The 144,179-nt window shown below is 47.1% G+C and overlaps 1 protein-coding gene across 1 annotated transcript in view; it reads right to left on the reverse strand.

Moving 5' to 3' along the window:
* Nucleotides 1-135,482: 135,482 nt before the first annotated feature.
* The window catches only part of LOC119307055 (bromodomain and WD repeat-containing protein 1-like), a 15,584-nt gene continuing 6,887 nt past the window's right edge, over nucleotides 135,483-144,179 (reverse strand). Inside the window, exons 13-24 of the mRNA XM_037583140.1 lie at nucleotides 143,945-144,113; nucleotides 143,675-143,745; nucleotides 142,642-142,722; nucleotides 142,498-142,568; nucleotides 142,079-142,175; nucleotides 141,678-141,737; nucleotides 140,717-140,771; nucleotides 140,227-140,627; nucleotides 138,464-140,137; nucleotides 137,651-138,223; nucleotides 137,506-137,564; nucleotides 135,483-135,978 (exon numbers count right to left, since the gene is read on the reverse strand). Coding sequence (XP_037439037.1) covers nucleotides 135,783-135,978; nucleotides 137,506-137,564; nucleotides 137,651-138,223; nucleotides 138,464-140,137; nucleotides 140,227-140,627; nucleotides 140,717-140,771; nucleotides 141,678-141,737; nucleotides 142,079-142,175; nucleotides 142,498-142,568; nucleotides 142,642-142,722; nucleotides 143,675-143,745; nucleotides 143,945-144,113 — 3,507 coding nt within the window. The 3' untranslated portion in view covers nucleotides 135,483-135,782. The remainder of the gene's footprint in view (nucleotides 135,979-137,505; nucleotides 137,565-137,650; nucleotides 138,224-138,463; nucleotides 140,138-140,226; nucleotides 140,628-140,716; nucleotides 140,772-141,677; nucleotides 141,738-142,078; nucleotides 142,176-142,497; nucleotides 142,569-142,641; nucleotides 142,723-143,674; nucleotides 143,746-143,944; nucleotides 144,114-144,179) is intronic.

The raw sequence follows: 144,179 nt of genomic DNA on the forward strand, positions 1-144,179 counted from the left end.
CTTAGCCTCCTCTCTAGAAGCAGCTCTCTCAGTACTCGTCTCCTTGCGAAGCAATGCTTGAACATGAGGGTCCCGCACGATTGAACTTAGTACCGACGAACTCTGCTGAGTGGAGTCCATGTTGTTCTCTCCGCCGCCATGTCCGGCCCCTTCTCCTCCGCCATGTCCGACCCCTTCTCCGCCGCCATGTCCGGCCTCTTCCCCGCCGCCATTATCGATCATCTCTTTGTCTTGCCCCGTGTCATCATTGCCTGCCCCGTCGGCATCCTCAACATCAACATCCTCATCTTCAATTATCCACCGCGTATAGCCATCCATGAAACCAGTCATGAGCAGGTGCGCTTCGACACGACCATCGTCATGGGGGTCGAGCGAAACTATTCCTTTGCATTTTCAACACGGACATAAAACCTCTGTCCGGTTATTTTCTTTCATGTCCTGCACCGCCGACAGCAACCACCTGACCACCATCGTTCCACTAACCATTGTCAACTCTGCATGGTAATAATAAACAAATTGATTATAAAAATGCATGCATGCATCAAAGTCATACAAAAATTTGGCATGACCTTCCCTAAAAATAGGACATATATGGATCTAGAGTTTTCCCGGAATTCGCCGAAACGGAAATAAATCAACATTTCGGCAAAACATAGGCAACTCAAAAGCACAATTTGGCGTGCCACACACACAATTTCCACAAACATATCACACACACATAAACATATTTTCATTTTGCAAAAGCATGAAATTTTCATCACCTCTATCTCGATCGAGATCGAGCACACGATGGAGATGATGTTGTAGGGAGATCAAAAGTGCACAAAGCTCTTCTTGACAAAGATATATCTAGTTAGGGGGCAAATAGGTCACTTAACTAAATGCTACATCTACCTAGCTAGCTAATTTGGGAGGAGACAACTTCAACTATGGAAGGGAAAGGAAAAAGAGAAAGGAGATGCATTAATGGAGTTGGTGTAGTTAGGTAGGAGTAATGAAGAGAGAGAAAGGTGGATAGAAGAGAAAGAGTAATGGGGGAGAAGTATTGAGGAAGAAGAAGAGTGAGAGTGGGAGCATGTGGGGGAGGTAGGGGGAAGGGAAGAGAGGAGGGGGAGGGGAGGCACGGGTGAGGAAAGGTGGTGGGTTGGTGCGGGTTAGCAGTAGCGCCGGAGAAGAAACGCGCTGCTGCTAAAGAATTAGCAGCAACGCGCTTTGGGCAACGGCGCTACTGCTAACAGTGACAAATTTTTTTGCCAATTTGAAATGTAGCAGCAGTGATCCCAGTAAAAGCGCGCTACTCCTACATCCATAGCAGTAGCGCGGTTCAGGCCACGGCGCTACTGCTAAATGGAGCTCGGTGAACACCGCCGGTGGATATTTGTAGCAGCGCGGTTTACACAAAGCGCGCTACTGCTAAAAACTTATCAGCAGCGAGTTTCCCGCACACTCGCTACTAGTAATTAGCAGCAGCGCTCCTTTTTGAGCCGCGCTGCTGCTAAGATTCTATGTATAGGCTTTTCCCTAGTAGTGAGTAATAGCCCGTGAGACGGGCCGAATCAGCCAAAACGGCGAGTGTTGATGACCTGCACGTAATAGCACCTTTGAGTTCAACAACCATGGAAATCGCACAGGGACCCCTAAAACGGTGAGTAATAGCCCATGAAACGGGCTAGAATCGGCCAAAACGACGAGTGTTGATGAACAATGTGTAAGCACACCTTGGAGTTTAGCAATCGTAAAAATCGCTCCGGGACCCCAAAATGGTCCATGAAACAGGCCAGTATCATACAAAATGGCGAGCGTTGATTACCTGCACCTAATCGCACCTTTGAGTTCAAAAACCACGGAAATCGCACCGGGACCCCAAAACGATGAGTAAGAGCCCATGAAACGGGCCAGAATCCGCCAAAATGGCGAGTGTTGATGAACGACACGTAAGCGCATATTGGGGTTTAGCAACCATTAAAATCACGTTGGGACCCCAAAGCGGTGAGTAATAGTCCACGAAACGGGCCAGAATGGGCCAAAACTGTGAGTGTTAATGACCTGCACGTAAGCGCACCTCGGGGTTCAGTAACCATGGAAATTGCTCCTTACCCCAAAACGGTGAGTAATAGTCCATGAAACGGGTCCGAATCGGCCAAAACAGTGAGTTTTGATGAACGATACGTAAGCACACCTTGGGGTTCAGCAACCATAAAAATCGCTCTGGGGCCCCAAAACGATGAGTAGTAGTCCACGAAACGGGCCCGAATCGGCCAAAACGGCGAGTGTTAATGTCATGCACGTAGGCGCACCTTGGGGGTCATCAACCAAGAAAATCCCTTTGGGACCCCAAAATGGTGAGTAATAGTCCATGAAACAGGCCAGAATCGGCCAAAATGGCGAGTGTTGATGAACGACACGTAAGCGCACCTTGGGTTTCAGCAACCATAAAAATCACTCCGAGACCCCAAAATAGTGAGTAATAGTCCACGAAATGGGCAGAATCGGCCAAAATAGCGAGTGTTAATGACCTGCACGTAAGCGCATCTCGGGATTCAGTAACCATGGAAATTGCTAGTTACCACAAAATGGTGAGTAATAGTCCATGACACGGGACAGAATCGGCCAAAAAGGTGAGTGTTGATGAACGATACGTAAGCGCACCTTGGGGTTCAACAACCATAAAAATCGCTAGGGGACCCCAAAACAGTGAGTGTTAATGTTATGCACGTAAGCGCACCTTGGGGTTCATAAACCAAGAAAATCGCTTCGGGACCCCAAAACGGTGAGTAATAGTCCACGAAACGGGCCTGAATCGGCCAAACTAATGAGTGTTGATGACTGACAGGGAAATGCACCCCCGAGGTTCACCTATCAAAAAAATTGCTCCAAGACCCCAATATGGTGAGTAATAGTCCACGAAACGTGCCAAAATTGGCCAAAACTACTAGTGTTGATGACTTACACGTAAACGCACCTCGGGGATCAACAGTCGTGGAAATCGCTCCAGGACCTCAAAAGGTGAGCAATAGCCCATGAGACGGGCCGAATCAACCAAAATGGCGAGTGTTGATGACCTGTACGTACCTGCACGTAATAGCACCTTGGAGTCCTACAACCATGGAAATCGCACAGGGACCCCAAAACGGTGAGTAATAGCCCATGGAACAGGCTAGAATCAGCCGAAACAGCGGGTGTTGATGAACGATACGTAAGCACTCCTTAGGGTTTCGCAATCATAAAAATCGCTCCGGGACCCCAAAATGGTCCACGAAATAGGCCAGAATCAGTCAAAACGGCGAGTGTTGATGACCTGTACGTAATCGCATCTTGGAGTTCAAAAACAATGGAAATCGCACCGGGACCCCAAAACGGTGAGTAATAGCCCATGAAACGGGCCAAAATCGGGCAAAACGGCAAGTGTTGATGAAATGACACGTAAGCGCATCTTGGGGGTCAGCAACCATTAAAATCGCTTTGGGACCCCAAAACGGTGAGTAATAGTCCACGATACGGGCCAGAATTGGCCAAAATGGCGAGTGTTGATGAACGACACGTAAGCGCACCTTGAGCTTCAGCAACCATAAAAATCGCTCCGGGACCCCAAAATGGTGAGTAATAGCCCACGAATCAGGCCAAAATCGGCCAAAATAGAGAGTGTTAATGACCTGCACATAAGCGCACCTCGGGGTTCAGTAACCATGGAAATTGCTCCTTACCCCAAAATAGTGAGTAATAGTTAATGAAACGGATCAGAATCGACCAAAACGGTGAGTGTTGATGAACGATATGTAAGCGCACCTTGGGCTTCATCAACCAAAAAAATCGCTCCGGGACGCCAAAACAGTGAGTAATAGTCCATGAAATGGGCCAGAATCGGCCAAAACGGTGAGTGTTAATGTCATGCACGTAAGCGCACCTTGGGGTTCATCAACCAAGAAAATCGCTTCGAGACCCCAAAATGGTGAGTAATGGTCCACGAAACGGGACAAAATCAGCCAAACCTGCGAGTGTTGATGACTGGGAGGTAAATGCACCCCGAGGTTCATCTATCATAAAAATCGCTCCAAGACCCCAACATGGTGAGTAATAGTCCATGAAACGCGTCAATATCGGCCAAACCTACTAGTGTTGATGGCCTACAAGTAAATGCACCTCGGGGATCATCAATCGTGGAAATCGCTCCAGGACCTCAAAAGGTAAGCAATAGTCCATGAGATGGGCCGAATCAGCCAAAATGGTGAGTATTGATGACCTGCACGTACCTGCACGTAATAGCACCTTGGAGTTCTACAACCATGGAAATCGCACAGGGACCCCAAAATGGTGAGTAATAGCCCATGAAACGGGCTAGAATCAGCCAAAACGGCGAGTGTTGATGAACGAGACGTAAGCACACCTTAGGGTTTAGCAATAATAAAAATCGCTCTGGGACCCCAAAATGGTCCACGAAATGGGCCAGAATAAGACAAAACGGCGAATGTTGATGACCTGCACGTAATCGCATCTTGCAGTTCAAAAACCATGGAAATCGCGCCAGGACCCCAAAACGGTGAGTAATTGCCCATGAAACAGACCAGAATCGGGCAAAATGTCGAGTGTTGATGAATGACAGGTAAGCGCATGTTGGGGTTCAATAACCACTAAAATCGCAACGGGGCCCCAAAACGGTGAGTAATCCATGAAACTGGCTAGAATCGGCCAAAATAGCGAGTGCTAATGACCTGCAAGTAAGCGCACATTGGGGTTCAGTAACCATAAAAATGGCCACGGAACCCCAAATCGATGAGTAATAGCCCATGAAACGGGCCAGAATCTTCCAAAATGGCGAGTGTTGATGAACGACACGTAAGCGCACCTTGGGCTTCAGCAACCATAAAAATTGCTCGGGACCCCAAAATGGTGAGTAATAGTCCACGAAACAGGCCAGAATCGGCTAAAATAGCGAGTGTTAATGACCTGCACGTAAGCGCACCTCAGGGTTCAGTAACCATGGAAATTGCTCCTTACCCCAAAACGGTGAGTAATAGTCCATGAAATGGGTCCGAATCGGCCAAAACAGTGAGTTTTGATGAACGATACGTAAGCACACCTTAGGGTTCAGCAACCATAAAAATCGCTCTGGGGCCCCAAAACGATGAGTAATAGTCCACGAAACGGGCCCGAATCGGCCAAAACGGCGAGTGTTAATGTCATGCACGTAGGCGCACCTTGGGGTTCATCAACCAAGAAAATCGCTTCGAGACCCCAAAATGGTGAGTAATGGTCCACGAAACGGGACAAAATCAGCCAAACCTGCGAGTGTTGATGACTGGGAGGTAAATGCACCCCGAGGTTCATCTATCATAAAAATCGCTCCAAGACCCCAACATGGTGAGTAATAGTCCATGAAACGCGTCAATATCGGCCAAACCTACTAGTGTTGATGGCCTACAAGTAAATGCACCTCGGGGATCATCAATCGTGGAAATCGCTCCAGGACCTCAAAAGGTAAGCAATAGTCCATGAGATGGGCCGAATCAGCCAAAATGGTGAGTATTGATGACCTGCACGTACCTGCACGTAATAGCACCTTGGAGTTCTACAACCATGGAAATCGCACAGGGACCCCAAAATGGTGAGTAATAGCCCATGAAACGGGCTAGAATCAGCCAAAACGGCGAGTGTTGATGAACGAGACGTAAGCACACCTTAGGGTTTAGCAATAATAAAAATCGCTCTGGGACCCCAAAATGGTCCACGAAATGGGCCAGAATAAGACAAAACGGCGAATGTTGATGACCTGCACGTAATCGCATCTTGCAGTTCAAAAACCATGGAAATCGCGCCAGGACCCCAAAACGGTGAGTAATTGCCCATGAAACAGACCAGAATCGGGCAAAATGTCGAGTGTTGATGAATGACAGGTAAGCGCATGTTGGGGTTCAATAACCACTAAAATCGCAACGGGGCCCCAAAACGGTGAGTAATCCATGAAACTGGCTAGAATCGGCCAAAATAGCGAGTGCTAATGACCTGCAAGTAAGCGCACATTGGGGTTCAGTAACCATAAAAATGGCCACGGAACCCCAAATCGATGAGTAATAGCCCATGAAACGGGCCAGAATCTTCCAAAATGGCGAGTGTTGATGAACGACACGTAAGCGCACCTTGGGCTTCAGCAACCATAAAAATCGCTCGGGACCCCAAAATGGTGAGTAATAGTCCACGAAACAGGCCAGAATCGGCTAAAATAGCGAGTGTTAATGACCTGCACGTAAGCGCACCTCAGGGTTCAATAACCATGGAAATTGCTCCTTACCCCAAAACGGTGAGTAATAGTCCATGAAATGGGTCCGAATCGGCCAAAACAGTGAGTTTTGATGAACGATACGTAAGCACACCTTAGGGTTCAGCAACCATAAAAATCGCTCTGGGGCCCCAAAACGATGAGTAATAGTCCACGAAACGGGCCCGAATCGGCCAAAACGGCGAGTGTTAATGTCATGCACGTAGGCGCACCTTGGGGGTCATCAACCAAGAAAATGCCTTTGGGACCCCAAAACGGTGAGTAATAGTCCATGAAACGGGCGAGAATCGGCCAAACCTGCGACCTGCGAGTGTTGATGACCGATAGGTAAATACACCCCAAGGTTCATCAATCGTGGAAATAGTCCCGAGACCCCAAAATGGTGAGTAATAGTCCATGGAACATGCCAAAATCGGCCAAAACTACAAGTGCTAATTACCTATACGTAAACGCACCTCGGCGATCGTCCACGAAACAGGCTAGAATCGGCCAAACCTGCGAGTGTTGATGACCAATAGGTAAATCCACCCGAGGTTCATCAAATGTGAAAATCGCTTTGAGACCCCAAAATGGTGAGTAATAGTTCACGAAACGCGCCAAAATCGGCCAAAACTGCTTGTCTTGATGACCTACACCTAAACGCACCTCGGGGATCATCAATCGTGGAGATCGCTCCAGGACCTCAAAATGGTGAGAAATAGCCCATGAGACGGGCCGAATCAGCCAAAACGACGAGTGTTGATGACCTGCACGTAATAGAACCTTGGAGTTTAACAACCATGGAAATCGCACAAGGACCCCAAAACGGTGAGTAATAGCCCATGAAATGGGCTAGAATCGGCCAAAACGACGAGTGTTGATGAATGATACGTAAGCACACCTTGGGGTTCAGCAATCATAAAAATCGCTGCGGGACTACCAAATGTTGAGTAATAGTCCACAAAACGAGCCAGTATCAGCCAAAATGGCGAGTGTTCTTGACCTGCACGTAATTGCACCTTGGAGTTCAAAAACCATGGAAATCGCATTGGGACCCCCAAAACGGTGAGTGCCCATGAAACGGGCAAGAATCGGGCAAAACAGCGAGTGTTGATGAATGACACGTAAGCGCATCATGGGGTTCAGCAACCATTAAGATTGCTTCGAGGCCCCAAAACGGTGAGTAATAGTGCACAAAACGGGCCAAAATCGGCCTAAATAGCGAGTGTTAATGACCTACACGTAAGCGCACCTCGGGGTTCAGTAACCATGGAAATTGCTCCTTACCCCAAAACGGTGAGTAATATTTCATGAAACGGGTCAGAATCAGCCAAAATGGTGAGTGTTGATGAACGGTACGTAAGCGCATCTTGGGGTTCAACAACCATAAAAATCGCTTTGGGCCCCACAACGGCGAGTAATAGTCCACGAAACGGGGCGGAATCGACCAAAATGGCGAGTGTTAATGTCATGCACATAGGCGCACCTTGGGGGTCATCAACCAAGAAAATCCCTTTGGGACCCCAAAACGGTGAGTAATAGTCGATGAAACGGGCCAAAATCGGCCAAACCTGCGACCTGCGAGTGTTGATGACCGATAGGTAAATACACCCCAAGGTTCATCAATCTTGGAAATCGCTCCGAGGCCCCAAAATGGTGAGTAATAGTCCATGGAACACGCCAAAATTGGCCAAAACTGCAAGTGCTGATGACCTATACGTAAACGCACCTCGGCGATCGTCTGACGAGGTTACAAACCTGGGGTAGGGTCATAGGCTCGACCTATACGTCCTACCCAAGGTCACTACCCTAGAAGACAAAAAGATCAAGAGTCAACCGAAGAGCTCCAGTCAAGTACGTCGAGTGCAATCCACTCGACGGTCACATCACTCGACGGTCACTACCTATGGTCACTCGACCATATAGAAGGCCACTCGACCATATCGAAGACCGGGAGTCGGAAGAGCACGCAACGGCCAGATATTCACTCCTTAGTCTTCATGAGCATTAATAGTACTTAATGCTGGCGTTACCAGTAACGTCCCTTACTTTATGTACATTATTTCCCTTGTAATGGAGGCGGGCTGGGGTTCTGGCGCACTCTATATAAGCCACCCCCCTCCTCTGGCACAAGGGTTCGCACCCTCTGTAATTATACACACACATAATCCAATCGACCGCCTCCGGGCACCGAGACGTAGGGCTATTACTTCCTCTGAGAAGGGCCTGAACTCGTAAATCTCGTGTGTACATCTTCGTCATAGCTAAGATCTTGCCTCTCCATACCTACCCCCCTTTCTATTGTCAGCCTTAGAACTACGACAGTTGGCGCTCACTGTGGGGCAGGTGTCTTAGCGACTTGTTGGTGAAGTTGCAAGTCTTTCTGATCACCATCATCATGGTTTTTGGCGGCGGATTGGCTGAGGGCCGCGAGATCCGTCTCGGCGCGCTCGTTTTCGTCGCCGACGACTTCGCATGGCTTCAAGAAGCTCCCCTGGACACTGAGGAGCTCCCCGTTCGAGGGGCGACGCACTTCCTCGCGTGGGTTCGCGGTGTTCTTCTTCGGCAGCCGTCGACTCAGTATCAGTCGGCTCGGATTGCGTTTTCCCTCCCCGCTGTCCACCGCCGCAATCGGTCCGGTCGATCGCGGCTTCAGCGGTGGGTGAAACACGCGGTGGCTCGGCAGTCGACCATCCACCAAGTCGCGGCCATCGAGCCCGATGAAACTCTCCACGGCCTGTTCGATCTGTCGACTGGCTCCGCGGAGACCGCATCTGAGTGCGATAGCAGCGATCCTGCGGCTAAAGTTTTGATGGTTGATGGGCCTCACAGCCCACCTGGTTTTCGCCGTGAGGGCGGCCGAGACGAAGGCGGTGATCCATTGCACGTCTACGAGGAATACCGACCCGAGCCCCTCTCTTTGCAGCAGAGGGAAGAACTTCGTCGCCGCAACATGGATGCACTCCACACGCCCATCGTTGGAGAAACCCCCGAGGCTCGGGCCTTGGAGGAGGTGCGCTTAGCTATTCCGGCCGAGCGCACTCGACTGGATAACCTTCAGCGGGCTCTTGACGAGCGCGCTCAGGAGCGGATCCATGAGTCCAGTCAACGACAGCTTTTTCCGCCTCCACCTAAGGTATACCGCACTCCGATTCAGAATCTCACAGCTACAGCTCGCATAGAAGAGTCGATCCAACCTTCCCAGTCAGAAGCAGGCAGAGGGTTGATGCAAATCCGGGCCCTGCACAGAGCGGCAGGAGAGCAGAATACATCAGTATCTCAGTCGCGGAACAGGATTCACAGCAGATCCGTTGCAGCGGACACGGTTCAGTCGGCTCATAGCCCAGATCGCCTCTACAGCGTGAAGGCTGTGGGCAATATGATCATCCACTCGACCGTGACAATCACCGTCGAGGGCCCACTCCTCCCCCGAGGAGTGCGTTGTATGTGCCTCGGCAGAACGATGACAGGCGCCGTCATAGTGGTGGGCGCAGAGCTTCAGTCGACCCAAGAGAACCAGGCTTTAACGCGAGGTCTATCCTCATTCAAGGCTTGGTTGACCGAAATAGGGCGCACAGAGAAGACCCAGGCAGAGATCATCCAAGTGGCAGCCGAGTGCATGTTTCTGGTCCTGAATGTTTTAGCAGAGCCATCAGGGCAGCAGTGATTCCTCCCAACTTCAGGTTGGCATCCGGGGTCAATATGTTCACCGGTGAATCCAAGCCTGAAACTTGGCTTGAAGATTACCGAGTGGCTGTGCAGATTGGAGGCGGTAACGACGAGATAGCAATGAAGCATCTCCCTCATGTTGGAAGGGTCGGCCCGAGGGTGGCTGACTCAGTTGACTCCGAGCAGTATTCACAGTTGGGAAGAGCTATCTCGAGTGTTTGTGAGAACTTTCGAGGGCACATGCAAGCGACCAGCAGGATTGCCCGAGTTGCAGCACTGTGTGCAGAAGCCGAATGAGACTTTGAGGGAGTTCATCCAGAGGTGGTCCACTTTGCATCACACCGTCGAGAATGTTTCAGAGCATCAAGCTGTATGTGCTTTCAAGGAAGGCGTCAAGTACACGGAGTTGGTCTTGAAGTTCAGTCGAACTGGGGATATGACTTTGGCTCGAATGATGGAGATAGCCACCCGATATGCTAACGGAGAAGAAGAGGATCGACTCCGTAGCGGGAAGAGCAAACCGGTCGGCCAAGAGGCCGGTGGAGGTAACTCCAGTCGGAAACAGAAGCATAAGGCCGAGCCAGCGGCGCCTGGAGAGATTGCAGCAGTGAATCAAGGAAAGTTTAAGGGAAAACCTAAGGGGCCCGGGCCCCCTAAGAAGGTGAAGGATAAATAAGGTAATTATGTGCTGGATTTGCCGTGTCACATCCACACGAAGAAGGATGAGGAAGGTAATCTGATTTACCCGAAGCATACCACTCGGCAGTGTCGACTCCTAATCCAGCAGTTCCGAGAGAAACAACCCAATGAGAAGGAGAATGAATCGGACAAAGAATTGGATGAAGAGGAACACGATGGTTATCCCAAAGTCAATTCCACTCTGATGATTTTTGCTGATGTTGAAAGCAAGAGTCGATTGAAGGTCATCAACAGAGAAGTGAATATGGTCGCCCCTACAGAGAAGACCACCTATATGAGATGGTCTCAGACCGCCATCACGTTCGACCAGTCGGACCATCCCGCTCATGTGTCCACCCCTGGGAGGCAAGCACTGGTGGTCGACCCCGTGGTTGGAGGCACTCGACTGACAAAAGTACTGATGGACGGTGGTAGTGGTTTGAACATCCTCTGCGCTGAGACCCTGAAGGGGATGGGCATTCCGATGTCTAAGCTCAGCGAGAGCAATATGAGTTTTCATGCCGTAATCCCTGGAAAGAAAGCCGAGTCACTCGGCCAGATCGCCCTCGATGTGGTTTTCGGTGACTCCAAGCATTATCGAAAGGAGAAGTTGACATTTGAGGTCGTGGATTTCCAGAGCGCCTATCATGCCATTCTGGGTAGGGCAGCCTATGCACGTTTTATGGCTCGACCATGTTATGTGTACCTCAAACTGAAGATGCCTGGCCCCAAAGGTGTGATCACAGTTACTGGCAATGGGTAGAAGGCTGAGGAATGCTTCCAGAAAGGTTCCAAAATCGCCGATGCACAGATGGCAGCAGTCAAGTTCCAAGAATATCAGAAGAATGCAGATCCGCGTGATTTGCTCCGGGCCAAGAAGCCCGCCACAGATTCCGCATTCCATTCGACTGGTGAGACAAAGCCAGTTCACATCCACCCGACGGATCCCAATGTTGCACCGACTCATATATCGACGATGCTCGACAGCAAATAGGAAGAAGCGCTCGTTCAGTTCCTCCGTGAGAACTAGGACATCTTTGCATGGAAACCTTCTGACATGCCAGGTGTACCCAGGGGACTAGTCGAGCACCTTTTGCGTGTCAACCCCAAAGTAAAGCCCGTCAAAGAGCACCTTCGGCGGTCCGCCGTACAGAAGAGGAAAGAAATTGGCGAAGAAGTAGCTCGACTGTTGGCAGCAGAGTTCATCCGTGAAATCTACCACTCCGAGTGGTTAGCCAATGTAGTCATGGTTCCTAAGAAGGATGATTCACTTTGTATGTGCATTGATTTCAAGCATATCAATCAGGCCTACCCGAAAGATCACTTCCGTCTCCCTCGCATCGATCAGATTGTTGACTCAACTGCGGGGTGTGAGCGCTTGTCTTTCCTAGATGCGTATTCCGGATACCATCAGATCCGACTATATGGTCCCGGTGAAATAAAAACAGCCTTCATCACCCCATTCGGGTGCTTTTGCTATGTCACCATGCCTTTCGGTTTGAAAAATGCCGGAGCCACATTTATGAGGATGATTCAGAAGTGCATGCTGTCTCAAATCAGTCGGAATGTGGAAGGGTACATGGATGACATTGTGGTCAAGTCTCGCAAAGGTTCCGACCTATTGACTGACCTTGCAGAAATCTTTGCCAACCTGAGGAGGTACGATATCAAGCTTAATCCGTCAAAATGCACATTCGGGGTTCCAGGAGGAAAGTTACTCGGTTTTCTCGTTTCTGAACGAGGGATCGACACCAATCCAGAAAAAGTTGATATCATCCTCCGAATGAAACGCCCCGCGCGAGTGCATGACGTTCAGAAGCTGACTGGTTGTCTGGCCGCCTTGAGTCGATTCATTTCTCGTCTCGGTGAAAAGGCCTTGCCTCTTTACCGATTGATGAAGAAGTCTGATAAGTTCGAGTGGACTGATGAAGCTGACGCAGCGTTTGTAGAGCTCAAAACCCTGCTTTCCACCCAGCCGGTGCTCGCTCCACCAATCAGCAAAGAGCCTTTACTGCTTTACATTGCAGCCACTGGACAAGTTGTCAGCACAGTACTCAATGTCGAGTGAGAAGAAGAAGGAAAAGCTTACAAGGTTCAACGCCCAGTCTATTATCTCTCTGAAGTTTTGACTCCATCCAAGCAACGATACCCACATTATCAGAAGCTTGTCTATGGAATATACATGACCACGAAGAATGTCGCGCACCATTTATCTGACCACTCCATTACTGTCATCAGTGACGCGCCACTATCTGAAATTATGAATAACAGAGACGCAACTGGTCGAGTGGCAACATGGGCGATTGAACTCCTTCCATTAGATATCAAGTTCGAGGCAAAGAAGGCCATCAAGTCCCAAGCAATTGCAGATTTCCTTGCCGAGTGGATTGAGCAGCAATTGCCGACTCAAATTCACTCGGAGCATTGGACTATGTTCTTTGATGGCTCCAAGATGCTGAATGGTTCAGGTGCTGGAGTAGTTTTGGTATCCCCCGCGGAGACAAGCTCAGTTATGTTCTCCAGATTCATTTTGATTCCTCCAATAACGAAGCCGAATATGAAGCACTTCTATACGGGGTGCGTATGGCCATTTCACTCGGCGTCCATCGCCTTATGGTCTACGGCGACTCACATTTGGTGGTTAAACAAGTGATGAAGGAATGGGATGTCAGGAGCCCAGGCATGACTGGTTATTGCAATGCAGTGAGAAAGATGGAGAAGAGGTTTGAGGGTTTGGAGCTCCACCATATTCCCCGACTGAAAAATCAAGCTGCAGACGAGTTGGCCAAGATAGGTTCGAAGAGAGAGGCCATTCCCCGAAACGTGTTTCTGGTACATATTTATTCACCTTCAGTTCAGGAAGATCCTTTCACCAAAGAGTCACCACAGCCCAAGAGTGCCTCAGATCCGACTGAAGTTGAAATCCCAACCGTGGTCAACTTAGTCATGGAGGTTGTGGTCATCACTCCCGACTGGACAGTGCCATACATCGCTTACATTCTTAGGAAGGAACTCCCAGAGGATGAAGAAGAGGCTCGACAGATCGTCCGCCGGTCTAAAGCCTTTACTGTCATAAAAGGACAGTTATTCAAAGAGAGTGTAACCGGAGTTTGCCAGAAGTGCATCACGTCATAAGAAGGCAGAATGATCCTCAATGATATTCACTCGGGGACCTGTGGTCACCATGCGTCCTCTCGAACCATCGTGGCCAAAGCATACCGAGCCGGATTTTATTGGCCGCACGCCAACGAGATAGCAAAAGAGATAGTGGACAAGTGTGAAGGTTGTCAGTTTTACTCCAATATGTCCCACAAACCTGCATCAGCTCTGAAGACTATTCTACTCGTCTGGCATTTTGTTGTTTGGGGATTGGACATGATTGGACCTTTGAGGACCAGCAGGAGCGGATTTACCCATGTGCTGGTAGCAGTCGACAAGTTTAACAAGTGGATCGAAGCCAAGCCCATCAAAAACCTTGAGGCAAGTACTGCTGTGAGCTTCATTAGAGAATTGATATTCAGATATGGCGTACCGCATAGCATCATCACTGATAGCGGGTCGAACTTCGACTCTGATGAGTTCAGAGCTTTTTGCGCTTCTCAAGGCACGAGGGTCGATTACGCTTCAATCGCCCACCCTCAGTCGAATGGATAGGCTGAGTGAGCGAATGGATTGATTCTCAAAGGAATGAAGCCTCGGTTAATGCGTGACCTCAAGCACACGGCAGGAGCTTGGGTCGATGAGCTCCCATCAGTGCTTTGGTGTCTGAGGACAACTCCCAATCGGTCGACTGGATGGACACCATTCTTCTTAGTCTACGGAGCCGAAGCCATTTTGCCGAGAGATTTGCTCCACAACGCTCCCCGAGAGGAACTCTTCTCAGAAGAGGAAGCAGAGCAAGCTCGACAAGAGGCAGTTGACCTCCTGGAGGAAGAAAGAGAGATGGCCTTGATCTGGTCGACCATTTATTAGCAAGACCTGCGTCGATTCCATGCCAGGAACATAAGGGGTCGGACATTCCAGGAAGGAGACTTGGTCCTTAGAGTGGATCAGCAGAAGCCACACAAGCTCGCCCCCGCTTGGGAAGGCCCTTTCGTCGTCACCAAGGTGCTCCACAACAGAGCATACCGTCTCTTCAACGTCGAGCGCAACAAAGATGAACCGCGCGCCTGGAATGCGGAACTGCTCCGCCGATTTTACTCTTAAGAATTTAGACTGATGATATGTAATAAGAAGTACCTCTTAGTTTGATTATCAATAGACATCATTTTACGGCCTTCCGAATGATTGTTGTTTATTTCTTTTGTATGTGTTGTCTTAGCTACGAATCTGTTTCGCCTAAGATGAAGTTATAAAAATCCTACCGAGTGGTGAGTCCGCCTCCCACTCGGGGACTTAGCTGCAGCCCAGTGCTCGCCTAAGTTTGAAAAATCCTACCAAGTGGTGAGTCTGCCTCCCACTCGGAGGCTTAGCTGCAGCCCAGTGCTCGCCTAAGTTTGTAAATCCTACCGAGTGGTGAGCCCGCCTCCCACTCGGGGGCTTAGCTGCAGCCCAGTGCTCGCCTAAGTGATAAAAATCCTACCGAGTGGTGAGCCCGCCTCCCACTCGGGGCTTAGCTGCAGCCCAGTGCTCGCCTAAGTGATAAAAATCCTACCGAGTGGTGAGCCCGCCTCCCACTCGGATGCTTAGCTGCAGCCCACTGCTCGCCTAAGTTTGTAAAATCCTGCCGAGTAGTGGGCCCGCCTCCCACTCGGAGGCTTAGCTGCAGCCCAGTGCTCGCCTAAGTTTGAAAAAATCCTACCGAGTGGTGAGCCCGCCTCCCACTCGGGGGCTTGGCTACGGCCCAGTGCTCGCCTAAGTGATGAAAAATCCTACCGAGTGGTGAGCAAACCTCCCACTCGCGGGCTTCGCTGCAGTCCCGTACTCGCCTAAGTTTGAAAAATCCTACTGAGTGGTGAGTGTCGGTGTCAAAACCGGTGGATCTCGGGTAGGGGTTCCCGATCTGTGCGTCTTAGGCTGATGGTAACTGGAAGCAAGGGACACAATGTTTACCCAGGTTCGGGCCCTCTCGATGGAGGTAAAACCATACTTCCTGCTTGATTAATATTGAAGATATGAGTAGTACAAGAGTAGATCTACCACGAGATCGTAGAGGCTAAACCCTAAGAGCTAGCCTATGATGGTATGATTGTAATTGTGATCGGCCTTCTAAGGACCATCCTCTCCGGTTTATATAGACACCGGAGAGGGCTAGGGTTTACATGGAGTCGGTTACAAGGAAGGAAATACAATATCCGGATCGCCAAGCTTGTCTTCCATGCAAAGGAGAGTCCCATCTGGACAAAGGCCGAAGTCTTGAGTCTTGTATCTTCACGCTTCGATAGTCTGGACAATGTATATAGTCCGGCTGTCCGGATACCCCCTAATCCAGGACTCCCTCAGTAGCCCCTGAACCAGTCTTCAATGACGATGAGTCCGGCGCGCAGTTTTGTCTACGGCATTGCAAGGCGGGTTCCTCCTTCCGAATACTCCAAGGTCATCGTCGCACGTGGACCGTGTCCGGATCTGCAAGATGATCTTCACACACCATAGTAGGGAACATAGCATAAATCCGTTCCGCTGGCAATTTTTATACGTCGTGCCCTTGCATCATGGCCTGGTCCAACATGGACTGGCATCTCCTGCTCCACCTCGACCCGCGTTGCGAGTCGGTTTTATTGGCACGTCCTGCCAAAACAGAGATCGTGTTCCTCTTAATACGGGATCTTCATTAATGTGGGCATATGTGGCCCCACGGCGACCGTTGGTATGATTCCGTGTATTCTAGATAAGTCTCAAGCGGTCACGCTGAGGACTCTTGGTATTCATCCCTTTTATAAAGGGGTCAAGGCCTACGCCTCTTCTCCACCTCTCCTGCCCCTTCTTGCACCTCGAGCTCCAACACTCAAAACCTAAGCTCCAACACCCCAGATCCCCCAGTATGTCCCGATCTGACGCACCAGGCCGGTGGGTGGCCTCCTCGATTCAAGAGGAGGACATTGCGAAGCTTAGGGAGGTCGGATACCTGACCGCTGATATCCAGCACAGGCTTCCTCCTCCGGGGCAAGTTATCCCCACGCTGGAGCCCAACGAGAGCATCGTGTTTGTCCCTCACTTCCTCCGAGGCCTAGGCCTTACCCTTGACCCCTTTGTGAGGGGGCTCATGTTCTACTACGGCTTGGATTTCCATGATCTGGCTCCAGATGCCGTCCTCCATATCTCATCGTTCATTATTGTATGCGAGGCTTTTCTCCACGTCAACCCACACTTCGGCTTATGGCTCAAAACCTTCAATGTAAAGCCGAAGATGATCGAGGGGCGACATGCGGAGTGCGGAGGTGCCATAATAAGCAAGAACGCCGATGCCCCATGGCCAGAGGGTTCTTTTCCGGAAGTATCCGATGTATGGCAACGGAGGTGGTTTTATGTCACAGCTCCCAGAGGCACAAAGTGGGTAGCTGCCCCCGAGTTCCGCTAAGGCCCTCTGTCACAGTGAGCGTCTTGGACTGACGTAGGACGGAATTATGGGCCTGCTGGCAATCTACCAGAACTGGAGAATTGTATCCGGGAGCTTATTGAGAGGGACATAAATCTTGTCAGCATAATGCAAGTGATGCTAATCCGGCGGTTGTTGCCGTGCAAACGTCGACCTCTCCGGATGTGGGAGTTTAATCCGGAGGGTCCGCGGACTATTAAGCACTTCTTCGGCCTGAAGCTCGAAGGAATGTATAAATTATTCTTAGGACCTCAAGTAAAGTGTCCGGACAACACCAAGGAGGCGGGCCTAAGCTGCAATCGCTTAGATGCCCAAGTAAGTAACCTTAAAGCCGGACACTTCATTTATATTTATCATAACTATTATTCTGAAAATCCTTCCGTGACCAGGAATGGCTCAACAAGGCGGAGAGAATCAGGTGTTCGGCGCAAAGGAGAGTCCCATCTGGACACAGGCCGAAGTCTTGAGTCTTGTATCTTCACGCTTCGATAGTCCGGACGATGTATATAGTCCGGCTGTCCGGATACCCCCGAATCCAGGACTCCCTCAGTGAGCAAACCTCCTGCTCGGGGGCTTAGCTGTAGTCTTGTACTCGCCTAAGTTTGAAAAAAGTCCGAGTGGAGAGCAATCCTCCCACTCGGGGGCTTAGCTGTAGTCCTGTACTCGCCTAAGTTTGAAAAATCCTACCGAGTGGTGAGCATACCTCCCACTCCGAGGATTAGCTGCAGTCTCATACTCGCCTAAGTTTGGAAAAATCCTACCGAGTGGAGAGCAATCCTCCCACTCGGGGCTTAGTTGCAGTCCCGTGCTCGCCTAAGTTTGGGAAACCTTACCGGGTGGTTGACAGGAACGTCAAGGCCATTGCGGAGTGCCTTGCTGATGAGCTGATCAATGCTACTCAAGGATCACCCGATCGGTCGACTGGAACGTCAAGACCATTGCTGAGTGCCTTGCTGATGAGCTGATCAATGCTACTCAAGGATTGCCCGGTCGATCGACTGGAACGTCAAGATCATTGCTGAGTGCCTTGCTGAGGAGCTGATCAATGCTACTCAAGGTGATTGAGTGACCCTCCTTTTCCAGAAGCTGCATCAAGCAAACAGACAACAATTCGGAGAAAAACAAATTTCGTTCTAAGACAGACACAATATATGAGATGATAAATTTGAAGTTTCTTAACCGTAGAATAAAGTGCTTGGGCATCAGGCCCGAAGGATTTTTAACGGTTACAAATCCACTCGGCATTCCGAGGCAAATAAAAGCGGTGGCATAATGTTTTTTAATCACTCGGCGGGAGAAGGACTGGCCGGGTCGCAGAAGTTGTCGAGATCGATGCTGTCGGCGATGCGAGTGGCTGCCTCGAGGAAAGTGTCCATGAAGTCCTGGAAGGAGTGCTTCTTAGTGCTTGCCACTTTGAGAGCTGCCAGCTTGTCTTCCTTAGCCTCCTTGTAGTGCACTCGGACCAAAGACAAGGCGACATCAGCACCACAACGGGCAGAAGATTTCTTCCACTCTTGCACTCAGCCTGGAATCTGATTTAGCTGAGTCATCAAGGACTCGAGGTCTTGAGACATTTCCGCCTGAAGCCAGAGTTCGGCATCCACTCGAGCCATCGCCGCCTTCAGCCGAGCCAAATAGTCGACTACACCGTCCAAGTGTGATTCCAGTCGAAGCAAGTTCATCGCAACTTCGTCTTTCATGGGACAATTGATGGGGTCGAGACCTGTCACGACCTGTCCAGTTTCAGCTTCAAAGTCTTGGCAGAGTTCTGTTACATCACAACAAACAATGAGTTGACAGTATTATATATCTTAGTCGACGACGGTTATCTAACTGAACAGTCCTACCTTCAAGTTTCAAGACGAGCTTCATCGCAAGTTGCTCCAAATGAGACTCTAGCTTGCCCGTCTTGGCCCTGAGACCATCAACTTCAGCGGCCAGATTCTACTTGTCCTTCCTCAGCTGTTCGACTTCACGATTGGCGTCTGAGACAGCCGTCTTCAATTTCGCGTTCTCGTCCTCCAACTTGCCGACTGAAGCCATCTTCTGGTCCACAAGCTTCATATTCTCGCGTGCTTCCTTCAGAGCAGCTGCCAGATCCAGATCCTTCTGCTCCAAAGCTTCCTTCATCCTCTCTAAAGAAACAACACTCTTCAGACGAGACTATAGTTGGCTATTTTCACTACGCACATCTTCTTATATGATGTCACTCGGTTCAAAGAGACTGAAAGAAAAGCAGCGGAAAGTCCACCAAGCAGACGAAACAGTCGAATGGTTACCTCCCATGATGGCCGTTTCTTATTGGGCAGTCTTCAGATTCTTCTTCGCCAGTTCCAGGTCAAGTTCAACGCTGATATGCTTCTTCTTCAACGCGGTGAGCCGAGCTCCAAGACCACAAGACCTCTGCAGCCAGAAAGACAAACATTTCAGTCGACAGAAATAAGAGATAGTGAAGGAAAAGATTTACTCTAAGACTACTGCCGAATCAAATATTCAACAGTAGTCTCGGGGACTACACCCAGTGGGTGCACTTAGAGTGCCCCCACTGGATCAGATCAATACTCAGCATGAGTTCAAAAATAAAAAGACAGAGAGATATATCATCAGACCTCGGTCGACTGCCAGCAGCCGACCGTGGTGTGGGGGACTACACCCAGTGGGTGCACTCGACGTGCCCCCACTGATTCGGAAAGTGCAAAATTGAAGATCTCCTGGGTTCTAAACAAAGGAACACCCAGTGGGTGATCAAAAATAAAGCAACGATCAAAAGCTCGGTCGGAATTTTACTGACCTGGACATTGGTCTAAAGGGCAGTGCTGGCATTATAGGCTATCTGACTGGCTTCATGCATCACTTTCACCTGCTCCATGACAAGATTCGCCTGGCGAAGAGCTTCCCTAGCGGCACTCGGCGAGTCATCCAGAGTTTGATATGTAGCAAAAAGAGATGGCTCCAGCGGGGTCGAAGTAGTTGCCGGGTCGGATGAGTGGAGTTGCACCGGTGCAGCAGGCGTCTGTGCAGTCGACCCCGACGGACGATCAAAGGGTCAGCAAATGTGACGTTAGTCCGAACTACCGTCTCAGGTGCCGGTGTGGACTGAGGGATTTGGACTTCAAGTCTCCCCCTGCTCGAACCTCCACTCTTCTTCTTCCTCTCCTGAAGAGGCACTTCTTCCTCGTTGTCAGGAAGCACAACGACGTCTTGCAGATCTACATAAGGAGAGAAGTATCAAATTTTCAGTCAATCGACCACCCACTCGGTTAAACAGAACTGGGTTGGATGAACTTACCAACTCGTGAGGTGGCTTCTTATTCTCTTGGCGCCTTGTCAACGTCCATATCAGTAGCAACAGAGGTGGGGCTGGAAGGACATAAGAATTGGTCGGTCAGATCAAGAAAATCTTCAATTGACTTACGGAAACACAAACAAGATACCCACCCTGAGGCAACGGGGACGTTCATCTTGATTCATGGCAGTGTCTTCCGAGCCTTGGGAGGAGCAACCTTAGGCTGCTTGGCCACCTTCTCCGCCGGCTCCGGAGTCGACGTTCGAGTGCGCTTCTGGGTAGTGGCACTCGGAGCCACACTCCTCACACGACCGCCAGATGGATCGTGTTGCTGTTTGGATCGACGCTCGGAGCGCGGCGGAGAGTCGACCTCTTCCTCCTCATCCGACTCCTCGCTCTCCTCCTCCTCCTCTCCTTCCGGGAATTCCCACTCTCCACTCTCCTCCGCACTGCCCTCCCCCTCCAGGTCCTGCACCAAGGCATGTTCGCCGTTGGGCATTGAGTGCATCTCAGTGAATACCTGCGAAGCAAATCGATCAAAACAAGAGTCAGCCAACATCAAGTACAGTCGGAATGTAAGCAGAAAACAGTCAGAACAGAGAATGTACCTTGTTAGGTGGGTTGTCGCTTCCGAAAGGGACAACTCGCCTGGATCCCCTAGGGTTGTCTTGATTACCCGTGATACCCTTCAACGACAAGGCCGCGGTGTCGAGTGGCACTTCTTCTGGATGGACCCGAGCGGTGTCGTCCGGTCCGGAATACAACCACGTCGGGTGATCACGGTCCTGAAGAGGCTGGATACGCCGACTCAGGAACACCTCCAGCAAGTCCAAACCAGTGACACCATCATTGATGAGCCGGACCACTCGGTCTACTAACATCCTCGTCTCCATGGTCTCCGCAGCAGTAACTTTCAGTGGGGCAGGGATCTGGACTCGGTCGAATGAAAAAGGAGGAAGACCGGTCGACTGACCTGGAGGCGCAACGTCCTGGCACTAGAACCAGGACGATTGCCAACCCCTAACGGATTCAGGAAGGGTCACAGCTGGGAAAGCACTCCTATTTCTCTTTTCGATACCTAGGCCCCCGCACATCTGGATAACGTGGGTTTTCGAGTCACTCGACTTCGCCTTTTTTACCGACTAGGAACGAATGGTGAAGATGTGTTTGAAGAGACCCCAGTGCGGTCGGCACCCTAAGAAGTTCTCGCACATCGACACAAATGCGGCTAGGTACGTGATAGTGTTGGGGGAAAAGTGGTGGAGTTGTGCCCCAAAGAAGTTCAGGAACCCACGAAAGAAAGGGTGTGGAGGAAGTGAGAAACCCCGGTCGACATGAGTGGCAAGCAGGACACACTCACCCGGTCGAGGTTGCGGCTCCATCTCCCCCTTCGGCAGCCTCGCCGCCCCCTTGGCAATTAGCCCAGACTCCTCCAGGTCGGCCAGATCCTCTTGCCGGACTGAAGACCGGATCCAATTGCCTTGGATCCAACCCGGCGGCAACCCCGAGCGCGACGATGATCCACGGCTCGTTTTCTTGCCCTTCGCCGCCCCCGTCGCCTTCTTGGCGCGCTATAGCGCTGCCGTCTTGTCCTTCACCATGGCGAGAAAGCGTCGGTATCGGAGGCGGAGGCGCTTGAAGAAAGAAGAAGAGGCAGGTGTGCACAGTGCAAGCGCCCCGGCCCCATCGCCTTATCAAGGGCCACTTCCGAGTGACTGACGCATGAGGCCGAGCAATCCCGTCAAATCCTGCTACAGTTGCGCCACAACTAATGTGGCGAAAAAGGCGGTGCGATGATCGAGGCATCGTTGCTTATCTGGGCCCCCCTTTTCCGGCGCCCTCCAGCTCGCGCGCTCCCCCGAAATTTCATATCCCGCGGAATCCAGGATTCCTCGCGGGCAATCACGCCCGAGATCTCGCGCTCCAACGCAAAACTCGACGCATGAGGTCACCAATTCAATCGACAGCTCTCTGAATGGATCAAGGCAACCGAGTCGACGTTGAAGTACCAACGCCGGCGTTCTGTCTAGCAGGAAGCACTCGCGGAGGCACAAAGCTCAAGACAGGTCCAACTTTGTCCTACCTTCCTCTCACACCTTAATCCATTCGGGGGCTACTGACGAGGTTACAAACCTAGGGTAGGGTCATAGGCTCGACCTATACGTCCTACCCAAGGTCACTACCCTAGAAGACAAAAAGATCAAGAGTCAACAGAAGAGCTCCAGTCAAGTACGTCGAGTGCAATCCACTCGACGGTCACATCACTCGACGGTCACTACCTACCATCACTCGACCATATCAAAGACCGGGAGTCGGAAGAGCACGCAACGGCCAGATATTCACTCCTTAGGCTTCATGAGCATTAAGAGTACTTAATGCTGGCGTTACCAGTAATGTCCCTTACTTTACGTACATTATTTCCCTTGTAATGGAGGCGGGCTGGGGTTCTGGCGCACTCTATATAATCCACCCTCTCCTCTGGCACAAGGGTTCGCACCCTCTGTAATTCTACACACACATAATCCAATCGACCGCCTCCGAGCACTGACACATAGGGCTATTACTTCCTCCGAGAAGGGCCTTAACTCGTAAATCTCGTGTGTACATCTTCGCCATAGCTAAGATCTTGCCTCTCCATACCTACCCCCTTTCTACTGTCAGCCTTAGAACAATGACATCGTCCATGAAATAGGCTAGAATCGGCCAGACCTGCGAGTGTTGATGACCAATAGGTAAATCCACCCCGAGGTTCATCAAACGTGGAAATCGCTCCGAGACCCCAAAGTGGTGAGTAAGAGTTCACGAAACGTGCCAAAATAGGCCAAAACTGCTAGTATTGATGGCCTACACGTAAACGCACCTCGGGGATCATCAATCGTGGAAATCGCTACAGGACCTCAAAATGGTGAGCAATAGCCCATGAGACGGGCCGAATCAGCCAAAACAGCGAGTATTGATGACATACACGTAATAGAACCTTTGAGTTCAACAACCATGGAAATCGCACAGGGACCCCAAAACGGTGAGTAATAGCTCATGAAATGGGCTAGAATCGGCCAAAACGACGAGTGTTAATGAACGATTCGTAAGAACACCTTGGGGTTTAGCAATCATAGAAATCGCTCCGAGACCGCCAAATGGAGAGTAATAGTCCACAAAACGGGCCAGAATTAGCCAAAACGGCGAGTGTTGTTGACCTGCACGTAATCGCACCTTGGAGTTCAAAAACCTTGGAAATCGCATTGGGACCCCCAAAACGGTGAGTAGTAGCCCATGAAACGGGCCAGAATCGGGCAAAACAACAAGTGTTGATGAATGACACGTAAGCGCATCTTGGGGTTCAGCAACCATTAAAATCGCTTCGGGGCCCCAAAACGGTGAGTAATAGTCCACAAAACGGGCCAAAATCGGCCAAAATAGCGAGTGTTAATGACCTGCACGTAAGCGCACCTCGGGGTTCAGTAACCATGGAAATTGCTCCTTGCCCCAAAACGGTGAGTAATACTTCATGAAACGGGTCAGAATCAGCCAAAACGGTGAGTGTTGATGAATGATACGTAAGCGCACCTTGGGGTTCAGCAACCATAAATATCTCTCCGGGACCCCACAACGGTGAGTAATAATCCACGAAATGGGCCAGAATCAGCCAAAATGGCGAGTGTTAATGTCATGCACATAAGCGCACCTTTGGGTTCATCAACCAAGAAAATCGCTTCGAGACCCCAAAATGGTGAATAATAGTGCACGAAACAGGCTAGTTGGCCAAACCTGCGAGTGTTGATGACCGATAGGTAAATGCACCCCGAGGTTCATCAATCGTGGAAATCACTCCGAGACCCCAAAATGGTGAGTAATAGTCCACGAAACGCGCCAAAATCGGCCAAAACTGCTAGTGTTGATGACCTACACGTGAACACAACTCGAGGATCATTAATCGTGGAAATCGCTCCAGGACCTCAAAATAGCGAGCAATAGCCCATGAGATGGGCCGAATCAGCCAAAACGGCGAGTGTTGATGACCTGCACGTAATAGCACATTTGAGTTCAAAAACCATGGAAATCGCACAGGGACCCCCAAACGGTGAGTAATAGCCCATGAAACGGGCTAGAATAGGCCAAAACGGCAAGTGTTGATGAACGATACGTAGGCACGCCTTTGGGTTTAGCAATAATAAAAATTGCTCCGAGACCCTGAAGTGGTCCGTGAAACAGGCCAGAATCAGCCAAAACAGCGAGTGTTGATTACCTGCATGTAATCGCACCTTGGAGTTCAAAAACCATGGAAATCGCACCAGGACCCCAAAACGATGAGTAATAGCCCATGAAACGGGCCAGCATCGGCCAAAATGGCGAGTGTTGATGAATGACACGTAAGCGCACCTTGGGCTTCAGCAACCATAAAAACGCTCCGAGACCCCAAAATTTTGAGTAATAGTCCACGATACGGGCCAGAATCGGCCAAAATAGCGAGTGTTAATGACATGCACCTAAGCGCACCTCGGGGTTCAATAACCTTGGAAATTGCTCCTTACCACAAAATGATGAGCAAAAGTCCATGAAACGGGTCAGAATCAGCCAAAATGGTGAGTGTTGATGAACGACACGTATGCACACCTTGGGGTTCAACAACCATAAAAATCACTCTTGTACCCCAAAACGGTGAGTGTTAATGGCATGCACGTAAGCGCACCTTGGGGTTCATAAACCAAGAAAATCACTTCGGGACCCTAAAACGGTGAATAATAGTCCACGAAACGGGTCAGAATAGGCCAAACCTGCGAGTGTTGATGACTGAGAGGTAAATGCACCCCGAGGTTCATCCATCATAAAAAAATCGCTCCGAGACCCAATATGATGAGTAATAGTCCACAAAATGCGCCAAAATCGGCCAAATCTGCTAGTGTTGATGACATACATGTAAACGCACCTCGGGGATCATCAATCGTGGAAATTGCTCCAGGACCTCAAAAGGTGAGGAATAGCCCATGAGACGGGCCGAATCAGCCAAAATGGCGAGTGTTGATGACCTGCACGTAATAGCACCTTGGTGTTCTATAATCATGGAAATCACGCAGGGACCCCAAAACGGTGAGTAATAGGCCATGAAACGCGCTAGAATCAGCCGAAACGGTGAGTGTTGATGAACGATACGTAAGCACACCTTAGGGTTTAGCAATCGTAAAAATCGCTCTGGAACCCCAAAATGGTCCACGAAATGGTCCAGAATCAACCAAAACGGTGAGTGGTGAAGACCTGCACGTAATCATATCTTGGAGTTCAAAAACCATGGAAATTGCACCGGGAGCCCAAAACGGTGAATAATAGCCCATCAAACGGGCCAGAATCGGGCAAAACGGCGAACGTTGATGAATGATACGTAAGCGCATCTTGGGGTTCAGCAACCATTAAAATCGCTTCGGGACCCCAAAACGGTGAGTAATTGTCCACGAAACTGGCCAGAATCGGCCAAAATTACGAGTGTTAATGACCTGCACGTAAGCGCACATTGGGGTTCACTAACCATAAAAATCGCTCCGGAACCCCAAATCGATGAGTAATAGCCCATGAAACGGGCCAGAATCTGCCAAAATGGCGAGTATTGATGAACGACACGTAAGTGCACCTTGGGCTTCAGCAACCATAAAAATCGCTCCGGGACCCCAAAATTGTGAGTAATAGTCCATGAAACGGGCCAGAATCGGCCAAAATAGCGAGTGTTAATGACCTGCACGTAAGCGCACCTCGGGGTTCAGTAACCATGGAAATTGCTCCTTACCCCAGAACGGTGAGTAATAGTTAATGAAACGGATCAGAATCGGCCAAAACGATGAGTGTTGATGAACGATACGTAAGCGCACCTTGGGGTTCATCAACCATAAAAATCGCTCCGGGACCCCAAAACAGTGAGTAATAGTCCACGAAATGGTCCAGAATCGGCCAAAACGGCGAGTGTTAATGTCATGCACGTAAGCGCACCTAGGGGTTCATCAACCAAGAAAATCGCTTCGAGACCCCAAAATGGTGAGTAATAGTCCATGAAACAGGCCAGAATCAGCCAGACCTGCGAGTGTTGATGACTCATAGGTAAATGCACCCCGAGATTCATCAATCATGGAAATCGCTCCGAGATCCCAAAATGGTAAGTAATAGTCCACGAAAGGCGCCAAAATCGGCCAAAACTGCTAGTCTTGATGACCTAGACGTAAACACAACTCGGGGGTCATTAATCGTGGAAATTGCTCCAGGACCTCAAAATGGCAAGCAATAGCCCATAAGACGGGCCGAGTCAGCCAAAACAGCGAGTGTTGATGACCTGCATGTAATAGCACCTTTGAGTTCAACAACCATGAAATCGCACAGGGACCCCAAAACGGTGAGTAATAGCCCATGAAACGGGATAGAATCAGCCAAAACGGCGAGTGTTGATGAATGATACGTAAGCACACCTTGGGGTTTAGCAATCATAAAAATCGCTCCAGGACAACAAAATGGTCCATGAAATAGGCCAGAATCAGCCATAACGGCAAGTGGTGATTACCTGCACGTAAGCGCACCTTGGCTTCAGTTACCATGGAAATTGCTCCTTACCACAAAACGGTGAGTAATAGTCCATGAAACGGGTCAGAATCGGCCAATACAGCGAGTGTTGATGAACGATACATAAGCGCACCTTGGGGTTCAACAACCATAAAAATCACTTTAGGACCCCAAAACGGTGAGTGCTAATGTCATGCACGTAAGTGCACCTTGGGGTTCATAAACCAAGAAAACCGCTTCGGGACCCCAAACGGTGAGTAATAGTCCATGAAACGGGCCAGAATCGTCCAAACCTGCGAGTGTTGATGACAGAGAGGTAAATGCACCCCGACTTTCATCTATCATAAAAATCACTCCAAGACGCCAATATGGTGAGTAATAGTCCACGAAACGCGCCAAAATCGGCCAAAACTGCTAGTGTTGATGACCTACATGGAAACACACCTCGGGGATCATCAATCGTGGAAATTGCTCCAGGACCTCAAAAGGTGACAATAGCCCATGAGACGGGCCGAATCAGCCAAAATGGCGAGTATTGATGACCTGCACGTAACTGCATGTAATAGCACCTTGGAGTTCTACAACCATGGAAATCGCACAGGGACCCCAAAACGGTGAGAAATAGCCCATGAAACGGGCTAGAATCAGCTGAAACGGCGAGCACACCTTAGGGTTTAGCAATAATAAAAATCGCTCCGGGACCCCAAAATAGTCCACGAAATGGGCCAGAATCAGCCAAAACGGCGACTGTTGATGACCTACACGTAATCGCATCTTGGAGTTCAAAATCCATGGAAATCGCATCGGGACCCCAAAACGGTGAGTAATAGCCCATGAAACGGGCCAAAATCGGGCAAAACGGCGAGTGTTGATGAATGACATGCAAGCGCATCTTGGGGTTCAACAACCACTAAAATCGCTTCAGGACCCCAAAACGGTGAGTAATTGTCCACGAAACTGGCCAAAATCGGCCAAAATGGCGAGTGTTAATGACCTGCACGTAAGCCCACATTGGGGTTCAGTAACCATAAAAATCGCTCCGGAACCCCAAATCGATGAGTAAAAGACCATGAAATGGGCCAGAATCTGCCAAAATGGCGAGTGTTGATGAACGACACATAAGCGCACCTTGGGCTTCAGTAACCATAAAAATCGCTCCAGGACCCCAAAATGGTGAGTAATACTCCAGGAAATAGGCCAGAATCGGCCAAAATAGCGAGTGTTATTGACCTACACGTAAGTGCACCTCGAGGATCAATTACATAACCCGGTGTCAACAACAATTATGAATCGGAATTATCCGTTTTTATAACCCGGCGATTTTGGAAATCATAGATCGGCAAGTTCTACATTTTCAAACCGGCTGAATATCAGTTGAATATTTGAAGACCAATATTTTTCTCAGCTCAGTGCATTGAAGGCCAATTTAAATGGATTCTTTATTCGCAAAATATCTTCTGCAAGAAAATTGATTATGAAGCTGGTCTGTTGACCCGGATTTTTCAAAAGAAGTATCTGGATTTTTTGCATTGACAAAGTGGAAACATATTTGCTAAGGAGATTTGTTATTAATTCATGGGCGTGTATCAAGAAGGAAATGACATGGGCTTAAAGATGATCAGGTGCCGGCTTACAAAATTTTTTAACCAGGAGCACAACCTATCAAAGTTGTTCTGGTGTTTATTTTGCAGGATTAGTTTAACATGGATAACTCCAAATTAAACTGTAGGCTAATGTCAGGGATATACCCCGCGGTGTTACCCGGCCAGACTTGGCGGCTCACCAGAGACCCGGCAGACATTTGACGACTCACTGGAGACCCGCCCGATCCTCGGCGTACTATTAGTGACCCGGCGGGCGGATCAGACGGACGACAAGGCCCAAGGCCCAGAAAGCCGGCTTATACTCTGGTGGGCCGGCTTAAGAGAAAAGGCATGATGAATATTTCCCTTACAAGGAAGTAAGACTCGAACTTGTATCTCGTTTGTAATAGAAGATAAGTTAGTGCTAGTCCTACTAGGAATCCACATGTAACCCGCCCCTTCAACTTATATAAGGAGGGGCAGGGCACCTGAGGGAGTTCCGGACTAGGGGGTGTCCGAATAGCCGAACTATCATCATCGGCCGGACTCCAAGACTATGAAGATACAAGATTGAAGACTTTGTCCCGTGTCCGGATGGGACTTTCCTTGGCGTGGAACGCAAGCTTGGCGATAGGGATATGTAGATCTCCTACCTTTATAACCGACTTTGTGTAACCCTAGCCCTCTCCGGTGTCTATATAAACCGGATGGCTGTAGTCCATAGGACGAACAGCAATCATACCATAGGCTAGCTTCTAGGGTTTAGGCTCTTTGATCTCGTGGTAGATCCACTCTTGTAACACACATCATCAATATTAATCGAGTAGGACGTAGGGTTTTACCTCCATCAAGAGGGCCCGAACCTGGGTAAAACATCGTGTCCCTTGTCTCCTGTTACCATCCGCCTAGACGCACAGTTCGGGACCCCCTACCCGAGATCCGCCGGTTTTGACACCGACATTGGTGCTTTCATTGAGAGTTCCTCTGTGTCGTCACCGATAGGCTCGATGGCTTCTTCGACCATCATCAACGCCGCGGTCTAGGGTGAGACCTTTCTCCCCGGATAGATCTTCGTATTCGGCGGCTTCGCACTGCAGGCCAATTCGCTTGGCCAACTGGAGCAGGTCGAAAGCTACGCCCCTGGCCGTCAGGTCAGATTTGGAAGTTTGAACTTCACAGCTGACATCCGCGGGGACTTGATCCTCGATGGATTCGAGCCACAGCCGAGTGTACCGCACTATCACGGCGAGCGTGATTTAGCTCTGTAGCCCGACAGTACCCTGGAGGCCCCACTCGAAACCGCTCCGATCTTCAATCCGGAGCCGGCTGCGCAGATCGAGGACGGATGCCTAGACATCACCTCAGGGGCTGCAACCTCTATGGCGATAGAGCCGAACACTGACTTTGTCCCTCATAAAGCTCGTGACACCGAGGTGCCGGACTCCTCGCCGGACTCCGAACCCCCCGCGCCCTCCCCGGTCGAATCCGATTGGGCGCCGATCATGGAATTCACCGCAGCGGACATCTTTCAACACTCACCTTTCGGCGACATCTTGAGTTCGCTAAAGTATCTCTCGTTATCAGGAGAGCCCTGGCCGGACTGCGGTCAGGAAGGTTGGGATGCGGACGACGAAGAAATTCAAAGCCCACCCACCACCCACTTGGTAGCCGCTGTCAACGATCTAACCGACATGCTATACGACGACTCCGAAGACATCGACGGTATGGACGACGATGCCGGAGATGACCAAGAACCAGCGCCTAACAGGCACTCGAAAGCCACCCCAGCTCACAACGTATACGTGGTGGATACACCAAAAGGAAGCGACAATGGGGAAACACGGGACGTGGCGAAGGACAACTCCCCCAACAAACAAACAAAGCGGCGACGCAAGCACCGCCCGAAGACCGGCATCGACAAAAACGGCACCCATACGGACCCGCCCCTAGAGCAGGGCGAAGCAGTGGACGACGCACATGTCAACAAGCAGCCAGCTGGACATGAACTGGACAAGCAACCCATCCCCGGCGAAGATGATCTCACATCACCAGAGCATATGAATCTTCATAAAAGGCTCGTCGCCACAGCAAGAAGTTTGAACAAGCAAAAGCGGAAGCTCAAAACAGTGGAGGACGCACTCAGAATGAGATGGAGCAAAGTACTCAACACCGCAGATAAATATGGCACTAGTCACCAGACAAAGAGCTACCCGAAGCGCAAGTTGTTGCCCGAATTTGACGAGGAGGCCTTAGAGGCCCCGCAGTCAAAAAAGAAAGAAGCCGCCTGGCCGGACAGACGACCAGATGACAGGCCAAGAGCAACAAGGGGCGCCGCACACAAGCCGGCACACAATCAGCATAAAGATCCTTGGAAAAAGGATAACCCGGCCAGGTCTATCTATGGGCCAAAAAAGAAGACTCCAGGAAGTAACACAACCAGCCGAGCATTTGAAGACAATGGCACACCCAAATACAGGGGCGCCGCACACCCACTATGTTTTACCGACGAGGTACTGGATCATGGATTTCCAGCGGGATTCAAACCCGTAAACATAGAGGCATATGACGGAACAATAGAACCCAGAGTCTGGATTGAGGATTATATCCTACACATACATATGGCAAGAGGAGACGATCTCCATGCCATAAAATACCCACCCCTCAAGCTCAAAGGGCCGGCTCGGCATTGGCTTAAAAGCCTCCCAGAAAATACGATTGGAAGTTGGGAAGAGCTTGAGGATGCGTTTCGAGCAAATTTTCAGGGGACTTATGTCCGGCCTCCGGATGCAGACGATTTAAGTCACATAACTCAACAGCCCGGAGAGTCAGCACGCAAATTCTGGAACAGGTTCCTCACTAAAAAGAACAAAATAGTCGACTGTCCGGACGCTGAAGCCTTAGCAGCCTTTAAACACAACTTCCGAGACGAATGGCTCGCCAGACACCTCGGCCTGGAAAAAACAAGAACAATGGCCGCACTAACAAGCCTCATGACACGCTTTTGCGCAGGGGAAGACAGCTGGCTGGCTAGATGCAGCACCAGCGACCCGAGTACATCCAAAATCAGGGATGGAAATGGGAAATCACGACGCAGAAAAGATCAGCGCCGAAATAAAGAAAATGGCCCAAATAGTACGGCGGTCAACGCCGGATTCAAAAGCTCTCGGCCGAACAACAAAACACTGCCCTAAAGGATAACAGTGACGAGCTATCCAACCTAAACAAGATTCTAGATAGACTGTGTCAAATACATGGTACCTCCGGGAAGCCTGCAAACCATACCCATAAAGATTGTTGGGTCTTCAAGCAGTCCGGTCGACTTAACGCCGAACACAAGGGGCTCGACACATCAAGTGAAAGTGACGAAACCCAAAAGCAGCACTCCGGAAAACAAAAGACTTTCCCACTAGAAGTCAAAACAGTGAACTCACTTCATGTGATAACACGCAGCGCGGCACCTGCCATGCCAGGACACCGTCCGCAGAATGGGGATAGAACCTACCAAAATTCGCTATAGCAGCACTTCCTTCAGAGGAGTGACGCCAGGCCCTTTTTAGCCAATTATACAGGCTCTGTACCACTAGAGGTTGTGTTCGGTGCATCCGACAACCCCCGTCGTGAAAAGCTCACTCCCCATCGCCCCATTTAGCAGTAGCCCTTAAGCACTACTAGGGCGTACAGCTTTCACCCGCTTTAATGCAATACCACATTACGCGTCTCTTACGCTTAACAATGCCCGGTCCACGTGGCATAATCTCAAAACTCCAGGTGTCTCTCGACCACGGAGAATGTGCGGCTGCCTCGACAACCACACACTAATCCGACCTTGCAGGTCAAAGCCCCTAAAAACAGGTCATTTAGACCTCGGAAATGGTTAGACGAGTCCGGCGTAACTTAACAAGGGGCTTCCCAGCCGCATACCCCTTTTTTTAGGGGGCTGCGCGCATAAATGATGAAAGCCAATAAAGCTCAACTTTCTTCATCTTCCAAATTATACCTTATTTTAATACAATTTTTGCACGATATTTCTTAGAAATTAGTCCTTCTCTTTTACAGATGAAGCATGTGCTACACCCGTCCAGGATACAGCACAACGGAGACACAGGCGCAGACGTGCAGTAGGGACCCGCTGCAAGGATTCTTTTTAGATTAAGACCATGTGTAAACCTTTCTTACTGTCTCTTGTTGATACACATCCCCCGGTTTCCTACCAGAGCCGAGGAGGAGGCTGGCGTTTTGGCATCGGCCGCGTCAGAAGTTCCCGCCTGTACCTGGACACTAGGGGCTTAGGGCTTTGTTCTGCCCGATATCATAAAGACCGAACACCTCAGGGAGTGTTCGGCGTCTTGAGTTAGGCCTTATATGCATCAGCTCCGAATCATGTCTTTGGTCAAATGTTGGGTTTGCCCGGCTCCTGTGTTTTGCTGCCTTACGTTCCGTATCATCGGCTAACGCGGCACCAGGAGAACTACTGCGATTGTGCCCCGGTTCGGCCGGGAGAGCACCTCAGTAGAGAAAGCCGAAAACTGACTGTCATGATATAGCGAGAGACTGGTCAACCACTCGATCGACCATTGGAATGTTTAGAATTCCTCCGCTTTGACGAAGGACCGCTTCCCGGTCAGGCACATACGCGCCCCGAGTTCGGAGAAGCGCGGTGCCATCAGGGGCTATATAGTAGCCCCACATTCGAGCTCCTATGGCTAAGTGAAAGTGATAAAGCATTATAGTCCGGTTGCCTAGTTTGCTACGCTATCACCTCCTTAAAAGGAACAATACGCTGGATTAAGTGTGAAAAAGCTCTTTTCTTTTTGCAAACACCCCCGCACCATGTGCGTGGGGGCTGAAGCCAAAGACTGCCATCTTTCAGATTATACATATACATACGGCCGCACAGGAGATAGTTCAATACTTGAACACACAAGTATAAAAAGTCATTGCATTATAAACATGATCTTAGAAATCATACATGTCATTCAAACATAACATCTTTCGAGCACTGCGACTCTATTATACGAGCGCCCTGCAGGACTTCCTCAAAGTAATGCTCGGTGGAGAATCGGCTTCTGTCCGAACCCCGGGATGCAACAGCGGTGGCATCCATCTCCGCCCAGTATGTTTTACCACGGGCGAGAGCCATCCGTGCACCTGCTATGCATGCCGACCGCTTCATCGCCTTAATATGCGGCACTGCCCTAAGGAATTGCTGCAACAAGCCAAAATAACTCTTCAGCTTGGGCCTTTTCGGCCACAGATGAGCGACCACATCCGTCATGGCTAGTCCGGACAATCTATTTAGCTCAGCCCACTCAACCAGCCGATCACTCAATGGAAGTGGACGCTCCGCACTATGGAATTGAGACCAGAAAAGCTCTTCCATTTCATGATCCTCCTGGCTTCGAAAGTGCACGACTGCGTCCACCGCACTCGCCGCCAAGTCCAAATAAGGATCCTCCGCACCGTACAATCGGCCCAGCTAAGCATACTTCGGATCCGTGAACTTCCTACGCAGCATAAAGGGCTTTCCAGCCACAATGTCTCCGACCTGACGCAGTTCCTCCTTCATAGCCCGCATCGCACTACGGGCATCCTTGGCTTCGGCATCGGCCTTCTTCAGGTCCTCTTGCTCCGCTCGGCGTTCTCCTTCAAGAACCTCCAGGCGGTCGGTAGCAACCTTTAATTTCATGGCCATTCCGGCCATCTCCTCCCTGCTTCGGCAGTGAGCAGCCTTCTCGACTTCTAGCTCTTCCGCTGCCTTCAAGGCAGCCGCCTCGCTTTTTCTGGCTTGCTCCTTCGCCCGAGCAAGTTCTGCTCGAAGGTCTTCCACCGCAGCAGCACCATCTGCATCAAGCATACAACTTGTAAGGAATGAGCAACAGCTCCCTTACTAAGCGACCGCGGAGCAACCACATACCTTGTGACTCATCAAGTCGTTTATTGACCAGCGAGATGTCTGCATCTGCAGCGTCGAGTTGCTTCTTCAGCTCGGCGAATCCATCAGTCCGGCTGGCCACCAAATGTTCCGCCACCTGCATAGGAAAGGAGACAGTTTGCTGAGATTATGATCCTAGGCACGCTGTTGTTTTCGACAGCATACCAAGTCTCAGGGGCTACTATCTATACAGGGCGCACTTCATGTGCAAAACTGTCAACAGGTATGTCATTTTTTGGGTACCTCAAATCCCGTCAGTAAACTTCCGATGGCCTCATACAACCCGCTTTCGGCGGACGAGATCCTCTCAATCACATTACCCATTAATGTGTGATGATCTTCTGAGATGGATGCCCTCTTAAGCAAATCCTGCAGCTCCACCGGCCGTACTCCAATGGGTGCCGAACTCTCCGGCCCCGCCGGACTCGGGGAGACCCTCCGCGACGACACCTCAGGGTCGTCCGCCCCCCGCGATGGGGCAGCAGATGGAGGCGTTTCGCTCTCCATCATTTTCGGACGAAGGTCTCCCGAAGATGAGCTGTGCTGAGATGGGCTGAGATCCGAACTACAAGGTGAAGACTTCGGTTACCCTTAGAAATTAAACAGGGATGTCCACTATTACAAAATTCCCCCTTTTACTTATGGCTCGCTAGAGGGCTGATTCCTTCGAGGGGACAGTTCGGCCGGGGCTCTGCCCGGCCCGGGACCTTCCAATACAGATTTCTTTCCCCGCTTTGAGGCCTTGGCCCCCGGGTCTTCAGAAGCGGTCCTCTTCTCCCCCTGGAAGGAGGAACTCTCGATTCCTCCCTTACTAAAAGCCTCCATGGCAGGGGTGGTAGATCCCCTGTGCCCTTCCTCGCCCTCCTCCGAAGGTGCAACCTCTAACATTTTGATTAACACAGGATCCTGCATGGTCTCAGAGAGGGGGGCCGGACACCGTATCAGTTTTGCTTGCGCTATCCACTCCTGTCCAAGGGATAGTTGGTTAAAAGGCAAACCCATAGTAAATAAATGGACAACGTGTCCGGACACGGGGCTACTTACTGGAGAATCCGGGCGATTGCAGCTCAGGCCAGCATCCTCGGTCAATTCCGTACGCGTCTCTTGCGATCCGAAGAACAGTTTGTACATCTCCACGGGTGTCAAACCCATGAAGTGTTGAAGAGCTCGTGGCCCCTCCGGATTAAATTCCCACAGGCGGAGGGCGCGACGTTTGCAGGGCAGTAGGCGCCGGATCAACATAACCTGTACCACTGCGACCAGATCGATCTCCCTTTCTTGGAGGCCTCGAATCCGGTCCTGCAATAGGGGTACGTCTTTGGACGGCCCCCAGTCACGCCCCTTGTTGACCCATGACGTCAGCTGCTGTGGAGGGCCCGAGCGAAAGATGGGCGACGGCCTTTGCCTGCTGCCCTTGGGAGCGGTGATATAAAACCACTCATGTTGCCACAAGCCAAACTCCTCCTGAAAAGAGCCCTTGGGCCATGGAGCTTCGGCCCTCTTGCTTATAACTGCCCCGCCGCACTCTGCCTGACGCCCCTCAATAATCTTCGGCTCCACATTGAAGGTTTTGAGCCACAAGCCGAAGTGAGGGGTAGTGCAGAGGAAGGCTTCGCAGACGACAATGAATGATGAGATATGGAGGATGGACTCCGGAGCCAAGTCGTGGAATTCCAGCCCATAGTAAAACATGAGCCCCCTCACGAAAGGATCCGTCGAGAAGCCTAAACCCCGACGGAGGTGAGACACGAACACGACGCTCTCGCCAGGCTCGGGAGTTGGGATAACTTGCCCTCGGGAAGGCAGCCTATGCGAAATCTCGTAGGTTAAGTACCTGGCGTCTCTCAGCTTTAGCACGTCCTCTTCCGTGACGGAGAAGGGCATCCACCGACCTCGTAGGTCAGGACCGGACATTGTCGAAGATTGAAGGTACCTGAATTTGGAGCCCTGGGTGCTGGAACTCGGGGAGAGGGGCGGATTCGATAGAGGATTGAATAAAAAGAACGGGCCTTGGTCTCATTATAAAGAGGAAGAATACCAAGAGCCGTCCCCGTGACCATTTGGAACCCGCCTTCGATGGAGGGGGCGTGGCGACGGGCGCGGTTGGGTTACCCACGTCCGTATTGATGGGAATCCCGGAATAAGGGGAAAGATGATCTCTGCTTCGACAAGACGTGCCAAAGAAACCGCCTCGCTAAACGCGCGGAGGTGGAACAATAAAGACAATTCAAGTAAAGGCTTGGTAGTGGTGTGACGTCACGCCACAGAATACGTCAGCAGATCGAACTTGTGTAATATTATTCTCTCTACGGTGGTATGTGGAATTTATTTTGCAGAGCCGGACACTATCCTGGTGTTCACAATCTTCTATAAATTATTCGGAGGAGGAACCCGCCTTGCAATGCCGAAGACGATATGCGCGTTGGACTCATCGTCATTGAAGCCTGGTTCAGGGGCTACTGAGGGAGTTCCGGACTAGGGGGTGTCCGGATAGCCGAACTATCATCATCGGCCGGACTCCAAGACTATGAAGATACAAGATTGAAGACTTCGTCCCGTGTCCGGATGGGACTTTCCTTGGCATGGAAGGCAAGCTTGGCGATACGGATATGTAGATCTCCTACCTTTGTAACCGACTTTGTGTAACCCTAGCCCTCTCCGGTGTCTATATAAACCGGATGGCTGTAGTCCATAGGACGAACAACAATCATACCATAGGCTAGCTTCTAGGGTTTAGCCTCTTTGATCTCGTGGTAGATCCACTCTTGTAACACACATCATCAACATTAATTGAGCAGGACGTAGGGTTTTACCTCCATCAAGAGGGCCCGAACCTGGGTAAAACATCGTGTCCCTTGTCTCCTGTTACCATCCGCCTAGACGCACAGTTCAGGACCCCCTACCCGAGATCCGCCGGTTTTGACACCGACAGCACCCCAAGAGGGACAAGCGACAGGAAACAATCTCTAGGGCTAGACACAACTAGAGGAGAGCCGGTTTACGGCGACTCCCTCATGAGCATAATGAGACCTAGCCACGAATAGAATGTAGGGCTATTACCGGATGATCTTTCCTGGGGCCCAAAGCTGTCTAAATCCTTGTCTTGTGTGTTGCGTCTCTCGTCCCGATCAACCCCTCTCAAGCTACCACATAGGTGTGTTGGCCTTGTGACTAAGTCCTGACACTAAGGACATCTGACGTGTTAATTCCACGACAGAAATTGCTCCTTACCCCAAAACGGTGAGTAATAGTCCATGAAACGGGTCAGAATCGGCCAAAACAGTGAGTTTTGATGAACGATACGTAAGCGCACCTTGGGGTTCAGCAACCATAAAAATTGCTCTTGGGCCCCAAAACGGTAGGTAATAGTCCACGAAACGGGCCAGAATCAGCCAAAACGGCGATTGTTAATGTCATGCACGTAGGTGCACCTTGGGGGTCATCAACCAAGAAAATCCCGTCGGGACCCCAAAACGGTGAGTAATAGTTCATGAAACGGGCCAGAATCGACCAAACATGCGACCTGTGAGTGTTGATGACCGATAGGTAAATACACCCCAAGGTTCATCAATCGTGGAAATTGCTCTGAGACCCCAAAATGGTGAGTAATAGTCCATGGAACACGCAAAAATCGGCCACAACTGCAAGTGTTGATGACCTATACGTAAACGCACCTCGGGGATCGTCCATGAAATAGGCCAGAATCGGCCAAACCTGCGAGTGTTGATGACCAATAGGTAAATCCACCCCGAGGTTCATCAAACATGGAAATCGCTCCGAGACCCCAAAATGGTGAGTAATAGTTCACGAAACGCGCCAAAATAAGCCAAAACTGCTAGTGTTGATGACCTACACGTAAACGCACCTCGGGGATCATCAATCATGGAAATCGCTCCATGACCTCAAAATGGTGAGCAATAGCCCATGAGACGGGACGAATCAGCCAAAATAGCGAGTGTTGATGACCTGCACGTAATAGAACCTTGGAGTTCAACAACCATCGAAATCGCACAGGGACCCCAAAATGGTGACTAATAGTCCATAAAATGGGCTAGAATCGGCCAAGATGGCGAGTGTTGATGAACGATACGTAAGCACACCTTGGGGTTTAGCAATTATAAAAATCGCTCCGGGACCGCCAAATGGTGAGTAAAGTCCACAAAACGGGCCAGAATCAGCCAAAACTGTGAGTGTTGTTGACCTGCACGTAATCGTACCTTGGAGTTCAAAAACCTTGGAAATCACATTGGGACCCCCAAAATGGTGAGTAGTAGCCCATGAAACGGGCCAGAATCGGGCAAAAGAGCGAGTGTTGATGAATGACACGTAAGCACATCTTGGGGTTCAGCAACCATTAAAATCGCTTCCGGACCCCAAAACGGTGAGTAATACCTACACGTAAGCGCACCTCGGGGTTCAATAACCATGGAAATTACTCCTTACCCCAAAATGTTGAGTAATACTTCATGAAACGGGTCAGAATCGGCCAAAACGGTGAGTGTTGATGAACGATACGTAAGCGCACCTTGGGGTTCAGCAACATAAAAATCGCTCTGGGACCCCAAAACGGCGAGTAATAATCCACAAAACGGTCTAGAATCAGCCAAATGGCGAGTGTTAATGTCATGCACGTAAGCCCATGAAACCCCAAAATGCACCCTGAGGTTCATCAATCGTGGAAATCGCTCCGAGACCCCAAAATGGTGAGTAATAGTCCACGAAATGCGCCAAAATCGGCCAAAACTACTAGTGTTGATGACCTACACGTAAACACAACTCGGGGATCATTAATCATGGAAATTGCTCCAGGACCTCAAAATGGCGAGCAATAGCCCATGAGACAGGCCGAATTTGTTAAAACAGCGAGTTATGATGACCTACACGTAATAGCACCTTTGAGTTCAACAACCATGGAAATCGCACAGGGACCCCAAAACGGTGAGTAATAGCCCATGAAACGGCTAGAATAGGCCAAAACGGCGAGTCTTGATGAACAATAGGTAATAGTCCATGGAACGGGCCAGTCGGTCAAAACGGCGTGTGTTAATGTCATGCACGTAAGCGCACCTTTGGGTTGATCAACTAAGAAAATTGCTTCGAGACCCCAAAATTGTGAGTAATAGTCCACGAAACGGGCCATAACGGCCAAACCTGCGAGTGTTGATGACCGATAGGTAAATGCACCCCGAGGTTCACCAATCGTGGAAATCGGTCCAAGACCCCTAAAATGGTGAGTAATAGTCCACGAAACGCGCCAAAATCGGCCAAAACTGCTAGTGTTGATGACGAATAGGTAAATGTACCCCGAGATTCATCAATCGTGGAAATCGCTCTGAGACCCCAAAATGGTGAGTAATAGTCCACGAAACGTGCCAAAATCGGCCAAAACGGCTAGTGTTGATGACCTTCACGTAAACACAACTCGGGGATCATTAATCGTGGTATTGGCTCTAGGACCTCAAAATGGCGAGCAATAGCCCATGAGACGGGCCGAATCAGCCAAAACGGCGAGTGTTGATGACCTGCACGTAATAGCACCTTTGAGTTCAACAACCATGGAAATCGCACAGGGACCACAAAACGTGGAGTAATAGCCCATGAAACGGGCTAGAATCGGTCAAAACGGGAAGTGTTGACGAACACTACATAAGCGCACCTTGGGGTTTAGCAATCATAAAAATCGCTCTGAGACCCCAAAATGGTCCATGAAAGAGGCCAGAATAAGCCAAAACGGTGAGTGTTGATTACCTACATGTAATCGCACCTTGGAGTTCAAACACTACAAGAAATATGTTAACTTGTGACCACCACTATTGGTCACTGAAAGGTCATAGTTTTTCATTTGCGACCTTTTTGTGACCAAAAACAGAAGGTCAAAAGTTGGCAGTCGTAAACTGAAATTAGTGACCTTCCTTGCGATATGTAAAAGGTCGTTGGTTCCACAACCAAATTTTTGGTCACAAGCAACCTCCCCAGACCACGTAGGCATCCAGCGTGGCAAGCTGATGTGGCACAAGAATCAGCCCGGTCCGATTCAGTGTTTTACATGGGCGGAGCCCAACAATTCAGCCTATTTGTGTTTTTTTCTGTTTGTCAATTTTTGGTTGGGTTCATGGGCCAAGCCCAATATTGCAGCCTTTTTATTGTTGGGCCGTGGCCTTTTTATCCCAGTTATAAAATTGTGATAAGTGGGTCCAAGTTGTCAGCTTCTAGTAAGTGGGTCCTGGCTGTCAGGGTCATGTTCTTCCTGTTTCAATTTGGCAGTAAATAAATAAGCAGTATTTAAATTGGCACAAACAGAAAACACATATAATAATACTTCGAATAACAACCAGATTCGGTATGGAGCTCCTGCTCTACAAATAACACATAATACAATGGCTGAATCTGGAGCTCCTGCTCTATAAATAACACATAATACAATGGCTGAATCTGGAGCTCCTACTCTACAAATAACACATAATACAATGGCCCTCCTGCACTACCAACACACAGGGTACTACCAACTACCAACTGTAGTAACAACCTCTACACGATGGAGCCCCTGCTCTACCAACACATAATACTATATATACTTTACAACCTCTACACAATGGAGCCCCTGCTCTATCAACTGTGCCATATTCTTCACGATGGAGCTCGTTTGATAGCATTACAAACTAGGCACCTGATCCTCTCATGAACAACATGCAACCTCAATCGCCCTGTTAAATGAATCAGCAAAGAAGAATCAGAAAATTGGAGCCAATATATTATAAAGAGACCACTCAAAAAAAAGACAAGTTATTTGGAATGATAACATAAATTCAACTAGTACAATGCTTTTATTATCCAGCTAGTGAAAATGAGATATTCATACAAGAGAGGTGACTCGCGAAAATAGAGCATTCTACTCATAGCTCGCAGAGTATCAATATTCTATTCTTATGAGCTTATTCTTATGCCTGAAGCAAGTAAGGAAATCTGACCAAATACGCAACACCTCCATAAACTAAAACATCATGATTGGCCTGGGGTTCTAATTTTGCTTTTTTCTCGTGGGCCATGATTATGATGATATAGCCTAATAAACTGTACGCCAAAATGTAAAGAAGATAAATATGCGGTACAGCAAAACCATGATTATCTTGTAATGTGAAACCCTGGAATTAAAGTGATGTAGCTTTAATTCTGATACATCAAAGTATATGACATGAGTTGATAACAAATGTTAGAACCACCAGATTATGAAAGTACACACCCACTATTCTGTTAAAATAGCCCTTAACAGAGCCAGCAAATGTGTATATTAGCTCTACTAGAAATCAGTCAGTAGATTAAGGAATTTATCACCAGAAAGCTCCAGTAGGAGTTGATGCTTTGTTACAGCATCTAGCAGCAACTAGTAGAGCCGCACATCCAACCCAAATCATGGAGAAGGCCATGCAGGAGCTACATCGGAGAAGAAGGAACGGGGAGGAGCTCACCAGAGGGAGGTTGTAGCCGTAGTAGAGGCTCAACCATACCACGGCTGTGGTGTGACCATCACCACATCCAGGAGAGGGTCTGGAAGCCGCCAAAGCACCACCGCGGCAACCAGGGCAAGCGCCAGGCACAGTGGCGCCACCCCAGGGACATCACCGCATGAACATCACCGGCCTCACCCTGTTTCAAGAAATGTTCACAACAACTTTGTCAGACTCAATCAATTCTGAAGAAACCACCTTCATCGTCATACACATACATACATACATACAGGAAGCAAAAAAAGAAGAAACAGACCAGGAAGATGGAGCCAACTCACCGGAGAACTTCTGGTCGCCATCGTACACAGTCGCCATAACACCGGTCACCTCGTTGATCTTGTCCTTGAAGTTCTCTAACTCCAGGGTGTTCCACTACAGCTCGGTATTTGCTCAACCGTGTGTGCACATGCATAAGGGCATACATAAAATATTCAAGTCAATATTCTCAGCTAACTGTGATGTAATGAAAATAATTACTCAAGGACTTTGCAGCGCTCATTTCAGCCATGTTCAGATAAACTTGGGGTAAATTAGCAGTAAGGATGTTAGTTGCAAGCTAGGTGAAACACAAACGAAGTCCTATTGTATTTATGGATCCCAACTTGTTTAAGCTAGAGCAGATTGTTCAACTTGTACAATCTAGCAGTCTAAAAGGAGAGAAATATGTTCATTCTCAGTTACACATTAATTAGGACAGAAATGAAAGACACAAAGTATACATTTAATATTTTGCAGCATCTCTAGCATTTTTGTTGTTTGCATATTAAAACCAATTGTTGACAACTATGGATCATCACTGATAAATTTGCATCTTATGCTACCACTTAATTTCAGCACATGACAAGACCAAAAGAGAAATCGAGCGGACTAGAAGGGGATGTCGTGCAGGGTGCGGGCAATGTGACTGAACTGCCCCAGAACATAAATCATAAAACACAACAATCATTTAGGTAATTGCAGAGAATCAGTGAATCAAGAATCAAGAAAACAATAATATACGAGTGTCACAACAACATTAATATACAAGTGTTATAATGTTCACACAATCAAGAATCAACAATCATCTAACTTGTTTCTGTTAACTCTGTAGCAACATTAATAGGCAAGCTTAGCATGTTTTGTTGACAATGTATCACCGAAAAGTCTTGTACTGCCAGAGTGATTACCAGCAGCAGCAGCAAGGAATGGAAGCAGAGTAGCAAAGCAATGCTTGTTTAGAACTCGGCATGCATGCAGAGTGACACAAACTCATCATCACACAATATGAATACTGTAAACTCCAAACTTACTCGGACACTAGTGACACAAGTTTCTGAGTAATGCAATGCATGTATCAAACCCTATGCAGACCGATGAAAACTCGTGGGACAAATGAGTAGCATGCAAAATCACTTGTACTGACAATGGTGGCCACTGCCAGGTTCAGCAGTATACACTTGAACACACTTAATCTGTTGTAACCACCAGACATAATCAGACACAAACAGCAGCTGTAACCACCAGACAGCTGCTGTAACAGGAGAATTAAGTTGTTGTAACCAGCAGCGGTACTATATCTCCAAGCCCAAACCCTTTGCTAATCTCAGATTCACCAAACGCACAGCACAAACCTAACCTAAATCTGCCCAACCATAGAACCAGAGGCTCCTAATCCTAGAACCACGGAAGCACCGGCCAACACACACTAACGCTATCAAATCTCACTGATCGCACGATACCACAGAGGAAGGAAGGGGGTCGGGCGCGTTACCATACCTTAAGGATGTCGATCTTGATGGAGCCGTAGACGATGCCGACGCCGACGGCAGAGACCCTGGCCACCTGCAAAACAACATACATCCCAGGGTGAACGGCGTGGCTGCGTCGGCGGCTGGATCTGGGCGATGAGGGTTCGGCGCTCCGATGGCAGGGCCCAGGACTTCGGGCTTCTCTTTTCTCTGTGTCGGCCAGTCGAGGTGGAGGAGGAACAACGCCGGCGACGCGGTGGCCCAAACTCTGCCTGCCTGCGTGGTTGAGGAAGAAGAGCAGAGAGGAAGTCAGATCGCGACCTTGACTTGCGTGCATGCGGGAGGGGGACGGATCTTGAAGAGCAGATCCATGGCGGGCGTCGAGGGTGCCTGCTTGTCTCATCTCCTCCTCACGAGCCTGTTGCTGGATTTGGCTGCTCCTGGATCTCGCCATGGCTGTGCGGTGCGCCTACGTTTATGGCGCGAGCGAGGAGGGTTTGACCATGGTCATGGGAGAGGAGGGGAGGGGAGTGGTCGCCGGTGGCCGGGGTTGGCGGAGAGGATGGAGGTCGGCGATGGCGGGTTGGGTGTGTCGGCTGGGAATCGAGAGAGACGGAGGAGGAGCGGCGCTCTCCTCTCCTCTGGTGTGTTTTTAGCCCATTGAGGGCGGGGATGCGTGGGGACTCGGGCTCGTCGCCGTCGACACAGGGGTGGAGGCCGGCCATGGTGCGGGTGTGGGGCGGCTAGGGTTTTTGCCAAAGGGGCGGCGGCGGCTAAGGGTGCGGGAGAGAAGGTGGAGAAGGTGGGGAAGTGGGGGCGTGGGGAAGTGGGGTTGTGTTACGACTAGGTGGGTGAGAGGGTGAGGGGGCAAGGGCTACCGTTGGATCCAGGAGCATCCAACGGTGCTTGATGCATGATCCGCGTGAGATGGCTATGGCCCAATCAGAATGCAGTACGCGTGTATGACGTTATGACCATCTAGTATTGGATGTTATGACCATTCAAAATTGGTCATGGTCAAATAAAAATAAAGTGTAAAATCATGTCAGCATTTTAGTTTTTATTTTTTAGTGTCCAAAATGAAATTTTTTTGTGAAGAAGCTACCAAATTTTTGTACAAGGGTGCATCTTGGGATGGCAAACAATGTTGCCTAAGAAGTTTTCATTTTTCTTTGGACGAAAAATTCATTTTCCATTTTTTGAGTGCTCGAAATGAGTTTTTTTTTGTGAAGGACCTACCATATAATTGTTGCAAAATTGGACCAAATCAATTTTATAAAATACTAGGCCATATTTAAAGCACAAGTGACAAAATGGTTGGGTGTCAAAAGTTTTGATCCACCTCTGGTGAAAAAGACAAATTCCCACCGATTCAGCAGGAAGTGGGTCAAATTGGAACTGCAGCTGCCTCATAGTTTGCTCTTTATTTTTTCCAAAAATTATTTCTAGGTATATAAGTATCTATTTAATCAGAGAAACATCAAAAGTTTTCCAAAATTCGACCACTAGCTAGGAACGGTCAAGCCCGCCATTTTGATCGCATTTTGAAACAGGCATAAAAAAGTCAAAAAAATCAAAAAATTGGAAAACCTTCACATTGTGTCATTATATGTGACCAAGTTACCAGCAAAATTATAAACTTTTAATACAGCGATTATTTAAAAAAAGTGTTCTCAGAAACGAGCTATCAAGTGTGAAGATTCATGGCTTTCAACCCAAATGATCAATCCTATGGCCACATTCACGGCATAGTTTGTTTAAATGATCTCATATTGTGCACAAGGGTGCATATTGGAATGACAAACAATGTTGCCTAAGGGAGTTTTCATTTACTTTGGACGAAAAATTCATTTTCCATTTTTCGAGTGCCCAAAATAAGATTTTTTTCGTGAAGGACCTACCATATATTTGTTGCAAAATTGTACCAAGTCAATTTTATAAAATACTAGGCCATATTTAATGCACAATTGACAAAATGGTTTGGTGTCAAAAGTTTTGATTCACCTCTGGTGAAAAAGACAAATTTTCGTCGATTCAGTTGGAAGCGGGTCAAATTTGAACTGCAGCTACCTCGTAGTTTGCTCTTTATTTTTTCCAAAAATCATTTCTAGGTACATAAGTATCTGTTTAATCAGAGAAACATCAAAAAAATTCCAAGATTCAACCACTAGCTAGGAACGGTCAAGCCCGCCGTTTTGACCCATTTTGAAACGGGCATAAAAATTTCAAAAAAAATCAAAAAATTGGAAAACCATCGCATTGTGTCATTATATGTGACCAAGTTTCCAGGAAAAATAATAAACTTGTAATACGGAAATTATTTTAAAAAAGTGTTCTCGGAAATGAGCTATCAAGTGTGAAGATTCATCGCTTTCAAGCCAAATAATCAATGTTATGGCCACATTCATGGCATAGTTTGTTCAAATGATCTCATATCGTGTACAAGGTGGCATCTTGGAATGGCAAACAATGTTGCCTAAGGAGTTTTCATTTTCTTTGGACGGAAAATTCATTTTCCATTTTTCGAGTGCCCGAAATGAGTTTTTTTGTGAAGGACCTACCATATATTTGTTGCAAAATTGGAGCAAATCAATTTTATAAAATACTAGGTCATATTTAATGCACAATTGACTGAATGGTTGGGTGTAAAAAGTTTTGATCCACCTCTCGTGAAAAAGACAAATTCCCGCCGATTTAGTTGGAAGCGGGTCAAATTTGAACTGCAGCTACCTCGTAGTTTGCTCTTTATTTTTTCCAAAAATCATTTCTAGTTACATAAGTATCTATTTAATCAGAGAAAAACCAAAAAATATCCAAGATTCAACCACTAGCTAGGAACAGTCATGCCCGCCATTTTGACAACATGTTGACACGGGCATAAAATATTCAAAAAAAATCAAAAAATTGGAAAACCTTCGCATTGTGTCATTATATGTGACCAAATTTCCAGGAAAAATAATAAACTTGTAATACGACAATTATTTTAAAAAGTGTTCTCAGAAAAGAGCTATCATGCATGAAGATTCATGGCTTTCAAGCCAAATGATCAATCTTATGGCCACATTCATGGCATTGTTTGTTCAAATGATCTCATATTGTGCACAAGGGTGCATCTTGGAATTCCAAACAATGTTGCATAAGGGAGTTTTCATTTTCTTTGCACGGAAACTTCATTTTCCATTTTTCGAGTGCCCGAAATGTGTTTTTTTTGTGAAGGACCTACCATATATTTGTTGCAAAATTGCACCAAATCATTTTTATAAAATACTAGGACATATTTAATGCACAATTGACAAAATGGTTGGGTGTCAAAAGTTTTAATCCACCTCTGGTGAAAAAGACAAATTCCCGCTGATTCAGTAGGAAGCGGGTCAAATTTGAACTACAGCTGCCTCATAGTTTGCTATTTATTTTTTCCAAAAATCATTACTATTTACATAAGTACATATTTAATCATAAATACATGGTTTGGTGGCGATACATCGAGGTTTGGACGGTGGCCGAGGGGCCCAACTCTAGAGCGCGTAAACTCGCATGCCCGCCGCATGGTCACCGCGTGAGCTTGGCGTTGCCATGTGTTCTTGGCAGCCTAGGCATGTCTAGTGGGTTGGGCACTCCCCAGGTAGGTGCTAGGAAGAAAATCACAACATAAGATTCTCACGAGGAGACCGATCGATGCTCAAAACATGAATAAGCAGCCAAGTGTTTGATTAGCGGTACAGGAAATGCACATGGCTAATGGGGCGTGAGTTTTGGTTGAGGATGATCAGTTACTAAGAAGACCGTCTTCACAAATTTTCAGCTCAAAAGGAGGAGCCTAGGTGGTACTTGCTTTGCAAAGTACCACACTGGACATAAATACGAATGTTGAAACTGGGCTCAAAATAATGAATGGATTGAGCTGGCATTTGGTGGAGGATGGTTATTTGGGCATAGGGAAGCACTATAGAAAATGGATACCATTTGGACATGCCAAAGTGGTACTTCCTTCACAAAGTGTTTTTCTGAACAGAATAGGAAAATGAATATTTTTGAATTATTTATGAACTAGGCAAGGAAGGTTTTTTACATATTTTATGAAGATATGACCCAAAGAATTTATGAGATTTTTTTGGGAATTTTGAGAATGACAGAAATATAGGTTGCTTCACAACCTAGGGCAAAAACTGCCACATTGACATGAGACATAGGCAAAACTGATGAGGTGGCGCCTAGTCATAGCAATAAGTACTAATGCATCCAAGTTCAAAACCTCATGACCATTTATATTGGTCGTAATCAGGTAGAAATAAGGTCATGGACAACTCTTGTCTACTTTATGACCATTTCGTGTAAGGCAATTCAGGGTTTGAGCCCTTCCAAGCGAAATGGCCGTGGATTTACGACCAATTCAGCTAGGGTCACTAAGAGAAGGTCACTAGTTGACATATTTCTTGTAGTGAAAAACCATGGAAATCGCACCAGGACCCCAAAACAATAAGTAATAGCCCATGAAAACGGGCCAGAATCGGCCGAAATGGCGAGTGTTGATGAATGACACGTAAGCGCACCTTGGGCTTCAGCAACCATAAAAATCGCTCGAAGACCCCAAAATGGTGAGTAATAGTCCACGAAATGGGCCAGAATCGGCCAAAATAGCGAGTTATAATGACCTGCATGCAAGCACACCTCGGGGTTCAGTAACCATGGAAATTGCTCCTTACCAGAAAACGGTGAGTAATAGTCCATGAAACGGGTCAGAATCGGCCAAAATGGTGAGTGTTGATGAATTATACGTAAGCACACCTTGGGGTTCAACGGCCATAAAAATCACTCCGGGACCCCAAAACGATGAGTGTTAATGTCATGCACGTAAGCGCACCTTGGGGTTCATAAACCAAGAAAATCACTTTGGGACCCCAAAACGGTGAGTAATAGTCCACGAAACGGGCCAGAATCGGCCAAACCTGCGAGTGTTGATGACTGAGAGGTAAATGCACCCGAGGTTCATCTATCAAAAAATCGCTTCGAGAACCCAATATGGTGAGTAATAGTCCACGAAACGCGCCAAAATCGGCCGAAACTGCTAGTGTTGATGAACTACACGTAAACGTACCTCTTGGATCATCAATCGTGGAAATCGCTCCAGGACCTCAAAAGGTGAGCAATAGCCCATGAGACAGGCCGAATCAGCCAAAATGGCGAGTGTAGATGACCTGCACGTACCTGCAAGTAATAGCACCTTTGAGTTCTACAACCATGGAAATCGCACAGGGACCCCAAAACGGTGAGTAATAGCCCATGAAACGGGCTAGAATCAGCCGAAACGGCGAGTGTTGAAGAACGATACGTAAGCGCACCTTAGGGTTTAGCAATCATAAAAATCACTCCGGGACCCCAAAATGGTCCACGAAATGGGCCAAAATCATCCAAAATGACAAGTGTTGATGACCTGCACGTAATCACATCTTGGAGTTAAAAAACCATGGAAATCGCACCGGGGCCCCAAAACGGCGAGTAATAGCCCATGAAACGGGCTACAATCGGGCAAACCGGCGAGCGTTGATGAATGACACGTAAGCGCATCTTGGGGTTCAGCAACCATTAAAATTGCTTCGGGACCCCAAAACGGTGAGTAATAGTCCACGAAACTGGCCAGAATCGGCCATAATGGCGAGTGTTAATGACCTGCACGTAAGCGCACATTGGGGTCTTGTAACCATAAAAATCGCTCTGGAACCCCAGATCGATGAGTAATAGCCCATGAAACGGGCCAAAATCTGCCAAAATGGCGAATGTTGATGAACGACACGTAATCGCACCTTGGCCTTCAGCAACCATAAAAATCCCTCCGGGACCCCAAAATGGTGAGTAATAGTCCATGAATCGGGCTAGAATCGGCCAAAATAGCGAGTGTTAGTGACCTGCACGTAAACGCACCTCGGGGTTCAGTAACCATGGAAATTGCTCCTTTCCCCAAAATGGTGAGTAGTGGTTCATGAAATGGGTCAGAATCAGCCAAAATGATGAGTGTTGATGAACGATATGTAAGCACACCTTGGGGTTCAGCAACCATAAAAATCACTCCGGGACCCCAAAACGGTGAGTAATAGTCCACGAAATGGACCAGAATCCGCCAAAATGGCGAGTGTTAAAGTCATGCACGTAAGCGCACCTTTGGGTTCATCAACCAAGAAAATCGCTTCGAGACCCCAAAATGGTGAGTAATAGTCCACGAAACATGCCAGAATCGGCCAAACCTGCGAGTGTTGATGATCGATAGGTAAATGCACCCCGAGGTTCATCAATCGTGGAAATCGCTCCGAGACCCCAAAATGGTGAGTAATAGTCCACGAAACGCGCCAAAATCGGCCAAAACTGCTAGTGTTGACGACCTACACGTGAACACAACTTGGGGATCATTAATCGTGGAAATCCCTCTAGGACCTCAAAACGGTGAGCAATAGCCCATGAGACGGGCCGAATCAGTCAAAATGGTGAGTGTTGATGACCTGCACGTAATAGCACCTTTGAGTTCAACAACCATGGAAATCACACGGGGACCCCAAAACGGTGAGTAATAGCCCATGAAACGGGCTAGAATCGGCCAAAACAGCGAGTGTTGATTAACTATACGTAAGCACACCTTGGGGTTTAGCAATCACAAAAATCGCTCCGGGGCCCCAAAATGGTGCATGAAACGGGCCAGAATCAGCCAAAACGGCGAGTGTTGATGACCTGCACGTAATCGCACCTTGGAGTTCCAAAACCATGGAAATCGCACCGGGACCCCAAAACGATGAGTAATAGCCCATGAAACGAGCCAGAATCAGCCAAAATGGCGAGTGTTGATGAACGACACGTAAGCGCACCTTGGGCTTTAGCAACCATAAAAATCGCTCCGGGTCCCCAAAATGGTGAGTAATAGTCCAGGAAACGGGCCAGAATCGGCCAAAATAGCGAGTGCTAATGACCTGCATGTAAGCACACCTCGGGGTTCAATAACCATGGAAATTTCTCCTTACTCCAAAACGGTGAGTAATAGATGGGGATGGGGATGTTCTTGGGGTCCCCATAGGGGATTGTCCCCATTTTCATCCCTAGCTGGGCGTGCCCTGGACCCTCGTGGCCAGGTGCTTGCCCCCTGGTGTATTCTCAGTGCCTAAAATCCTCAAATATTCCATAAAAATCATACTAAATTGGCAGGGCATTTGGAGAACTTTTATTTTGGGGATATTTTTATTTCATGGATAATTCAGAAAATAGACAAATAATACTATTTTTGGTTTATTTATCCTAATTAACAGAAAGTAAAAGGAGGGTATAGAAGATTGTGCCTTCTAGTTTCATCTATCTCATCATCATCAAAAGGAATCCACTAACAAGGTTGATCAAGTCTTGTTAACAAACTCATTCCGAATAACATGGAACCGGAGAAATTCCAAATAACACTAGGTTACCTCAACGGGGATATGCACATCCCCAATAATAAGAATATCATATTTCTTCTTGATAGTAGGAATAGGAAATTCAAAACCTCCAATAATGATAGTTGGAACTTTTCCAATAGAATTGATGCTATGAACTTGAGGTTGTTTCCTTGGAAAGTGTACCGTATGCTCGTTACCATTAACCTGAAAAGTGACATTGCCTTTGTTGCAATCAATAACAGCCCCTGCAGTATTCAAAAAGGGTCTACCAAGGATAATCGACATACTATCGTCCTCGGGAATATCAAGAATAACAAAGTCCATTAAGATAGTGACATTTACAACCACAACAGGCACATCCTCACAAATACTGACAGGTATAGCAGTTGAGTTATCGGCCATTTGCAAAGATATTTCAGTAGGTGTCAACTTATTCAATTCAAGTCGACAATATAAAGAGAGAGGCATAACACTAACACCGGCTCCAAGATCACATAAAGCAATTTTAACATAGTTTCTTTTAATGGAGCATGGTATAGTTGGTACTCCTGGATCTCCAAGTTTCTTAGGTATTCCACCTTCAAAATTATAATTAGCAAGCATGGTGGAAATTTCAGCTTCCGGTATATTTCTTTTATTTGTAATAATATCCTTCATGTATTTAGCATAAGGATTAACTTTAAGCATATCAGTTAAGTGCATACGTAAGAAGATAGGTTTAATCATTTCAGCAAAGCGCTCAAAATCCTCATCATCCTTTTTCTTGGATGGCTTAGGAGGAACGGCATGGGTTTCTGAACCCATGGTTTTCTTTCTTTACCATGCTTCCTAGCAACAAAATCTCTCTTATCATATCATTGATTCTTTGATTGTGGGTTATCAAGATCAACAGGGGGTTCAATCTATACATCATTATTATTGCTAGGTTGAGCATCAACATGAACATTATCATTAACATTATCACTAGGTTCATGTTCATCACCATATTGTGTTTCAGCATCAGAGATAGAAATATCATTGGGATTATTGTTCATCACCATATTGTGTTTCAGCATCAGAGATAGAAATATCATTGGGATTATTAGGTGTGTCTACAACAGGTTCACTAGAAGCATGCAAAGTCCTATCGTTCTTCTTTTTCTTCTTTTTAGAAGGACTAGGAGCATCTAAATTATTTCTTTGAGAATCATGCTCGGTTCTCTTAGGGTGGCCTTCAGGATACAAAGGTTCCTGAGTCATTTTACCAGTTCTAGTAGCCACTCTAACAGCAAAATCATGTTTATTATTTAATTCATCGAGCAAATCACTTTGAGCTTTAAGTACTTGTTCTGCTTGAGTGGTAACCATAGAAGCATATTTGCTAATGAGTTTAAGTTCAGATTTAACTCTAGCCATAGAATCACTCAAGCGTCCAATCATGTAAGCATTACTCTTTAATTCTCTACCAACATAAGCATTAAAACTTTCTTGTCTAGCCATAAAGTCATTGAATTCATCCAAACATTGGCTAGGAAACTTAGTAGACGGGATTTCAAATTTATCATATCTATAGAGAGAATTTACCTTTACTACCTGTGGCGGGTTATCAAGAGCACGTGTTTCTTCTGTAGGTGGTATATTAAGACCATGTATCTCTTCAATAGGAGGTAAATTCTTAACATCTTTAGCTTTAATACCTCTTTCTTTCATAGATTTCTTTGCCTCTTGCATATCTTCAGGACTGACAAATAGAACGCCCCTCTTCTTCGGAGTTGGTTTAGGAGTAGGCTCAATTGGCTCAGAAATTGGCTCAGGAAGAGTCCAATTATTTTCATTAGTCAACATATTATTCAATAGCAATTTAGCTTGGTCAACTATTCTTTCCCTGAAAACACAACCCGCACAACTATCCAGGTGGTCCTTGGAAGCATCAGTTAGTCCATTATAAAAGATATCAAGTATTTCATTTTTCTTAAGAGGGTGATCGGGCAAAGCATTAAGTAATCGGAGAAGCCTCCCCCAAGCTTGTGGGAGACTCTCTTCTTTAATTTGCACAAAATTATATATTTCCCTCATGGTGGCTTGTTTCTTATGAGCTGGGAAATATTTAGCAGAGAAGTAATAAATCATATCCTGGGGACTACACACACAACCAGGATCAAGAGAACTAAACGAAGTTTTAGCATCACCCTTTAGTGAGAATGGAAATATCTTAAGGATATAATAGTAGCGAGATTTCTCATTATTAGCGAACAGGGTGGCTATATCATTTAACTTAGTAAGATGTGCCACAATAGTTTCAGATTCATAGCCATAAAAAGGATCACATTCAACCAAAGTAATTATCTCAGGATCGACAGAGAATTCATAATCCTTATCAGTAACAAAGATAGGTGAAGTAGCAAAAGCAGGGTCATATTTCATTCTAGCATTTAGAGTTTTTTGTTTCAGTTTAGCTAATAGCTTCTTAAGATCAGATCTATCATTGCAAGAAAGAAAATCTCTAGCAGTTTCTTCATCCATAACATAACCCTCAGGAACAACAGGCAATTCATATTTAGGTGGAGGACCTTCATCATCACTATCTTCAATAATTTCATTTTGAATAATTTCATTCTCTCTAGCCCTAGCAAGTTGTTCATCAAGAAATTCACCTAATGGCACGGTAGTATCAAGCATAGAAGTAGTTTCATCATAAGTATCATGCATAGTAGAAGTGGCATCATCGATAACATGCGACATATCAGAATTAATAGCAGAAGTAGGTTTAGGTGTTGCAAGCTTACTCAAAACAGAAGGAGAATCTAATCCAGAGCTAGATGGCAGTTCCTTACCTCCCTTCGTAGTTGAGGGAAAAATCTTAGTTCTTTCGTCTTTCAAGTTCTTCATAATGACTAGCAGATATAAATCCCAAGTGACTCAAAGAATAGAGCTATGCTCCCCGGCAACGGCGCCAGAAAATAGTCTTGATAACCCACAAGTATAGGGGATCGCAACAGTTTTCGAGGGTAGAGTATTCAACCCAAATTTATTGATTCGACACAAGGGAAGCCAAAGAATATTCTTAAGTATTAGCAGTTGAGTTGTGAATTCAACCACACCTGGATAACTTAGTATCTGCAGCAAAGTATTTAGTAGCAAAGTAGTATGATAGTAACGGTAACAGTCATAAAACTAACAGTAATAGTAGCAGTAGAAAAGTAGTATGATAGTAACGGTAACAGTAACAAAGGTAGACATCATTGCAGCGTAGTGGATGTGGTTTATATCTAGTACATTCCACTGCTATGCATGACGATGAAACGTGTGCGGAGGTTTCTCCAGTTTACCGTACGAAGGATGAACCATGGCTCCTGCCAAGGTCAGCATTGAAGGCTGACCACGGGAGGGCAACAGCCGATTCTTCTGGAGGTCGAAGGGGTTGCCTACAACGAGGCCTATCTGACCCAGGACTCTTTCGTCATTCGTAAAGTCTACAGTAATGAATTTTACTAGGCCGCTCTTGAGGAAGTTCTTAAAATCCTGGCACTCAACGTCGGCATGGCATATGTGGTAGACCAAGCATAAGTCATGCACGCAAACCTGGATCACGGCGGGCTTATTCTTCTCTTCCTCCTTTAGATCCTTCTCTCGTCCTAGGAATGTGGTGTACTCAACATCTAGCCCAGCGACCCACTCATCATTTGAGTTTTCGAACATGCGTTTGAAGCGAGCAAGGCATCCTTTCACCGTCACGGAAGAACGGGTGTAGATGACGTCGAACTCATCACCGGTGATGGTTCTAACCTTGTACTCACCGCCGATCATGGAGATTTGGGATGCCATGCATTTGGGAGGAGGGTTAGGACTAGTGGAACTGCCATAATGTGAAAGGACGGAACGACTAGGAGCGAACTACCCTAATGTTAAAGGACGTCCGGGGACGAGTAGGAGCGAACTGCCAGCGGTTTTTCGATTGTAAAAATGCTGAGTGGGGCGTGCAAACGGCAGGGTAGTGGCTTGCCTAGTGGATAAATGGATTCATGCACAGTACTATGGGGGGCCAATTAGATGTCATGTCTACTCGACGCCCAATTAAATGGCTTTCGATGTAATGTCAAGCGTCGGGAAAATTACAGGTGATACGAAGCTTTCCATTCTGCCATGATACGGGCTTCCGAGAGCCCTTGGATCTAAGATCAAACGGTTGCATGGAGTGATTCTAGACCTATGGGTGAATATCCTATCCTGGAGGGTTATTCTGCAAATTTTCAGCAACTTAGCATGCGACTGTTCGATCTCAGATCCAAGGGCTGCCAGCAGCCCGTATCATGGTCATGCCTACCACGACCATCGCCTCGCTCGCGCGGTCGTGCCCTTGGAGATTTAACACGGTGCGTTAGGCTATCTGATGTTGGCATGTCATACATAGTCATCACTTAGTCACTCATACTACAACAAGGTTAGCTATAAGGTTGGCTATAAGAGTATTTCTTTACTTCTCTCTATCTATTTCTTCGTAGTATTTATTGCATTTGGCAAGGAGTGACCTCTTCCAATGAAATGGTGCTTACATGAGGTGCTAAGGGCATTAAATGGCTTAGCAATCAAGTCCCCAATGCATAGGTGCTTAGTTTTTTGTTGCTAAGTTTGCTTCATTTAATTAGCTATAGACTCAAAATTGTCTTTTCACCTAGGTACACGCACTTAGCACTGTTGCTTCCTTGGGTCACCAAACTAGTCTCTCTCTTCTTAATTAACTTGCACATCAGACTTTATGCCTATGTGGCAAGCTTAGCACCTATAGGAGCAAGTAAGTACAATAGTGGGCTATAAGCCCCACTAGTAGAAAACATGGCATACGTTCAAGCCAGATAAGCCCATTAGTCCCGGTTCAGTCACGAACCAGGACCCATGGGGGCATTAGTCCCGGTTCGTGTCTCAAACCGGGACTAAAGGCATTAGTCCCGGTTCAAATGAGCCCTTTAGTCCCGGTTTGAGACACGAACTGGGACTAAAGGGTGGTGTGCCCTTTAGTCCCGGTTTGTGTCTCAAATCGGGACTAAAGGTTAGCCCTTTAGTCTCGGTTTGAGACACAAACTGGGACTAAAGGGTGCGATGCCCTTTAGTCCCGGTTCGTGCCTCAAACCGGGACTAAAGGGCCCATTTTCAAACTCTACCCCCCCTCCTAGTGGATCGCCTTTTCAGTTTTTTAAAAAGCAAAAGAAAATGATAAAAACTTCAAAAATTAAAATCCTTCGAGATGTAGTTATGTTACTACATCTACTAGTTAAAAAAATTAAAAAACATAAATTTGGATATCTTTTGCAAAAAAGTGCTATGAAAATGTAAAACGGCCATGTCTTTTACTACATCTATGGCATGTTTGCAATTTTTTAAAATCCTCAAATTCTAAAAGGAAAAAAGTTATGCCCAAACTTTTGTTTTGAATTTTCGTTAAATCTGGTCAAACTATGGTCAAACTACTTATTCCAGAAGTATTAGTGTTACTACATAATAATTCAAGAAGGGTAGTGTTACTAAATAATTATTTCAGGTTTTTTTTTGAATTTTGGTCAAATCTGGTCAAATCTGGTCAAACTAGGCTCAAACTATAGGCAAACTGGGACCCACCTGGACACGTTAAACGAATGTTGTTTTCAATGTAATGCCTCCAATAATATGAATCAATGGCACTTTTTTTCATGTCCTGCTAAATTTCCCATTGAGATAAGTTGCTTCTTTCGTTAGAATGCAACTGTCCTGGTCCGCCTACTCTCCCGTGCCCAAATACCGACTCTGTAGCATATTAATGTTAGTGTTACTAAATCCCGCCTACATTTCACGCTCGAACTTAGTTGAACTGGGACCCACCAGAAGGGCCTCTGTATTTCGCGAGAAAACGTTCCCCCCGCTGACAGGTCGGACCCACCAGTTATATCTTCGCACGCAAGGAATTGCCTCCTTATTACGCACAAAAGAATGAATACCCCCTGCTAGCTCCAGTGACGGAGGGCCAACTAAGTTGATGGGGACGAAGGGCTTTGTCAACTTAGTCAATATGAACGATTCTAGCTCCAGTGACCGTACGATGTCCATCCAATGGTTGTAGTGCTTCTTCAACCTCTGGTCTTCTTGCTCCAGCCGCCCAAACCAGCGCTGGTCGTGTCGTGTGCTCCTGCCTCCCGTGGCCGGTTGTGATGCCGCGGAGGCCTCACTGCCCCCTACTACTCCCATCGCTGGCCAGGCCATCCCTCTACTCACTCACAACCCCTGTTATTCTACGGCGACGGCAACCTCACACCGCAGCCGAACCAGTGAACCCTCATACTCCTCTACGCGTGGGCATCCACTGCCGTGTCTTCCCCGGCTCTATGGCGTCCCCTTCCTTGGCCTCACTATCGTCCACCGCCCTGGTGCTCTCTGCGCGGCGTGGTCAACGTGGTCAAGGAACGACTTCCATTGGAAGAGTATTGTACGTTGATAGGCTGACAGCTGGGTTAACGACAGCCGCAAGGAATTAGCTCCTTATTACGCGCAAAATAATTATTCCTCCACCTGACAGCAGGGACCCACCGGACGGGCCACTGTATTTCATGAAAAAAGTTTTCCCCCTGACTGCTGGGACATACCAGCTACATCTTCGCAGCAAGGAAGTGCGTCCATATTACGGGCAAAAAAATGATTTGCCCCCTGACTGCTGGGATCCACCAGCTAAATCTTCGCATGCAAGGAAGTGCCTGACAGTCGGGACCCATCTGGTCAAAGCGTACGCAGCATTGTCATTCTGGTCGCGAACGTGTACGTACATACTGGTCGATGTAGACGCGCACATGTCATAGTAGAGGTGCGCACGTAGCATGTACACGTACGTACAGCGGCCAGGGTGCAAGATAGTAAATACGGCCACGTACGTACATACGGGCGGGGTCTTGAATTCCTACTCGTGCATACGTACGGCCAGGGTCGTGTACATGGCTGGGTCGAAACGGAGAAACTGTGTCGTCATCGTGTTCATGGGGAGCCAACCAGCTGGGTCACAACGGAATGCATCGTCGTGTTCATCGGGAGGGCTTGGACGGAACGGCCGATAGAAACGAGGCATGGCGTACCACAGAATGGAGGAAACGGCCTTGTGTTCGATCGGCCACTGTCGAAACAGGATTCGGTTCATCGGGAGGGGTCTGGCGTACTGCAAAACGGAGGACTTCTGTTGGACCTCCTATGGTCGAAACGGGGTCCTGTTGATCGGGAGGGATGTGGCGTACCGCAAAACAGAGGAAACATACTTGTGTTGGAGCGCTATGGTCGAAACGGGGGTCATGTTCATCGGGAGGGGTGTGGCGTACCGCAAAACGGGACTCCACGGGATAATGTTCATCTCCACCGTCGACCTCCTCCTTCCTCCACGGGCTACTGTTCATCCACCGTCGACCTCCTCCAGCCTCCACCTGCGACTGTTCATCCACGGGCTCCTGTTCATCCAGCCTCCACCGCGCGCTACTCCACCGGCTACTTTTCAACCAGCCCTCTCCACAGGCTCCTGTTCAACCACCCCACCACATCTATGATGATACCAGGTTTTGTCACAATTATCATCATAGAAGTGTCATAAGTATGATAGGAAAAAAATTCATTCGGCCCAAAATGTCATGGATGTGTCTTTTTTTGTAGTGGGTGTTGCGTGGTTCTCCTACTAGATTGATAACGTTGGTTCTTAACTGAGGGAAATACTTATCTCTACTGTACTGCATCATCCTCTCCTCTTCGGGGAAATCCCAACACAACTCACAAGTAGCAGAAGCCCAGTGTGGTTCTAATCTCCTCCCTCTTATTCTCTAGCGACGATTAGCTCTGGACGACGAAGCGCTGCCGGATTGTGAAGACCGTATGCTTGCAACTCGTAGACTAACCATGCTTTCGGTCTTTTGTTTGAGGGATTGTTCATGGACGGTTCATGGATCATTCATCTACGGTTTGAGGGACTCCAAGTACGACCTACACCATCTCTTCTTCTTCCGTGGCAACTCATAGTCAGTAATGATCAAATCCAAACTGCTAATGCATCTTCATATTGGTCCTGGGTGATCGTAGGGCGTTTATTATTATTTTCTACTACGTTTCCCAATAGTGGCATCATGAGCGTTTCTATGAGTAGATGCAGGTTTCGATCTAGATCTCATGTGGATGTGAGGGTTGATGTTCTTGCTATGCTTTCTTCGAGTGTAATAGATGTAGAGATAGCCTACAAGTTACATGTGATAGTGACAAGCTTACACGAAAGGACCCCAGTGTAAGCCGGCTGTACCAGGCGCGTTGAGAAGGGCTGAAAGTTTTTGTACCATGGTAGCGTTTTCTGAAATTGATGCCACGATAATGTTTTTGAAACGGTCACCATGGCAACATTTTCTTAAATTGCCTTCACGGCAGCGTTTTTTGAAACAGCTACCATGACAACGATTTTTCTGCAACCATGACAATGTTTCAACTGAAGATTCAAGAGTATTGTGAAGACTTCCAGGCGCCCAGGGCTATACCATATCATGCTATTATGAATTCCTGAGATGTTTACCCATTTGTAGTTTGCACCCTTTGATTGTGTAGTAGTCAAATAATAGGGTGATCTCACAGAAAATATCAAGTTCAAAGGTGCTCTTCCTAGTGTTGCAACTGTTTATAACATGTGGCCTTTTAGAGTGCTACATGCCATGAGTACAAACGGAGGGTGAAGTGTAAGATGGGAGAAGGTAGGAACTCACAGCAGAAACACTCGGTTATCTTGAAGTTCTGGTAGAAATGTTCTAAGCTCGGAGCACGAAGCATCAAAAGATGAACAAGAGTCATATGGAGATATGATCAGCAAGTTTGCCTAGCGGTCGAAGTTCACCTTATCTGTGATACTACCATCCATGACTGTGAACAAGATTTGGATCTTGAATCTCTCACTTTCAATTATAAAAGACATTGATTTGAGTGGGATGCACTTTATATTAAAAATATGTTTAAAAACTAGTGCAAATTAATTATGATCCATGTCTAAAGTGAATCTTGTGTTTATTGTTGTAGATTTATGGCTCACAATAATTTAAATTTAGCTCCTCTGTTTGAGAAAGAAAAGTTGGCTGCAAGCAGTGGAAACTATGAGGATTGGATCCACACTCTAAGATGTGTTCTCAGAAGTGCTAAGAAAGAATCCACACTCTAAGATGTGTGCTCAGAAGTGCTAAGAAAGAGTATGTGTTGGACCAGCAACTAGGTGATTTCTTGGCACCAGGAGCGTCTCAGGATGTCATCAACGTGTTTATATCTCGCAAGAATCATTTCAGTGTTGTCAACGGTATCATGTTGTCTTGCATGGATATAGTGTTATAGAAACATTTTGAGCAGTCCAGTACTATCAAAATTTTCGAGGCACTGGAAGTTCTGTATCACAAAGAAACAGTTCAAGTTCCTGAGATGACTAAAGCAATGGAAGAATGCATGATAGTTGAAGTTGGTGAGTATGGTGTCAAGCATGTAGAATATTATAATACTATTACCGCAACATGGATTAATGTTCCTAAGACACCGGAAAATGATTTGGTCCTTACTTCACTTTATAAAGTGATAACCCACAAGTATAGGGGATCAATTGTAGCTTTTTCGATAAATAAGAATGTCGAACCCAACAAGGATCTAAATGTAGGATCAATATTCCCTTCAAGTTCTATCGACCACCGATACAACTCCACACACACTTAACATTCCCTTTACTTAGAACAGGTATAAAACTAGAAGTACTTTGTAGGTGTAAAGGGATAGGTTCGCAAGATCATAAAGAACATGAAAATAAAATTTAGGTGATGTTTAAATAAAGAAACAATTGAGTTAGTATAGCGAGTGTGGATTAGTAGTTGTAGGATTTGCAGAATTGTCCCTAAGCAATTGGCTAAGTTTACTAGATCGATAGCAATTTTTTATGTGGGAGAGGCCACTGCTAGCATGTCATCCTTTACTTGGAATTCTATGCACTTATGATTGGAACTATTAGCAAGCATCTGCAACTACCAACGTTCATTAAGGTAAAACCCAACCATAGCATTAAGATATATTGGTCCCCCTTCAATCCCGTATGAATCAATTTCTATAGTAGGAAGAAGTTTCCGTCACTCTTGCCCTCCAATGCATAGTCCTATCAACATACAACTAACCTTATTGTGTGATCCACACACGCGATCATATGATGGGCATCAAAGGACATCAACATAACCACAAGAAAATTAAACCAATCATAGAAATTCACCAATTACCGAAAGGACAACAAAAATCTACTCAGACATCATAGAAACACATCATTGGATAATAATATGAAGCATAAAGCACCATGTTCAAGTAGATGGTACAGTGGGTTGACGGAGAGTGGACCGCTCATAATAGAGGAGGGAAGGTGATGGAGGTGTTGGTGAAGATGACGAGTTGTTGGAGTAGATCGCAGTCACACGATGATTGCCCCAGCGGCATTCCGACGCCACCAGGAGAGAGGGGGGAGATCCCCCCTCCTCCTTATTATTCCTTGGTATCCTTCTAGATGGGAGGAGAGTTCCCTCTGGTCCATGGCTTCCATGGCGGCGGAGGGGCAGGAGCCCCTCCAAGATTGGATCTCTCTCTGTTCTCTTCTGTTTCACGTTCCTGTTTTTTGGCCCTTCACCATTTCTTAAATTCCTTGAGATCCGTAACTCCGGTTGGGATGAAATTTTGAGGGGATTTTTATCCATAAATTATCTTTCTTGCAGAGAATGAAGGGTAACAATCGCCTTATGAGGTGCCTGATACATCTCCAATTTATCTATAACTTTTGATTGTTTCATGCTATTATATTATCAACTTTGGATGTTTCATATGCATTAATATGTTATTTTATAATATTTTGGGACTAAATTATTAACCTAGTGCCCAGTGCGAGTTTCTATTTTTCCTTATTTTTGAGTTTCACAGAAAAGGAATATCAAATGGAGTCCAAACGGAATAAAACTTTTGCAATGATTTTTCTTGGACCAGAAGACATCCAGAAGACTTGGAGATGAAGTCAGAGGAGTCCCGAGGTGAAGACAAGCCTCAGGGGCGCGCCCTAGGGGGGCGCCCTGAGGGCTTGTGGGCCCGTCGGGAGTCCCCTAACCCTAATATCTGGCCTATAAATTCAGAAATATTGCAGAAACCCTTGAGGAATCCACAAAAATACTTTTCCACTGCCGCAGGTCTTTGTTCCCGTGAGCTCCCATCTTGGGGCCTTTTTCGCTACTCTGTCAGAGCGGGATTCAATCATGGAGGGCTTCTACATCAACCCTATCTCCCTACTGATGATGCGTGAGTAGTTTACCACAGACCTGCGGGTCCATAACTAGCAGCTATATGGCTTCTTCTCTCTCTTTGATCTTCAATACAATGTTCTCCTCGATGTTCTTGGAGATCTATTCGATCTAATCTTCTTTTCGATGCGTTTGTCGAGATCCAATGAATTGTGGATTTATGATCAGATTATCTATGAATATTATTTGAGTCTTCTCTGAATTCCTATATGCATGATTTGATATCTTTGCATTTCTCTTCGAACTATCGGTTTGGTTTAGCCAACTAGATTGGTTTTTCTTGCAATGGGAGAGGTGCTTAGTTTTGGGTTCAATCTTGTGGTGTCCTCACCCAGTGACATAGTAGGGTTAGCGAGGCACGTATTGTATTGTTGCCATCAAGGATAAAAAGATGGGGTTTACATCATATTGCTTGAGTTTATCCCTCTACATCATGTCATATTTCTTAAAGCGTTACTCTGTTCTTATGAACTTAATACTCTAGATGCATGCTCGATAGCGGTCAATGTGTGGAGTAATAGTAGTAGATGCAGGCAGGAGTCGGTCTACTTGACACAGACGTGATGCCTATATTCATGATCATTGCCTTAGATATCATCATAACTTTGCACTTTTCTATCAATTGCTCAAGTAATTTGTACCCACCGTATGTTTTCTTTCAAGAGAGAAGCCTCTAGTGAAACCTATGGCCCCCAGGTCTATTTTCCATCATATATTTTTAGGTATATAAAACCAAAAACACAAAAATACCTTGCTGGGTTTTATTTACTTTTATTTGTTTCATATTTCTATATTAGATCGCACTCTTCTTCGTGACCGTGAAGGGATTGACAACCCCTTTTTCGCGTTGTGTGCAAGTGTTTGTTAGTTTGTGCAGGTGCATAGATTGGATACTGGCTTGTGCCTCCTACTGGATTGATACCTTGGTTCTCAACTGAGGGAAATACTTATTTCTACTTTGCTGCGGCACCCTTTCCTCTTCAAGGGAAAAATCAACGCAAGCTCAAGAAGTAGCAGGAAGAATTTCTGGCACCGTTGTCGGGGAGGTTCTACATCATGCCTACCAAGTACTTGTCATAAACTCCCATCTCTTGCACTTACATTATTTGCCATTTGCCTCTCGTTTTCCTCTCCCCCACTTCTAAAACATTTTCAGAAAAACACAAAAATATTTGCCCTTTTATTCGCCCTTCTTTCGTTCGTCTTTTCGTTTTCTTTTTGGTTGCTTGAGTATTAGATTGTTTGTTTTGCTTCCATGGCTAGCTCTTCTATCGTAATTGATGCCCCGAAAAATGAAGTTCATAATTTTAAACAAAGGGGTGGGGACAATTTAATAGATGCTTGGTATAGAATTTGCAGTGCTCAAAATAGATCTACTCGTAAGCAATCCACTACCGATCCTCTTCAAATTTTTTATGTGGGTGTTACTACTTGGTATAGATACGTGCTAGACAACATTACTGGGGGTAATTTCCTGGGTAGTCACCCGATGGATGCTTACAATGCTATGATAAATCTAGTGTGATCACCACCACTTATGGTAAACGAAACAGTTTTAACTTTGGAACATGTGATGCAACAGTTTGATATTATTGAAAACAAAATTTCCACTGTAGATCTTATTGATAATTTGGATAAAAAGATCCATTATCACATCACTCAACTTGGATCAAAGGTAGGGATTGCCTTGAAATGTTTTAAGGAAAAAGAACCCATAGTCAATGAGAAAATTGATCAAGATTCTACTAGAATTGATAAATTAGAAGATATTATTACCAACTTGGGTTCCGCCTTTGCCGCTGTCAAAACTAATCCAAAACTTCCTTCTATTAAAAATACCAAGTTTATTTATGTTCCTAAAAATAAGGGTGAATCATCTAGAAGAGAAAATCAAGATCTTAAGATGATAAGTATTCACCCTAACTTTGTCGATATCATTAAGGAACCAATTGCTACAAGATTTCTTGATTTCTTACCTAGGAGTGTTATTATTAGTAAACCTAAAGAATCTCCTAGGGGTTACAAATTTGCAATTGAAGGATTGCATACCAAAGATGACAATACTTAGATCTATTGCAATATGCCTAGTTAGGGGAGTTAAACGATAGCGCTTGTTGGGAGGCAACCCAATTTTTTTTTGTTTATACTTTTTGTTCCTGTTTTCCAATAAATATATCTTCTAGCCTCTGGTTAGAGGCGTTTTCATATTTTAAATTAGTGTTTGTGCCAAGTAAGATATTTGGGATGATTTGGAAGATAGTTGATTTGATTTTGCTAAAAAATAGAAACTTTTGTGTCTAGTAAAATAATTTTGATAACTCACAGGAACGTGATCTGGTTCTGAATTTTTTTACAAAAGATATATATATATACAAATTTCCCACATTTTCCTAATTTTTCAAAAAAAATGGAGTTACATAAGTATGCGAGGTTTCCTCATTACTACAGACTGTTTTATACAGATTCTGTTGTGTTGTTTGCTTATTTTGATGAATCTATGGGTAGTATCAGGGGGTATGAAGCATGGAGAAAATGGAATACAGTATATATTACACCAATATAAAATTAGAATGAGCTCACAACAGTACCAAAGATGGTGATTTGCTTTATTATACTAACGGATATCATGAGTTTTCTGTTGAGTTTTGTGTTGTGAAGTTTTCAAGTTTTGGGTAAAGATTTGATGAACTACGGAATAAGGAGTTGCAAGAGCCTAAGATTGGGGATGCCCAAGGCACCCCAAGGTAATATTCAAGGACAACCAAGAGCCTAAGCTTGGGGATGCTCCGGATGGCATCCCCTCTTTCGTCTTCAATCCACCGGTAAATTTACTTGAGGCTATATTTTTCTTCACCACATGATATGTGTTTCACTTGGAGTGTCTTGTATGATCTGAGTCTTTGCTTTTTAGTTCACCACAATCATCCTTGATGTACACACCTTTTGAGAGGGACACACATTAATCATGAATTTATTAGAATACTATTTGTGCTTCACTTACATATTTTGAGCTAGGGTAGTTGCTCTAGTGCTTCACTTATTTCTTTTTGAGCATGGCGGTGATGTTATTTTGAAGAAATTGATGAACTCTCATGCTTCACTTATATTATTTTGAGAGTCTCTAAACAGCATGGTAATTTTCTTGGGTTATGACGTTAGTCCTATTATGATAGGCATCCAAGGGGGATATAATAAAAACTTTCATAAGAGCATTGAATATATGAGAAGTTTGATTCCTTGCAATTGTTTTGAGATATGAAGATGGTGATATTAGAGTCATGCTAGTAGTGAATTGTGGAATTAAGGAAATACTTGTGTTAAGGTTTGTGATTCCCATAGCATGCATGTATGGTCTTCTAGTTACGTGATGAAGTTGGAGCGCAATTTATTCTTGATTGTCTTCCTTTGTGTGGAAGTCGGGAGCGCGCGATGGTCAACTCCTACCAACCTCTCCCCTAGGAGCATGCATAGTAGTACTTTGCTTTGAGGGCTAATATTTTTTTGCAATAAGTATGTGAGTTCTTTATGACTAATGTTGAGTCCATGGATTATACACACTCTTACCCTTCCACCTTTGCTAGCCACTCTAGTACCGCGCAACTTACGCCGGTGCATTAAACCCACCTTATACCCTTCCTCAGAACAGCCACCATACCTCCCTATTATGGCATTTTCATAGCCATTCCAAGATATATTGCCATGTAACTCCACTGTTTCGTCATTATGAGTTTGAGTTTACATTGAGTTGTAATTTTGAGTTGTAAGTAAATAAAAGTGTGATGATCATCATTATTGGAACATTCTCCCATGTGAGGTTATGAATAAAAAAGAGAAAAGAGAGAGTCCAAAAGAGTCTCCAAAAAAAGAGAAAAAGAGTCCAAAAAAGGAGGAGTCTCCAAAGACAAAAAAAGAAAAAAAAAGAGAAAAAAGAGAGAAGGGACAATGTTACTATCCTTTTCCACACTTGTCGAGGTTTTGTCACGGTAGATGCCCTTGTGAAAGGACTTAGGTGTGGAGCCATCGCAACATAGGTTAGCTTGAAGGGGTTGAATGGGACGAAGGACATGAGTTTACCTAGGTTTGGCCCCTCACCAACAAGGTAAAAGCATATGTCCTGCTTTATGTTGTATTGATTGGGTATAAATTACAAGGGGGCGGAATCGCCTGACCTAGCTATCGATTGATTGTTACTTGAGTTAACCCACCGCAGGATCTCACCCTCATATACACAGGTCGAGGCCCTGTGCTTACAAGAGTTCAAGTCGGATCATACAACGTGACCAACTCGGGTTCTATGATGCCTTGCCTTGCTAGGCAAGTCGCCATTGGGCGGCTTACAACGCTAGATCTCACACCGTCGCTGGGCTTGGGCCTCCGGCAATTCACCATGTAAGTCGTCCTCCGGGTTCCACATCTGGTTTCTTGGGATTACTTAGGCTTTCTCTTTGAGTTGCCAACAGTGTAACCTGGCCCCTCCTAGGCGGGTCACAGCGTTGGGTTATATCCCCAACATTAGGCCCCAGATTGATTTGAACTTGTTCATGTGAATCTTTATCTTATGGTTGGCGAGTCTTCTTCAGCTCTTCTAAAGCTCGACCTTGAAATAGACCTTCACAATCCGCCATGACATCATGCGAAATAAACCCAAAAAAACTTATGACATCACAAAAGAACTTTTGCATTAACCAGCCATTTCGGGAATCGAGGTGCCTCCTCTGTTAAGATAATTATAATGCCCCCTCGATCTTCAGGCCTACCATTCTCTGTTTCACTTTTCCTTATAAATAGGGACGGGGGGCCTGACTTTTCACTTTTTACCCCCGTCTCCTCCTCTTCTTCTTCCTCGTGCCGTTCATCATGACTGGAGCTCTGCCGCCCCAGCCAGGCTTCACCGGAACTCCATCCGGGCTGCTGCATCGACCTATTGTGACCAGAAATCGGCAGTGCTAGTCCGCTCTTCATCAACACTGCCTGGTACCCCTTTCCCCTTTTCTCAGATCCACATTAGGGTGATCGAGTTCATGAAGTTCATCGGTGTTCTTCGCAGTTCATCTTGTTTTTCTAGCTAGGACGTGTACTTTGATCCAAACGAAGTTGGAGTAAATGCGGAAAATAGTTTAGAACTCACCTCATATCTTGCGTAGATTGCCTTCTCTTCAGAATGATACACAACCTACTAGTTCTTCCACTACCACCCCTGTTAGGTCTAGCAATTATTTTCTTTTTGCGCCATTTGTAGATCTGAAAACATAGTTGTGATCTTTTGGAAACTGTTTGTCTCATACTTACCAAAATTTCAACAAAGGTTGGATCTGTTCGGGCGACTTAACAATGAATTTGTAATCCGCCAACACCTATCCATCTTAACAATGAACTTCTAACTCGCCAACACCTGGTCGGCTTAACAATGAACTTGTAACCCGCCAACACCTGGCCGACTTAACAATGAACTTGTAACCCTCTTAATCAGGGCGGCTTATAACTTTTTTCCATGATTTACCATGACGATTAGTATTATAACCATAACCGGCTTGCTGCTACTTAAAATATCATCACAATCATTTAGGCAGCTTATCACTGTAATTTAACTCGCCATACTTCTTACTCTTTGGTTGCAGCTTTTTTAACTCGCCAATCATGACTAAGACCCCCACCTCCTATGAATGGATCGCCTCCAAAGTCACAAAGGGCATACTCAATGACTTTTTGACTATGGGGGTTTTCTCTGCCAAACAAGTCATCCACTGGCGGGTTCCAGGCTCCGAAGTTTCCCCTCAACCCTAAGAGGGTGAAATTGTAGTTTTTACGGACCACCCCCTCTATGGCTCCTCATCTCCCGGGTCAAAATTCTTCTAGGACGTTCTGCATTTCTACAATCTTCATCCACAAGACATTGGTCCCAACTCTGTTTCCAATATATGCAACTTCCAAATATTCTGCTAAGTGTACCTTGGGGAAGAACCCACTGTTGAGCTTTTCAAAGACTATTTTTATATCAACCTCCAGACTGAGATGTCGGACGGCCCCAGCCTTGAACTTGGAGGTGTTTCCATTCAGAGGTGGGGAGACGTTACTTTTCCTTCAGCTGCATTGCCCAGTCACCCCAAGGACCAGAACTTTACCTAGTTCTACTATAGAGACACCTCCCCAGCTGGAGAGAACCCCTTGCCGGGTTTCCGTCCCCATCGGCTTGCTTCCAGGTCGATTGACTGCTGCTGAGCGCGCCCCTTTTGCCACCACCTTTTCAAAAGTAATAGCTTTGATCGCCAATGGCCTAACTGGAGTTGATTTGGTCCGTTGTTGGGTCGCATGGAGGATTCTACCATTGAGTTGGCGCCCCGGCTTAATGTGCCAATATACTAGTGACACAAAGGATCCACAACGCTTCAACCCAACATAGAAAACTGACAAAGAGATCAATGAAATTGTTAAGTCGCTGCTTGGGGAATCACTAGAAAACTGCAGCAAAACGGGTCTGAACCCTTTTTGTACTCTTAACCCGGCTCCTTCTGTAAGTATTTTGAACAAACCTTCATCTCACTTAACTATTTCTTGTACATCATACTGTCTAACATTACGTTGTTGTATGAGATGATCATGTTTTGTAATAAGTTATCGTCAACTAGCAGCAGCCTTATGGTTGTTGCTTTATTGTATGAAATGCAAACGCCATGTAATTGCTTTACTTTATCACTAAGCGGTAGCAGTAGTTGTAGAAGCAATAGTTGACGAGATGACCACGACGCTACGATGGAGATCAATGTGTCGAGTCGGTGATGATGGAGATCATGACGATGCTATGGAGATGGAGATCAAAAGCACAAGATGATGATGGCCATATAATATCACATATTTTGATTGCATGTGATGTTTATCTTTTATGCATCTTATTTTTCTTAGTACGGCGGTAGCATTATAAGATGATCCCTTAACTAAATTTCAAGGTATAAGTGTTCTCCCCTAGTATGCACCGTTGCGACAGTTCTTCGTGCTGAGACACCACGTGATGATCGGGTGTGATAGGCTCTACATTCACATGCAATGGGTGCAAGCCAGTTTTGCACATGCGGAATACTTGGGTTAAACTTGACGAGCCTAGCATGTACATACATGGCCTCGGAACACTGGAGACCGAAAGGTCGAACGTGAATCATATAGTAGATATGATCAACATAGAGATGTTCACTATTGATGACTACTCCATCTCATGTGATGATCAGACATGGTTTAGTTGATTTGCATCACGTATCATTTAGATGACTTGAGGGATGTCTATCTAAGTGGGAGTTCTTAAGTAATATGATTAATTGAACTTAATTTATCATGAACTTAGTCCTGATAGTTTTTGCATATCTATGTTGTAGATCAATGGCCCGTGCTACCGTTCCCTTGAATTTTAATGCGTTCCTAGAGAAAGCGAAGTTGAAAGATGATGGTAGAAACTACACGGACTGGGTCCATAAGTTGAGGATTATCCTCATTGCTGCACAGAAGAATTATGTCCTTGATGCACCGCTAGGTGAAAGGCCTGCTATAGGAGCAAGTGCTGATGTTATGAACGTCTGGCAAGCTCGATCTGATGACTACTTGATAGTTCAGTGTGCCATGCTTTACGGCTTAGAATTGGGACTTTAAAGACGTTTTGAACGTCATGGACCATATGAAATGTTCCAAGAGTTGGAGTTAATATTTCAAGAAAATGCCTGAATTGAGAGATATGAAGTCTCCAACAAGTTCTATAGCTGCAAGATGGAGGAGAACAGTTCTGTCAGTGAACACATACTCAGAATGTCTGGATATCATAATCACTTGACTCGGCTGGGAGTTAATCTTCCAGATGATTGTGTCATTGACAGAGTTCTTCAATCACACCCACCAAGCTACAAAGGCTTCATGGTGAACTATAATATGCAAGGGATGGAAAAGACTATACTCGAGCTCTTCGCAATGCTCAAAGCTACCGAGGTAGAAATCAAGAAGGAGCATCAAGTGTTGATGGTTAACAAGACCACTAGTTTCAAGAAAAAGGGCAAAGGAAATAAGGGGAACTTCAAGAAACATGGCAAGAAAGTTGTCACTCCCAGGAAGAAGCCCAAAGCTGGACCCAATCTTGAAATTGAGTGCTTCTACTGCAAAGGGACTGGTCACTAGAAGCGGAACTGCCCCAAGTATTTGGTGGATAAGAAGGATGGCGAAGTGAACAAAGGTATATTTGATATACATGTTATTGATGTGTACCTTACTAACGCTCGTAGTAGTGCCTGGGTATTTGATACCGGTTCGGTTGCTCATATTTGTAACTCGAAATAGGGACTATGGATTAAACGAAGATTGGCTAAGGACGAGGTGAAGATGCGTGTCGGGAATGGTTCCAAGGTCGATGTGATCGCCGTCGGCACGCTACCTCTACATCTACCTTCGGGATTAGTTTTAGACCTGAGTAATTGTTATTTGGTGCCAATGTTGAGCATGAACATTATATCTGGATCTTGTGTAGTGCGAGATGGTTATTCATTTCAATCTAAGAATAATGGTTGTTTTATTTATATGAGTAATATTTTTTATGGTCATGCACCCTTGAAGAGTGGTCTATTTCTGTTGGATCTCAATTGTGGTGATACACATATTCATAATATTGATGCCAAAAGATGCAAAGTTGATAATGATAGTGCAACATATTTGTGGCAATGCCGTTTAGGTCATATTGGTGTAAAGCGCATGAAGAAACTCCATGCAAATGGACTTTTGGAATCACTTGATTATGAATCATTTAATACTTGCGAACCATGCCTCATGGGCAAGATGACTAAAACTCTGTTCTCCAGAACAATGGAGGAAGCCAATGACTTACTGCAAATAATACATACCGATGTATGTGGTCCGATGAGTGTTGAGGCTCGCGACGGGTATCGTTATTTTCTGACCTTCATAGATGATTGGAGCAGATATGGGTATATCTACTTAATGAAACACAAGTCTGAAACATTTGAAAAGTTCAAAGAATTTCAGAGTGAAGTGGAGAATCATCATAACAAGAAAATAAAGTTTCTACAATTTAATCGCAGAGGTGAATATTTGAGTTACGAGTTTGGCCTTCATTTAAAACAATGTGGAATAGTTTCACAACTCACGTCACCTGGAACACCACAGCGTAATGGTGTGTCTGAACATCATAACCGTACTTTATTAGATATGGTGTGATCTATGATGTCTCTTACTGATTTACCACTATCGTTTTGGGGTTATGCATTAGAGACAGCTGCATTCACATTAAATAGGGCATCGTCAAAATCCATTGAGACGACACCGTATGAACTTTGGTTTGGTGGTCTGGTAAGAAACCTAAGCTGTCGTTTCTTAAAGTTCGGGGATACGATGCTTATGTCAAAAGGCTTCAGCCTGATAAGCTCGAACCCAAATCGGAGAAGTGTGTCTTCATAGGATACCCTAAGGAAACAATTGGGAGACCTTCTACCATAGATTCGAAGGTAAGATCTTTGTTTCCAAGAATGGAACCTTTCTAGAGTGGGAATAAAGTAGAACATGATGAGGTAATTGTACCTTCTCTCAATTTGAAAAGTAGCTCATCTGAGAAATCCGTTCCAGTGATGCCTACACTAACTAGAGAGGAAGCTAATGATAATGATCATGAAACTTCAGATCAAGTTAGTACTGAACCTCGTAGGTCAACCAGAGCACGATCCGCACTAGAGTGGTACGGTAATCCTATTCTGGAAGTCATGTTACTTGACCATGATGAACCTATGAACTATGAATAAGCTATGATGAGCCCAGATTCGGATAAATGGCTTGAGGCCATGAAATCTGAGATAGGATCCATGTATGAGAAGAAAGTGTGGACTTTGGTGGATTTGCCTGATGACCGGCGACCCATAGAGAATAAATGGATCTTCAAGAAGAAGACTAATGCTGATGGTAATGTTACTGCCTATAAAGCTTGACTTGTCGCAAAAGGTTTTCGACAAGTTCAAGGAGTTGACTACAATGAGACTTTCTCACCCGTAGCGATGCTTAAGTCTGTTTGAATCATGTTAGCAATTGGCACATTTTATGATTATGAAATCTAGCAAATGGACATCAAAACTGCATTTCTTAATAGGTTTCTTAAAGAAGAGTTGTATATGATGCAACCAGAAGGTTTTGTCGATCCTAAAGGTGCTAACAAAGTGTGCAAGCTCTAGCGATCCATTTATGGACTGGTGCAAGCATCTCGGAGTTGGAATATACGCTTTGATGAGGTGATTGAAGCATATGGTTTTATACAAACTTTTGGAGAAGCCTGTATTTACAAGAAAGTGAGTGGGAGCTCTGTAGCATTTCTAATATTATATGTGGATGACATATTGTTGATTGGAAATGATGTAGAATTTCTGGATAGCATAAAAGAATACTTGAATAAAAGTCTTTCAATGAAAGACCTCAGTGAAACTGCTTATATATTGGGCATCAAGATCTATAGAGATAGATCAAGACGCTTAATAGGACTTTCACAAAGCACATACCTTGATAAAGTTTTGAAGAAGTTCCAAATGGGTCAGTCAAAGAAAGGGTTCTTGCCTGTGTTACAAGGTGTGAAGTTGAGTCAGACTCAATGCCCGACCACTGCAGAAGATAGAGAGAAAATGAAAGTCATTCCCTATGCCTCAGCCATAAGTTCTGTCATGTATGCTATGTTGTATACCAGACCTAATGTGTGCCTTGCTATAAGTTTAGCAGGGAGGTACCAAAGAAATCCAGGAGTGGATCACTGGACACTGGTCAATAACATCCTGATGTACCTGAAAAGGACTAAGGATATGTTTCTCATTTATGGAGATGACAAAGACCTCGTCATAAATGGTTACGTCGATGCTAGCTTTGACACTGGTCCGGATGACTCTAAGTCATAAACCGGATAAATATTTATATTGAATGGTGGAGCTTTTAGTTGGCACAGTTCCAAGAAGAGCGTCATGGCAGGATCTATGTGTGAAGCGGAGTATATAGATGCTTTGGAAGTAGCAAATGAAGGAGTCTCGATGAGGAGTTCATTTCCGATCTAGGTGTAATACCTAGTGCATCGGGTCCAATAAAAATCGTTTGTGACAATACTGGAGCAATTGCCTTAGCGATGGAATCTAGATTTCACAAAAATACCAAACACATCAAGAGACGCTTCAACTTCATTCGTGATTTGTTCAAGGAGGGAGACATAGAGATTTCCAAAATACATACGGATCTAAATGTGGTAGACCCGTTGACTAAGCCTCTTCCACAAGAAAAACATGATCAGCACCAAGACTCCATGCGTGTTAGAATCATTACAATGTAATCTAGATTATTGACTCTAGTGCAAGTGGGAGACTAAAGGAAATATGCCCTAGAGGCAATAATAAAGTTGTTATTTTATATTTCCTTATTCATGATAAATTTTTATTCTTCATGCTAGAACTGTATTAACCGGAAACTTGATACATGTGTGGATACATAGACAAAACACTATGTCCCTAGTAAGCCTCTACTAGACTAGCTCGTTAATCAAAGATGGTTAAGTTTCCTAACCATAGACATGTGTTGTCATTTGATGAACGGGATGATATCATTAGAGAATGATGTGATGGACAAGACCCATCCATTATCTTAGCATAATGATCATTCAGTTTTATTGCTACTTCTTTCTTCATGTCAAATACATATTCCTCCGACTATGAGATTATGCAACTCCCGGATGCGGGAGGAATGCCTTGTGTGTTATCAAACGTCACAACGTAACTGGCTGATTATAAAGATGCTCTACAGGTACCTCTGAAGGTGTTTGTTGGGTTGGCATAGATCGAGATTAGGATTTGTCACTCCAAGTATCGAAGAGGTATCTCTGGGCCCTCTCTATAATGCACATCATAAGAAGCCTTGCAAGCAAGGTGACTAATGAGTTAGTTGCAGGATGATGCTTTATGGAACGAGTAAAGAGACTTTCCGGTAACGAGATTGATCTAGGTATGAAGATATCGACGATCTCAGGCAAGTAACATACCGATGACAAAGGGAATAACGTATGTTGTCCTAACGGTTTGACCGATAAAGATCTTCGTAGAATATGTGGGTGCCAATATGAGCATCCAGGTTCTGCTATTGGTTATTGACCGGAGAGGCGTCTCGGTCTTGTCTACATAGTTCTCGAACCCGTAGGGTCTGCACGCTTAACGTTCGATCATGATTTTGTATTATATGAGTTATGTGATTTGGTGACTGAATGTTGTTCGGCGTCCTAGATGAGATCACGGACATGACAAGGAGTCTTGAAATGGTCGAGAGGTGAAGATTGATATATAGGACGATAACATTCGGACATCGGAAGTGTTCCGGGGTGTATCGAGTACATATCGGAGTACCAGGGGGTTATCGGAACCCCCTGGGGGAATATTGGACCTTATGGGCCATAGGAGGGGAGCACACCAGCCTATAAGGGGGGAGCCCCCCCCCCCAAGGAATGAGGCCGAATAGCCCCCCCCCCTTCCTTCCTCCTACCTCTCTTCCATTTTTTCCCTTCCGGTAAAAGGAAAGGGGGGAGGCCGAATTGGACTAGGGTCCCAAGTAGGATTCCTCCTACTTGGGTGCGCCCTAGGCTGCCTCTCTCCCCTCCCACCTATATATACATGGGGAGGGGCTCCTAGAACACACACCAACGATTATTAGCCGTGTGCGGCGCCCCCTCCACAGTTTACACCTTCGGCCATATTCACGTAGTGCTTAGGCGAAGCCCTGCACGGATAACTTCACCATCACCGTCACCACGCCGTCGTACTGACAGAACTCTTCTACTTCCTCAACACTCTATTGGATCAAGAATTTTAGGGACGTCATCAAGCCGAATGTGTGTAGAACTCGGAGGTGCCGTACGTTCAGTACTTGATTGGTCGAAAGAAGAAGAAGTTCGACTACATCAACCGTGTTGGCAAACGCTTCCGCTTTCGGTCTACGAGGGTACATAGAAACACTCTCCCCCTCTTGTTGCTATGCATCTCCTAGATACATCTTGCGTGAGCGTAGGAAATTTTTTGAAATTGCATGCTACATTCCCCAACAAAGCCCTCTGCCGGGAGCCCTGGCAGGCTCTACTGGGAGAGGCTTGCTGGAGGCCAGTTTCCTCCTCTTCCGGGCCATTGTTGCCAGGGATATGGAGGGATGAGTAAGATGGAGAACAAAAGTTCCTGGTTCCATAGGAAGCTTCTGCGCAGCGCACTTTGACAGATGATCAACAATGTTGTTTTCCGCACGGGGTATGTGCTCTGTTTGCAATCCGTCAAAGCGCTCCTCCAGACTTCTCACTTCCTCAATGTATGCATCCATCAATGGACTTTGGTAATCCTTGTTAACTTGTCTCACCACAAGTTGTGAATCACCTCGAATGATCGGCTTCTCAATCCCCAATTCTGTGGCAATCCTGAGCCCGGCAAGGAGCCCTTCATACTCTGCAGTATTGTTGGTCGCCTCCTCCCGAGGAAAATGCATCTGGACGACGTACATCAGGTGCACTCTAGTGGGAGCAATGAGAAGCACACCATCCCCTGCACCTTGTAGGGAGAAGGCACCATTGAAATACATGATCCATTCTTGAGGTGCTTCCTTACCGGGAATAACTATCTCAAGAATCTCTTCATCAGGGGTTGGCGTCCATTCTGCGATAAACTCTACCAGTGCTCTACTCTGAATTGTTGACGGGCTTTCGAACTTTAAACCAACGCTGGATAACTCCAATGCCCACTCCACTATTCTGTCGGTAGCTTCAGGCTTTCGGAGTATCCTTTGCAAAGGGAAGCGGGTGACAACCATGAATTCTTGGGCTTGGAAGTACTGCACAATTTCCTTGAGGCCATGACTAGGCCAAAAATCCATTTTTACATGCCCGAATACCTGGATCTAGCCCCCTGCAATAGGGAGCTGACAATGTATACTAGCTGCTGCACCACTTTCTTCCTTGCCGTGTCCTTGGGGTTAACTCCGTTGTCATGCTCTTCTCTATCTTGATCCACATCTGGCCTTGTCGGGCTATGCTCATTCTCTCCCCCGGAAGGGACACTGGCTGAGGCTACTGCTTCCTCCACTTCCCGCTATGCCACTAGTGCTACACTAACCAATTCATTAGTTGCTACCAGGTATAGCAGCAACGACTCGTGTGGTTTGGGAGCAACCAAAGTGGGCATAGAAGGCAAGTAGGTCTTCAAATCTTGTAGTGATGCATTTGCTTCCGGAGTCCACTTCATGGGTCCTGCCTTCTTCAAAATTTTGAAGAACGGCAAGTGTTGGGGATATAACTACTGAGTATAAACCGCCCAGAAGGGGCCGGGTTATACTCATAAGTGATCATCTACATTGAAGCCCATGAAGACGAGGACTATGGCATTTACTATGGAGGCTTAGAGGCCCAGAGCCTAATGGCGGATTAGGGCCCATATATGTAAACCGCCATGAGATATGTAACTTGTGTTGTAAGTTAGGGAAAGGAAGAAACTGAGCCGGAGACTTGGATGAGCCGGCCTCAGGATTCTGTAAACCGGCCGGGCGTCAACCTATGTATATAAATGGACGACCCGGCGGTGGTTCAGGGACAAGAAACAACAACTCGAGAACTAGGCAAAGCGTATTTGATCCCTGGTTATCGAGACCTCATCAATTCCACCACAACTAGATCGTAGGCTTTTACCTTCACCGCTAGGGGCCGAACTAGTATAGACTCCCGTGTCCTTTGTTCAGTTTAACCCCTCTAAGCTAACCTAGTCGCGATGGCTCCATGACTAAGTCCTCACACTAGGACATCTGACGTGATAATTCCACGACAGTTGGCGCCCACCGTGGGGCTATCGCAGGACGGTTTCAAGTTCTTGGAGGGCAAGTTCTAAGGACTCAAGGGATATGCAGTGGGCCGGATGACCAAGAGTCGTCGCAGCAAGCTCTACATCGACGACGCAGGCTGGGGCCCTGACGCCGGCTCAATCGAGTACGGGTACCGGGTCCCCTTCAGAGGAATTCACGTATTCATCGGCAAGATCGGTGAACCGGGCCCTAAGCTGGACATCTGCACCGACCTCGTCGAGACAGCTCAGCGTGCAAGCCCTGCCCGGGTTCAGCCCTCCATGAAACGTGCGTTCATAGGATTCATCCATGGTATCAAATCTGAACCGATATCCGATGGTGAGACGGCGGTCTATTCCGATGGTGAGTGAGGGAGTCCTGGATTAGGGGGTGTCCGGATGGCCGGACTCCCGGACTATGAAGATACAAGATTGAAGACTCCGTCCCGTGTCCGGATGGTACTTTCCTTGGCGTGGAAGGCAAGCTTGGCGATACGATATGAAGATCTCCTCCCATTGTAACCGACTTTGTGTAACCCTAGCCCTCTCCGGTGTCTATATAAACCGGAGAGTTTTAGTCCGTAGGACGAACAACAATCATACCATTGGCTAGATTCTAGGGTTTATCCACTCCGATCTCGTGGTAGATCTACTCTTGTACTACCCATATCATCAATATTAATCAAGCAGGAGTAGGGTTTTACCTCCATCGAGAGGGCCCGAACCTGGGTAAAAACATCGTGTCCCTTGTCTCCTGTTACCATCCGCCTAGACGCACAGTTCGGGACCCTCTACCCGAGATTAGCCGGTTTTGACACCGACATTGGTGTTTTCATTGGGAGTTCCTCTGTGTCGTCTCCTTTAGGCCCGATGGCTTCTTCGCTCGACAATCGCAATACGGTCCGGTATGAGACTTTTCTCCCCGGACAGATCTTCGTATTCGGCGGCTTCGCACTGCGGGCCGACTCGTTTGGCCATCTGGAGCAGATCGAAAGCTACGCCCCTGGCCACCAGGTCAGGTTTGGAAGCTTAAACTACACGGCCGACATCCGTGGGGACTTGATCTTCGACGGATTCGAGCCACGACCGAGCGCGCCGCACTGTCACGATGGGCATGATTTAGCTCTGTCATCGGACAACACCCAGAGCGCCGCTCAGGTGTCCGCTCCGACCATTAGCTCGGAACCCGCTGCGCCAGTCGGGGATGGACGGTTGGACGCCGCCCCGGAAGCTGCAACCTCTATGGCGATAGAGCCGGATACCAGCCTAGTCCCTCGCAAGGCCCGTGACTCCAAGGTGCCGGACTCTGATCCGGACTCCGTAAATCCCGCACCTCTTTCGATTAAGCCCGATTGGGCTCCGGTCATGGAGTTCACCGCCGCGGATGTCTTTCAGCACTCGCCTTTCGGCAATATCCTGAATTCGTTAAAGTCTCTCTCTTTGTCAGGAGAGCCCTGGCCGGACTACGGCCAACACGGTTGGGATACGGACGACGAAGAAATTCATAGCCCACCCACCACCCACTTCGTAGCCACTATCGACGATTTAACCGACATGCTCAACTTTGACTCCGAAGACATCGACGGCATGGACGCCGATGAAGGAGACGGTCAAGAACCAGCACCTATAGGGAACTGGAAAGCCACCTCGTCATATGACATATACATGGTGGACACCCCTAAAGCGGGGGATGGCAAGGAGAAAACGGAGGATGACCCCTCCAAGAAGCAACCCAAGCGCCGACGTCAGCGGCGCCGCTCTAAGTCCCGCCAAAGTAAAAACGGCGATTCCGGCACCGGAGATAACAATACACCGGACAGTGCCGAAGACAACCCCTCCAGCAGGATTCAGTGCAGGAGGACAAAGGAGCCAGCCCTCATGAGAGAGCGGCCGACAAAGAGGATGAGGACGACAATTACATGCCTCCCTCCGAAGACGAGGCAAGCCTCGACGATGACGAATTCGTCGTGCCAGAGGATCCCGTCGAACAAGAGCATTTCAAACGCAGGCTCATAGCCACGACAAGCAGCCTCAAGAAGAAACAACAGCAGCTTAGACCTGACCAAGACTTGCTAGCCGACAGATGGACCGAAGTCCTGGCGGCCGAAGAGTATAAACTAGAACGCCCATCCAAGAGCTACCCAAAGCGCAGGCTGCTACCCCAACTTGAGGAGGAAGCAACTAAACCTACATCACCAGCGTACGATGCGCCCGATCGGCCACCCCGTGGCCGCGATAGAGAGGCCTTCAGGCCCTCAACCCAAGCCACACCCTGACACCGCTCAAAACATACCAGAGTACGGGGAGACGCAACAGACCTGCGAGACATCTTGGAGAATAAGGCAAGGCAAACAAGATCGATCTACGGATCGCATGGGCTCCCCGCTTCACGTGACGCTAGCCGTCACGCCGGACATAACAAGTATGGCCCGGCCGAATACAACAGACCAAGCTTGTCCGAGCTGCGTCGTGATATAGCCCAGTACAGGGGCGCCGCACACCCACTATGCTTCACAGATGAAGTAATGGATCATCAAATCCCTGGGGGCTTCAAACCCGTAAACATCAAATCATACGATGGCACAACATATCCCGCGGTATGGATCGAGGATTATCTCCTTCATATCCACATGGCCCGTGGCGATGATCTACACGCCATCAAATACCTCCCGCTCAAGCTTAAAGGACCAGCTCAACATTGGCTTAACAGCCTGCCAGCAGAGTTAATTAGTTGTTGGGAGGACCTGGAATCCGCATTCCTTGACAACTTCTAGGGCACTTATGTGCGACCACCAGACGCCGATGACCTAAGACACATAATCCAGCAGCTAGAGGAATCGACCAGACAATTCTGGACACGGTTCCTAACCAAGAAAAACCAAATAGTCGATTGTCCGGACGCCGAGGCCTTTGCAGCCTTCAGGCACAACATCCGAGACGAATGGCTTGCCCGGCACCTAGGACAGGAAAAGCCGAAGTCTATGGCAGCCCTCACGACACTCATGACCCGCTTCTGTGCGGGAGAAGACAGCTGGCTAGCTTGTAGCAACAACATAACCAAGAGCCCCGGCAATTCGGATACCAAGGACAACAACGGCAGGTCACGTCGCAACAAGCATAAGCGCCGCATTAACGGTGATAATACTGAAGATACGGCAGTCAATGCCGGATTCAGAGGCTCTAAACTGGGTCAGCGGAAGAAGCCATTCAAAAGAAACCCTCAGGGCCCATCCAGCTTAGACCGGATACTCGATCGCTCGTGCCAGATACACGGCACACCCGAACAGCCAGCCAATCACACCAACAGGGATTGTTGGGTGTTCAAGCAGGCAGGCAAGTTAAGTGTTGAGACCAGAGACAAGGGGATACATAGCGATGACGAGGAGGGGCCCCGGCCGCCGAACAACAAAGAACAAAAGGGATTTCCCCCGCAAGTTCAGACGGTGAATATGATATACGCAACCCACATCCCCAAAAGGGAGCGGAAGCATGCTCTCAAGGACGTCTATGTGCTGGAGCCAGTCGCCCCAAAGTTCAACCCATAGTCCTCCTGCCCGATCACCTTCGATCGAAGGGACCATCCCACCAGCATCCGTCATGGCGGATTCACCGCACTGGTGCTAGACCCAATTATCGACGGATTTCACCTTACCAGAGTCCTAATGGACGGCGGCAGTAGCCTGAACCTGCTTTACCAGGACACAGTGCGAAAAATGGGCATCGATCCTTCAAGGATTAAACCCACAAAGACAACCTTCAAAGGTGTCATACCAGGGGTAGAAGCCAGTTGTACAGGCTCGGTCACACTCGAGGTGGTCTTCGGATCCCCGGATAACTTCCGGAGCGAGGAGTTAATCTTTGACATAGTCCCATTCTGCAGCGGCTATCATGCCCTGCTCGGACGAACCGCATTTGCTAAATTCAATGCGGTGCCGCACTACGCATATCTCAAGCTCAAGATGCCAGGACCTCGTGGAGTCATCATAGTAAATGGAAACACCGAACGCTCTCTCCGAACGGAGGAGCACACGGCGGCCCTGGCAGCGGAAGTACAGAGTAGCCTCTCAAGGCAGTTCTCCAATCCAGGTGCCAAACGTCCGGACAACATTAAGCGAGCCCGAAGTAACCTACAACAAATCCGGCTGGCACGTTCCAAGCAAGCATAGCAGTGCGGCCCCAACCCCAGCCCCCGTCAAACGGCGATACTGGTACCACGCGTACATAATTACGCCTTAGAGATACCATGGGCATAAGGGGAAGGGCACAACAACGGCACGCCCAGAATGTGGCTCAACTGCACTAAGGGGATCCCTATTTCGATGTTTTCCTTTTCACATACTTTCAGGACCCAACTATACGGAAGGCCTGTCCGGCAATACTCTCGCCGAACCCACGATGCAATAGCCAGGGAGGAAGGAAGCCACGTCAAAAGTCCAGGTGGTCTCTATAATGAGTTTAATACCTGTTTCTCTTACAATCCTGCAGCTTGCCCCTGGAGGGGAATATGTCAAATACTCCCATCTCTTGCTTACCGCACTTTTTGTATCGTTCTGCTTTCGCAGCAGCCCTTTTTTAATGAACAATATATAGCTCTTACCTATTATTGTACTTATCTATTTTTATATACAAATATGTTCAGTCATGACATTCTGCAACCGTACACTTTGGTACGGATAATACACCAGGGGCTTACAACACCCCATAACATGGTGTGAGAAGACCGAACACTCTAACAAGTGCGGCACCCCGAACTTATAGCACTATATGCATCGGCTCCGGATCATGTCTTTGGTCAATAGATGGGTTTGCCCGACTCCCATGTTTTGGTACCTTACCTTCCGCATTGTTGGCTAAGGTAGCGCTGGGAGAACTACTGCGATTGTGCCCCAGTTGAGCTGGGTTAACACCTCAGTAGAGAAAGCTAAAACGGACTGTCATGATAGTGCGAGAGACCGGTCACTGTTCGCGAGGTTTCTTCGAGTCCTTAAAGACTTATGCCGCTTCGAGCGAGGAACCAGACTTATCCGGCCTAGGCGTGGATAGCGCACCGAACTCGGTCTTCCGAATACTAGGGGCTTCGCCGAAATTTAAATTTATAGAATTATATGGCTAAGTGAGAGTGATAAAGCATTATAAGTCTGACGGCCTGGTTCGTTGTGCTGAACGCCTCCCTAGATGGACCCAAGAATGGGAACAAGAGCGCTCAGGTTTATCCCGAACACCCCAGCACTCGTGGCATGGGGGTCGAAGCCGACGACTTGCATCTCTCAGAGTTGATAAACGGCCGCACAGAAGGTAATATTTTAAATTAACAAGCGTTGCTTAACGCATATGAACAAAGCTTCAGCGTACAGGATAACAAATGCGAGTTTACTCAAAAATTACATCTTTGGAGCACTCATCCTCTATGCGGCGGGCACCCTTTAGAACGCCGTTATAATACATCTCAGGCATACGATACTCCTTGCCCGGTGGTGGCGCGTCCATCAACAGCTTCTCCGCGTCTAGCTTGCCCCAGTGCACCTTAGCACGGGCAAGGGCCCGACGGGCACCTTCAATACAAACGGAGCGCTTGACGACCTCAATCCAAGGACACGCGTCCACCAGCCGCCGCACCAGACCGAAGTAGCTCCCAGGCATGACTTCTCCAGGCCACAGTCGAGTTATGAGGCCCTTCATGGCCTGTTCGGCCACCTTGTGGAGCTCAACCAGCTGCTTCAGCTGGTCGCTCAGGGGCACCGGATGTTCGGCCTCAGCATACTGAGACTAGAACACTTTTTCCGTCGAGCTCCCCTCTTTGGCTTGGTAGTATGCGGCGGCATCAGAACACTACGGGGCAGATCGGCGAACGCTCCTGGAGAGCTCCGGATTCGGGTAAGTAGCAGATAATTAACTTTTATATTTTTTCTTTGCATAAAGAATGCCTTACCTGCCGCTATCGTCTTCATCGCCTCGATCTCCTGAAGGGCCTTCTGGGCTTCGGCCTTCGCGGTCTTGGCACTCTCAAGAGCCAAGGCAAGCTCGGACTCTCGAGTCTTCGAGTCATGCTCCAAACTCTCGTGTTTTTCCACGAGAGCCTGGAGCTCTTGCCGCACCTCCACCACCCGCGCCTCCTGCTTCTCTCGCTCGGTGCGCTCCAAGGCCGCAATCTTTTCGGCCTTCGAGACCACCTCTTTCAGGGTCGCCACCTCGGTCGTGGCTCCTGCAACATTAACATTGGTCCAGTTATTATTTTGCAACCAAGTATTTCTATATACATTTACAGGAGATACTATGTACCCTCTTTATCCTCGAGTTGCTTCTTGGCACGGCCGAGCTCGCTCTCGGACCGCTCGAGGCTTTCCTTCAAGGCATTGACCTCCGTAGTCAGTGCGGCAGAGGTCAGCAGCGCAGCCTGCATTCCCATATTGACATATTTCTATTAGACTCCTGCGTATATCTTTTGAGATCCTCAGTTCGGCTTTTCTTTCCGAACATCGAACTGAGCATCAGGGGCTACTGTCTATGCGGTAACATTTTTTATATATGTTTTTGAACACATACCTCAAAGCCCGTTAACAGGCTTGTGCAGGCTTCCGTCAGCCCGCTCTTGGCGGACTGAACCTTCTGAATCACCGCACTCATAACAGTGCGGTGTTCTTCATCGATGGAGGCGCCGTTAAGCGCCTCCAGCAAATTGCCCGGCTCCTTCGGGTGGACGGAAGTCGCCGGCGTCGCGGGCTTGCCCTTCTTATGAAGGCTCCGCCTGTAGGACTCTGGAACCACCGATGGTTCCGGAGCAGTGTCCGGCCCGGGGCCGGACTTAGATCCCTCCGGGGCTTTACCCCCTTTGGGCTTGGAGTCCGGAAGGTCGCCTTGTGGCGCTTCCAGGACCACCTCCTCCTGGTTTTGTCCCCTACGAGACTCCACCTCAGCGTCATCTGTAGGGAGAGGGGAGGAGGCCGTCGGAAGTGAAGCGCTATTCACATCCGACGAATTCAGAGATCCGCTCGACGAATCGCCAAGCTGAGCTCTGGGCGGACTGCATGATTAGCTTTGGCGTTAAAAGCTATCAAATAATAAAGGAGTGCAATAAGTCATTCGGGTAGCCGGACACTTACGATGTTGCCAGGGGTTTGACCCTGGATGGCCAGTCCTCCCCGCCGTCTTCGGTGTCGGGGACGTAGTCCGGCAGAAGGGTCTTCCCCTTCTTAGACCCTCCGGCTTCCCCAGTTGGGGCGGCCTTTCTCTTCTTTCCTCCCCCCATTGGAGGGGGAGAGGCATCTTCTTCTTTCTCCTCCTCCTCGTCTTCGGAGGCGGAGGGTGCGTTGGGGCCGTCGGGCAAATCCGACGACACCGGGCGCCGGGAACTCTTTCGGGTCCCTGTGGCCTTCTCCTTGGCCTTCTTCTCCGGCACCACGTGAGGTGCCGGAACCAGTAGCTTCGCTAAGTGTGCATCTACTGGGCCTTCAGGCAAAGGGGCCGGACAGTCGAACTGTCCGGATGTCCTCTTCCAGTCCTGTCAAAGGAATGGGATTTTAGATCCCACATAAAGTCACATTATGAAATTCGGGTATCTCGTAAGGGACTAAATGTAAGCTTACTTCGGAGGCTTGACGTTTGGCGCAAAATCCGCGATCCTCGGTGACGGGAGGGGAGACCTCGGAACTCTTGAAAAGCACCTTCCAGGCATCCTCGTGCTTCGTTTCGAAGAGCCGGGATAGAGTCTGGTGCCGGGCCGGGTCGAACTCCCACAAATTGAAGTCCCGTCGTTGACACGGGAGGATCCGGTGGAAGAGCATGACCTGGACCACGTTCACAAGCTTGACCTTCTTGGTCACCAGGTCTCGGACGCAGGTTTGGAGTCCGGTCACCTCTTCCGGATTGCCCCACGACAGGCCCGTCTCTTTCCAAGATGTGAGCCGGGTGGGGATGCTGGATTGAAGTTGGGGGGCCGCTGCCCATTTAGGGTCACGCGGCTCGGTGATATAAAACCACCCCGATTGCCACCCTTTGATGGTTTCCATGAAAGCACCCTTGAGCCAGGTGACGTTGGCTATATTGCCCACCATGGCGCCTCCGCATTCCGCCTGTCGGCCTTGCACGACCTTCGGCTTGACGCTGAAGATCTTCAGCCATAGGCCAAAGTGGGGCTGGATGCGGAAGAAGGCCTCGCACATGATGATAAACGCCGACATATTGAGGATGAAGTTCGGGGCCAGATCGTGGAAGTCTACGCCGTAGTAGAACATGAGCCCCCAGACGAACGGGTGAAGAGGAAAACCCAGTCCGTGGAGGAAATGGGGAAGAAAAACAACCCTCTCATGGGGCCTGGGGGTGGGGATGAGTTGCCCCGCATCTGGGAGCCGGTGCGCGATGTCGTTAGACAAGTATCCGGCCTTCCTCAGGTTTTTGATTTGTCCCTCCGTGACGGAGGAGGCCATCCATCTACCTCCCGCTCCAGACATGGTTGGAGAAGGTTGAGGTGGGAAGTGCGGGCTTGGGCGCTAGAGCTCGAGCGCGCAGGGACGGATAAGCAGAGGAGGAAGAGGGCGTGAATGGAAAGGGCGGATTCTTATCCCCTTATATGGGCGGCCAAAACTACGAGCCCCCCACCGGCCCAATAAAACTCGCTTATCTCCCAAGCGCCGCGGTTAATGGCGCGGTTGGGTTACCCACACCCATATTGATGAGAATCCCAGAATAAGGGGACACGATCTCTGCTTTGACAAGACGTGCCAAGGAAACCGCCTCGCTAAACGCGCTGAGGTGGAACAATAAAATGAATAAAAGCCTGGCCGTGGCATGATGTCACGCCGCGGAATACGTCAGCAGATCCGATTGATACAAATATTATTCTCTCTACGATGGAGTGTGGGACTTATTTTGCAGAGCCAGACACTACCCTCGTGTTCAAATCTTCTATGAAATATTCGGAGGAGGAACCCGCCTTGCAATGCCGAAGACAACTTGCGCGCCGGACTCGTCGTCATTGAAGCCTGGTTCAGGGGCTACTGAGGGAGTCCTGGATTAGGGGCTGTCCGGATGGCCGGACTAAGACCTTTGGCCGGACTCCCGGACTATGAAGATACAAGATTGAAGACTCCGACCCGTGTCCGGATGGGACTCTCCTTGGCGTGGAAGGCAAGCTTGGCGATACGATATGAAGATCTCCTCCCATTGTAACCGACTTTGTGTAACCCTAGCCCTCTCAGGTGTCTATATAAACCGGAGAGTTTTAGTCCATAGGACGAACAACAATCATACCATAGGCTAGATTCTAGGGTTTATCCACTCCGATCTCGTGGTAGATCTACTCTTGTACTACCCATATCATCAATTTTAATCAAGCAGGAGTAGGGTTTTACCTCCATCGAGAGGGCCCGAACCTGGGTAAAAACATCGTGTCCCTTGTCTCCTGTTACCATCCGCCTAGACGCACAGTTCGGGACCCCCTACCCGAGATCCGCCGGTTTTGACACCGACAGTGAGTCATCCACCGGCGAGACCGAGTCTTTGTATCAAGTGCAGGATGGTCGGTTCGAGGATTGTTCTGATGGCGGCAGTATTCCGGACACCTTCGAACCACCAAACCGGGTTGCGATCTTCATGGCCGGTACACATCTCGCGCCTCAATCCTCAACAGCAGCGGCAATGATTTCCGGATCGGCAGCCGGGGTAGGAGGCCCCGCACGCCCGCCGGTTCAAGTCTTGTCCGGTTTATTGGACACTGTTGCAACATTGTTAACCACTGAGGTTAATCTGGATAATCGGGATGAGCATAATGCAGAGGTCGGAAAATTGCGGGATCAGATAGCTCAGGCTAAGGAGGACATGGCTGCTGAGGAGACCAGGATGGCCGAGGAGCCGGTCGCTTTGGATGCTCAGGCTCAGCGAGTTCATGCGGAGTCGTACCGGCTGATCCTGGACCAGAACGCTTCAAACGAGGTGATGAGGAGGAGGCACCAGTCTCGTCTACCGCCGGTTTATGAAGCAAGGAATATTTTCAGTACGCCAAGAGCGGGAACCAGTAACCCGCCCATGGTGAACCGAGTTGAAGCGCCCAGGACAGGAGTGCCGGATCAGCCACGCGTGATGGACCCGCCTCAGTAGAACCGTGATCCTCCACAATACGTGCCAACACCACTGGGTCACTTTCCTACCCCTTTGGATAATATGATTGCTGCAGCATCAAGATTGGCCACTATTCCAATGGAAGGTGATTCCCCGGCAGCGATTGAGACATGACGAGCTAGAGATCTACTTCAAATAGCAATGGTTCAGCAGCAGGCTTATTCATACAGTCATTACAGGATCCACTCTACCCCTTGCCCAAGCTGGAGTTACAGCAGGCATGTTGAAGAACCAGCTGTATCAAGCAGTGGACGAAGGCCTAACCCGGCACGAGGGAGGAATAATGCATAGGATGTAGTGGACCAGGGACGAGCGCGTCGAGGAGCTGGTTTGACTGTGCAGGATGTGGAGCGTCAACTTACGCTGGTTCGTACAACTACTATAGTGGAGCCAGGAGTCGATTTCACCACTCTGGGGGTGCCATGTCTCACACCGGCCCTGCGCAATGTGCGGTTGCCTAAGGACTTCGAGGGTCCTCGGAAGGTGCCCAATTACACTGCTGACTTGCACCCCGAGTCATGGGTTGAAAGTTATGAGATGGCAATGGAGATGCTGGATGTGGATGGAGCGGCGTGTGCTAAGTACTTCACTATGATGTTAGAAGGAACAACTCGCACTTGGCTAAAGAGTTTACCACCTAATTCTATTAGATCATGGGATGAGTTGAAGAACCGGTTTATCAGCAATTTCAAGGATACATGCAAGAAACCGATGTCAATTGTGGATCTGGCGGCTTGTGTTTAAGGAGGGAACGAATCGACCACCCATTGGGTGCGCCAGGTTTCTGAAATCCTACATTCGTCAGACCGCATCAATGCAGATTCAGCAATTTAATGTTGGAGGGCAATTGCAAGTTTAAACCTTTGAAGTTAAAATTGGGACAACTCAAGCGTCACTGCAATGACATGGGAACACTCATGGGGGCTCTGGTTAAGTATGATGACTCTGATAGTACCAAGGATCCCGAGTCTGACAAGGAAAAGCCGGGGAAGGAAAAGAAGAGCGGCAACACCAAGGGGCAGCAGTCTAATCCGGCGGGCCATGGTAACAATGGTAAGCGTAAAGCGGACAGTTTAGATTTTGTGGCTAACACCAATGTGCATGGTAATGCTCAGAGTCGTAAGGGTAAACCGCCCCAGCGGGGTGGAGGCATGAATCTGGAGCGCCTGTTGAATCAGCCTTGCCCAAAGCACGGGATGAAGGAGAATCCAGCTACACACCTCTGGAAGGATTGCTTCATTATGCGAGAGTTCAAAAACTCCGATCTCTTCCGATATGATCAGGGTCCATCTGGCGGTTCAGGTCCTGGATCTCATGGGCCGGGTTACGGCGGAGGCGGTTCAAGCTCAGGTTTCCAGAATAATTAGGGCAATGAGAGCAACTAGGGTAGTTATAATCAGCAGAATAATCAAGGGAATCAGCAACAGTCGGGTTATCAGAGTCACCCAAAGCAGTTGAATAGTGGGAAGTATCATTTTTTTCACCACTAGATTGTGCAAGCGTGATCAGAAGCTTCATAAAAGGGCAGTTAACTCTGTTGAACCGGCAGTGCCTCGTTACTTGCATAGGTCTGAGTAGCCCATTGTGTGGAGCAGGGAGGATCATCTGCCCCGGGTTGATAATCCGGGTCATCTGGCTTTGGTGGTGGCGCCTCAGGTTGGGGGTTATAAGTTCACAAAGGTACTCATGGATGGAGGAAGCAGTATCAACATTATGTATTATGATACCTTCTGTCGCATGGGATTGATGGATAAGAATCTTAAACTGTCAAATACTATTTTTCACGGGGTGGTACCAGGTAAATCGGCATACCCAGTTGGTAAGATAGCTCTGGAGGTTGTATTTGGAGACGACTGTGATTCCAGGTCAGAAACCTTAACCTTTGAAGTGGTGAAAATCCAGAGCCCATATCATGCCTTGTTTGGACGGCCGGCTTATGCAAGGTTCATGGAAAGGCCCTGTTATGTCTATCTACAGCTTAAAATGTCGGGTCATAACGGGACCATTACGGTACATGGGAGTCGTAAGATCGCTTTGCACTGCGAAGAGGGTGATGCAGCCTATGCTGAGTCGGTTTGCGCGGCAGAAGAGTTGAAGTTTTATAAGGACAATGTTGATCCGGCAGATATGACTCCTCTAAAAAAACCACCACAGAGCATGACCCGACCCTGAAGTTTAAACCGGCTGATGAGACTAAGTTGGTTGACTTTGTTCCTGGCGATTCATCCAAGCAGTTTAGTATCAGCACTAATCTGGATCCGAAATAGGAAGGTGTGCTCATCGAGTTCATCCGTGAGAACCGGGACATCTTTGCATGGAAGCCTTCTGACAAGCGAGGTGTACCGAGGGAACTCGCTGAGCACAATCTCAATATTGATCCTAAGTTTAAACCGATCAAGCAATTTCTTCGCCGCTTCAACAAAGAACGGCGCAAGGCTATTGGTGAGGATGTCGCTCGGCTTCTGGCGGCTGGGTTTATCATTGAAGTTTTTCATCCGGAGTGGCTGGCTAATCCGGTACTCGTGCTTAAGAAAAATGGCACTTGGCGCATGTGTGTGGATTACACGGACTTTAACAAGGCTTATCTGGCCGATCCTTTTGCTCTCCCTCGTATTGATCAGACCATTGATGCTATGGCGGGTTGTGAGCGCTTGAATTTCTTGGATGCTTATTCTGGTTATCATCAGATCAAGATGGCAGTTAAGGACTAGGATAAATAGCTTTCATCACTCCCTTTGGAGCCTTCTGCTATGTATCTATGCCTTTTGGGCTCAAGAGTGCCCAGGCGACTTATCAGTGTTGTGTGCAGAATTGTCTTCATAATCAAATTGGGCGCAATGTTCATGCTTATGTGGATGATATTGTGGTGAAGTCCAGAAAGAAGGAGACATTGATAGACGGCTTGAAGGAGACCTTTGACAATCTTTGGGTTTATAAGATGATGCTCAATCCGGCCAAGTGCGTCTTCGGTGTTCCGGCAGGCAAGCTCTTAGGTTTTCTGGTGTCTAACAAGGGCATTGAGGCTAATCCAGAAAAGATCAAGGCTATTACGTCTCTGGCTAAACCAGCGTGTATCAATGATGTTCAATGTCTGGCGGGTCGTATTGCGGCCCTGAGCCAGTTTATCAGCCGGTTGGGAGAGAAGGCGATCCCTCTGTATCAGATGTTGAAGAGGACAGACAATTTTGTTTGGAGTAATGCTGCTAATGCGGCGTTTGAGGACTTGAAGAAGCAGTTGGCTGAACCGTCGGTTCTTGCTGCTCCGGTCGATAATGAGCTGTTGTTATTATACATAGCTGCTAATGCTCGGGCTGTCAGCGTGGCCATTGTGGTAGAGCGCAAGGAGGCTGGGAAGGAATATCTGGTTCAAAGGAAGGTTTATTATATCAGCGAAGTGCTCATCGAGTCAAAGCAAAGATATCCGCATTGGCAGAAGCTTGTGTATGGAGTTTTCATGGCGAGTCGAAAGCTTAAGCAATACTTTCAGGGCCATCCCATCACAGTGGTCAGTTCTGCTCCTTTGGGAGATATAATCCAGAACAGGGAGGCAACTGGCCGGGTTGCTAAGTGGGCTATTGAGCTTGGACTGCACTGGTTGTAATATATGACTCAGACAGCTATCAAATCTCAGGCGCTCGTGGACTTTTTCAATGACTGGACAGAGTTGCAGGCACCGGAAGACAAACCGGATAACACATACTGGACTATCCATTTCGACGGGTCCAGGCAATTGGAGGGCTCGGGGGCTGGAGTTGTCCATACTTCCCCTTGAGGTGATAAAATTCGTTATGTTCTCCGCTTGATGTTTCCTTGTACTAACAATGCAGCTGAGTATGAGGCCTTGCTCCATAGTCTTCGAGTGGCTAAGGAAATGAACTTAAGCCGGGTACGACGCTTTGGGGACTTTGATCTGGTGGTTCAGCAAGTCTCTGGTACTTGGGATTCTAAGGATCCACTAATGGCGGCTTATCGACGAGAGGTGGATATTATTGCTGGTCACTTCAAGGGTTATCAGGTTGAGCACATTGATCGACGCAAAAATGAAGCGGCAGATGCTTTAAGCCGGCTGGGGTCTCAGCATAAACCGGTGCCGCCCAATACCTTTTTGGATGTTTTGCATAACCCGTCAGTTAAGTTGCCTATAGAGGAGGACCTGCCTATTCCTGATCCGGAGTCTCAGTTGGTGGCGGCTCTACATATCATTCTGGATTGGAGGGTTCCATATTTGGCGTATATGAATCGGGGCGAGTTACCAGAAGATGAAGTTTTGGCCAGACAAATAATCCGGCGATCCAAGTCCATGGTTATTCACAATAGCGAGTTACATCATTGCAGTGTCTCGGGTGTGTTCCAGCGATGTGTTTCCCCTGACGAGGGCCATGAGATTTTGCGTGAGATTCACGAAGGAGATTGTGCTCACCACGCCGGTTCAAAATCATTGGTTGCTAAAGCTTTTCGTCATGGCTTCTATTGGCTGACAGCTCATGCTGATGCTGAGGACTTGGTGAAACGGTGCGACGGTTGTCAGAAATTCTCACGCCGAGCTCATGTTCCGGCTCAGGAGCTAAGGATGATTCCAATCACTTGGCCGTTTGCTACTTGGGGGCTTGATATGGTAGGACCTTCTAAAAGTTCCAAAGATAAGAAGACCCACCTATTGGTGGCAGTTGATAAGTTCACTAAATGGGTTGAGGCGGAGCCAGTAAGCAAGTATGTTGTCGCCACGGCGGTTCAATTCCTGAAGAAGGTGATCTTTTGCTTTGGTTTTCCACACAGCATCATAACAGATAATGGCACGAACCTCTCAAAGGTGAGATGGAGGACTTTCGTCAATGAGAGCAGATCCGGCTTGATGTGTCATCAGTGGCCCACCCCCAATCTAATGGTCAAGCTGAGAGAGCTAATCAGGAAATCTTGAAGGGTATCAAGCCCCGGCTTATGGTTCCTTCGAAGAGGACGCCGGGTTGTTGGGTGGAGGAATTACCTTCTGTATTATGGAGCATAAACACCATCCCTGATCGATCCATGGGTTATACACCTTTCTTCATGGTTTACAGGGCAGAGGCGGTACTCCCAAGTGATATTCGTCATGATTCGCCCCGGGTTGCCAATTACGTTGAAGCGGACAACGAACAAGCATGTCAAGAAGCACTAGACCTGTTAGATGAAAAACGGGACATGACGTTGGCTCGTTCGGCGGCTTATCAGCAAGACCTGCGGTGTTATCATAGCCACCAGGTTAAAACCAGGACCTTTCAAGAAGGCGACTTAGTGCTCCGGCTCATCCAGGATCAGACCGATATGCACAAGTTATCCCCACCTTGGGAAGGGCCTTTTGTGGTCAGCAAGAATCTGAACAACGGGTCATACTACCTCATCGGCGTTCGAGAGCACAAAGACTCACGTAAATCAGAGGAGGAGACTCGGCAGCCGTGGAATATAGCTCTTCTTCGGACTTACTACACCTGAGCCATAGGCTCCTATTATGTACATATTTTTAAAATGTATATATTATGATCAATATAATAAACCGGCATCCTTGCTAAAAGTAGGGCCTCTGCCGTTTTTTCCAATATTTCTTGGTTACATGGGGGCTTCAGCTGACAAAGCGGAGTTCTGTCGATTAATCCGGCTATCATGCCACAATAAAGCTTGGGAGCTTCACACCCAAGGGGCCAAAGAGAGTCTTGCTGCTAAGCACATCTCAAACATAGGCACCCACTGAGCATAGCTCACAAAGTTACTTGGGGGCTCTTTGTGCAAAGCAACAAAGAGTTTGAAAGGACCCTTGTAATAGGCTATCGAGCCAGGCTTGGAAGCCAGGTGTATTCACCTAAAACTTTGGGTTAACCTGCCTTCATCAAGTAAGCCACTCCATCCAGGTAATCCTGGTATGACCCGCCGAACATTTGACAAGTCAATCTAATACAGACCCTGAACTTGTCAAAGTTAAAACAATGATTGGTTAATGTGAGGTCCATCTTAAAAGGCTTTGTGAAATGGTTTAACTCAGTGGCCTGGCGGCCCATGAAAAGCCTCGAATTTGGGCCTGGCAGCCCTTAAAAAGCCTCGACTACAAGTTTTTTAATTGCTTTTATTTGTCAAAGTTTTTCTTCTTTGATAAGGTTTTTGGTGAACCGGCGTCTATTGACCCGGCATGACTATAAGTCATCAAATTAATCCGGTGTTTGTTAAACCCGGGTTGGCTTTCAGCTATAAGTTGTAAGACCACGTTCAATTAAAATCCGGTGTTTGTTAACCCGGCCTGGCATTGACTATAAGTCGCCAGGATGATCATCTGGTGTTTACCATAACCCGGCATGGCTTCAGTATAAACCAACAAAGCATGGTGAAGAGTCATCAGCACTCCAGATTTGGGTTATCACCCTTACTACAAGAAAGTTGGTAAACCAACGATGTGATTGAATATCACAGGTATGATATATTTCATATTTTGTTATCCTTACAGCCTTGGTTATAAACCTGGCTTTATATTGGGCATTATGACCCGTCCGGCGGTAAACCGCCAGGACACTTTTTCAATCTATTATGTGCAGAAACATGATTGCATAAAATTGCTCAAACACATAAGCAAACACAGCAAAAATCATGACGGATTAAAACAGTATTATGCAGCAGTGCACGATGGCAACATATCAAACAAGTATTTCAACTAGCCTATTACAAGGCGCTTTGATGCCCAAAAGAACAATTGTTTTTTGCACAGATTGCAATATGCAGAAATAAGCCGGCTGACGAATTATGATTCATCACTAGGCTGACGTGAAGGTGGTGGATCGTCTTGCGCCGGTTCACCCTCCTCCTCTCCACCCAGTTGCTGGAAGTCAATGGTTGCCCAGTCAATCCCAGTTAAGGCTCGGAAGACAGCTTCGTCGCTTATAAGGGTGGACGGTTCAACATCAAGGGCATAAATGTGCTTACGGATTGGCGGGATAAGATTCTGCACTTCATAAACAGATGCATCAATCAACTTGTTATTCGCATCATAAATTGACCGATGGAAAGACAAGTCAGTCTCCTCAGCCAGTTTGCTTGCAAGAGGACGCATTTCCGTAGTTAGAGCCTTGAGGGTGTCATTGTCAAAGTCTGAACCGTCTTATTTTTGGCTGGGGTAGCCATTTCCAATGTCTTCCGGATCAAGATCAGGTATCCAGGCTTTGGCTCGGGTTAGAGCAGACAGAGCACCAGCTCTCGCAGCTGATCTCTTTACTTCCTCAAGCTGGGTAGGTGTCATGGATAGCTTGGTCAATGTTTCCTTCATCAAAGTGGGGGGCGGTTTGTTATATGAGGCTGTGCAGATAACCCGTTGAGCGCCGGTATACAATTGTTCTATCAAAGTATAGGCAGCTTTCAATTTCTTGCGCATATCTGAGCCAATATGAGCAACGCGACTACCTGCAACAATTTAAGAATTGTTGTTAAACCGGCAGTTTTCAAGGATGTTTCAGAAGAGCTCATGAAGACGGTACTTACCAAAGACAGCAGAAGTCATAGCATTGATTTGCCACTTCAGGCTAGTAAGTTCTTCGGTCACCGGTTTAAGGGTCGTCTCAGTATCTTTTGCCCACTTTACCAGTATTTCTTTATCAGCATCCCACTTTGCTCATTCATTTTTGAAATCCTCCTTCAGTTTCTCCATGGAAGATAAGGTGCTAGTCAGCTCATCTTTGGCCTTGGACGCCTCTGCTTGCTGGGACTTGATGTTTTCCTGCAGATCAGTGAGTTGGGATTATTTTTTCTTCAGCTCATCCTGCAAAGGACATTCAATCAATTGGTGATGCATCTTTGAAGTCCCAAGCACAAAACAAGTTATGCACTTGGCACTTGGGGGCTAATGCCTACCTTTTTGATCAATAGTATGATCAAGTCCCAAGGCTCAATACAAGTACTAATCTTGGTACTTGGGGGCTAATGTTTAATTGATCAACCAGATGTTACTGAGTTCAATAAGGGTAAGCTTAACGACAGGAAGTCTCGGTTTATCCTGAAGAGATAAACCGGCCCTGAGGGCTACACAGTTGTAGTTTTTCTTATCAAAGTCCCGGATCATCTTGAAGAGATAAACCGGCCCTTGGGAGCTACACTGGAGTTGATATTATCAATAAAGTGCAAAGAAGGAAAATTTATGAAATATTTGAACAAGAATTACCTCATAGCGCTCCTTCATCAAGTTGACTAAACCGGCCTCATAATCACGGCTTGTGTATAGGCGGTTTAGATATCTAGAATGCAAATCTGGGGTGTTGAGGTGAGCATAGTGTGACAAGTCTGTTTTCCACTTGCCCTTATCCATCGCAGCAAATTCTTCCTTGGCACTATGTTTTGATAAAGCGACAGGGTTGCTAGGAGGAATATGACCGATACCAGTAATTACAACATCATCTGTCGCGTCGTCAACAGTTTTTGCTAGGCTTGGAGGTTTAGCAAATGTTCTTGCTGGGCTTGGTGGATTGGTAGAAGGGCTTGGCGGATCAGCGGGCTGGTTTGTAGTATTTATTTCATCCGGTTCAATAAAAGTATCCTGAACTTGAGGTGCCGGATCTTCCAGGACAACATCAACATTTGGGTCATAAGCTTCGGGGGTCTTCTCCGGTTCAGGGGCCTGGTTATCATCAGTCGGTTTACTCAACCTAGCTTTCTTGCTAAGTCTGGCTTTGGCACTGAAGAAGGCAGACACAGAAGTCAGTGTAAATGAACTAGTACAAGGCATAAAAAGTTAAAATGTAATATGTTTACCCAGGAACAGTCTTGAGAGGAGGCAGTTGGGTGGTTGATGACTCGCCCGAGGATGAATTGGAGGTTCCCTGATAATTTGAATCAGACAGATTAAGAGGGTATCGAAAGTAACCCGCCTTGGGATAAAGGGTATTAGAACAACAAGAGACCTCTTGACGACGCTTGCGAACCAGAGAATTTGGTAAACCGGAAGAGGTAACTTGTTGGCCACTATGTCGAGTAGTGCGACGAGCTTCAGGCTGATGCGTCTTCAAAGAAAAGCGTGGATCCAAATAAGCAAGAGGGTGTGAACGTTTTACTTTCCAGACTGCGTGACGGAGTTTTTGTACCGGCACATGATCTGAATCGGAAGAAAGGGAAATTAACTCTACATCATCAGCACGGCTGGCTTCCGCATCATCCTGATAATGATCATTGTCAATAAGGTGCATGAAAAATGAACCAAGAGAATCAAGTTCTACCTTTGATTCTGAGTCATCAACATCTTCGGTCGGATCAGGGGACTCGGCAGTTCTCTTTCTTGCAGATTTCTTTACAACCTTGGTTTTTTTTGGGCGAGGTACCTTCGCCGGTTTGTCTTGTGGTTTCCTCTTCTAGAACGGATCATTTCCCTGCAAAGATGAATAGAAGGTTATAAGAAAGCATTTAAAAGGGGGTGGATTAAAGTAGAAGGATGCAATTCTTACAGCTAGCGGTTTGTTGGAGACGTAAAAAGGACTAAGCCATGTCTTGCTGCAATCTGATATCGGTTCATCCAACATCTTTTTAACAGATTCAGTAATTTTGAGATCAGTTAGGTGCATATCAGTGTGTCGTTGAGGGTCATTGACATCCCCAGTATATTCACACATTAACCCCGCGCGACGGCTCAAGGGCAAGATGCTCCAAGAAACCCAGCAACAGACAAGGTCAATGTCGGTTAAACCGTTCGCCCATAAAAGCTCGGAGCTTCGCAAGCTGTGGTGCATATTTGTATCGTTCCTTGGTAGTAAGCCATTGGGGCAATGGATGATCGATGCTGAGCCGGTGAGCACGATAACCCGGCGAATGATTTTCATCATCAGGGGTTGTGTTTCGGCAGTAGAACCAAGTTTGATTCCAATCCTTGGGGTGGTTGTGATGTTTGGCATGAGGAAAATTGACTTCTTTCCTTTTTTGAATCGATACCCCGCCAAGTTCAGTATTGGGGCCGTCTGTAAATTCAGTGTGGCGGTTCAAGTGAAAGAAGTGTCTGAAAAATTTGACGGTCAGTTCTTCTTGCAGATAAACCTCACAAAACACTTGGAAATTGCAAATGTTGGACACAGAGTTCGGTCCAATATCTTAAGGGCGGATTCGGAAGCTGGTAAGTACGTCACGGAAGAATTTTGATCCGGGAGGGCTAAACCCTCGGTCCATATGATGAGCAAACACAATTACTTCTCCATCTTGAGGTTCAGGAGGATTCTCAGTACCCGGGACTCGCCAGTGGATGTTTTCTTTGCATGCTAAAGCGCCGGTCAAAACATATCCAATCAGTTGCTCTTCCGTAACCCGGGAGGGAACCCAATTGCAAGAGGAGAACTGTTTGGCCTTTTTTGATGACAAGTTGTAAAGGAAGATTAGAAGCCAGTTCACGGTTCAGGACTGATATGGATAGACCGGTGTCAGGCCGGGGAAGGATACATCAGAGCATATGTATATGTTAAACCCGGATATTTACGTTAAGGTTGAGGTGGTGGTTTAATAGAGGGCTAATGGTACCTGGCGGATTATCATTTTCTAAAGGTTAAACCACCTATAGTGGGATGGAAGGAACAGGTCTGAAAATTATTAAGTGTTGCAGAAACAGGTTCCATAGATTGATGTTACAATTATGGATCTACCGCAGTTCAATAAAAGGAAAAATTCAAAACCCTAAGTGGTGACAGTGAAACTGGAAAGGTCCAGATGGGATATATTCACGGACAAAGGGATGCTATGGTGAGGAAAAACAAATTATAATTGCGGCCGTGCAGGGAAGACAACAAGTTTTAACAAGATCTTGCATGGCAGCAAGGTACACCAATGAAGGACAACAAACACCGATGAACACCATTGAATGCCGAAACCCTAGGGGTAGATCTGGGGAAGAAGGAAAAGAAGCTTACAGAGATTGAAGGGCGCCGCGTTTCTCTGGTCAAGTCAGGTTGATGCAGCGGCCAACGTTGATGCAGGGGCGAAGGTCGATGGCGGTGGCCGTGCTCAAGTGCGGAGGTGGCGCAAGGAAGAAGATGAGGCGAAGAGGCACGAAGGGGGAAAAGAAAAAGGCATCTGGTCCTATTTATAAGGCAAACGGATAAATGGCAGGCACGGGAATCGAGGAGCCCAAAACCGGATATGGGACACAATTGTTGCCTCGGTCTTAGGAGGTCAATTAATAAAAGGAAGTATTTACAAGTTTTTTGTAAACAGGTGACGTCATGGCGGTTTACAATGATTTCAGAAGATGACGTCATGGCGGTTTACAAGGATAAATGTGAAGATGTTCAAGACAGAATTTCTTTAAGTTGAAGATTGACATGAACAGGTTCAAATCAATCTGGGGCCTAATGTTGGGGATATAACTATTGAGTATAAACCGCCCAGAAGGGGTCGAGTTATACTCATAAGTGATCATCTACATTGAAGCCCATGAAGACGAAGACTATGGCGCTTTACTACGGAGGCTTAGAGGCCCAGAGCCCGATGGCGGATTAGGGCCCATATATGTAAATTGCCATGAGATATGTAACTTGTGTTGTAAGTTAGGGAAAGGAAGAAACCGAGCCGAAGACTTGGATGAGCCGGCCTCGGGATTCTGTAAATCGGTCGGGCGTTAACCTATGTATATAAAGGGACGACCCAGTGGCGGTTCAGGGACAAGAACGACAACTCGAGAACTAGGCAAAGCGTATTTTCTCCATGGTTATCGAGACCTCATCAATTCCACCACAACTGGATCGTAGGCTTTTACCTTCACCGCAAGGGGCCGAACTAGTATAAACTCCCGTGTCCATTGTCTGGTTTAACCCCTCTAAGCTAACCTAGTCGCGATGTCTCCACGACTAAGTCCTCACACTAGGACATCTGACGTGATAATTCCACGACAGCAAGGCGCGCTCGGCAGACTTGGAGATGAACATGCTAAGCGCGGCAACGCACCCTGTCAAACGCCTCACATCCCTAATTGTCTTGGGTGCCTAAATCTGCTCGATGGCCCCAATCTTATCAGAGTTGGCCTCTATCCTGCGATGGGACACAAACAAGCCAAGTAGCTTGTCGGAGGGAACACCAAACACACACTTCTTCGGGTTCAGCTTCAAGTTGATCTTGCATAGATTAGCAAATGTCTCTTCTAAGTCCTGGATGAGGGTTGATCTGTCCTTGGTCTTGACCACAATATCATCTATGTAAGCTTCAATGTTCCTGTGCAACTGTGATTCAAAACCAATCTAGACTGCTCTTGCAAAAGTGGATCCGGCACTCTTCAACCCGAAAGGCATCCGCACAAAGCAGTATGTGCCACATGGGGTGATGAATGAGGTCTTCTCTTCTTCTTCCTTGGACATAAATATTTGATGGTATCCAGAGTATGCATCCAGAAAGGAGAGAAAATCACACCCGGAAGTGGAATCCACAATCTGGTCGATGTGCGGCAAGGGGAATGAGTCCTTCGGGCATGCCTTGTTCAGATCCGTCAAATCTATGCAAAGCCTCCATTTCCCATTAGCCTTGTGCATGACCACTGGGTTTTGTAACCACGCTAGATGTAGTACTCCTCTGACCACATTGAATTTCAGATGGTTTCCAGGCAAACACATCGATATTCGCCCGCAGGAAGGCAACGAGCGTACTTTCCTATTTGTCATCAAGGGTGGCACTGATAGTGAAAGTACCATCAACGCTAGCCAGCCCTGTCGGGACCTTTTTCACATGGGGTCCAGCAGCCTTGGATCTCTTGCAATTGAAACTCTCCGACAAGTCATCAACAGGCGTAGCATACTCCAAAGAGGTACGCTTCCCAGAATCCTTGTTGGTGTCCCTATTAGCCTTCTTCTTTCCTTTGCTTTCCTTGGCGGGAACTGTGGGTTCAACAATCTCTGCCGCGACTGTGTCCCGATACATCTTATCCATGCAAATAATTGCGTCCTTCTCATCTGATGGAATGGAAATGACACCCACCAGCCTTGGCATTTTCAAGGTGTTGTAGGCATTGGTGATGATGATGTAGATCACATCATCGCTCGGCTCCTGATGGTGTCTGTAGCGACCGCGTCGTGCCCTCGTTGTTGTGAACCAGCCGCTTGGATGGCATGGTGACGAGGTGCGGGCGCTTGAGGGCCAGCGGCTCCGTTAGGCACAACAGCTGGGTCAACCTGCTCCGGGGGTGGTGCAAGCCCTGCGGTCGCGCCCGCAGTGGGAGCGGCTGGAGAGTTGTGATTCGCCCCAGAACGAGCACCACCACTGCGGATGTGCCCTTCGGCTGGGTGGATGGGTGCAGACAGAATAATCTCTCCACCCGTACCTCATGGAGCGTGGCCGCTGGGATGTTGCTGATGTTGTCCTTCCCCGATGCCTCCTGCTCCTACTCCGGCCACGGGGGAGGCGGTAACAATGCCGCCTACGTCGACCACGTCCCCCGCAACGTCCACATCTCCATGCGTCCCCGCGGTCCCCACGATGTCGGCGATCATGGGCGGCGGGGCCTTCGAGGTGGACGGGTGAGCTGCGGCACCGGGCTTCTTCTTGGGCGCCATAGTTGATGGAGCCGTCGATGATGAAAATGGCGATGAAGATGACGCGCTGCTTACACTCTCTGGGTCCGTGCATGTGATCCCCCTACTTGGCGCGCCAAAGATGTCATGGGAAACCACAGCCACCTATGGGGCCATGAGACCCTTTTGGTTCGGCGAGGGGATGGGCACATTGCACAAAGAGCGGAGAAGCATAACACAGCACGACAGAGATCACATGGGCAGTTTTACCCAGGTTCAGGCTGGCGCGAGGTGTAAAACCCTACTCTTGCTTTGGTGGATTGATGGTGGATAGTGGTAGAGAATGCGGCGCTCTTTCCCAGCAAGAGTGGCTACGCGTGTATGAATGTGCGAGGGTCCGAATCCTTTCTATGATTGCCATGGACCTCCTTTTATAGATAAAGGGGTCACCAAAGTGGAAAATCAGTCTTTACATACTGATTAGATAGGAAACAGTGCTATCATACCTAACTCTGCAAGCGGACAGAGTGCATTAAATGTGCTACTTAGTGTCACATCACAGCGTGCCTGGCAAGCCTTGTCGGGCTGTTTTGCCAGCTTCGCGCCTGCTTGCTTGACACATCTCAGGACGAGTGTCATATGGAGGTGTTTTCTGTAGGAAGTGGCTACCATGTGGCAGGAAGCAGCAACTTAGTCATTTAGGAGCTTGACACTGCACCGATCGATGACTTGCGTCGCTGTGTGGTGGTGCGGTGGAGTGGTTTGCCTCCGCAAGCCCCGGCAGGCCTGCCGGGACGATCTGGAGGCTTGCTTCCGGGGCAACCCCAACCTCGCCAGGCTCGCCTGCCCGGCAAGGGAGGATTTTCCCTTAGTGATATATTGCTTCTCTACCTTGACATGGTCTTCTCGGCCAGCTCTCTGATTCTTCAAAGAGTTGATCCCTTCGTGCTTGATTTGGTCTTGGTGTTGCAATCTTGTTCTTGGGCCTGTGCACAGTCTGGGCAACGGACCCGGGGTTTGTTGCACCGACACTAGTGAGCCTCTACTAGACTAGCTTGTTGATCAAAGATGGTTAAGGTTTCCTAACCATTGACCTAAGTTGTCATTTGATAATGGGATCACATCATTAGGAGAATGATGTGATGGACTAGACCCATCCGTTAGCTTAGCATATGATTGTTCAGTTTATTGCTACTGCTTTCTTAAATTCAAGTACATATTCCTTCGACCATGAGATCATGCAACTCCCGGATACTGAAGTAATACCTTGTGTGCTATCCAACGTCACAACGTAACTAGGCGATTATAAAGATGCTCTATGGGTATCTCTGAAGGTATCTGTTGAGTTGGCATGGATCGAGATTGGGATTTGTCACTCCGAGTATCGGAGAGGTATCTCTGGGCCCTCTCGGTAATACACATCACAATATGCTTGCAAGCAAAATGACTAAGGGTTTAGTTATGAGATGATGTATTACGGAACGAGTAAAGAGACTTGCCAGTAACAAGATTGAACTAGGTATGGAGATACCGACGATCAAATCTTGGGCAAGTAACATGCCGATAGACAAAGGGAATAAAGTATGTTGTCATAAGGTTCAACCGATAAAGATCTTCGTAGAATATGTAGGAACCAATATGGGCATCTAGGTCCCGCTATTGGTTATTGACCGGAGAGGCGTCTCGGTCATGTCTACATAGTTCTCAAACTTGTAGGGTCTACACGCTTAACATTCGTTGACGATATAGTATTATATGACTTATGTGATTTGGTGATTGAATGTTGTTCGGAGTCCTAGGTGAGATCACGAACATGACGAGGAGCTCCGGAATGGTCCGGAGGTAAATATTGAAATATATAGGATGATACTATTTCGACATTGGAAGAGTTTTGGGAGGTACGGGGTAGTCACCGGAAGGGGTTCCGGGAAGCCCCGGGAGGCTTTATGGGCTTAATGGGCCAAAAGGGGAACACACCAGCCCACAAGGGGCTGGTGCACCCCTCTCCCTGGCTACCGTCCCTAGGGGAAGGAAATGGGGAGGGTTGGCCCTTCCCGTCTTTCCCTCCTCATGAAAGAAAGGAAAGGGGGGCGCCACCTCCCCCTGCCTTCCTCCCGTGTGCTTAGAAGGAAAGGGGGTGCGGCACGGCAGGGGCCAAGGGTGGCCACCGACCCCCTTCAGGGCGCCCTGGCTTCCTCCCCTCCTCCTCCCACACCTATATATACATGAGGAGGGGGCACCACACAACCCACAATGCTCTCTTAGTCGTGTGAGGCGCCACTCTCCACAGTTTAGTCTCTGTCCAAGTTATTCACAGTGCACAGTGAAGCCCTGGGGAACAAATTCACCACCACCATCACCACACCGTCGTGTTGCCGAAACTCATCTACTAATTTGCCCGTCTTGCTAGATCAAGAAGGTGAGGACTTCATCGAGCTAAACGTGTGCAGAACACGGAGGTGTCGTACATTCGGTACTTGATGGGTTGGATCACGAATAAGTTCGACTACATCAACCGCGTTGATAAACGCTTCCACTTACGGTCTACGAGGGTACGTACACACACTCTCCAATCTCATAGCTATGCATCTCCATGGATAGATCTTGCATGTGCATAGAATATTTTTTGTTTTCCATGCAACAATCCCCAACAGTTTTAGAGGCTAGAAAAGATGGTCTTTGAAGTCAGCTTTCATTAGAAAAATGGTGCATCATTTGAGGTCTTAAGTCAAAAGTTGTGCAAGTTTCCATGCAAGCTATCCAGGAATTAATTACAGTGCGAGGCTCAACAAGTTTGCTCCTACTACAACTTGGGGCTCACGAATTTACCCTTCATTTTGAGTTGTTTTCACACCTACCTACTAGTTGCTTATAGTATAAGTACTCCCCAGTTGTTCCATGTGAAGGCGGATGAAATTTCTAAGTTTATGTTTGTAGATAGCCGGTGAGGTTGTGGTGTGCTATGAGCACTAGTATTGTTGAGTGTTAGCTCGTGTGTGTGTGGATTGGTGGGCTTGTCTTCAATTCATATAGGATCCTTGTGATTCCCACTTGTGATTCTACATAGGTTCACAAGTTTCATGGTTTGGGTTATGTCCTTGTAAACCAAGCTAGTTATCTGATGCAATATATTTGAGAGTCTTTCCTCTTGTTCTTTGCCATTTCAGAGAGATAGTTGTCGCTCCTTGTGAGTTCTTTGGCACCGTGAAAGATCATTTCCTTGGTGTCCCATATCATCTTGGCAGCGGAGCTTTAGGTTGTTCAGGGTGTTGTTTTCTCTCTTGTTGATTTTGTTCTTGAGAAGCTTCCATGGGTTCGAGGAGGTCCAGTAGTGTTGATGTTGTGCATGGAGGTGGGCGCCTCATGGAGGAGGAGCTGCCACTTCCCATGTATGATCCAAGCTTGCAGCCCGCCTATGTGTTGGCCTTGGAGAATACACGAGAGTATGTGTTGAACAAGGTGGAGAAGCGCATATCGGCCGTGGAGACCAACCTTGGCCAGAGAATCGACTCCCTCACCAAGGAACTCCGTCGAGATAGGCTTGCTTCATGGGGTCGACATCAACAACTCCCCAAACAGCAGGGCCAACGCCACCTTGATGAGGGGCATGGAGAGCACATCCACATCTACTCAGGCGATGCTCATAGCTACTACGCTACACCACCTCGGCGTGCTTGCCACGATTAGCGAGGTGCTACTTGGGCGCCACCGTCTCCACCATGAGATGGGCTTGCTGCACGGGGTCGACACCAACAGCTACCCATACAGCATGACCACCATGGAGAGCATTGGAGAGACCACTCCGATGATGCTCAAAACTACTATGATCCTCGACCACGACGTGCTCATCATGATCGTCGCGGAGAAGGCCAAGAAGGCTTTGTCATGGGAGGAAGAGGTCATGGGCGTCCTCATCGTGACCATGAAATGATGGGATTGGCAACTTCAAACTTACCATACCATCGTTCAATGGGAAAACCGAGCCCGATGATTATTTGGAGTGGGATATGCTTGTGGATCAGATATTTGATAGCCACCGCTATACAGAGGAGAAGAAGGTACGATATGCATCCATTGAGTTTACCGGATATGCTTTGATTTGGTGGAACCGATTCTTTCATGTTGTAGGTCATTTAGAGACATGGGTGCAAATGAAAAATCTGTTACGGGGGCATTTTGTTCCTGGACATTTCACAAGAACCTTGTACAATCGACTCCAACGGTTGGGCCAAGGTAACTCTAGTGTTGATGAGTACTATAAAGAGATGGACATTTTGATGATTAGGATAGCGGTGAATGAGCCAGAGGTGGCCACAATGTCAAGATTCTTTCATGGGATGAATGAGGATGTGCAAGAAAGGATAGAGATGGTTACATATCAAGATTTGCAAGAACTTGTGTATCAAGCTATTCATGTAGGGCAGCAGCTGAAGAGTCGCCAAAATCGCAACCAAACCTATACATCAAGCACTTGGAGAGATTCAGTTCAACGAGAAGTAGATGGAAGTGTTGCTACAGATTTTTGCTCACACAACAAGATGACTGCAAAAGAAGCTAACGCATCAAAGGTTGAATCTTCCAATACACCTGCCACTCGCATTAGTAATATTCAGTGCAATACATGCAAGGGTAAAGGTCACTTCAAGAAGGATTGTCCTAATTTGAAGAAGGTGCTGCTCACAAACGATGGATATGTCACCGATGACTCAAGTGACAAATCTGAATCTGAGAAGAAAGATGCAAAATATTGTACTTTTGAGACCGGAGCACCTCTGAGTTCAGATGGAGGAGATGGTATTAATCTCATGGTTCGCAAAGTGGCTCATGATGATGCTCCTATTGTTGAGAAGGGCCAGCGACAAAATGTGTTCCAATCCATTTGCAGGGTCAAGGACAAAAACTGCAAGGTGGTCATCGATGGAGGCAGCTACAACAACATCATTAGTACTTATCTTGCGCATGCTCTTGGGATATCAACATGGAGGCATCCCCAACCATATTATGTTAAGTGGTTGAATGGTGTTGGTAAGTTGAAGATTACACATCATGCTAGGGTGCAATTTTAAGTGGGAAGTTATGTGGACAAGGTAGTATGTGATGTGCTGCCAATGCAAGCTTGTCATCTTCTTTTGGGAAGGCCGTGGCAGTTTGATCGCAATGCTACTCACCATGGGAGGTCTAACAAGTATTCCTTCATGCATCAAGGATTGAACCATGTCTTGGAACCTATGGTGGATCAAGCACTCAAGGTTAAGCAATTCCCACACGTGAAGAAGCCCAAAAAGAATACCTCAAAACCGAGGATGGTTTTGTTTGAAGGGAGGGAGGATGATGTGGACCAGATCATGACCAAGGGATCAATATTGAGGTTCATGCTATCACAAATGTTAAACCACCAGAGCAGCCAAAGGAGGACATGGGCAAAACCATTATCTTAATGGGGAAGCTTCCGGTGCCTATTTGGGAGAAATGACACATCAGATTTGTAGCTGCAACTTCCCACCTAAACCTAATTAATTCTAGAAGGGTCTAGCACATTTTAGAGGCTGGAAAAGATGGTCTTTGAAGTCAGTTTTCATTAAAAACGGTGCATCATTTGAGGTCTTGAGTCAAAAGTTGTGCAAGTTTCCATGCAAGTTGTCCAGGAATTAATTATAGCGCGAGGCTCAACAAGTTTGATCCTGCATGGTTTGGGGCTCACATTTACCCTTCATTGTGAGTTTTTTTCACACCTAACTAGTAGGTGCTTCTAGTATAAGTACTCCCCAGCTGTTCCATGTGAAGGGGGGTGAAATTTCTGAGTTTATGTTTGTAGATAGCTGGTGAGGTTGTGGTGTGCTGTGAGCAATAGTATTTGAGTGTTAGCTCATGTGTGTGGATTGGAGGGCATGTCCTCAACTCATATAGGATCCTTGTGATTCCCTCTTGTGATTATACATAGGTTCACAAGTTTCATGGTTTGGCTTGCGTCCTTGTAAACCAAGTGAAAGCACAAGTGCTCCCTGGGTGATTTTGGTAATTTATGTCAACATATCTCTTGTTGGACTAATACTTCTACCTAGTATATTTCAGATAAGTTCAACATTGGAGTGGCATGGACATGGACAAGAGGATGTGGAACCCCTTCAAGATGCTAAGGACAAATATTGGCAAAAGCTCAAGACTCTACATTTTCATTTTAGTGATCGAAGATCACATTGAGTCCATAGGAAAGCCAATGCTATTAAAAGGGGATGAGGTGTTGCTTAATGGCTTCTTGCTCAAAGTGCTTAATGATATGCTCCAAAACCCTCAGCCACTTTCACATATGTCCTAAACCTAAAAGTCAAACTCGGCCCCACCAATTTGATCTATCTGGCGCCACCGAGTTCATCTGTTATAGCCACTGCCAAACCCTAATCAGTTCGGTCTCACCGATGGGATCTCGGTCTCATTGAGATGGGCTTTCAAATTCTCTGTGATCTATTGAAACAATTTCGGTCTCACCGAGTTTGTTCAGTTGGTCCCACCGAGTTTGCTTGTTACCAAAATCGGTCCCACCAAGTTTGAGTAATCGGTCAAACCGAGTTGAGGTTTTACCCTAACCCCTACACATCGGTCCCAAGTTGACCCTGTCGGTCCCACCGAAAACTCTAGCGTTCACATTTTGACCCGAACCGGTCTGGCCGAGTTTTACCATTCGGTCCCACCGAGTTTGGGAATCTGTGTGTAATGGCTAGATTTTGTATGGAGGTTATATATACCCCTCCACCCATTCTTCATTTGGGATAAGAGCCATCAGAACGTACCTACACTTCCAGCATTCTTTTTCTGAGAGAGAACCACCTACTCATGTGTTGAGACCAAGATATTCCACTCCAACCACAAGAATCTTGATCTCTAGCCTTCCCCAAGTTTCTTTCCACTCAAATCATCTTTCCACCATAGCCAAATCTGTGAGAGAGAGTTGAGTGTTGGGGAGACTATCATTTGAACCACAAGAGCAAGGAGTTCATCATCAACACACCATCTATTATCTTTTGGAGAGTGGTGTCTCCTATATTGGTTAGGTGTCACTTGGGAGCCTCCGTCAAGATTGTGGAGTTGAACCAAGAAGTTTTTAAGGGCAAAGAGATAGCCTACTTCGTGAAGATCTACCCTAGTGTGGCAAGTCCTTCGTGAGCGATGGCCATGGTGGGATAGACAAGGTTGCTTCTTCATGGGCCCTTCATGGGTGGAGCCCTCCGTGGACTCGCGCAACCGTTACCCTTTGTGGGTTGAAGTCTCCACCAACGTGGATGTATGATAGCACCACCTATCGGAACCACGCCAAAATCGACGTGTCTCCAATTGCATTTGCACACTCCAATCCCATCCCTTTACTTTCTTGCAAGTTGCATGCTTTACTTTCCGCTGCTCATATACTCTTTGCATGCTTGCTTGAATTGTATTGTGTATGCTTAAAATTGTGTTAATCTACCACCTCAACTTGAAAAACTTAAAAACGGCCACCTTTATTTGTTGAGGATCTAATCACCCCCCCCCCCTCTAGACACCTCTTCTCGATCCTTTCAATTGTTATCAGAGCTTTGGTCTCCATTGCTTTGGTTTAATCACCATTGGAGGAAGATGGATGAGTCTACGTTGGGGAGTCTTAGATGTAGTGTGCCTTTGCTTGATGGAGAGTTCTTTAGTGAGTGGAAAAATGAGATGCTTGGAATTTTTCATGAATATCACTTGAACAAGACATTACTACTCCTTGTGAACCCTTTGTTGCTCCCTTGCATCCTACCCATGATGAGTCTCTTGACATGATTCGCAATCTTAGAACTATCAATCTTATCACTAGAGGCTTGCCTAGAAATTTGATTGGTCACTTGCCAACTGTTGGTTGTGCTTATACTAAATGGAGATTTCTTGAGGAACAATTTTTGGACTATTCCTTGAAAAACTTAGATGAGATTCTTCAAAAGTCTATTGCTTTGAATAATATGAATCCCAATGATACTAAGTTTGGAGATTGTTTATTTGAGGTTACCAATCTTATGCATGCCAAAGGAGATGTTGGAATCATTAGCAATATTATTTCCGAAGCTATTAGAATGCATAGAGATGAACACTATCAAAATCATATATCTAATGAATCACTCTCTCTAGGAAATGATCATTTGCAAGATGATGTTGAACATGGATACTATGATGAGGATGATGATAATGACTTTGATCTTGAAGAGTCTATGAGACACTTTGGTCTTATGGCTAACCTTTGCAGCTACATGGCCGGAGGAAAAGAATGGGTCCTTGATAGTGTATGTACCGATCACATGACTGGAGACAAAGATATGTTTCGTGAGCTTGCTGAAAATGACGGCCCTCGAAAGTATGTCACTTTTGGTGATAACTCAAAGGGTAAGGTGGTTGGCCTCGGTAAGGTGGCCATCTCACAGACAGATCCATACAAAATGTTATGCTCGTTGAATCTCTTAGCTATAATATACTTTCTGTATCTAAACTAGCTGACTTTGGTTTCAATGTCCTATTTACTGAAGTAGATTGCCAAGTGTTTCAAAGAGATAATCATAAAATGGTCTTTACCGGCATATGTAGAGGTGATCTATACATTGTTGATTTCACTAAAAAGTCTCAACCTAGAACTTGCTTAATTGCTAAATCTTCCAAAGGCTGGCTGTGGCATAGACGGTTAGGTCATGTGGGCATGTGAAACCTTGACAAGCTTATTAAAGGTGATCATATCCTTGGTGTTAAAGATGTCATATTTGATAAGGATAGACTTTTCAGTGCTTGCCAAGCAGGAAAACAGGTTGGAGTAAGCCACCCCGTGAAGAACATCATGACCACGAGGAGACTGCTTGAGCTACTTCACATGGATCTTTTCGGTCTCAACACCTACAAGAGTCTCGGTGGTAACTCATTTGGACTAGTCATTGTTGATGATTTTTCAAGATTTACGTGGGTGTTCTTTCTTGATGATAAATCGCAGGTCCAAAGATCTTCAAAAACTTCGCTAGGAAGTCCCAAAATCAATTTGAAGTGAAGATCAAGAAGGTTCGCAGCGACAACGGAACAGAGTTCAAGAACGCCAATGTGGACACCTTTCTTGACAAAGAAGGGATTTCACATGAGTTCTCGGCTACGTACACACCTCGACAAAATGGAGTTGTTGAGAGGAAGAACCGGACGCTCATCGAAATGGCGAGAACGATGCTTGATGAGTACAAGACGCCAAAACACTTTTGGGCGGAAGCGGTTGAGACAGCTTGCCATGCAACGAATCATCTATATCTTCACAAGCTACTCGGCAAGACGGCATACGAGCTTCTCACCGGTAACAAACCCCAAGTTGGATACTTTCGAGTATTCGGCTCAAAGTGTTACATTCTTGACAAGCATCGTCATTCGAAATTTGCTCCTAAGTCTCACGAAGGTTTCCTACTCAGTTATGGCTCAAACTCTCACACTTAGTGTGTCTACAACAATTTCACCTGAAAGGTTGAAGAGACGGTAGACGTGAAGTTTAATGAATCTAACGGCTCTCAAGTAGAGCAATTTCCAATTGATGTAGGTGACAAAGATCCTTCAGAAGCAATCCAAGGCTTGTCTATTGGCAAGATTCGCCCAACAGAGGTGAGGGAGAGTACCTCGTCCATCCAAGTGGAAGCCTCAACTTCACGCCAAGGTGAACCAAAAGTTGACTTGGAGGCATCCACAAGTGGGACACATCAAGACGATGAGAACGAGGATGTGCAACAATATGAACCTTGACGACCTACTTCTCCACCTCCACGGGAGAACAACAACGCCAAAAACAACGAAGAAAGACAAGAAGAAGAACAAGACAATGAAGAGGATGTTCCACCCCGACCTAAACAAAAGCTCTCACGAGTTCGAGCAAGAGTCTCAAGAGATCATCCCGTCGAACAAATCTTTGATGACATTCAAACCGGGAGAATTACTCTCTCTCTAAGTCTCGTTTGGCTAACTTCTGTGAACATTACTCATTCATTTCTAGCATTGAACCTATGAATGTTGAAGAAGCATTGGAAGATCTGGATTGGATAAATGCCATGCATGAAGAGCTACACAACTTTGAGAGGAACCAAGTGTGGACGTTGGTTGAAAAACCCGATGAGACGCACAATGTCATTGGAACCAAATGGGTGTTTTGGAACAAGCAAGATGAAGATGGAAAAGTTGTACGCAACAAGGCTCGTCTCGTCGCTCAAGGCTACACTCAAGTCGAAGGTATGGACTATGGTGGGACTTATGCCCCCGTTGCTAGACTTGAGTCCATTCGCATCTTACTTGCCCATGCCAATCATCATGACATTACCTTATAGCAAATAGACATCAAAAGTGCTTTTCTAAATGGTGAAATTGAGGAGGAAGTTTATGTTAAACAACCTCTCGGCTTTGTAAATCCTAAGAAACCCGACTGAGGGAGTCCTGGATTAGGGGGTGTCCGGATGGCCGGACTATGACCTTTGGCCGGACTCCCGGACTATGAAGATACAAGATTGAAGACTTCGTCCCGTGTCCGGATAGGACATTCCTTGGCGTGGAAGGCAAGCTTGGCGATATGATATGAAGATCTCCTCCCATTGTAACCGACTCTGTGTAACCCTAGCCCTCTCCGGTGTCTATATAAACCGGAGAGTTTTAGTCCATAGGACGAACAACAATCATACCATAGGCTAGCTTCTAGGGTTTAGCCTCTCTGATCTTGTGGTAGATCAACTCTTGTACTACCCATATCATCAATATTAATCAAGCAGGAGTAGGGTTTTACCTCCATCGAGAGGGCCCGAACCTGGGTAAAAACATCGTGTCCCTTGTCTCCTGTTACCATCCGCCTAGACGCCCAGTTCGGGACCCCCTACCCGAAATCCGCCGGTTTTGACACCGACATTGGTGCTTTCATTGAGAGTTCCTCTGTGTCATCACGTTTAGGCCCGATGTCTTCTTCGATCATCAACCACGACGCGGTCCAGGGTGAGACTTTTCTCCCCGGACAGATCTTCGTATTCGGCGGCTTTGCACTGCGGGCCAATTCGCTTGGCCATCTAGAGCAGATCGAAAGCTACGCCCCTGGCCATCAGGTCAGGTTTGTAACCTTAAACTACACGGCCGACATCCGCGGGGTCTTGATCTTCGACGGATTCGAGCCACGGCCGAGCGCGCTGCACTGTCACGATGGGCATGATCTAGCTCTGCCGCCGGACAGCGCCCAAAGCGCCGCTCAGGTGTCCGCTCCGACCATTAGCTCGGAGCCAACTGCGCCAGTCGGGGACGGATGGTTGGACGCCGCCCCAGGAGCCGCAATCTCTACGGTGATAGAGCCGAATACCAGCCTAGTCCTTTGCGAGGCCTGTGACTCCAAGGTGCCGGACTCCTTTCCGGACTCCGAATCTTCCGCACCCCTTCTATCGAACCCGATTGGGCTCCGATCATGGAGTTCACCGCCACGGACGTCTTTCAGCACTCGCCCTTTGGCGATATCCTGAATTCACTAAAGTCTCTCTCTTTGTCAGGAGAGCCCTGGTCGGACTATGGTCAGCAAGGTTGGGATGCGGACGACGAAGAAATTCGGAACCCACCCACCACCCACTTCGTAGCCACTGTCGACGACCTAACCGACATGCTCGACTTTGACCCCGAAGACATCGACGGTATGGACGCCGGTGAAGGAGATGACCAAGAACCAGCGCCTATAGAGCACCGGACAATCACCTCATCACACGATGTATACATGGTGGACACACCTAAAAGAAGCAACGACGAGGATCAAAAGGGCGCAACCAGGGATCGCTCCCTCGAAAAACAATCAAAGCGGCGGCGTAAGCGCCGCGCCAAGCCCCACCTCGACAAAGACCCAGCCATAGCGCAGGGAAAATCAACGGAAGACGAACATGCCATCAAGCAACCATCCAAACAGGGCGGACAAACCGAACAATCCGTCCCCGGCAAAGATAATAGTCCGGACGACCTCACACCGGACAAGTCCCTGGAGCACCAGAACCTCCACCAAAGGCTCGTCACCACTGCGCGTAGCCTGAAAAAGCAGAAGCGGAAGCTTAAAACAGCGGAAGATGCACTCGGAATCAGATGGGGCAAAGTACTCAATACCGCACACAAGTACGGCAACAGTCATCACACAAAGAGCTATCCAAAGCGGAAATTACTACCGGAATTTGATGAAGAGGCCTTAGAGCCCCCGCAGTCAAAAAACAAGGAAGCCACTAGGTCGGATAGACGACCCCACGATCGACCTCAAGCGACAAAGGGCGCCGCACTCAATACAGCACGCGATCCGCCCAAGGATTCGCATCAAAGCCGGTCCAACCAGATCCATCTACGGGCCAAGAAAGCAAGCTCCAGTGAGCAATGCAACGCAAAAAATATCCGAACATCGCGGCACACCTACATACAGGGGCGCCGCACATCCCCTATGTTTCACCGATGAGGTACTGGATCATGAATTTCCAGCGGGATTCAAGCCCGTAAACAAAGAAGCATACGACGGAACAACAGACCCTGGAGTCTGGATCGAGGATTATATCCTCCACATACACATGGCCAGAGGAGATGACCTTCACGCCATAAAATACTTACCCCTTAAGCTCAAAGGGCCAGCCCGGCATTGGCTTAAAAGCCTTCCCGAAAACACCATGGGAAGTTGGGAAGAGCTCGAGGATGCTTTTCGGGCAAATTTTCAAGGGACCTATGTCCGACCTCCGGATGCAGACGATCTGAGTCATATAACTCAACAACCTGGAGAGTCAGCCCGGAAACTCTGGAACAGATTTCTTACTAAAAAGAATCAGATAGTCGACTGTCCGGGCGCCGAAGCCCTAGCAGCTTTCAAACATAGCGTCCGAGACGAATGGCTCGCCGAACACCTCGGCCAAGAAAAGCCAAGAACAATGGCCGCATTAACAAGCCTCATGACCTGTGTCGGTGTCAAAACCGGCGGATCTCGGGTAGGGGGTCCCGAACTGTGCGTCTAGGCGGATGGTAACAGGAGACAAGGGACACGATGTTTTACCCAGGTTCGGGCCCTCTTGATGGAGGTAAAACCCTACGTCCTGCTTGATTAATATTGATGATGTGTGTTACAAGAGTAGATCTACCACGAGATCAAGGAGGCTAAACCCTAGAAGCTAGCCTATGGTATGATTGTTGTTCGTCCTACGGACTAAAGCCATCCGGTTTATATAGACACCGGAGAGGGCTAGGGTTACACAGAGTCGGTTACAATGGTAGGAGATCTACATATCCGTATCGCCAAGCTTGCCTTCCACGCCAAGGAAAGTCCCATCCGGACACGGGATGAAGTCTTCAATCTTGTATCTTCATAGTCTTGAGTCCGGCCGATGATGATAGTTCGGCTATCCGGACACCCCCTAGTCCAGGACTCCCTCAGTAGCCCCTGAACCAGGCTTCAATGACGACGAGTCCGGCGCGCATATTGTCTTCGGCATTACAAGGAGGGTTCCTCCTCCGAATAATTTATATAAGATTGTGAACACCAGGATAGTGTCCGACTCTGCAAAATAAATTCCACATACCACCGTAGAGAGAATAACATTTACACAAGTTCAATCTGCTGACGTATTTCGTGGCGTGACGTCACACCACTACCAAGCCTTTACTCGAATTGTTTTTATTGTACCACCTCAGCACGTTTAGCGAAGCGGTTTCCTTGGCACGTCTTGTCGAAGTAGAGATCGTGTTCCCCTTATTCCGGGATTCCCATCAATACGGACGTGGGTAACCCAACCACGCCATTGATTGCTGCGCTTGGGAGATAAGCGAGTTTTATCAGGCCAGTGGGGACACATGTTTTTGTCCGCCCATATAAGGGGATAAAGATCCAACCCTTTCACCTGCGCCTTCTTCCTCCTTGGCTTATCCATCTCCGCGAACTCGAGCTCCAGCGCCCAAGTCCGTACATCTCACCTCAACCTTCTCCAACTATGTCCGGAGCGGGAGGCAAGTGGATGGCCTCCTCCATCATGGAGGGGCACATCCAAAAGATGCATAGCGCCGGATATTTATCCAGCAACATCGCGCATCGGCTCCCCGACGAGGGAGAGCGCATCCCCACCCCCAGGCCCCATGAGAGGGTAGTATTTCTTACCCATTTCCTCCGCGGACTGGGCTTCCCACTCCATCCCTTTGTCCGGGGACTCATGTTCTACTACGGCCTGGATTTCCATGATCTGGCCCCGAATTTTATCCTCAACATCTCGGCGTTTATCATCGTGTGTGAGGCCTTCCTCTGCATCCAGCCCCACTTCGGCTTGTGGCTCAAGACCTTCAGTGTCAAGCCGAAGGTTGTGAAGGGCAGCCAAGCGGAGTGCGGAGGCGCCATGGTGGGCAGGATGTCCAACCTTACTTGGCTTGAGGGCACTTTCGTGGAAACCATTAAGGGGTGGCAATCGGGGTGGTTCTACATCACCGAGCCGCGTAACCCTGAATGGGCAGCGGCCCCCGAATTCAGATCTGGCATCCCCACACGGCTCACCTCCTGGAAAGAGAGCGGCCGGACATGGGGTGATTCGGAGGAGCTGACCGGACTCCAAGCCTGCATCCAAAAGCTAGTGGACAAGAAGCTCAAGCTTGTCAACATAGTCCAGGTCATGCTCATCCGTCGGATCCTCCCGTGCCAACGACAGGGCTTCAACATGTGGGAGTTCGATCCGGCGCAGCACCAGACTTTGAGCGGGCTCTTCGACACTACGTACGAAGATGTCTGGAAGGTGCTGTTCAAGGGCGCCGAGGCTCCCGCATCCGCTACCGAAGATCGTGGATTCAGCTCGCAGCGTCCGGCTAACGAGGTAAGCGATTTTGTCCTTTTCGGGATGCTTGTTTTCCATAGTTTGACTCTATGCGGGATCTAAACTCCCTTTCCTTTGACAAGACTGGCTGACGAAGGCCGAACAGACTATCTGTCCGGCCCCATTGCCAGAGGACCCAGCGGACACCCGCCTAACGGGGCTGCTGGCTTCGGCACCCCACGTGGTGCCGGAGAAGAAGGCCAAGACTAAGGCCACGGGCACTCGGAAGAGTTCCCGTTTTCAGGTGTTATCGGATGATGACTCCGAGGCCGACTCCTCTCACAAAGGTGAGGAGGAGAAGAAGAAAGCCTCTCCCCCAGCGGGGGGAGGGAGGAAAAGGAAGGCCTCCCCAACGAGGGAGGCCGAAGGGTCCAAGAAGGGAAAAACTCTTTCCCCGGACTGCTCTGCCAACGCCAGTGACGACGATGAGGACTGGCCTCCAAGGGCCAAGCCCTTGGCGAGATCGTAAGTATCCGGACTCCCGAATAACTTCATGGTTTTTCTTTTTTGCCACGCAATGTCTTTCTAATGCCGCATACAACCCTGCAGTCCGCCCAAGGATGATCTTCCCGCTTCGTCGAGCGGGTCCTTAGGTGCGTCGGATATGGATTCTCTTTCGACCGCCTCCACCCCCCGTGACGCGGACGATGCCGAGGTGGGATCCCGGGAAGGGACCCACCAGGAGGAGGAGGCCCCGGAGGTGTCGCAGGACAACCTCCCGGACTTTGCACCGGACTCGGCCCCGAAACCCATAGTGGCTCCGGAGTCCAGCGGGCGACCCCTTCATAAGAAGGGAAAGACCGTGACGCCGGCAGCCTCCGTCCAACCGGAGGCGCCGGATAGCTTGCTGGAGGCACTCAATGGCGCCTCCATCGAAGAGGAACACCGCACTATTATGAGTGCGGTGATTCAAAAGGTTCAGGTCGCCAAGAGCGGGCTGACCAAAGCCTGCAGCAGCCTTCTAACAGGTTTTGAGGTAAGAATTTTAATATATGTAGAATAGTACCGCATAGACAGTAGCCCCTGATGCTTGGTTTGGTGTTCGGAAAGAAAAGCCGGACTGAGGATCTAAAAAGATATACGCAGGAGTCATAAAAAATATGTCAATATGGGATTGTAGGCTGCACTGCTGACCTCTGCCGCACTGACTGCGGAGGTCAATACTTTGAAGCAAAGCCTCGAGCGGTCCGAGAACAAGCTCGGCCATGCCAAGAAGCAGATCGAGGACAAGGAAGGTGAGTAACACCTTAGTAAAATTGTACCTTACAGAAAAGGATTTTGGTTGCAAGAAGAATGACAAGGATAACGTGAGTATTGCAGGGGCCACTAACGAGGCGGCTACCCTGAAGGAGGCAGTGGCCGCGGCCGAATGTAATGCGGCCGCGGAGCACACCGAGCGAGAGAAGCAGGAGGCGCGGGTGGTGGAGGTACAGCAAGAGCTCCAGGATCTCGTGAAAAAACATGAGAGCCTGGAGCGTGACTCGAAGACTCGAGAGTCTGGGCTTGCAACGGCTCTTGAGAGTGCCAAAGCCGCTAAGGCCGAAGCCTACAAGGCCCTCCAAGAAATCGAGGCGTTGAAGAAAATAGCAGCGGGTAAGGCATTTTTCATGCAAAGTAAGCATGTGAGTGTTAATTACCTGTTGCTTACCCGAATTCGGAGCTCTCCAGGAGCGTTCGTAGATCTTCCTCGCAGCGTGTCCGATGCTGCCGCATTCTACCGGGCCGAGGAGGGGGGCTCGACGGAGAAGGTCTTCTGGTCTCAGTATGCTGAGGCCGGACATCCGGTGCCCCTTAGCGACCAGCTGAAGCAGCTAGTCGAGCTCCACAAGGCGTCCGAACAGGCCATGAAGGGCCTTATTGTTCGGCTGTGGCCGAAGGAGGCCATGCCTGGGAGCTACTTCGGCCTGGTGCGGCGGCTGGTGGATGCGTGTCCATGGGTTGAAGTCATCAAGCAATCCGCCTGTATTGAAGGTGCCCGTCGGGCCCTTGCCCGCGCAAAGGTGCACTGGGGCAAGATGGATGCCCAGAAGCTTGTGACGGACCCGCCACCGCAGGGCAAGGAGCATCGCACGCCCGAGATGTATTATAAGACTGTGCTGAAGGGTGCCCGCACTATTGCGGGTGAGTGCTCCAAAGATGTAATATTTGAGTAGACTCGCATTTTGTTATCCTGTGCGCTGAAAACTTAGTTCATATGAGCTAAGCAACGCTTGTTAATTTAAAATATTACCTTATGTGCGGCTGTTTATCAAATCTGAGAGATGGCAAGTCGTCGGCTTCAGCCCCCATGCCACGAGTGCTGGGGTGTTCGGGATAAACTTGAGCACTCTTGTTCCCATTTTTGGGTCCATTTAGGGAGGCGCTCAACACAGCGAACAAGGCAACCGGACTTATAATGCTTGAACACTCTCACTTAGCCATAGAATTCTATAATTTCAAAATTTCGGCGAAGCCCCTAGTCTTCGGAAGGCCGAATTTGGGGCGCTATCCACGCCTGGGCCGGACAAAAGCCGGCTCCTTGCTCTAAGCGGCATAAGTCTTTAGGGACTCGCAAAAAACCTCTCGAACAGCGACCGGCTCTCGCCTCATCATGACGGTCAGTTTTAGCTTTCTCCACTGAGGCGCTCGCCCAGCTCAATTGGGGCGCAATCGTAGTGGTTCTCCCAGTGCTACCTTAGCCAATACAACGGAACGTAAGGTACCAAAACATGGGAGCCGGGCAAACCCAACTATTGACCCAAGACATGATTCGGAGCCGATGCATATAATGCTATAAGTTCGGGGTGCCGCACTTGTGAAAGTGTTCGGACTTATCACACCATGATGCGGGAAACATAAGCCCCTGGTGTATTTAGCCGTACCAAAATGTACGGATGCAACATGTCATAAATGAACATATGATAAGAAAGAAATGCAATTGGAAGCAAAAAGGTGCTGCATTACTTATTCAAGAAAAACTGTTGTAAATGCAGAACGATACAAATGGTGCGATAAGCAAGGGGTGGGACTATTAAACATGTCCCCCTCCAGGGGTAGGCTGCGGAATGGTGCATAAAACAGATTTAATGCTCGTAATGGAGACCACCTGGATATTCATTGTAGCCTTTCTCCTTCCCTGGCTGTTGCATCGTGAGTTCGGCAGGTCTGCTGCCGGACAGGGCCTCTGACGAACGGAGTCCTGTGGGTAAAAAATAAAAAGAAAAAGGAAAAAAAAGAACGACACACTTGAGAGCCCCTGGTGTGGTTGAGCCGCATTCTGGGCCTATCGTGGTTGTGCCCCTCTCCCCATGCCCATGGTATCTTCAGAGTGTAATGGTGTACGCGAAGGACCTGTCTTGACGTTTTGCAGGGGCTGGGGTTGGGGCCACACTGCTACGCGTGCTCGAAACATGCCAGGTGGTCTTCTTGTATGTTACTCCGGGCACGTTTAGCCGTGTCCAGTCGCTTAACGGCCGGACTCGAGAATTGCCTTAAGAGGCTGCACTGTACTTCTGCCGCGAGAGCCGTTGTATGTTCCTTCGTTCAGAGAGAGCGTTCAGTGTTTTCGTTGACCGTGATGACTCCTCGAGGGCCTGGCATCTTGAGCTTGAGGTATGCGTAGTGCGGCACCACGTTGAACTTTGCGAATGTGGTACGTCCGAGCAGAGCATGATAGCCGCTGCAGAACGGAACTATGTCGAAGATTAACTCCTCGCTTCGGAAGTTATTCGGGGATCCGAAGACCACTTCCAGTGTAACTGAGCCTGTACAATTGGCTTCTACACCTGGTATGACGCCTTTAAAGGTCGTCTTGGTAGGTTGAATCCTGAGGGGTCTATGCCCATTTTGTGCACTATATCCTGATAAAGCAGATTCAGGCTGCTGCCGCCGTCCATCAGGACTCTGGTGAGGTGAAATCCATCGACGATTGGGTCTAAAACCAATGCGGCGAATTCGCCGTGGCGGATGCTGGTGGGGTGGTCCCTTCGGTCAAAAGTGATCGGGCAGGAGGACCATGGATTGAACTTTGGGGCAACTGGCTCCATCGCGTATACATCCCTGAGTGCACGCTTCCGCTCCCTTTTGGGTATGTGCGTTGCGTATATCATGTTCACCGTCCGCACCTGTGGGGGGAAACCCTTTTGTCCTCTATTGTTCGGCGGTCGGGTCTCTTCCTCATCATCGCTATGCAGCCCCTTGTCATTGTTTTCGGTAATTAACTTGCCTGCCTGCTTGAATACCCAACAGTCCCTGTTGGTGTAGTTGGCTGGCTTTTCGGGGGTGCCGTGTATCTGGCACGAGCAGTCGAGTATTCGGTCCAAATTGGACGGACCCGGAGTAGTTCTTTTGAATGGCTTTTTCCGCTGACCGGGTTTAGAGCCTCTGAATCCGGCATTGCCTGCTGTATCTTCACTATTATCGCCGTTAATGCGGCGTTTGTTTTTGTTGCAACATGACCTGCCATTACGGTCCTTGATATTCGGACTGCCAGAATTTTTTCTGAGGTTGTTGCTGCGTGCTAGCCAGCTGTCCTCACCCGCGCGAAGCGGGTCATGAGTGATGTGAGGGCGGCCATGGATTTCGGCTTTTCCTGTCCTAGGTGCCGGGCAAGCCACTCGTCGCAGATGTTATGTTTGAAGGCCGCGAGGGCCTCCGCATCCAGACAGTCGACGATTTGGTTTTTCTTGGTTAAGAACCGTGTCCAGAATTGTCTGGCCGATTCGTCTGGCTGCTGAATTATATGGCTTAGGTCGTCAGCGTCTGGTGGTCGCACATACGTGCCCTAGAAGTTGTCGAGGAATGCGGCTTCCAGGTCTTCCCAACTCCCAATTGACTCTGCTGGCAAGCTGTTAAGCCAATGCTGGGCTGGTCCTTTAAGCTTGAGGGGGAGATATTTGATGGCGTGAAGATCGTCACCGCGGGCCATGTGGATGTGAAGGAGATAGTCTTAGATCCAAACCACGGGGTCTGTTGTGCCATCGTAAGATTCAATATTCACGGGTTTAAACCCTTCAGGGATTTGATGATCCATTACTTCATCTGTGAAGCATAGTGGGTGTGCGGCGCCTCTGTACTGGGCGATATCACGACGGAGCTCAAAAGAGCTTTGTCTATTTTGTTCGGCCCGGCCGGACTTACTGTGTCCGGCGCGACGGTTGTCGTCACGTATCATGGGGCGCCCACGCAATCCATAGATCGATCTTGATTGTCTTGCCTTATCCTCCAATATGTCTCACAAGTTCGGAGCGTTCCCCTGTGGCCTTCTGCTTTTCGAGCGATGCCAGGGTACGGTTCTAGTGAAGGGCCTAGGGGGCTCTCTGTCGCGACCACGGGGTGGTCGGTCAGCCGTATTGTCTGCTGGTGATGCAGGTTCATACGCCTCCTCCTCTAATCGGGGGAGCAGCTTGCGTTTAGCGTAGCTTTTGGAGGGGCGTTCGAGCTCATGCTCTTCGGCCGCGAGGACTTCAGTCCATCTGTCGGCTAGCAGATCTTGATCAGCTCTAAGTTGTTGCTAGTTTTTCTTGAGGCTGTTTGCCGTGGCCATAAGCCTGCGTTTAAAACGCTCTTGTTCGACGGGATCCTCAGGCACGATGAATTCGTCGTCGTCGAGGCTTGCCTCGTCTTCGGAGGGAGGCATATAATCCTCTACCTCTTCTTCTGCCGCTCTCTCATGAGGGCTGGCGTCTCTGTCCTCCTGTGCTGAATCTTGCTGGAGTGGGTTGTCTTCGGCACTGTCTGGGTGTTATTATCTCCAGTGCCGGAATCTTCATTCTTGTTGTGGCGGGATTTAGAGCGGCGCCGCTGACGCTGGCGCTTGGGCTGTTTCTTGGAGGGGTCATCCTCCGTTGTTCCTTCGCCATTCCCATCCTTTGGGATATCCACCATGTATATGTCATATGATGAGGTGGCTTTCCAGTGCCCGGTAGGCGCTGGTTCTTGGTCGTCTCCGGCATCGTCGTCCATACCGTCAATGTCTTCGGAGTCGTAGTCTAGCATGTCGGTTAGATCGTCGACAGTGGCTACTAAGTGGGTGGTGGGTGGGCTTTGAATTTCTTCGTCGTCCGCATCCCAACCGTCCTGACCACAGTCCGGCCAGGGCTCTCCTGATAACGAGAGATACTTCAGCAAACTCAAGATGTCGCCAAAAGGTGAGTGTTGAAAGATGTCCGCAGCGGTGAACTCCATGACCGGGGCCCAATCGGATTCGATTGGAGGGGGCGCGGGAGGTTCGGAGTCCGGCAAGGAGTCCGGCACCTCGGAGTCACGAGCTTCATGAGGGACAAGGTTAGTGTTCGGCTCTATCGCCGTAGAGGTTGCAGCCCCCGAGGCGGTGTCTAGCCATCCATCCTCGATCTGCGCAGTCGGCTCCGAATTGAAGATTGGAGCATACTCGAGTGCGGCCTCCAGGGTACTGTCCGGCTGCAAAGCTAAATCATGCCCATCGTGACAGTGCGGCGCGCTTGGCTGTGGCTCGAATCCATCGAAGATCAAGTCCCCGCGGATATCAGCCGTGAAGTTCAAACTTCCAAATCTGACCTGACGGCCAGGGGCGTAGCTTTCGATCTACTCCAGATGGCCAAGCGAATTGGCCCGCAGTGCAAAGCCGCCGAATACGAAGATCTGTCCGGGGAGGAAGGTCTCACCCTGGACTGCGTCGTTGATGATGATCGAAGAAGCCATCGAGCCTATCGGTGACGACACAGAGGAACTCTCAATGAAAGCACCAATGTCGGTGTCAAAACCGGCGGACCTCGGGTAGGGGGTCCTGAACTGTGCGTCTAGGCGGATGGTAACAGGAGACAAGGGACACGATGTTTTACCCAGGTTCGGGCCCTCTTGATGGAGGTAAAACCCTACGTCCTGCTTGATTAATATTGATGATGTGTGTTACAAGAGTAGATCTACCACGAGATCAAGGAGGCTAAACCCTAGAAGCTAGCCTATGGTATGATTGTTGTTCGTCCTACGGACTAAAGCCATCCGGTTTATATAGACACCGGAGAGGGCTAGGGTTACACAGAGTCGGTTACAATGGTAGGAGATCTACATATCCGTATCGCCAAGCTTGCCTTCCACGCCAAGGAAAGTCCCATCCGGACACGGGACGAAGTCTTCAATCTTGTATCTTCATAGTTTTGGAGTCCGGCCGATGATGATAGTTCGGCTATCCGGACACCCCCTAGTCCAGGACTCCCTCAACCCGCTTTTGCGCAGGAGAGGATAGCTGGTTGGCAAGAAGCAGCACCAAGCGACCCAAGTACATCCGAACTCAGAGATGGAAACAGGAAACCGCGCTGTAACAAAGAACAGCACCGGATCAAGGATAAAAGCCCGATGAGCACGGCAGTCAACGCTGGATTCAAAAGCTCTCAGCAAAATCAGAAAAAGCCGCCCCCCAAAGATGACAGGGATGAGCTATCTAACCTCAACAAAATCTTGGACAAAATATGTCAAATCCATAGTACTCCTGGGAGACCTGCAAACCACACCCACAGAGATTGTTGGGTCTTCAAGCAGTCCGGCAAACTCAACGCCGAACACAAGGGGCTCAACACACCAAGCGAGGATGACGACGCACCCCACAAGCAAAACACCGGAGAACAAAAGAAGTTCCCACAAGAAGTCAAAACAGTAAATTCACTTCAGGTGACAAAAGCGAAAAACAGAATGGCGCCTGCGAAGATACGCGCCATACGGCCTGCCCCAGAGGAGCCCCGCCACTGGTTGTTACAGCCAATCACCTTCGATCATCAAGATTACTCCAGAGGTATCCGGAACGCATGCTGGACTGCCTTGGTCTTGGATCCGATTATTGACTGACTCCAATTTACACAAGTCCTAATGGACGGCGGTAGTGACCTAAACCTGTTATATCAGGACACAATCCGCAAACTGGGGGTAAACCCAGCAATAATTCGCCATGGCAACACTTCCATTCAAGGAGTCACACCGGGCCCAGATACCCAGAGTATGGGTTCCCTTTCGTTAGAAGTCATGTTCGGCTCACCTGACAACTTCCGAAGCGAAAAGCTAACCTTCCACATCGCCCCATTCATAAGTCGCTATCAAGCGCTACTGGGACGCGAAGCTTTCGCCCGCTTTAACGCAATACCGCATTATGCATCCCTTACACTCAAAATGCCCGGTCCACGAGGCATCATCTCATTAAAGGGAAATACCAATTGATCCCCGAAGTACGGGTAATGGTGCGGCCGCCTTGACAGCCGCACACTAATCCAGGCCTACTACCACGGACACGGCTCGACGAGTCCGGCGTAAACATACAAAGGCTTAATAGCCGCATAACCCTGTACAAGGGGCTCCGCGTGTTTACACCAGGAGACAATACGGCTCAATTTTACTCATGTCTTTGTATTATATTTTTTTGTTTTAATATAGATTTCTCGCACGATTATTTTTCACTAAGTTCCTCTCTTTCGCAGACGAACACCGTGCTACGCCCGTCCAGGATACGGCACAACGGAGACACAGGCGCAGACGTGCAGTAGGGACCCGTTTTAAGGATTCTTTTCAGATTAAGACCCTGTGTAAACCTCTTTTACTGTCTCTTGTTGATAACATCCCCCGGTTTTCACTATAACCGAGGAGGAGGCTGGCATCTTGGCATGTGGCCATGCCAGAATTTTGCACGTTCCTGAGCACCAGGGGCTTCTTACCAAGGGCTTTTGTTCGGCCCATTTTCATAAAGACCGAATACCTTAGGGAGTGTTCGGCGTCGCGAGTTTGGCCTTATATGCATCAGCTCCGAATCATGTCTTTGGTCAAATGTTGGGTTTGCCCGGCTCCTGTGTTTTGCTGCCTTACGTTCCGCTCTATCGGCTAAGGCGGCACCAGGAGAACTACTGCGATTGTGCCCCGGTTCGGCCAGGCGAGCACCTCAGTAGAGAAAGCCGAAAACTGACTGTCATGATATAGCGAGAGACTGGTCAACCACTCGATGACTTTCGGAATCTTTAGGATTCCTCCGCATTAACGAAGGGCCGCTTCCCAGTCAGGCTTACACGCGCCCTGAAATCGGGCGAGCGCGGTGCCCCTAGGGGCTATTCAGTAGCCCCACTATCAAACTCCTATGGCTAAGTGAAAGTGATAAAGCATTATAGTCCGGTTGCCTAGTTCACTGCGCTATCACCTCCTTTATAGGACCAAGACGTTGGATTAAGTGTGAAAAGGCGCCTTTTCATGAACACCCCCGCATTATATGCGTGGGGGCTGAAGCCAACGACTGCCATCTTTCAGGTTATATACACATATACATTAACGGCCGCACAGGAGGCATTATAATTCTTGCAAGCACAAGTATAAAAAGCTTTTATATTCTATCAAAATATTTGTTTTACAATAGCATATGCTATTCGAACACAACAACCTTCGAGCACTACGCTTCTATTAAACGAGCGCCCTGAAGAACTTCCTCAAAGTCATGCTTGGCAGGTACTCGGCTTTCGTCCAAATCCCGGGATGCAACAACACTGGCCTTCATATCCGCCCAGTATGTTTTGACACGGGCAAGAGCCATCTGTGCACCCTCTATGCATGTCGACCTCTTCATTGCATCAACATGCGGCACCGAACCAAGGAACTGCTGCACCAAGCTAAAATAACTCTTCGGCTCTGGCTCTTCCGGCCACAGACGACTCGCAACATACCTCATGGCGAGTCCGGATAACCTGTTCAGCTATGCCCAGGCGGCCAAACGGTCGGATACCGAAAGTGGGCATTCTGGATTGTGGAACTGTGACCAAAAAAGTTCTTCCAATTCATGGTCACCTCGACCCCGGAAGTGTTCGGTCGCGTCTGCCGCACTCGCTGCCAAATCTAGATAAGCGTTCTCCGCACTCCATTGCCGGTCTAACGGAGCATACTTAGGATCCCCGAACTTCATCCGCAGCATATAGGGCTTTCCAGCTATGATATCTCCGGCCTGACATAGCTCCTCCTTCATAGCTCTCATTACAGAGCGAGTATCCTTGGCCTCGGCAGTGATCTTTTCAAGGTCCTTCTAAGCCGCCCTATCTTCTTGTTCAAGAAATTTACAGCAGTCGGCAACATCCTTCAATTTTATAGCCATCTCGGCTATTACTTTCTTGCTCTGGCAGTGAGCAGCCTGTTCGGCTTTTAGCTCTTCAGCCGCCTTAACGGCAGCCGCATCACTTTTCCTTGCTTGCTCCTTGGCTCGAGCAAGTTCCGCCCGAAGGTTCTCCATGGCAGTAGCACCATCTACATTACGCACATATCTTATAAGGCACGAGCATCGAACTCCTCTTATCAGATGTCTTTGGAACATACCTTGTGCCTCGTCTAGCCGCTTATTTACAAGCGCGATGTCGGCGTATGCTACGTCAAGTTGCCGCTTTAGCTCGGCAGATTCATCAATCCGGCTAGCCACCGAACGCCTCGCCACCTTCATAAAAAAGGTGACATATTATACCTGGGGTTATGATCCTCTGTGCGCCGTCACTTTTGACAACACATAGAGTCTCAGGGGCTACTATTTATACAGGGCGCATTTTATATATGCGGCTCTACCAAAAGGTACACCTTTTCACGCACCTCAAAGCCTGTCAGTAAACTCCTAGTGGCCTTGTACAATCCGCTTTCCACAGATGAAATCCTTCCAATCACCGTGTTCGTCAACATACGGTGTTCTTCTGAGATAGACGCTCGCCCGAGCAGATCCTTCAGCCCCTCCGACCGCATACCAGAGGGTGCCGGACTAGCCTGACGACCTTTTTCAGGGTCCGGACTTGGAAAAACCCTCCAAGACGACACCTCAGGGCCGCCTGCCTCGTAAGACGGTGCAGCTAGGGGAGGCATTTCGCTCTCCATCATCTTCAGACTAAGATCCCCTGAGGATGAGCTCTGCTGAGAAGGGTTGAGATCTGAATTGCAAGGTAATATTTTAGTTATCTTCCTCAGAAATAAAATAGGGATGTCACTCATTTTGGAACCCCTCTCTTTACTTATGGCTCGGTGGAGAGCTGATCCCCTTCGGAGCATAATGCGGCCGGGGCATTCTCCGGTGCCGGATCCTCTGGCGAAGATTTATTCCCCCGTTTTGAGGCCATCCCCTCCGGGTCTTCAGAGGCAGTCCTTTTTTCCCCCTGGTTGGGGGAATTCTCGATTCCTCCTTTTCTGACAGCCTCCTTCGCGGAGGTGGTAGCTCCTTGGCTCCCCTCTTCGCCTTCTGCCATAGGCGCAATCTCCAGCATCCTGGTTAACACAGGATCCGGTGTGGTCTCAGGCAGGGGGGCTGGACACCTGATAAGCTTTGCTTTCGCTATCCACTCCTGTTCAAAGGATAGCTCTGTCAAGGGCAATTTTATGATAAAAATACGGATGGCGTGTCCAAATACGGGGCAACTTACTTGGGCATCCGGGCGATTGCAGCTCAGACCTGCGTCCTCGGACAAGTCCGGACACCTTGCTTGTGATCCGAAGAACAATTTGTACATTTCCACGAGCGTCGTGCCCATAAAGTGTTGGAGGACTCACGGTCCCTCCGGACTAAATTCCCACAGGCGGAGAGGGCGACGTTTGTAGGGAAGCATGCGGCGAATCAGCATAACTTGCGCCACTACAGTCAAGTTGATATCTCTTTCTAGGAGATCTCGAATGCGGCCCTGCAGCAAGGGCACGTCTTTGGACGGCCCCAGATAAGCCCTTCATTGACCCATGACGCTAGCCATGGTGGGGGACTCGAGCGAAAAGCAGGTGGCGCCACCCATGTAGTGCCCCTGGGGGCTGTGATGTAAAACCAGTCCCGTTGCCATAAGCCGAACTCCTCTTGGAAAGAGCCCTCGGGCCATGGAGCGTCGACCATCTTGCTTATGATAGCTCCTCCGCACTCAGCGTGCTGCCCCTCGATCATCTTCGGTTCTACCTTGAAGGTTCTAAGCCACAATCCGAAGTGAGGAGTAATATGGAGGAAGGCCTCACACATGACAATGAACGATGAGATTTGGAGGATGGACTCTGGAGCTAAGTTGTGAAATTCTAGCCCGTAATAAAACATAAGCCCCCTCATGAAGGGATCAATCGGGAAGCCTAGCCCCCGAAGGAAGTGAGATGCGAACACCACGCTCTCACCGGGCTGGGGAGTGGGAATGGCCTACCCTTGAGCAGGCAGCCTATGCGAGATTTCGCCGGTTAGATACCTGGCATCTCTCAGTTTTCGCACGTCTTCTTCCGTAACGGAGGAAGGCATCCACCGGCCTTGAAGGTCGGATCCGGACATCATCGAAGGTCCGAAGCGCCTAAAACTAGGAGCTTTGGGTGTTGGAACTCGAGGCGAGGGGCGGATTCGATTGAATTGAAAAGAAATGAGTCGAGCCTTGGTCTCTTTATAAAGAGGTTGAATACCAAGAGCCCTCCCCGTAACCGTTTGGGACTCGCTTTCAATTAGGGAGTTGTACCAAAGGCACGGTTGGGTTACCCACGCTTGTATTGATGAGAATCCCGGAATAAGGGGGCACGATCTCTACTTTGACAAGACGTGCCAAGGAAACCGCCTCGCTAAATGCGCTGAGGTGGAACAGTAAAACGATTCGAATAAAGGCTTGGCCGTGGCGTGATGTCATGCTGCGGAATACGTCAGCAGATTAGATTTGTGCAGATATTATTCTCTCTACGGTGGTATGTGGAACTTATTTTGCAGAGCCGGACATTATCCTTGTGTTCAACATCTTCTATGAAGTATTCAGAGGAGGAACCCGCCTTGCAATGCCGAAGACAATTTGCGCACCGGACTCGTCGTCATTGAAGCCTGGTTCAGGGGCTACTGAGGGAGTCCTGGATTAGGGGGTGTCCGGATGGCCGGACTATGACCTTTGGCCGGACTCCCGGACTATGAAGATACAAGATTGAAGACTTCGTCCCGTGTCCGGATAGGACTTTCCTTGGCGTGGAAGGCAAGCTTGGCGATATGATATGAAGATCTCCTCCCATTGTAACCGACTCTGTGTAACCCTAGCCCTCTCCGGTGTCTATATAAACTGGAGAGTTTTAGTCCGTAGGACGAACAACAATCATACCATAGGCTAGCTTCTAGGGTTTAGCCTCTCTGATCTCGTGGTAGATCAACTCTTGTACTACCCATATCATCAATATTAATCAAGCAGGAGTAGGGTTTTACCTCCATCAAGAGGGCCCGAACCTGGGTAAAAACATCATGTCCCTTGTCTCCTGTTACCATCTACCTAGACGCATAGTTCGGGATCCCCTACCCGAGATCCGCCGGTTTTGACACCGACACCGACCATGTTTATAAACTTCACAAAGCTCTTTATGGTCTTAACCAAGCTCCTAGAGCTTGGTATAAATGCTTGACTAAGTTTTTTCTTGAAAAAGGGTTTGAAATTGGTAAAATTGATTCTACACTCTTTACTAAAAGGGTTAATGGAGAATTATTTGTGTGCCAAATTTATGTTGATGATATCATATTTGGTTCAACTAACCCTCATTTTAGTGAAAAGTTTGGAAAGCTTATGTCGGAGAAGTTTGAGATGCCTATGATGAGTGAACTCAAGTTCTTTCTTGGTTTGCAAATCAAGCAAACTAAGGAGGGAACCTTTATCTCTCAAACCAAGTATACCAAGGACTTATTCAAGAAGTTCAATGTGCAAGAATGAAAAGGTATGAATACCCCCATGCCTACTAGTGGACATCTTGACTTGACAAAGGATGGCGAACCGGTTGACCAAAAGGTTTACCGCTCTATGATTGGTTCATTGTTATATCTATGTGCCTCCCGTCCCGATATCATGCTAAGTGTGTGCATGTGTGCACGATATCAAGCGGCCCCCAAAGAGTGTCATCTTAAGGCTGTGAAAAGGATAGTGAGATACTTAATACATACAACAAATTTTGGCATTTGGTATCCTAAGAGGTCTTCTTTTAATCTTGTTGGCTACTCCGATTCGGACTATGCCGGTCACAAGGTTGATAGAAAGTCCACTTCGGGTACTTGTCAATTTCTTGGTAGATCTCTTGTGTCTTGGTCCTCCAAGAAACAAAAGTCGGTATCCTTATCCACTGTCGAAGCGGAATACATTGCCGCTGGTTCATGTTGTGCTCAATTACTTTGGATGACCCAAACTCTTAAAGATTATGGGATATATGTGAAACATGTTCCATTACTTTGCGGCATTGAGAGTGCTATTAAGATTGCTCATAATCCCGTGCAACATTCTCGAACTAAGCATATTGAATTCGTCATCATTTCATTCGAGATCATGTTGCTAAGGGAGATATCAAACTTAAGCATGTTCGTACTGATGAGCAATTGGTGGATATATTCACCAAACCACTTGATGAGAAAGTGTTTTGCAAGTTGAGAGGTGAATTGAACATCATTGATGCTTCAAATTTGGAGTAGAAACTCCATGTGGATGCATGCAAGGCATGAGCCTTACTATGACTAATCCTTGGTAGTTCTCTCATGATGATCATGTGTCTTGGATATTCTTGTACACTTGCATGCTATCTAACCCTTATAGGTACTTGGACAAACCCAACTCTATGAGATTGCAACTCAATCACATTCTAAGCGATCTCTACATCTCCAAGTCTCTACAAAAATGGTGGATGAAGACAAGGAAGCACGATCCATTCAATATATCCTTTGACAAATTCCTTATACAATTTTCAATTGGTATTCAAATTCCATGATTGTCACTTTGGATACACAATTGCTCTTCCTTGCAATACTAACCCATGTAGGAAGATGGACTTCAACTACAAGTGGTGCTCTCAACTCTTGATGACCTACATCAGCTTGAGCACCCTACACAAGTTCAACTACATGACCAAGTTCAACACCACCATCCAAGGTATATCATTCCATCTTAGAGAAGCTTTACCCCAAGACATGGGTCAAGGCAACTCAACAAGATGTGAATACATCAAAATGCTTAAACAAAAAATGGCAACCCCATTTTAAGCTTAAACGATGAGTATGACCTATGATCAAGTGTCTTCACTTGACTCCTAAGTCAATATACTCTAACATAGGTGACTTTGTCGCCGACCATTTCTAGATGAAGTTCTATGTTGTTTCTTTGTCCTCTTGCATTTGTCTCATGCATGCTAGTTCCCCTTTCAAAAAAAAACTTCATCTAGATTTCTTTCTTTTCTTGTTATTTTCTGCATTTCCCTGCATCCAATTCATTGCAAATCCTTCAGTTAATTCCTTGCATATCCTTGTGAGATCTTAATTGCCTAAGTGAGCTGAGGTGACAAGTATTTTCTCTGTATTGAACTCGGCCTCACCGGTTTGTTTACCTTGTTCAAACCGAACCATCTCGGTGCCACCGAACATAACAACTCGGTGCTACCAATTTCAACACTGAGATAAAAACTGTGTCACTTGCATCCTGCATATTTGTCCCAGCTCCACCCAATGATACTTGTCCTCTACCAGCATCCCATATTACATGTGGCTTTGTAATGTGACTCAAGGACCAAACCCACTTGACTCATGCTCCAGAAGTCCCTTCTTGGAAATTGATGCCAAAGGGGGGGAGCACATCAAAGCTTATCACATAAGAGAGAATGCACTCCTAAAGCTTCTCCTGATGCTTCCATTCTTAAGAGGATATTTGTTTCATGTCTTCAAGAGGGGAAACACATGATAGTATATGTTATAATTCTATCTTGCTCTGGTTATTTTCTTGTTTGCTCTGATTTTCTTTCCCTATCTTCTCCCATTATCCCATATCAAATTCAAGGGGAGAGAGCTCAGTCCTAAGGGAAGAAAATCTTTGGAATTCATTACATATATTTATTCTTGGGGACATGTCAATATCCAAATAGAGTACCTAGTGCTCACTCTCCACATGTCTTCCTAGTCTTGGTATTCTTGTGATCTCCTGTTCTTGCTCTGTCTAGTAGATGTTCTTGTGTTATCTAACCTTGTTTACCCAGGTACAGCTCTTTCAAAGCTAGCTCAAGACCACAAGGCAAGTATATGCATCACACTCATGTGCATGAAGGCCTCTTGTTGTGGTACATATTGTTCGCAAGAGAAATTCATACACATGGAGGTATATTTCCAGCATCTACACCATTTTCTCTGATGCATATAGCCAAGATACATGTAACTCATTGTTTGCTTTGTCATTCTTATGCATTCTCATACTTTTATGATCTATCATCACATGATTGCATACATGTAGGGGGAGCTAATGCACGTTGCATGTCTTTCCAAAGCTTTACTTGCTATTTCCTTCTATCTTTATCTAAAGTTTTGATGTATGTTGTCATCAATTACCAAAAAGGGGGAGATTGAAAGCACAAGTGCTCCCTGGGTGATTTTGGTAATTTATGTCAACATATCTCTTGTTGGACTAATACTTCTACCTAGTATATTTCAGATAAGTTCAACATTGGAGTGGCATGGACATGGACAAGAGGATGTAGAACCCCTTCAAGATGCTAAGGACAAATATTGGCAAAAGCTCAAGACCCTACATTTTCATTTTAGTGATCCAAGATCACATTGAGTCCATAGGAAAGCCAATACTATTAAAAGGGGATAAGGTGTTGCTTAATGGCTTGCTTGCTCAAAGTGCTTAATGATATGCTCCAAAACCCTCAGCCACTTTCACATATGTCCTAAACCTAAAAGTCAAACTTGGCCCCATCGATTTGATCTATCCGGCGCCACCGAGTTCATCTGTTACAGCCACTACCAAACCCTAATATGTTCGTCTCACCAATGGGATTTCGGTCTCACTGAGATGGGCTTGCAAATTCTCTGTGATCTACTGAAACAATTTCAGTCTCACTGAGTTTGTTCAGTCGGTCCCACCGAGTTTGCTTGACCAACACTCATTTTGCTTGTTACCAAAATCGGTCCCACCGAGTTTGAGTAATCGGTCAAACCGAGTTGAGGTTTTACCCTAACCACTGCACATCGGTCCCATCAAGTTGACCTTGTTGGTCCCACCGAAAACTCTAACGTTCACATTTTGACCCGAATCGGTCTGACCGAGTTTTACCATTCGGTCCCACCGAGTTTGGGAATCTGTGTGTAACGGCTAGATTTTGTGTGGAGGCTATATATACCCCTCCACCCATTCTTCATTCGAGAGGAGAGCCATCAGAACGTGCCTACACTTCCAGCATTCTTTTTCTGAGAGAGAACCACCTACTCATGTGTTGAGACCAAGATATTCCATTCCAACCACAAGAATCTTGATCTCTAGCCTTCCCCAAGTTGCTTTCCACTCAAATCATCTTTCCACCATAGCCAAATCTGTGAGAGAGAGTTGAGTGTTGGGGAGACTATCATTTGAACCACAAGAGCAAGGAGTTCATCATCAACACACCATCTATTACCTTTTGGAGAGTGGTGTCTCTTAGATTGGTTAGGTGTCACTTGGGAGCCTCTGCCAAGATTGTGGAGTTGAACAAAGAAGTTTGTAAGGGCAAGAAGATCGTCTACTTCGTGAAGATCTACCCTAGTGAGGCTAAGTCCTTCGTGGGCGATGGCCATGGTGGGATAGGCAAGGTTGCTTCTTAGTTGACCCTTCGTGGGTGGAGCCCTCCATGGACTCGCGCAAACGTTACCCTTCGTGGGTTGAAGTCTCCACCAACGTGGATGTACGATAGCACCACATGTCGGAACCACGCCAAAAATCTCCGTGTCTCCAATTGCGTTTGCACACTCCAATCTCATTCCTTTACTTTCTTGCAAGTTGCATGCTTTACTTTACGCTGCTCATATACTCTTTGCATGCTTGCTTGAATTGTATTGTGTATGCTTAAAATTGTGTTAATCTACCACCTCAACTTGAAAAACTTGAAAAATGTCACCTTTATTTGTTGAGGGTCTAATCACCCCCCTCTAGACACCTCTTCTCGATCCTTTCACCAAGCTAGTTATCTGCTACAATATATTTGAGAGTCTTTCCACTTGTTCTTTGCCATTTCAAAGAGATAGTTGCTGGTCCTTGTGAGTTCTTTGGCACTGTGAAAGATCATTTCCGTGGTGTCCCGTATCACAGAGGTAGTATTTCTTTCATCGAGGAGTAGCAGAGAAGTGACATTTCTTTACTACTTCAAATTAAACTGCAAAAATGTCTTATATTTTGATACCGAGGTAGTATTTCTTTACTACTTCAAATTGAACTGCAAGAACGTCTTATATTTTAATACAGAAATAGTATTTCTTTCATCTCTCAGATATGAATGTGTACTTCAGATTCATTTTTGTTATTTGGCCATAAAAATAGTCACGATTGATATTCTAAAGGTTTCACACACTTGTTATGCCAAGGCTTTAATATTTTCATTGCCAGGCTATATTAAAAAAAATGCATTGTTAACTACAGTAACTTGATTAGAAGGCTGCCTTTCATCCTCGTGTACAATGTATTCTATTGTTTCCCAATTGTCTCTGACGACTGTAGACTGTAGTCTGTTGACACCTCGCTTGCCCATTCAGGAGAAGCGGGTCTTGACTTCGGAGGTGGTGCAATGGCCCATACCAAGGGACACTACTGCCTACGCCAGGAAGGGGGGGAAGGGTGAATGACTAGCCCTTGTGCATGGGCTCCGGGAGGATCCGTGCGGACCAAGGCATCCACGTCGACTACAGTGAGATTCACCTATTGCTTACACCACTACAGTGGTGGTACCACCTGTCGTCCGACGTGTACCGAAGAAGGCAAGTAAGTATCCGGGGGGTAACACGCTGCCCCGGGGAGGACGTCATCATGACACGTACAAGTATGCCATGGGCGACCATACCACCATGGTACAGGCTATACTAGCCTACTCCATGTATATTTGGCCAATCAGAACCTCCGGCAAGGCCTCCCTCGACACTATAAATAGAAGGGACCGAAGGCTCGGGTGGGGTCGATCTTTTCACCTTGTAACAGACACATTGTAGTTCTCTATCATTGCAATACAAAACAAAGCAGGAGTAGGATATTACACCAAGAAGGTGGCCTGAACCTGGGTAGTTCTTCGTGTTCATCTGTAGTTCATCCATTACATCTCATTCATGACTTAGGATTGTTGGACGTGTTCAGTCCCTGGTCGAACTCTCAAAGAGTTGTTGCTCACAACTCATATGTAGGTTTCAGAAACTACCTTCCCTTGCTGCTGTGTTTGTTGAGTGAAGTCATGAGTGCAAATTAACAAAACAACAAAACATCGCTCGGAACATGAATCCCATGCTGATGTGTTTGTAATATATACCCATTCCGTACCAAAATATAAGCCGTCTTTGCACTTCAAATTGAACTGCAAAAATGTCTTATATTTTGATACAAAGTATTTCTGTCATCTCTAGATATGAACGTGTACTTTAGATTCATTGTTGTTATTCGGCCATAAAATTCATAGACGATTGACATTCTGAAGGTTTCGCACACTTGTTATGCAAGGCTTTAATATTTTCATTGCCAAGCTATATTAGAAAAAAAAAGTGCATTGCTAACTACAGTAACTTGATTAGAAGGCTGCCTTTCATCCCCGTGTACAATGTATTTTATTGTTTCACAATTGTTCTGACTGCAGTCTGTACTGACGATGTATTAGGCATCCATATTTCCTGTTTTACGGACCAGCTTATGTTTTCCTAATTGGCTAACTGAGGCTGACCATGTTCATCCCCCCAGGCTCTAGTAGCTGAGGCCTCTGTTATTGGTGACCACTTGTTTGTGGGCCCTTTCATGGTGTTCAGAGCGTATAGCCATGCAGCCTTGTCAAGTTTGTCATTTTGTGATGTACTCCCTATAAGAGCGTTTAGATCACTACTTTAGTTATTTAAACGCCTGCCCAACCGATTATTTGCCTTGTGTTTTTATTGATCGTCCGATGACGCACAATAGTCTATACAAATCCAATGATCTGCTAGAGCATTTCCCGACAGATTTCACAACGCTATCATCTCCTCTTTCTAATTTCGTTTTTTCTTTCGAAACTATGGTCGACAGCTGTCAGTAAAGATGAAATCTCTATCTCCTCCCAACCGGCGAACTACTACTTTACTTTGGCGCATTCCTCTAACAAAACTATGCTTGCTTCAGATGTCAATCTTCTCAATCAATCAACAAGAACAAGGAAGAAGGCCACCTTCCCCTAAAGTGACAGGATGTTGTCTTCCACCCACTCGGATAGCCTGAGAAGCTTCTTGGTCATGTCCGCGCTCTTTGAGAAGTAAGACTCGGCGTTGGCGAGCATCACAGAGGCATCATGTTGGACAGCCTCCACGCTTCTGTAGTAACCATTTTGCAGTCTTGTCCTGATCACCTCCATGGAGAACTGGACAGGAAACCTACAATTGTTGCACACAAAAATATCTATCTTTAGATGGATGTTACTTCATCATTCATCGATAAAAAGCACCATATATACTCCGTAGGAAATAATTTTCCAAACCAACATTGCTCAGGCAAGGAGGCACCAGGTCTGAAAAAAAGCTACTTCTATAGTATTTTGCAAGGACAGGCACACTATCAAAACCTTGAAATAAACATTTATTTATACTTATACAGGGCCTTTTAATATTCTAGATACTCATCCTACTAGCATATGGATGGAAAGGAGTAAATAACAAAACAATTTAATGCAACACACAACATAAAAAAAGAAGCATCGGTTAAATTTTGTCTGAAGAAACATCCATTGTATTCTAACAACTACGCCTCGTAATTGAAATGGAAAATGAGGCCTTGTACAAGCACAGACAGCATCTTCTCATGTCAAAACGGCATTTATTCTACTTTGATAACAGAATGTTAATTAGCAAATCTAAGTTTTATGCACACTACGAGATACGCCAACCATAGAAGGTAGTTTGTAAAAGTGTTTGCGCACATTTCCTAAAAAGCGACATCTAAAATAATCATTAAAAAAACTACGCTTCGTGTTCCATAAATTAAACTTTTCAACCTCATTTTTCGGTCAAACAAGATGCCTGAAGAATGGAGACGGAGTATATTAGTACCAATCTTCAAAAACAAGGGGATGTTCAAAGTTGTACTCCCTCCGTTCCTAAATATAAGTCTTTTTAGAGATTTTAAATGGACTACCACATACGGATGTATATAGACATATTTTAGAGTGTACATTCACTCATTTTGCTCCGTATGTAGTCACTTGTTGAAATCTTTAGAAAGACCTATATTTAGGAACGGAGGGAGTACTAAGTACCGTGAAATTAAGCTGATGAGTCATACGACGAAGAGAAGTTTGTCCAACAACATCTGAGATGAAGAGAGGCTTGTCCATACGATGAAGGCCGGGTCCAGAATGATGAGATAGAGTTAGGGTAGCACCGATTGAAGAGAAGCTTGTCCAACATTGTCTGAGTTGGTTTGGGCTTATTCAGCGCAGGCCTCCAGAAGCTCTGGTGCATAGCGGACGGCTAAAGCGTGCTGATAATGTCAAGAGAGGTCGGGGTATACCGAACTTGACATGGGAAGAGTTCGTAAAGAGAAATCTGAAGGACTGAAGTATCACCAAGGAACTAGCCACATGGACAGGGGTGAGTGAAAGTTAGCTATCCACGTGCCAGAACCATGACTTGGTTTCAATATCTTATGGGTTTCAACTCTAGCTTACCCCAACTTGTTTGGGACCGACAGGCTTTGTCATTGTAGAGTTCCACAAACCTTTAGTTGGGAAAAATCACACAAATATAGGCATTATGTTAACCCGTTCAAAATAATGTGATTTCATAATATGTATATGAGAAATCTGTTATCCATCAATTTCCATCAATTCTATACCTAGTGATGATTATTTCACACTCACTTGTGTTGCTAAATAAAAAAAATGCAAATATTTGTGCACGAGTTACCTGTTTATGAACTCTGATTTTCCTGCAACAGCATCCAACTTCAGGACACCATAGCAATCCTGAAAATCCATAAAGAAATACCATAGAGAGTCAACAACAACAACAGTAATCAAAGAGTGCACAAATATATAGAATTTAACTTTACCTGGTTTCTGCGAGACTTGTTCTGTAAACTGGTCACTGCTGATAACAATTTATTCCTAATACTGGAATCAATATGTGGATGTTTCCATGGAACCAATGGGCTATCAGCATCATGGAGCTCCCAGGGGCTATGCAGATGATCTGAACCATCATTCTTGTATTGTATGGCATATTTATCCCATGGACTCTCAGGAAAATCAGGTGACTTAGGTCTTATTGCCAACACACGTCCCTCCCACCAACTTCCTCCTCCCTCATCATTCGCCCACCAAATTCTGCACTTATCTCTGATAGTCCAGTTCTGCGCAACAGCAGCTTCAAACCGTGTTCTTTCCACCAGAAAATCGGGGAAGCCAATCAGCTCAGGCAATGTGATTACAAACTCTCTGTTAAATCCGCTTGAAGTGTCGTCAATGAATTTAAGTGTTAATTTACAGCAGCTTTCACCAGACCCTTTATAAGTTGTATAACAAAGATCCTGAATTTTGCAAAGCTCTACAGCTTTAAGGCCTTTGATCCGATTCCATGGGCAACTATCCGATAATCGCATTCCATTAAGATATTCTTCATGGCCCTGAAAAAAAAAGCAATCACAAAATAGTATGATAAGAATAACTTCATAGATACTATTTTCGGAGTCACAATGGCATTAAATTGACAATGCACCCACCCGCCCCCAAAAAAATTCAACCAGTTACGTTTCAGCTGGGGTGGGTAGAAGTGAGAACAAGCGGGAAAACTTTTTTTTTTGCAGCTAAAAGTTATTTGCACCGAAGTCATCCCCATCACAGAATAAAACAGAAAATAACATTACCTGTCGCAAGTACATAACCTCATCACCATGTTGAGGAATATAACGGTAAATATCTTCATGCTCCAACAACATCAACCAACAATTCGAGGATACTTGAGGCTTTTCTGCCAATGAATGTGTATCAGGAACTCTGTTCCTAGTAGACCTTAAACCAGCAGTCTTTGATGGTGAACCCCACTCATGCACGTCTGCACCAATTTGTCTCCCACTAGTTGATGCTTCATGGGAAGAATTTTTCACATGAGAGATAGCATTCCTCGCTCCACCATCAGTGTATGCACATGACCTCCTTGTGCTTCTTCGCAAATTACCAGTACCAGGTGCAACAGGACTGTACTCTGAAGGTTGATACCCACCATCATCATTGGAGACGGAGGTACTATCTCCATTGCCAGAATCTGAATCCAATTTTTTCTTGTGCTTACTTAACTTTGACCTTTGGTACACAGCAATCGTCTTTCCAGATTCAGAATGGAACTTCCTTGAATCATGAAAACCAGTGCTTTTATCTGTGCATTCCTGGAAATCTCTAGACGCACTAGGGAAGTCACTGCTTATATGTTGATTGGTGGTAGGATCCTCATCATGCTCCATGGGAACTTTATCACACTCAGAGTTCACGTCACTCCCTACTGCAGTAGTCTTTGATTTGTCCGGTGAACCTTTTGCATCCGGTATGCCTCTTGACCTGACTAACTTCAGTTTAATAGTAGACTGAGAAGTACTGTGGGACTGTTGGTTGCATTCTTTGTTGTTTACTTCCTCTACATGAGTATTATTGTTATTAGTTGTCCTTTCTTCACCAAGTAAATTATCTTCACTATAAACATCAGTATCGTGATTTTCATGGATACTATCCAGACAAATTGCACGTTCACTCTTTTGTACAGTCTGCTCAACCGTTTGTTGCATGGCGTTACCATATTCATGAGGTGTCTTCTGAACACCAGACTTGCCACCATCCTGTGAAACTGCATTATTTGAAGAGGGCCACATGTCTCCAGCGGAAGAGTCACCAAACTTGCAACGCTTTGAAGATCGCTGCTTAACCTCACCCCACTTGATTGTGCTGTTACTATAAACAGAAGAAACATCATGTAGACCAGAGGTCGTGCTTTGACCTCCATCTGCTGGTGGTTCAGCCATGCAAACAGAGGAACTTCCAGGCTCAAAAGCTAGTTCCGGCTCAACTGATCCATGTCTGCCCCCCGTGACTGATACAGCTGATGGAAATTCAACTTTTAAATCACGGCGTGGTATCCTCAGGACCAGTTTTCTGCTATTTCCAGAACTCCCCCGAGTTTCAGTGAAATGAGAAGGTTGTGTAACATCTTCTGAATCATATTGGTTACTCTCTCTACCAAGTTTTGGCCGGCTATACCATGCTGACGGCTCAGCTTCAATGCTTTCCGTGTTCAATTCACTGTCTGAGAGACTCTCCGAGTCCTCTTCATCCTCATCTGTTGAAGCTCCCATCTTTGTTAAAAAACTGAGTGCATGGCGAGCAGCGCGTCTTTGAGGTCGCAATCCCCTAGATTTAGGTGACCTTTTCCTTTTACTAGAGCGACCATTCTTAGACTTCCTAGCTCTGTGTGGCCTTGACACAGTAGCAGCATCATGCTCATCCAAATTCCTCTTCTTAACTCGCCGACCAGATGAAGTCACAAGATCAGCCTGCAGAAGGTGTAATAAAGGAAAACAAGTCAAAAGGTTGGAATGCAGCATAAAGGAAGGTGGAATGGTCTTTGATTGTTGCCTCTTACCTTCGATTTTTTCTTCTTTCTTCTAGATCTGCGACGATTAGCACTATCGCTAAGGTTATTCCCATCAATCTCTGCACTTGAGTATGAAGCACCAGAGGAATCACCACTCAAATTCTCCTGTTCTCCTTCACTAGACTTGTCATCCATGCCGTTGTACTCGGAATCAGTATCATCAGAGATAACTTCAATTTCAGGTTCAAGCTCAAAGAAGTCTGGTATCTCTGGAAGTGGCTCCCATCTTTCTGGATCAATGACTGGGATGATCTGGTATTCACCAGTGGTTGCATTGTACGTGGGGCCAACAGCAAAATCTACAGAGGGAGGCCGCCACTCAATACCCATGGTACCTAATCGCCGTTTCTGGTACATGCTCTGAAAAGGCTCTGGGTATGGCATCATACCTGCAATTAGCAAATAACAATTATAAGCATGTGCAACCCAGTAAAATCACTAAAATATGCAGAGGATAGAAAGTAGAGTAGTTAGATACCCGAGTCACACAAAAGGTCTTGAATATTTCTCCTATAAGGTGGGAGCTGTGTCTCCTGGCACATTTAAGAAAAACAGTGTAAAGAAAACCTGGTAGCTCATGATGCACTTTGTGAACAGAGAAAAATATAGTTTCACACGGGCACGTATGACAAGGGACCAATGTCCTTTTTTTAAAAAAAAAACAGCTCAAATGGGTGTCTAGTAGCTTCTGGAATCTTGAGTTATGTGTTTTATCATGTTTCAACATTCCTTACTACTGTGATGTTTGCTTTTTGGTTGTTCCGGGTAAGCACCACCAATACTAAAAAGAGACCAGTTACAGACAGTACATCAAACCCTTTGTATTACTCCTGATGAGATGCTAGCTGTAGCCCCACAAGATCATTGATGTATGGAACATATTAAATATTACAGCTAATTGGAAAACACATCAAGTGAGGTGATCAGATATGGTGCGGGATACATTTTACTTATAATAAGAGCATACTGTAGTAGGCAATAACAGAACTTCAATGTTGAATGCTTTTAAGATTGCCATCAAAGTGAAACTTTCAGCCAATCAGCAGCAGTGCACACTCCTTTTTATAATCCACATTGCTTAGCTACCGAGACAGCAACACTTCAGAAGTATAGTTGGCAGTCACAAGGAGGCTAACAAATAGCAAGGAACCCAAATCATCTGACATAAGATTAAGCATATACTATGACAAACACAAGTCTAGGAGTTTTCTTGAAAGCAACACCCAATGAAAACTCCATGTTTCTATCTGATCTTCAGAACATAACAAAATGAAAATTTCTATTTTAGAAACAGATCTTGGAAACTGTATACATGATAGATTACTCTGATGCGAGTTAGTTTCACAAACTGAACAAAATATCATAAATTTTAGAGAAACAAAACAACTAAATTAGTTAACGCAAAGAAAAGAACAGATGATTCATATCTTCAGACGAACCTGATCAATAACATTTCCATTTGTATCTTGAGTAAGTGGTCGATAGTCTCCAAGAAAGAACTATTGCAAAAGATGAATGATGAGCATCAATGATTGAATAAAAGGTGGGATATTTCCCTAAACAGGGGGCATATCCAATGCAAACATATCTGGGTACAGTCATGCAAACTATCAGTGTGAACTGCTGAATGAGCTTTTGGTGGACTAAGTTTAGGGGATTAAAGCGCCACATGATGAATAATTCTGTGAATGATTAAACTGAATTAAAATATTGAATCTGTTTGTGCCTCATCCAACTGTTCACATGAGCACTGAGATAATGACAGTTTGCATGATTGCAACCAACATTGGTCTGCACTAGGCATTCTCCCCAATAACTTGATCAGTAACAGTCTGCGTACCTGATCATATTTCGCATCCTTCTGGGACTCACCCTGCCCTGTACCAATAAAGAATATTTGGCCAATCTCATCGGTGAGGATAAGTGATGTTCCATCCCTAAATGTCCATCCAGCGACACATCAAGACAACACAACACATAAAATAAATTCAGCAATCTATGGTAATTGATCAACGGTGCAAATTTTAATTTGGCATGGAAATGATGCTTCCTTCTATGTTAACATCCCAACCCCACACAGAAATAACTCAATTCAGTTGATTTTTCTCTGGTGTTTTTCTTCATTCTTCTCTATGTTTTATAAATTACTAGCTGAATGGTTACGCATTAAGGAATAGTTAAGAATGAACGCTTGTAAAAGGGCCAAAACAAAAGGTTCAATTTGTTGAGAATATAAAGAAGTTCGACAGTGACACTTACGGAGAGAACTTGCCATCAACTAGCTTAAAATGACCGGTTTCATAGATCTGTACAGGTTTTCCTTCCCATATCTGGATAAAGAAATAACATATTTTCAGGATTGAAATAGTGATTAAGATTACAGAGATCTCGTTAGGAACTTACATCCCAGATGATTGTCATTCCATCATACCCAGCACTCATTGCTATGCGAGGGTTGAACGGATGCACATCAAGAACAAATGTCTGTCGATAATGAAATTCATAAGAGCGTTTCATTATGAACCTTTTAAATAAAAGAGGTTGAATAAAAAAATGTAGATAAATTATGAAAGGGAATGGAACCACAACGTTGCAACTTGCAACCAAACAAAGGTGCAGGTGCTAGATCCATTAAGCCATGCAAAAAATAGAAATGTACATGGAAGTCATGCAACTTTGATGGTGCTACACCAAAAAAAATCCATTTCTAGACCTAAAATGTTCGTTTTAAAAACCAAGGTTGACAATGACGTAGGACAAAGAATTATAGCATCATAAGAAGAAGGTTCTTAATGTGAAACAGTCTTGGCAACCAAAGCACAAACGGTTCAGAAGTTAGTGTCACAAATGGACAACAAAACGGATGCGAAATGCGCTGATCAAATATAAAATGAAACAATGTTTGGTTTAAGGGCAATATTATTACAGCTACTAAACGGAAACCCTAGCACATAAAAAAACTAAAAACCAAAAGAACTAAGAAAAATGAATTAATGCTTCAATCGCAAAGTGGCAATAATTTATAATGCAATTTGCAGTTTCATATTCTTCAGAAAAAAGTTTAACGCCTCCAAAACCACAATCTCCTAGTTTTTCAGTTCCATTTACATTTTACCATCTTTAACCCATGCCCCTTGCCAGCATATAGTCCCTCTGTTCCTGAATGTAAGACGTTTTTAACGAACTGCAAAAACGTCTTACATCTACGAACAGAAGGAGTACTTACTAAGGGAACACACCGAGTCGATTCATTATGTTTTCATTAAGTAGTGATGAATAGCGTGCCAGTTAAGAATTGCAAGCAATAAAATTCACACGTATCACATATATGCACCTAACTGACGAAAAGTACCATGCATGAAATACTAGTAAACATGCTATGCAGGTCATTAACCAAAAGTAATATTAATGCATAAACTGAATGGTGCATGCTTACAGATTCCTTGTGGCCAATCAGTGAGTGTACTAGGCTCCCATCAGAAGCATTCCAAACACAAATTCTGCAGTCTGCAGAACGTAAGACATACTTAAGGATCGGGGTGGATACAAATGAGAACAATAAAATATAAACTATGTAACAAAACTCAGTTTCGCACACTAGGAATACTAGGAGCCACAAATGGCAATACACGCAAACACTGGAATAAAGAAAGGGTAAATATCAGCATGATCATAATGAAAAATATACAAAGTCGAATAAGGATACCCATGATAGCAGCAAGCACAAATCGGTTATCCAAACTCCAGACAATCATATTGACACCACGAGGAGTTGGCTGATGTCTTTGTCGTGGACCACCACGAATTAGTTGAGGAGCCATTGGAGGTGGAGGAACCTTGAGATGGTAAGCGCGTGTCCAGCGTCCAATCTTTCCCTGGTTTGGTGCAGGGAACAAGTTATGCATAACATTATATCGAATGGAATGGAGCTATAAGGTAAC

This window comes from Triticum dicoccoides, chromosome 5B, assembly GCF_002162155.2.
Source record: "Triticum dicoccoides isolate Atlit2015 ecotype Zavitan chromosome 5B, WEW_v2.0, whole genome shotgun sequence".
Taxonomy (NCBI): domain Eukaryota; kingdom Viridiplantae; phylum Streptophyta; class Magnoliopsida; order Poales; family Poaceae; genus Triticum; species Triticum dicoccoides.